Source organism: Rhynchophorus ferrugineus, unplaced genomic scaffold, assembly GCF_030347505.1.
Source record: "Rhynchophorus ferrugineus isolate W39M unplaced genomic scaffold, kcgeb_rfMv2 rfM9, whole genome shotgun sequence".
Lineage (NCBI taxonomy): Eukaryota > Metazoa > Arthropoda > Insecta > Coleoptera > Curculionidae > Rhynchophorus > Rhynchophorus ferrugineus.
The window spans coordinates 4,767,754-4,888,257 of record NW_027472588.1 but is presented as its reverse complement, the minus strand read 5'-3'; the positions used below and the strand labels follow the sequence as shown (position 1 = coordinate 4,888,257).

The 120,504-nt window shown below is 33.8% G+C and overlaps 1 protein-coding gene across 2 annotated transcripts; it reads left to right on the top strand.

Annotated features, from left to right (window-relative positions):
* Positions 1-2,813: 2,813 nt before the first annotated feature.
* Positions 2,814-83,540, top strand: vg (transcription factor vestigial). 2 transcript variants are annotated; one of them, XM_076413177.1, is made up of 5 exons: positions 2,814-3,219; positions 29,775-30,045; positions 51,158-51,325; positions 69,905-70,225; positions 83,248-83,540. In XM_076413177.1, the coding sequence occupies exons 1-5, from the start codon at positions 3,067-3,069 to the stop codon at positions 83,295-83,297; spliced, it is 963 nt and encodes a 320-aa protein (XP_076269292.1). In that variant the 5' UTR covers positions 2,814-3,066; the 3' UTR covers positions 83,298-83,540. The 2 variants fall into 2 exon arrangements, with proteins under 2 accessions (XP_076269292.1, XP_076269293.1); XM_076413178.1 differs by lacking the exon at positions 2,814-3,219 and adding an exon at positions 20,907-21,077.
* The last annotated feature ends 36,964 nt before the right edge of the window (positions 83,541-120,504 follow it).

The window sequence follows — 120,504 nt, the reverse complement described above, 5'->3', positions numbered from 1 at the left end:
AACTGTTTGAAATGATGATTTATATTCCCCAAAGAGCTGATTATTTCTAAGTTTTCTATGGATACTTTCGAAACTAAGATTTTTCTTTGAAATAATTGTATTAAATTATGTTTATATTGTAGCGATCTTGAGACATGTCGAATTTTACATGGTGGAATAATGGTCTACAAAATACCCAGAAATATAATCCTAGATGTTGAACAAGGGCAGGGTGCCATCAGCGCCAACTAGAACCCGATAACGAATAGCTAGCAACCCCGTGACGTTTATCTGGAAGTTATTGAAGGGTATTTCCAATCATTCAGTACTCGACCATCGTTTGGTTTAGACGTGCCACCATCGACTGCCCAAGCCTCGTCTGCAGGTAACACCGTTGCCATCCGTTTTATCTATTTTGTATTTTCCACATTTTTATAATACTTCAGTAAATAACGTTCACATATTGTAAACACCACTGTTTCATTTCGTTTTACCTCCATTCACCGAGTCACCGATTTGGACTCGTGAATGGAGGGTACGTGCAACATGGTGTATTTTACGTGGCCGTTATATTTTTTGTTTCAACATTTCCAATATTTTTAATTTGATTCGTTTTCGATTTTACCTTCAATATTCCTTTTCATTTTATTCCTATTCCTTTTCAAATTCCTTCAACATTACATTCATTCAGTTCCCCATTAAATTTTCTTTTAGTGCTGGAACAATGAACGTTAAATTTCATTTCATTATTTCCAATTAATTTTTTTTAAAATTTTTTGTCCAAATTTTATTTCTTTCACATTCTTTTGAACTCTTAGAGAATTTTACATCACTGTTTAATCATCAGCGTCTCGGCTAAACATTTTTTTCGGCGCTATGTTTAAATCATAATGTCTTCCTTCGCTCGCCGTCTCCGTCATAATGGCAGACATTTTGATTTGAAAGGCTTTGGGCAGCTTCGGTCGGATACCGTCGTTATTTGTCTTTTCTGAATTACTGTAACGTATGTGACTACGGATTAGTCACAGAGCAGCTCCAGAAGCTAGGTACCGATTGCAGTCACCGTAGATTCGTCATGTCTTCGCCGAGGTACCAGAATTGCTAACGTCTCGTCGTCGAAGAAAATAAGCTACCACGTCGTCGAACAATCGCTCCTCCCACAGCGTCGATTATGGGATCCCTGTCCGAAAAATAGCTTGTTTTCAACGTCGTCGATGGATCACATTCAAGTGCCAAAGCGAAGATGAAGCAACGGTGTCTGTAGGACTGGAAGATATCAACAGCCGTACTAGATCGCAACCGTACCAACCACAACCGTTTCGATTTATCATATGTTTCAAAGCCCTTTTCACGCAGCACATTTTGTTTGGTATATCAGTATTTTGTATTTGATTTTATTCTCATACATCTTTTTATTTTTATTTGTTCAAAATAATTGTATATAAAATTTTGGCAGGGCAGTATTGTAGCGACCTTCAAGCATGCCGAATTTCACATGGTGGAATAACGGTCTACAAAATACTCAGAAATATAATCCCAGATGTTGAACACGGGCGGGGTGCCAGCAGCGCCAACTAGAACCCGATAACGAATAGCTGGCAACCCCGAGACGTTTATCTGGGATGTTATTGAAAGGTATTTCCAATCATTCAGTACTCGACCATCGTTTGGTTTAGACGTGCCACCATCGACTGCCCAAGCCTCGTCTCCAGGTAACACCGCTGCCATCCGTTTTATCTATTTTCACACTTTCACGTAACACCACTGTTTCATTTCGTTTTACCTCCATTCACCGAGCCATCTAATTTAGCCTAAAATATTAAAAAAACTACTCGCCTCTTATACTTTTCATACATTTAACCTTGAAGAAACTAATATCAAGAACATGGCAATTTGAGTGATTTTAGTTATAGTGGCCACACTAATATTCAGTGCACCTGTGATACAGTAAAATTATTTCCTATAAAAGTCTCAACAGCTTAATATTTAATAGTGTCAATACTTACTTCTCTAACATATTATACTGGTAAGAACAATCCATATCTCATTCTTGGTCGAAGGTATTGTTTAGAAAGTATTAAGCAGCGATATGATATGTATCAAAACAAGCAAAGCGCCAAGATAACATTTGTCGATTTATAACCCCTTATCATTAATGTTTTGAAGAATTTTGCAGACATTTGACAACCGGACGACTTCTGCAGGCTGATTTGGTTACGTGTTCGAATGTATCAGACAGCATTGCGTCGCTTTTAAATTCTAACCGATTGAGAAGGAACATATTTTCTTAATCTGAAACAAATGTACATTAAATACCTTGATGACGTGAGTTCATTGTTATTTTGAATAGATTATATATTTCATCGTTTTGTGTTATTTTGTCCATTTTCTGTAATTATACGAGCAATAGAAAACCGAGGAATAATAGACGATAGAGGGCCTTCCGCACCTTGTCCAGAGCATATCCAAGATATCCTTCATTTTACATCAAAACTGTAAAAAAACCATCGCCTCGGTCCCACACCCTCGTCGCCGGGAATAAACACCAGGAAAAAAGTCGAATTGAGCGGGCGCTCGGTCCCCACTCTTTATAATGAAGACCGTACGTCCTCCATAACCCTTTTCTAGCAATTATCCGATATGAAACCGGGCCCGGGCGGTCAACGTGCCGCTCCGGATGCCTCGGCGGCATTGGCCCGGTTCGATCCTCGTCCGGAACGCCATTGGTTCCCGTCCGAGGAATTTCCTGAACGGCGCCGGAGGGGCGTAACGCGCCCCGGGACCTGGTGGGGCGTCGTCTGGGAGGAGCCTGGCTTCGTGGACGCCGTCCGCTTTTTATTCCGCGTCGGGAAACGCTCGAACGTCGGCGACACGGAGGGCGTTTAGGTTTTTCGACGATTTCGAACGGTCCCGGTCGGTTTTGTCTGTTGGTTTGGCCCCGGTAGGGACCGCGATGTCCTGAGGTTGGTGCCGTTGCTGTTCGCGAGCGTGCGAGATTGTTCGGCCGTTGGTACTAATACGCGGTTCGCCGGTTGATACGTTCTATTTTTTTTTTTTGGTGCGTTATAGATGATCTGACATGTGTATATGTATATAATGAGTTGTTCTGAAGTTATGTACCAAGCGTATTATCCGTACTTGTACCAAAGGGCGGGGGCTGCGCCACCAGTATCGGCCCATCCGGTACCACGAACTGGACCCTTCAGCTCTCCTTTCACCGCCGCTCATCAGTATGATAGGGTAAGTTTTTCCAAAGCCACACCCTCAAACACTGTTTTAAAATCAGCTCAGTCATTCTCCAATAACATTGACATTCATTTTGAAATTATCATCATCTTTACCACAACATTATACATTATATATCATTCTTTTACAATTTGAAAAGGGCTTGGGGTGCCCTTTTTTTTAAAGCGTTTCTAGAACTGCTTTTCTTTCTATCTACTTCTCACTATCAAGTTTACAATGAATATTAACACTATGATAAATACTTAATCGCTATTTTAAAACCAGTTGTTGCTAATCTTCTATAACATTAATTATGATGCTGAAATTATCATTTCAAAGAAATGGTTCAATTTTAAACGCTCGTGGAACTGATTTTCTTTCTATCTACTTCTCACTGTCATTACCATCGAGTCTACAATGAACATTAGTCCCATCCTGAATGGCTACTTTAAACCCAGCTATAGCTAATCTTCAATAATAAAATTCATCTATTTGACGTTATTGATACGTTTAAATCTGACGTCAACAACTTTGAAAAGCTCTCTTGAGTTCTCTTAAGATGGCACACTAAGTTTCATTGAAGAACATCAACTTTTGATTATTTCCGGAACTGATTTTCTTTCTATTTGTTTCTCAATAATATTATCAACAAGCCTCCAAAGAATTTTGATAGAATGATACTATACATACTGTATATACACTTTTAATCACTACTTTAATATCAGATGATTAATGCAAGTAAGACTAGCACCAATAATAATATAAAATATTATTTAAATTACTACTAATATTCTTCAGATGGCATAAAGTGCTTTATTGAAATTTAGTATGTCATCTGAAGAAAATTAATAGCAATTTGAATAATACTTTAAATGATTGTTGGTCCTGATTTTTTGCAGAATTGATTTTCTTTCTATTTACTTTTCACTATTATCACTACCAAGTATTCAAGTTATATTCACAGTATGATAGAGCAAGTGTTCAATAATACCATTTTTAATCGCTACTTTTAAACCTGTTGTTGCAAATCTCCAATAACATTGATTATGATGGTGAAATTATCATCATCATTACCACAAGTTATCATTCTTTTAGAATTTCAAGGAGGCACTCCAACTTTAAAGCGATTCTAGAACTGATTTTCTTTCTATCTACTTCTCACTGTCATTGCCATCGAGTCTACAATGAACATTAACATTATGATGAGAGAGTTCTCATTGGTCCCATCCTGAATCGCTACTTTAAACCCAGCTATAGCCAATCTTCAATAATAAAAGTCATCTGTTTGACGTTATTGATACGTTCAAATCTGACGTCAACAACTTTGAAAAGCTCTCTTGAGTTCTCTTAAGATGGCATACTAAGTTTCACCGAAGAACATCAACTTTTGATTATTTCTGGAACTGATGTTCTTTCTATTTGTTTCTCAATAATATTATCAACAAGCCTCCAAAGAATTTTGATAGAATGATACTATACATACTGTATATACACTTTTAATCACTACTTTAATATCAGATGATTAATTCAAGTAAGACTAGCACCAATAATCATTTAAAATATTATTTAAATTACTACTAATATTCTTCAGATGACATAAAGTGCTTTATTGAAATCTAGTATGTCACCTGAAGAAAAGTAATAGCAATTTAAATGAGATTTTAAATGATTGTTGGTCCTGATTTTTTGCAGAATTGATTTTCTTTCTATTTACTTTTCATTATTATCACTACCAAGTCTTCAAGTTATATTGACAGTATGATAGAGCAAGTTTTCAACAATCCCATGCTTAATCGCTACTTTTGAACCGTATGTAGCCAATCTTCAATAACATTGACGACTATTATTCTGAAATAATTCATACATTTAAATCTAACACCAACAGTCTTTTATAAAATAAGTTTTTCTATAGTCCCAACTTTAATTGCGATTTTCAAATTAACTTCATTTAATATTCAATAGGGTTGAATAGATGATCCGAAATGATTTTTTTAATCTCTGTGTAGTCGTATAGTTTTCAAATATATCTCACAATAAAATCAATCTCTCTAGAATGAAGCTTTAACATACAACTCCATTGTCAGTTTGGACTCAAACTGTTAACTCCAATATGTTTTTCCTAAACCTGATATAATTGTTTTAGAGCAATTTAACTAGCAAACTCAGATTTACTATTTTTAATTAAAATCAATATTTTCAAAGATCAATGATTCTCAAGCTTTTTAATGTTTAGATGCTTTAAGCCTTTCTTTTATATTCTGTTTTTACTGGTAATTTCTGAAATTGTTGCTTTAATTTAACTCTTACTATTTTTTATTCAAATTTTTGTGATAGAATGTAAAACTCACTTTACTTAATTCATTACATTCATTCGTTCGGTTGGTACCAGTTATTATACTCTCATTTTGTATCACTTAACTTAATTTAAGATCAATTAGTGTAGTTAAAAGTATTATTAAATCCTTTTCGTATAATTATTAGTTGATTGGGTTAGTTAATAAACATAGAGATAGATTTTTGATGTTACAAATAATAAAAAAACTTTAAATTTATGATATCTTATAACTGATTCTTCCAAAAGATAAGATAGGCAATTTAGGCATTCTATTTTTCTGCCCACTAATTTATTTGAATATAGATATTGGCATTTCTTACAGATTTCAATATTAATTTATTTAAATTTAGAATTGCAATGAAAAAATAAAACAGTAATTGTTATGGTCAGCTGTATAGTCACTAACACTTTTTCACTATCAGAATCACTAGTCAAGTTAATTAGGAATTTATTAATTTCTAATCTACCGAATTCGTTAATTTCGTCTTTTGTCTGTCTGTAAGTTTGGCCAAGTCGAATTTAACGAGTTACAAAACAGTTAAGGAATAAAGCCATGCCTGTTTCCACCAAGAACATCAACATATCTGCAGTGGATTTATATTATAAAAATATTATAACTAAAAACGTTCTGCTAACCTACATTTCTTCATCAACTTTTGGTGTATTTACACTTTTTATTCCCCTATGACCCAAGTAGCCCAATATTTTGAAATATGTCCATGTCTCATCTTGATACATAAATTGAAATAATAACTCTTCCTTATTGTATATTATATTTACACTTTTCTTTACACCATTTAAATAATATATTTCCTAACACTGTATGAGTTTATGACTTACATCACTAATTATCATTAATATTTTGATGAGTTTTATAGATATATGACAACAGTGTCGACCAGTACCATTACAAATCGAATTTTATAGACTGGGTCGGTTACATGTTCCGACGCATCAGACAGTATACTGTCTCTGTTTAACTAAAGTGATGTCAATTAATAAAATGAGAAGAAAATCCTTTCAAGTTTAAAAAGAATTTTACGTACTTACAAACTGTATTTGGCGGTATATTCAACGTCATCTGTGCGAAATTACTGTTCACTGTTGGAATCATATATTTTTGAAAAAAAAAATGTAGAGCCTCACATGACGAGGTATTCTTAGCACTTAAACCTATTTCGACTGGAGTTCTCCAGGGTAGTATTTTGGGACCACTAGTGTATAAGCTCTACTCTGCTGATATCCCAACAACAAAAGAAACAGTACTTTTGCTTAAAAAAACATTTATAGCCGACACAGTTATCATGGTAATATATATCTCTGTCCAAGACAGTAGAAAGAGTACAAGTAGCAGTCAACAAGATCTACAAATGGGGTAGAAATTGAAAAATACAGTTTAAAACGAATGATCGATTCCTCATGAAGAATCAGCTATATACGTCGACATACATCTCGATGGTAGCTGAAATTAACGTTTTTAACAAAAACATTGAACCGACTTCAAAAAGTAAATAAGGAACTCACTAAAAAGTAAAAAAATAATCAAATTTTGATTTTTAACACAAAAGAAACAGTTTCAAAATAAATATGTTGATAATAATCGTTGTAATAATTAAATAAAAATAAACAGGAACATTATTTAACCTATATACTACACGTATTTTATATTCTACTATATACACACAATTTAGCTTAATACCTACCTAAATCTATTTATTTATTTACAATATTATTTTATAGCTGCTACAACTAACTTAGAAATCATCCCAGAAGACATCCGGCCTTACCCAGCCTGGTTACTGGCGTGACTGGGATCATTTTCCTTGTCGGATTTATACTCTTGCCTAGAACAATCGCAAATATTAAACAATCACAGACAAATTTACGACCAACCCGAGACTATCGCAACATTAGGTGGATCGTCCTTTCGCCTTGACCATTGCGCCAACCAAACCGGCCGATTACGTTTTCGACTATGGACTGGTTCGAGTGTTTTGTGATTATCAATGTTCGTTTTGAATATCCATCTGTCGATTCCCACGTTTCCTGGGCGCGATCGCCGTCGTATCCTTCGAAAATCGACCAGAACGGGGAGAAAAACGACGGAATGCAGTATAGATCGGGCCGAAAGCGGCGGCACTCTCTGTGGAGATTCGAAAAAAATCGTCGGGAATCCGAAAATATTTCCTAGTGACCCGACGGACCGGTCTGTCGGTATCCGTTTCTGGTCCCATGACGATACTTCGCTCGCGATTTTCGATTTTTCGTTCTTTTTTCCTCGGGGGCCGCGCCACGACGGTCAATTAGACGACAGATTAGCGGTCGGTTTTTGTCTCTCCGTTGCCTACGATGTCGATCTTCGTTTATAACGACCATTCCTATCATAGTTAAATGCATTTTTTTTCAAAATTAGCCTTTTTTTATCCAACATAATTCCCTTCAAGGGTGATACACTGATTATAGCGACCCTCCAACTTTTCGACACCATTTTTGTAGTACGATTTGTTCTTTGCTTCAAAATAGGCCTCAGTTTCGGTGATCACCTCTTCATTCGACAATTGGAATAAATTTTCCAAGCGAACATTCTTTTGAGATCTGAGAACAGGAATTAGTCGAGGGGGGGGGGCAGATCTGGAGAATAAGGTGGATGAGGAAGCAATTCGAAGCCCAATTCATGGATTTTTGCAATCGTTTTCACTGATTTGTGACACTCTTGTCTTGTCTTGGTGAAGCAGCACGATTTTCGGCGATTTCGTCCTTCGGACGGTCCAATAATGCTATGTAATAGATGGTCCTTCATTTTTCAAGGTAATCAATGAAAATTATTCTATGCGCATCCCAAAATACAGACACCATAACCTTGCCAGCCGACTGTTGCATTTTCCCACGCTTTGGAGAGGGTTCATCGTGTGCAGTCCACTCAGATGACTATCGATTGGACTCTGGAATAAAATAATGGAGCCATGTTTCATCCATTGTTACATATGTATGCAAAAACTTGGGTTTATTACGCTTGATCATTTTCAAACACTGCTTCGAAATTCAACTCGTCGTTATTTTTGGTCAAAAGTGAGCTCGCGCGGCACCCACTTTGCGCAGAGCTTCCTCATACCCAAATATTCGTCAATGATATGATGTACACGTTCAGTTGATATCTTTAGAGTGTCTGATCTTTCACTCAATTTCAATTTACGGTCATTCGAAATCATTTTGTAAATTTTTATGTGTTTTTAAATGTTTTCGTAGGTAACAACATCTTTTAGGTGTTCACTGCGTTCACCGTCCACGATGCTCATTTCACCAAGTCTAAACTTAGTTCTAAATTAATCCTTGATGGTTGATTTTCTTGGGGCAGTGTTTGGAAACTCGGCATCAAACCAAGGTTTTGCTTCAACTGTATTTTTGTATTTTTTTAATAATTCTTACATTATAATTGTATTTTTTCCTTTCAAAAAGCAATATTTTGTAACACAATAACAAAAGTTGTTTCACTCAAAATGCTATAATTCACAAACTAATGATCCGACAACTATCAAATTTATACAGGATATTTATATATCTTTCGAGGTTTAGGGCTAACTGGAAAACATATGGATTTAATTCTAGTAGCGCCATCTATGTGTCAGGCTGGGGACTTTTCAATGGACCTGTTAGTTTAAACTTCTTTTATTGGTAACAGGTTTTATTGAACCAGATGGCTGCTGGAATTATTAGGGTAATTAGTATGGTTAGTTACGGTTATTTAATATCTTTTATTCAATCTAACTAATTTAATAACCAATTTTGTCTTGATTACGTGTCATACTATGGCTTTTGGTTTAACTACTTTGGGCTCTAATTAGTTTATTCATTCGATCTTTGTTTACTTTTACATTTCTCTATTAATTTTAACTAGCATATTTTTCTACCTTTGCAACTCTGGTTTTCTCCAGCTACTTGAGCATTTTTTCTAACTTTTCTAGGACTTGTTTTATGTCTAGAACACATTAGTGCAGATTTAACAGATTTTGTTGATACAAACTTAAAAAAATGTATTATGATATAACAAAAAAGTATCTGACTCTATAATCTGTTAAATTGTATAATACAATAATACATTACAAATATCTTCTTTCTTATTTCATTTTCAGTAGTTTTTGTAACATTTTATTGAAATATTTTCATTTTATTAAGGTCTTTCGAGTTTAGATCAATTTATGAGAAATTAAAGATTGAATTTTTATTATTCACGAAGACGATCCCTATTTTACTATTCTATCAATGTCTGTACTATTCTATGTCCTTCATTCTTGAGTTGAAACTGATTCCTTGGATCGAACGTGACTATTTTGTCTTTAAATTCTGATTTTTACGTTTAAATTAATTATTGCCTCCAACTCAATACAGCTGCCACTGATATTAGATGTTGAGTTGAATTTTAACTTTATTTTATTAACACGAAACGATTTCTGGCAAAAGCCAGAAATATATATGTATGTATAATATATGCTAATTCCGCGTGAGTTTTGCACCAAAAGGTTTTATCCGGGTACAATCAGACAATCGAAGATATAAACGTTAAACACATTAACCGTAAACAGAGACCGACGGCTAAAGAAGAAAGGAGAAGAAGAAACGGCCTCGTCGCCGAGTTCCAAAACATCTCAAATACAATAAATAACAGTTGAAACGTAAGCCATCTCCGGGCTAAGTCCCAAAACAATAACCATGCATCTTTAATCTTTAATTTTCGGTCGGGACTGCCGCCTAAGCCCGAAACATGTGTCAACGCATTGTTTTTACCACAATATTTTAGCGGGATAACGATCTGATCGTCCGATGATTTTTTTCTCACGAAGCAGTCGAGAAATAGATTTAATTAGACGGACGAAAGGGACCGATTTAATGCCGACCGATCAAGCAACGGACAAAAAACGTGTCAAGGTACGTCGGTTCATAACGAGGAAACTAAGGACAGGTCGGTAGAAGGTATAACTTTTTAGGAAAATGTCGATATCGGTTTGATATATATGTACCGAATGAAATAGAAATAATAAGTGGTGGTTATCAACCAAATAATATAATATATAATCTATCCAAAGTTATTTTGTACATACGTCATCTAAATTTGTGACGTCGAAACGTCGCAATGTTGCCGTATTAACTGTGAGTTTCAGTTCAGTTTGGCTATGACGTACGACAAAGTTCTAATCTAGTAGGTTAATTGAAAAGTCCCCGGTCTACCATAGTAAAACATATTTTTTTGGCAAAATTAGTTTTTTTTATTCAACATAATTCCCTTCAAGGGTGATACACTGATTATAGCGATCCTCTAACTTTTCGATACCATTTTTGTAGTACGATTTATCCTTTGCCTCAAAATAGGCCTCAGTTTCGTCGATGACCTGTTCATTCGACGAAAATTTCTACCCAGCGAGCATTCTTTTGAGAACAGAAATCTGAGAACAGGAAACGGTCGCTGGGGGGAGATATGGAGAATACGATGGATGAGGAAGCTATTCCAAGCCCATTTTATTCATTCATTTGTCCATTCATTATTTTTGCCATCGTTTTTACTGACTTGTGACACGGTGCATTGTCTTGGTGAAGCAGCACTTTCTTTTTCTTCAAATGCGGCCGTTTTTGGCGATTTCATCTTTCAAATTTTATTTTTCAATTTTATTCAACATAATTCCCTTCAAGGGTGATACACTGATTATAGAGGCCCTCTAACTTTTCGATACCATTTTTTTAGTACGATTTGTCCTTTGTTCCAAAATAGGCCTCAGTTTCGGCGATCACCTCTTCATTCGACGAAAATTTCTTCCCATCGGGCATTCTTTTGAGATCTGAGAACAGGATATAGTCGCTGGGGGCCAGATCTGGAGAATATGGTGGTTGAGAAAACAAATCGAAGCCCCCTTCATGTATTTTTACCATCGTTTTCATTGGCTTGTGACACGGTGCATTTTCTTGGTGAAGCAGCACTTTCGCTTTCACTTTTGAAGCAGTTTTTTCGGCGATTTCATCCTTCAAACGGTTCAATAACTCTATGTAATAGTCGCCGTTGATGGTCCTTCCTTTTTCAAGGTAGTCAATGATAATTATTCCATGCGCATCACAAAATGCAGACGCCATAACCTTGCCAGTCGACTGTTGCGTTTTCCCACGCTTTGGGGCGGGTTCATCGTGTGCAGTCCACTAGGGTGACTGTAAATTGGTTTATTACACTTGATTATCTTCAAACACTGCTCCGAATCATCAACTCTTCGTTGTTTCTGGTCAAAAGTGAGCTCGCGCGGCATTTTGCTTTCTCATACCCAAATATTCGTGAATGATATGATGTACACGTTCAGTTGATATCTTTAGACTGTCTTCTCTTTCATTCAGTTTCAATTTACTAACCTATTTTGAGCTTCCAGTGCGTTCATCGTCTTCGGTACTCGTTTCACCACGTCCAAACTTAGCATACCAATCCTTTTTGCTTCATTTTCTGGGGCACTGTCCAGAAACTCGGCATCAAGCCAAGTTTTTGCTTCAACCGTATTTTTCCCTTCAAAAACAATATTTTATCTAAACTAAAAAACATTTGGATTTAATTCTAGTAGTGCCATCTATGCATCAGGCCGGGGACGTTTCATTTAACCTGCTAAATAAAATAATTAAACAAAATTACTGTTATTAAATATAATTTATTTTAACACTATAGTAAATGTAATGCATACATTATCGAAGGAGTTAAAACTACAATTAAGTACACAGTTGTAATAGTGTGTAGATTTGGGTCGTGTTTGATTATATTTACATTGAACTCTTTTCTATACCACCTATGTGTTAGAGTTCTAGAAGCATTTATATGTGTATCCCCTGGAGGTCTAATCCACCTAATTAGCAATTGTATATCCAATTAATATATCTTAGTTTTATTAGAGAGTATATTTACATTTTACGCTTGATTTTTGTCTCATTCAGTACAGTGTTTCCTTGTAAAGAAATTTTGATTGCAATGTTTTCTCCTTTGTTTGTTCTGTTATTACCTGTATACATCTTTCTTGATAAAACTAAATGTAATCACTGCATTCTCCTCAATGCATCTGCCATATCTGCAAAACAGTTAATATATTTTCTCTCCTGACACATTTTAACCAAATGTTCATGAATATTCTGTGCACATCTTTTACACTCTACAATAAGATTTCCTACAGTTACCAGATGTTAATTATATACTCACCTTTACCTGTTTCCATTCTCATTACTATATCTTAGAAATTGGCAGCATTGAATCATACACAATTTGAAATATGTCTTCATTTATTTTCTTATATGCTTTTAAAATTGTTATTCTTTTAAAAGCAATATCCGGAAGTTCTGTTTGACCTCTTCGATACTTTTCAGACTAACAGATTCGTTTGAAATAATTTTATTAAATTATGTCTGTATTTAAACACTACTCACTGTTTTCATATACTTCATATATTTAATCTCCGATAGAGCTAACATCAAGCTGATCTTTATTCGTCGCCCGCTTCGTATGAGGACGGTATATTTCGGTGAATTCAAGATGATTTTTTAATTTTTTGAGATATTTCAGTGACTGTGTCCATACTAATATACAGTGCAGTTGCAACACTAAAAAATATCTTTAATAAAAATACCAGCAAATTAATATTTAAGAGTAAAACTGTTGGCAGGCTAGTTTGGTTTGTTTACACGTTCGAACTTATCAGATATTAGATTATTTTATATCATTCGCCTTCAATAACCTGCCCCAAGAGCATGAAGTATTTGATGTGATTTACATTATATAGTAACATGTAGAAGTTCGCTTCAGTTAATAATAATAGTGACTCAGTTACTATTCTATACTATTTTAGAAACTATTCTATAGTCCTTCGAATAAAGCAGCCAATGTACGTCATGAATGACATGGATTTCAATAGTTTACCGTGTTGTTTCGGTAACATCTACAGCTAGAAAACAAGATGATGTATAGAACAGGCAGGAGCAATTACGAAAATGAGAAGACTAGTTCTGTATGGATCACTAGATATATTCTTACATTTGAAAAAAAAATGTTTAAAAAATACATCAAATGGCTCAAAATTAATTTACAAACAATCATACCAACGCAACTAGTTAAAATGAAAAAAAAAACCGATCAGAAACTGAGGAGAGTGATATTGAAAATTTGCGTATTAATCTATGTTGAAGCAACAGTTATGGACAAAAACCGCCAGTCACTCAGAGTCCGCCCATAAATCGAAGAATGGTCTCTCTACGCGCACTCTCGAAGGTACCTCGAGGAAAATCGCTATAATAAGATGGGAAACGACCATTGAGTGGGTTATTACTGTAGCAATTTAGCTGTTATAGAGTGGAAGAAAAACGTTCGCACGTCCAAGAAGAGAATTTTACGCAATTTAGCAGTAGCAAATAAAAAAAAACTACTGTGTAAAAACCGATTCAGGTGTTAGCTGATCTAATCTACTGAAAATACACTTCTTCGCGGTGATTTCTCATTAAAATAATGCTCTTTTTTGTCTTTTTATAAAATAAGAGCCTTATAACAAGAAGAGGGTGTAACAGGTACTAGTAATAGATGGTGATCAGTACTAACATATTTAATGATTTTAAAGATATTCCGGAACTAGTTTTGCGTAAACCGACCAACAAGCTGTCAATGAAATGTAGCAACACCTTTAGCGACGCCCTTCGGTACATGGGTATAATAGTTTCGGTAAAAAAACATGTTTTCCTTATCGACCGACAAAAATTATTAAAATAAATGGATAAAGATAATTGGGAAATGAATATTATTATTTAATTTCTTATCTAAGTTTTACTTACTTTGTTTGATTCATACTCAACTAGCGGTGTCTTCTTCTGAAAAGACGGAATTTTTTCTGCGTTTGCGAAGTCAGTTCGGTAGTGAGTGCCTGAGTAGGACTACCGTGTTCAAATGGGCCAAAGCATTCTAGGATGGCCGCGAAACCATCGAGAATGAGCCGCATGATTTTTGGAGTACTGTAGGATGAATGTCCAAGGCGTTTTGGCTTAACTCGGTATCAGTATTGGTAGTGTAGAGTCAATCATCCACGAACACCTTCAATATCGCAAAATAACTACGCGATGGGTTTCCAAACTGTTGTACTTCCAGCAAAAACTTACGCGGTTGAAAATTTGTCGCCGCTTGCTGATGCGATAAGATGCGGAGGGGGCGATTTTTTAACGCGAATCTTCACTACAGATGAGACATGAGTATACTATTACACTATTGAAAACAGGATGTCGTCTAAAGAGTACAGGAAGAAGGAGGAAGGGGCGCCAGTCAAAGCGAAGACAACCAGGTCCGTGGGTAAGGTTCTGTCTACGGGGTTCTGGGACCGGCGGGGCGTGCTGTACGTCGATTTCCTGCGCACTCGACGCACCATTAATACTACATACTATTCTAACCTTCTAAAAACAAACATTCCAGCACGAAGTGCGATTCTTCTCCAGGATAACGCGCGCCCTCATACCGCGAGACTCACGCTCGATACAATATCGGAATTAGAGTGGGAGGTACTGGAAAACCCCCCCGACGGTCCGGATTTATCACCCTACAACTAACACATGTTTGGATCACTTCTTTCTCTTTTCTCATGTACTTCTTTCTCATTTCTTTTTTTATTATTATTTAATTATTACATTGTTACTAGTCGTTTCTGACTAACCTACAATTTGTCTTTATGATAACTTAAATCTATATAACTAGGTATATGTATATATTTGGAGGACCCATCGGCCCTATCTCATTCTCTGATGAAATAATGTTTATACATGTCACTGCTGTATTTTTTATTACATGCACCTCACTACACAACACTACACAATGTCAGATGGTTTGATTCTTTTGAGGCTGTGTCCCGCTATGGTGGTATCCAAAAGTTGCGATACCTCAATATTCTCATGAGAATGGAGTCTTTCCTCATGTCCCCTTGTAATGCTCTTGATTTTCTGACTGACTGTGGATATCTATCTATTTGTTATGAAAATTTATTTCTTCTTTATATGTCCCTTCCAGCGAAGTTTTGCATCAAGACTGATTCCGAGATATTTAGCGTAGTCATCTACTTTAATAAAACATTTATTCTTTAGTATAAAAATTTCGATAGTGTCGTACTCATAAAAAGTTCCTCACTTCTGAACTCAAGGTATCTGGGAACAATTTATGACGTTTTATAATGGAAATATTAACATACAACGATTTTTCTATCGATATTAGAACAAGCGTTTTCTGTTAATAATGTCATTTACTCATAACCCAGAGTAGTGGTTTCCTGCTAACCCCATTGCCCTTAATCAGTGTGCGAGGCAAACAGAACTCGATTTCGATCTCCGGGCTTATACTTTCTGTCGGGCGACGAAGTCGATCGGTCTCGTTGGGATTGTTCGCGATCCGTACGCGGAATGTCCGCCATTGTCCGTCGCGGAACCTGCCAATCGCCGCCATCAACCACTTACACCTGCCGTCTGATTTTTAATACTCAATATCGGATATCGGTACTCATCCGGAGGCAGAATTTCGCGGAACCTGCCTTCGGCCGCGACACACATAGTCGATTTTCTTTCTGTCGTCGACTTCTCGGTAGTCCGCGACGGGTTTTCACCCAGCTCACTGATAAATATAAATGGAAGTAGTACTGTACATAGACTCGATCACGGAGCCGATCAAGTTTTGATTTGTGTAGGATTGAGAATCCTTTTTTTTGATATTATATATAAATATTTTAAGAAAAATATCGACCCCGGCCTGACACATAGATGGCGCTACTAAAATTAAATCCATATGTTTTTTAGTTAGCCCTAACCCTCAAAAGATATATAAATATCGTGTATAAATTTGATAGTTGTCGGATTGTTAGTTTGTGAATTATAGCATTTTGAGTTAAAACTTTTGTTATTAAAAAAAATGGATAAAAAGGAATTTCGCGCGTTGAAACGGCTCCATGCCGAGTTTCCAGACTGTCCCAGAAAAATCAACCCTCAAGGATTGGTATGCTAAGTTTAGACGTGGTGAGGTGAACGCGGTGGACGCCCAAAAGGGGTTGTTACCGGCGAAGACATTAAAAAAATCCACAAAATGATTCTGAATGACCGTAAATTGAAATTGAATGAAATAGCAGACACTCTAAAAATATCAACTGAATGTGCACATCATATCATACACGAATATTTGGGTATGAGAAACGTCTGCGCAAAGTGGGTGCCGCGCGAACTCACTTTTGACCAAAAACAATGAGGAGCTGCTGATTCGGAACACTGTTTGAAGATGTCAAGCGTAATAAACCCAAGTTTTAGCGTCGATATGTGACAACGGATGAAACATGGCTCTATCATTTCACTTCGAAGTCCAATCGACAGTCATTCGAGTGGACTGCACACAATGAACCCGCCCCAAAGCGTGGGAAAACGCAACAGTCGGCTGGCAAGGTTAATGCGTCTGTATTTTGGGATTCGCGTGGAATAATTTTCATTGACTACCTTGAAAAAGGAAGGACCATCAACAGCGATTATTACATAGAGTTATTGAACCGTTTGAAGGATGAAATCGCCGAAAAACTGCTTCAAAACGAAAGCGAAAGTGCTGCTTCACCAAGACAATGCACCGTGTCACAAGTCAGTGAAAACGATGGTAAAAATACATGAAGTGGGCTTCGGATTGTTTTCTCAATCACCGTATTCTATAGATCTGGCCCCCAGCGACTATATTCTGTTCTCAGATCTCAAAAGAATGCCAGATGGGAAGAAATTTTCGTCGAATGAAGCGGTGATCGCCGAAACTGAGGCCTATTTAGGAGCAAAGGGCAAATCGTACTAAAAAAATGGTATCGAAAAGTTAGAGGGCCTCTATAATCAGTGTATCACCCTTGAAGGGAATTATGTTGAATAAAAAAAACTTTTCAATTGACCTGTTATAAAGTTAAATTTCTATATCTCTGGCAAATTTGCATTTCCTCCGGTACTAAATTTCCCCGATAAGGAAGTTGGTGAAAACGATTTTTCACAGCTAGATCGACCGAAACCTACAGAACTATTCGAGGAACGATCTAGGTACATCCATGTCCACGATGTCGTTTCCCACGGGGAATGTTCATCATCTTCTTGTTCTGCTTTTTGTCGCTGCTCCTCTTCTTCCTCCTCCTCCGCGCCGCGTCGTTCTTTATCGGTAATCCTTACCTGCTCCGGGCCCCGGCCGAATGTGGGAAAAGCGGCGTGTCCATCGAGGAATTCCTCCGCGGACAGATAATGGTTTATGCCGGACAATCGCGAGCGGCGATTGTTTTTTCGGCGGCTTCGGCCGGTACAGCTGGGGCCTTGATGAATAGACTGGGAACAAAAACAAGTCAGTTGTCGAAATTAGAAGTCCGGGAAGCGGGACCTTCGGGGCTCGATGGAATGCTTTGACAAGACCGGTCGCGATAGGGCTGGCGGAGCTAGATGACCGTAACGTCACCATCGGACGGCATCGATGCAAAACCGGCGAATTTTGTTAATCACATAGTCTATCATCATTATCGTTTTAATTGTTCTCATTACTAACTAATAAATTAAATATAGTCATGGATTTGTTAACCAGGTGTACCGGAAAGTCATTACTGTTTTTCTTTCAGAAAAAGCGACGTAACACATTGACTGAAAAGCCCCGGGCGTAGTAAAGGAAACGCGGTTTGTGTTTGTTCAAAATTGACTTTATTCATCAACGTAATCTCCATTAAGAGCCACACAATTATTCCAGAGCCGCTCTAACATTTCATTACCATTTTCGTAGAACGATTTACTTTTTGCCTGAACATAGGCCTCAATTTCAGTGACTCAGTGATTTCAGTCTTCATACGAGCGACATTTCTTACCGGTGGGCATTTTTTGGAGGTCTGCGAACAGCCAGTAGTTACTGGGAGCCGAATCTGGCGAATACGATGAATGTGGAGCAATGTGAAGTTTAATTCATGTAGTTTTGTCAGATGCGTTGATTGATTTGACGTTGTCTTGACGAAACAATTTTTTTTCTTTGCCATATGCGGTCATTTCTTTCCAATTTCGACCTTTAAACGCTCCAATAACGTTATATAATATTCATTGGTGATGATGGTTTCCTTCACAAGATAGTCGATGAATTTTACACCACGCACGTCTCATTATACCGAGGCCATAACCTTTCCAGGCGATTTTTGTGCTTTCGGGCGCTTTGGGCGAGCTTCACTAGTTGCTGTCCACTCAGATGATGATCGTTTTGATTCCGGAGTTATGTAATGGATGGATGTTTCATTTCAAAAATTTCGGTTTGTTAACACACATTTAAACATAGCCAAACATTGCCCAGAATAATCAACACGTTCTTGTTTTTGGTCAACAGTGAGCAAACACTTTGAACAGAGTTGTCTCACAGTCAAATGTTTTTAAATGTAAAACCAACATGTTGTTTTAATAACTTTACGATGTTAGCTAACTCACGCAACTTCACTTTTCGATCATTCAAGACGATTTTGTGTTTTTTTTAATGTTTTCTGGTGTTACCGCCTTATTTCAACGTCCACTACGTTCTGCATCATCGTTATCTCTTTTATGGTATGTTAGGCGTTTACTTTTCATGTGAATTTTCAAGAAATTAGAAAAAAAATATTCAAAGTACTGGCCATATTATTCCGTACGTCCCATCCCACCCCAAAAAACTGTTTGCCTTTGAACAAAACCTTTAATTGAGTCATATTGTAACTTTTTCGAAATTACCGACATGCGACATACGATAAAAATTAATGGTCGGACGAGGCAAGGTCTGGAAAGTACACTTTCAATGCTTGCGTGCCATTGGTGCCGCGCGACACAATATTTTGGGAGCGCCACCGTGAAATATTAGGTAAAAAATTGAACTGAAAAGTTGAATAAAATACCCACAGTTGTTGGATGTTATGTGGCTTTCAAAATTGATATTATTTTACAGAACATTTTTACCGCACAAGAAACTTACAAAAAACAAAACAAAACGTTGAAACAAGTATTTTCATTTGAAAGAAATAATTAACGATTTAGATATACAGGAGAAGCCAGGCGAAGAAATTATTGCAGAAATTATTTCTGTAATTGATTTTTCAATCAAGGAATTTTCAGCGATATTTTCTCAACTCAAAAAATTCTCAGAAACACTCAAGTTCATTATGTAGCCTGGTGTGATCATTTGATTATGTTCGATTGGTTAAATTTTTTTTATATTTTAAAGTCTCCTTTTCACAACGAAGGTTTATTTGGACTGGACTTATGGGCATTAAGCCTACCGACTGGCGAGTGACCAACTCAGAAATCATCCCAGAAGACATCCGGTCTTACCCAGCCTGGTTACTGGAGTGACAATGATCCCAATTTTCCTTGTCGGATTTTTTACTCTTGCTTAAGCATAAAGACAAATGTTAAACGATCACAAATATACATTTACGATCATGCCCCAGTAGGAGGACCGTCCTGTCGCCTTGACCATTGTGCCAACCAAGTCAGCTGGTTGGAAATTGAAGGTTTTGAAATGCAGCTGATTGATTTCCAGTCCAGTTCAATATGGTTTCGCCATTCTGTCAGTAAAAAACGAGAAAATGTTACAAAAAGTGATAGAAATTGGTTTGATTAATATATGTGAGCATCTGTTCCTTATCCCAAGAAGTAGCCCGAGTACAATCCTGGTTAGGTTCGTAGAAGAGTGTGGCGTGAAACGATCCTGACATGTCTTCGTGGGTTTAAAAGTGTTTGATGCCTTTATTTACAAAATACCACATGCACATCCTCTATTCTCACATATATATAGTAGCAATATCGCCCAAAAATCCTTTTTAAAGCTAAAAAATGATCAGAATGCATGCCAAGCACTCAATAGTTCTATTTTTGTTGTAAGATAAATCGAATCGATTACATATTACAAGTATAAAAACTCGAACCGTCCAACAAAATGTTTTCCCACCAGAGTGGTCTTATTAAATCCCGTTTAAAATATTTAAAACGCCGAAATATCATCGGCGCGTTATCAACCCGAACGGATCCCGAAGCGATTTCCGTTGGACGAGCAAAAATCGACCGAAAACAAAACGTTGGAATGCAGGTCTACAATTGACATCGTGTTCCGATCAAAATATTTTGTTTCGCCAAAAACAATTCGGCGATAAGTGGCGTACGTCGATAAGAACGGAATGAAGGTACTACATCGATTTTTTTCAGATCGGGTGGTCTGATAGACGTTTTTTCGTCGAGGGAAGAGCGGCAGTACTATGTTAGTACCTCATCGCGAGTTTGATCGTTCGACTGTTTGGTGGTGATTCGAGAGAGCGTGCGTTATATTCACAGACACTGTTCGTTCTGGCCCTTCGGAGGTTCAGATGGCCAGACCTCGGTCGGACATGGAGAATGGTCGTTGCGATCAAAATACTGATTTTGACGAGTTAGTTGTGTTGATTTACGGTTGTGCGTATCGCGAATTAGATTGACATCGGTGCGGTTTTCTTGTAGTACGATGGATGACCAATTCAATTTTGATAATTGGGTAAGACCAAGTCGTTTTTTTATACATTTTGTTTCATGGATACAACCTGGTATACAACCTTCAGGCAAGTACAATCCATCGACATATCAGGATTAATATAATGAAGTAAAAAACAAGATCAAGAATAAAAGATGTCATCTGACCGATGTGTGCTTCTCTTAGTTTACTATGTTTTATTGTAGTATCACTAAATCGGTGGAGAACTTGCAGTGGCGTAGCGTAGTGGGGATTTAAACATTTAAAATAATTTAAAAAAATAAATAAATAATAATATCAGGACTAGAAATAAGCTTCAAAGGATTTACAACAGATGGTGATTTGTGAAGGCTTCACTTTTCATAATCAGTATTTCAGTATGTCATTTCGTCGACGTACAAAGTAATAGCGGTTTTTGAAAATGCGTTGGAAGACAAGAAATACTACCCTGCAATATTCCTGGACGTCTCACTAGCTTTTGACCGGGTATGACATTTGGGATTAATCTACAAAATGGGCAAATTGCTATCGCGGAAATACTGTCGACCGCTGAAATCATATCTTTTCGAACGAAAATTTGGAGACTCGCATGAAGGCGAATTTTCAGCACTTGAACCTATTTCCGCTGGGGTTCCACTGGATAGTGTCTTGGGATCAATCCTGTATTTCTTCTATACTGCTGATAGGTGAACAAGAAATAAATAGTACCTGGAACATTTTCCGACGACACACTTATCACGGCAAAAGATGTATCTCTCTCTAAGGCTCTAGGAAAAGTATAAGTAGCGAATAACAAGATCTACAAATGGACTAGAGACTCGAAAATACAGTTCAATAGCTCTAAATCTGTCCATTTTAATTTTGCGTTGCTGTGAATTGACAAAATCTTTATTATATTATTTAATGGATGCCCGATTCCTCAAGCAGAAGCAGCTAAATACATCGGAATACATTTCGATTGTAGTTTAAACTGGAAACATCACGTTAAACAAGAAGCAGAGCAGATTAGACTCAAAATCAAGCAACTGGACTGGTTAGCCGGAAGATACTCTCAACTTGATCTAAAATCAATGAGATTGGTTTACCGGTCAATTATAAAACTTATTTGGACTTATGGGATGCAAATATAGGGTTTTTCTACGAGTGTCACTATTTATATTTCGGAAATAGGAAACAAAAAACATATAGTTAAGCTGCGAATATATTTTTATGGTTTTCCAAAGTACTCGCCACGATGATCGATACATTTTTGCATGCGCTTTAACCAATTTTCAAAGCATTTATTCCATTAAGAGTGAGATATCTTCAAAATATGATTTTTAAACGCTTCAATAGCTTCTTCGGGAGATGAAAATCATTGACCACGCAGTTTATTCTTCACGGATGGGAACAAAAATAAGTCAATGGGTGCCAGATCAGGACTGTACGGCGGGTGACCCATCAATTCGATGTTTTCAGTGTTCAAATAGTCTCTCGTTTGAGCCGATGTGTGAGAGCTCGCATTGTCAATCCGGCGTCTCTTGTTTGTTTTTCTTATTTTACTGAAGATTTCTGACAAACAAATGGTTGTGTACAATCAGAATTTACTATTCTACGACGGTAAAACATCAAACGAACTAGTAATCCAACGCACCCAAAACAAAGTTCTATGATTAATTACTAATGCTTATCACTATGTCACTGATGAAGAGCTGCATGATGACCTCAAGATCATATGGATTTACGATTGGACAAATTGATATAAGTATTATTAATCAGTATTAATCTGTGTACTCGACTTGAATTGTTTGGTCCTCTGTTAATGTTAATTCGTCTAACTGTGAAAAAATATTTGCGTTGAAAGTGTCTGAATTAGTAATAAGAAAATCGGTTTCACTTGAAGTTCTATTTTTTCACTTTATTTGGATGAAATAGGCTGCTAAAACTCATGGAGTGCTGTGTGAAGCTTATGGTAAAGACGCTCCACAGCTTTCAACTTGTGAATGCTGTTTTTTGACGTTTTAAAAATAGTTATTTTGACATCGAAGCAAAGAACGTATTGTACAGAAAAAATGTTTGAAGCCCAGATTTTTAAGGCATTACTCGATAACCCCGTCGATGGGGATTGATATCGATCGAGAAATCAAAGCGTTTGAGACCTCAGCACTAGAATGCTCGACCACATGTTGCCAGATCGGCGAAAACATACTTGTTCGAGACTCCAGACGTTGCTCCTTCTGATTACTACTTGTTCTGACATATGAGTCGTGACTTGTATGAGCAGCGCTTCACTTTATTTGAAGATACCAATAAACGGACAGATTCGTGAATAGCCTAAAAATATACATCGTTTATTCGAAGATGGAATCAGTAAATTGCTGAGAGATGGGGAAAGCAGCTCCCGATGGACAATACCTTTAACAAAACATATTGTATAGATTTTTTACAATAAAGTTTCAAATTAAACAACAAATCATTTAGAACTAATGCCTTAATATCTTGTAAATATTTGAAAATCTATGATTCAGACCGATAAAAATGAGCATGGAATGGATTATTCTGTGATAAAATCGGAGAATCCACTTTTTTTGTAACGACTGGCAACACCGTGTGTACTAACTTGTAAATAAATTCCAAAGTTAAATTCACGTTTCAACAAGTTTAATCTGGTTTGTTTACGTGCTCTGCTTCAGCTGAATCGAGTTTACTAACTTTTTTGGTATATTAGATGGTTAATATTTTTTTCTCTACTCACATATCGTTGAAAAATTTTGATAGCAGCTACAGGCAAAATTTTAAAAAGTGTCAAGGCACGTAGTAGAGTTCAACAGGACATGGCACTATTAGAAAGACTTTTTCATCACTTTGGAAAAAATATAAAGTCAGATGAGATCAGATGTAGAAGCTTTTATAGTTCCGATGCAGTTATTTCCTTTTCTTTGTTTGCTGATACTCTGGTCACCGATGCTATATGAAATGAATGATTCATAAATGTATCTACAAATAAAGATTCATATAGTAAATACTTTGTAGATGGAACTGGTAGACAGACGACAGGAATGGGCAGTTGATACTTGTCTTGTCTTATCTGAATTGTTAAATTTATTGTGAAATTCAAGCTGGAAGATACTTTGCCCAATTTTATAACAATGCTTCTTCACAATTGCCACAACCAATGCCAGCTGTGGGAGAAGTTTTTCAGAAATGAAATGGATATACACTTATTTAAGAACAACAATGAGTACGAAGGCTTAACCAATCAGGCTATATTGTTCATTGAGCAAGATAGCATATTTTTTAATATTACTGTATATTATAGTCTCTTAAATAATTAAACACCTAAATAAGAGGGCATCAAAATTTTCCCATTCTACGCTACTGAGTACTTGATATATAGATGTTAACAAGGTTGTAGTTGTTGTGATCGTTATCATTTGTCGTCTTTGATAGGGACAACTAAAATATTTCAAATAGGATTGTAATAGAAATAGAGAGTGAAATTTTCAGCCTTATTACATTGCATTAAATAAAGAATTTGAATCTTCCTAAGGTTATGTTTTTTCAGGAGATATTATTGAGCTGTTTGTCGGTATTAATTCAACATAGGAGGTAAGGTCTGGTAAATATAGTAGATGAGATATGGTTATCAACGATGACATGTTATATGTTTCTTCGTATTTTAATTTTTCATCTTCTGATTACTAAATATTTGAGTTTTCTTGATCATGATCCAGTTTTTTTAAACGTAACTAAATTTTCGCGTGAAAACTACAAGGATAATAGCAGTGTTCTTCTCTGGTTCTTTTAATTTGTAAAGTTTAAATTCTTCCAATATATATAGTTTTTAGAAAACAAATTCATGATGATTACAGATCTCTCTTATAAAGGTAGTTTGGTGATAAAGTTTTCTATAAAAAAAAACGTGTCACTTTAATATGAAAAATCTATTTTTTACATTTTATACAAAATAATAAATATAATTAGGTTCTTCTGTTTCAAAGCTTTTATTACGAAAAATTGTTACAATAGATATTAATCAAAATATTCTTAAACATGTTCTATAACATTTTCCCTTTTTTTTTGGTAAAATGACGAAATAACTAGGTATGTTAGGCAGCCATTTAATCATCGTGTGCCAATCAAGAAATTCTGGATCGATCTAAACAAGTGGTAATCAGAAATTCTGTTGGACCCAGAGATTTGGGTGCGGCAGAACTTCTCATGCGAGCTGGCTCAGTGTAAAATTTTCATTTAAATCTTTATGGCCATGAATATTTCGCTTTGGTGTCGATGTGGATGGTTACCTAGGATTAACACATGGGTTTTATACATTTGGAATTCTTGTGGTAAATTCACTTTTCATCTCCAGTCATAATAGGCTGCACAAACCTTTTGTTTTTTTTTGTCTGACAAGCAATTGAGTCGCGATATTAAAACGGATTAAAATTTCATTTTTTTCTCCTTTTGGATATTTACAATTACAAATTTGAACCAGGAAATAGTTCATTTACCAGCTATAAACTAGAGAAAATGCTACCAAAACAACACACCGAACTATTAAAATCATACATTACAACCAAAATGTTTAGAATCAAACAAGAAGAAGCTATCTCTAAAACAAAAGAAGCTAAAGCAGGTGTATCACAAGGAAGTGTACTGGGACCAATGCTTTATCTACTTTACACTTGTGATATACCACAAATAGAAAATATCACGACGGCTACATTTGCTGATGATACTGCGATTATAGCTGTGGGAGACAATAGTGAAGAAGCGTCACGAAAATTACAACAGGCAAGTGACAATATAAATAATTGGACTCAAGCTTGGAAAATAAGAATTAGTGAAAGTAAATCTGTACATGTGCAGTTCACCTATAAACAGACCGTACAAGCACCATAAACATTAAATAACACTATCATTCCATATAGCAACAACGCTAAATATCTCGGAATGACTCTCGATGCAAAACTTTGCTGGAAGGAACATATAAAGAAGAAAAGAAAAGAACTGGAATTGAAATATAGGAAAATGTACTGGCTAATTGGAAGAAAATCACAATTATCAGTACATAATAAATTGCTATTATATAAGCAAATATTGAAACCTATATGGACACACGGAGTTCAGTTATGGGGATGTTCTGCAAAGAGTAACATAAACAAAATACAAATTTTTCAGAACAAAGTCCTGGGAGGTATTCTGGGTGCACCCAAATACTATAGGACTGATTACCTACATCAAGACCTTCAGATACCCACAGTCAGTGAAGAAATCAAGAGGATTGTAAGGGGGCATGAGGAAAGACTCCATTCTCATGCAAATATTAAAATATTGCAACTTTTTGGGTACCACCAGAACAGGACACAGACTCAAAAGAATCAAACTATCTGATCTTGTGTAGTGTTGTGTAGTGAGGTGCATATATTAAAAAATTCAGCAGTGACATGTATAGACATTATTTCACCAGAGACTGAGTTAAGGCCGATGGGTCCTCCTAGTTATATACCTAGATTTAAGTTAGCATAAAGACAAATTGTAGGTTAGACGGAAACGACTAGTAACAATGTATTAATTAAATAATAAAAAATTTACCAGCTGCTAAACTAAGATTCCTGAAAGTTGTTTGAGAGTTTGAGCTGTGCGTTTGTCCAACAGTTCTTGCAAGTTATTTTGCTGAGTTTTTTTGACCTTTCGGACCATTGTTTGAGATTTTTATTACAAACATCACTTTTAGATCGCTGGAATCAAAATCGAGGATTGAACGGAATCACCATAAGTTTCTTTGATGGAGTTCTTCGAAGCAAACTAAAAAAGTTATGAATGTAGTACTGGTGTCTGTATATACTGAATAACTCCATATATATCATAACCATTCAATTTAACTCTTGGGTTCGGTTTGTTAATTGTTTTCCTTAATACTTCGCATTCTGACCAATATGTATCATTGCTCATATATATTAAATTTTTTTTTATAACATCTTTATTAGATACGCTTAGTACAATCTTAATTATTATTATTATTACAATTAATTTATTACTACTTTTCCTATGTGCTTGGATTAATTAGCAAGCAAGACGAGTGCGAGGAAATACATATGTATTCCTATTATATATACAGTATGTATTCCTCAATTATAAAATTACAATTATTTATTAATTATTAACTTATAGCTATAGTTTACACTAATAATACACACTAAATGTTCACACAAGTTCGTATGGGTTTGTTCGTTTCAATCTCCTGACGTCCTGTGCGCTGTCCAGCAGTTGTATTGCTTCCACGTTAGAATGATTCAGTAATCTTCTTTCGTGTTTCAAGGCGAAATCCTGCACAACTTCGCAAATCCATTTGATTTCCAGGTCATCGTGCAGTTCTTCATTGGTTACATAGCGATGGGCATTGGTAATCAATCGAAGAATCTTGTTTTGACAGCGCTGTATGACTAACTGATTCGAATTTTTAGTGCAACCCCATATTTGCACCCCATAGATCCAAATTGGCTTTATAATTGTATTATAGATCAACCTCTTTGATTTTAGATCAAGTTGAGAGTATCTTCCAACTAACCAGTATGGTTGTTTTATTTTGGTTCTAATGTGTTTTGCTTTTTGTCTAACGTGATGCTTCCAATTTAATCTACCGTCAAGATGGATTTCAAGGTATTTTGCTGATTCTGCTTGAGGTATCGGGCATCCATTGAGTGATATAATTAAGTTTTTATGATTTCGCCTTAATGCAAAATTAACGTGCACAGATTTGGAGCTATTAAGTTGAATTTTCCAATCTTTTGTCCATTTGTAGATTTTGTTGACGCCACTAGCACTTTTTCTATTGCCCTAGGCAGAGATATATCTTTTGCCATAATAACTGTGTCATCAACAAAGGTTCCAAGAAGTGTTTCTTTTGTTGTTGGAATGTCAGCAGTGTAGAGCAGATACAGGAGAGGTCCTAGGACGCTACCTTGTGGAACTCCAGCCGAGATATTTTTAAATGTCGAGAACGCCATTTCGTGCGATACTCTAAATTTTCTTCCGAATAAATATGACTCCAGCATATATATTAAATGGGAATCTGTTATTGTACGTAGATGATAGGATGATTAGGTTGTTTACCATTGGTTTAATTAATATTTTACCAAAAATAGATTTGTAAGGAAAAAAATTAATGTTCCACGAACCCAATCGAATATTTATCGATGGCAAGCGAACCTTAAACGTATGGTTTAATACATGTTCATCCATATGCCGTGGGACTTTGACAAATCGAGAGAAAACGTTGCAACAACTCATAAAACACACATACACACGCTCACTCTCCCGCTCGAGAGATTAATATTAATTAATTTTATCTCGGCACCACCGGATCATGTTCGGAACCGTTTGGAATCGTGCCGGTACCCTAACGGGCCCGAGCACCATAGAAATAACGTCGAGATATAATGTCAAATAGTACCTATTAAGATGTCAGCGGTTTTGATGAATGGCGACCGTGGTACCGGGCGAAACAAAAGCGGGGCCGCCGTACCGTAGTACTTGTTAACATGCTAACGAGACGCTTTAATAGAAAGAATTCGTGTTTGTATCGGTGGTGGCCGGAGCGGGCCGTTCGAAAGGGCGCAGTACCACCACAAAACCGAACCCTGAAAGTTGTCCGTTGACTCGAAACCGGTTATGTTATGATTTAAATTTGATTCACTAGTCAGATTGAAATAAATAATGAAAACTAGTACTTGTGACTAGTCTGTCAGTACTATGAAAGCTCAATTGTATTGTTTTAAATATAGAATTAAACTAGGTACCGCTCGGTGAATGGAGGTAAAACAAATACATGAAAGGAAGCTGCGCTGAGTTTATTTGTTGACGAGACTTGGGCAGTCGAACTGAACGATGGTCAGTGACTGAATGATGGAAAGTAAGCTTCAATAATCTCCCATATAAACGTCTCAGTTGCCGGATATTGGTTATCGTGTACTAGTTAATAGTAGAGAATAATAGATATAAGATATGAGATATTAAAAATCTTTGGAAGGTTCTCGAAGGAGAGTATCGAACTTTAGTTTTGAGATGTCTCTCCCGGACTTCAAGTGAATTTTACGTGGTTTTATATGGATATGATTTAAAATATCGATATTTTTCAGCTGCTTTATAGTGTAGTGGTTAGAACGTTAAAGGCGATAGGACGGTCCTCCTACTGTTGCGATAGGCGCGGGTTCGAATCCTGCTGATTGTTTAAAATGTGCGATTAACCTAGGCGAGAGAGTAAAATCCGACAAGGAAAATGATCCCAGTCACGCCAGTAACCAGGCTGGGTAAGACCGTGTGTCTTCTGGGATGATTTCTAAAGTTGGTCACTCGCCAGTCGGTAGGCTTAATGCTGAGGACCGTGGTTCGGAACACACGTTAAACTGTAGTCCTGTCCTGATAAACCCCTATTTGGTAAAAGGAGACTTTGAAATATATTTAAAAAATATATAAAAATGCATTTTTAAAGGATATTTCGGTAAATTCAATCGCAAGAATGAAATGTAATAATAAACCCTTCCTTTTCCTTTCAGTCCCGTCCTCTCCCATCCCCCTTTTCCGTTAGAATTTAATTTCAAATAAAACTATTCGTTTCTTCCCGTCCTACGATGTCGACATCAAAAAGGCCCGACAGTTTGGTCCCCCGTCCCCCCCTACGAGCCGTCGAGAAAGAGAAGAAAATATATGCCAATTTTTCCTTTTTTTGTTACGTTCTAGTTCAACGTTCAGCGTCTGCAGGACGCCCACACGTTGTCGTCGCAGGCGAGCAGCTCGGCGACGAGCGTGGCGTCGGCGTCGGTGGGCGCCGCCGGAGTGCTGGGGGAGGCGCATCCCCTCGCCGCCCATCCCCATCACACCCTCTACATCCAGGGATCGACGCATTCCAGCGGCGGATCCGTCAGCTCGACTGGGGGCGCGTCCCCCACCAGCCCCCTGCGGCCGGGCAAGGAGGAGGACTGCAGTTTGCACGGAAGAAGCAGTACTGAAGGTAATTTTTGTTTTATTTTGATTTTTTTTAGTGTCATAATAATTTCTAGAGTATTTAGAGTGTATTCGTCGTTATAAATGTAAACGATTTGAACATATTTCTGAGTAAGGCAAAATTAAGTTTACGAGCATCTGTTTTTTCACCACAAAAAGATTAGATCAGAAACAGTACTGAAGGTTATTTTAATATCAGTACAATGCAACATGTGGGGCAAAAGAGTCGCTATCATTTTGATTGCGCGTCTTCTTGGTCATGTGACGTTTAGCTCAGTTTTGCTTTAACCATTGTGTTGTGTGGACGTCCAAATTTTATTATGGAGACGATTTGATTGCAGTACTGCAATCCTAAGACTGTCTGGTGAAATTGAAGATTTTTCGTCTAAATTGTTATTGAGCGATGAAGCCCATTTTCTTCTCAGTGGCCACGTTAATAAACAGAACGGTCGGTTTTGGGGAACACAGAATCCTCAATTAATTCATGAAACATCATTGCATCCACTAAAAACAACTGTATGGTGTGGTATTCATGCTGGAAACATCATTGGTCCCTATTTTTTTGTTCAACAGTTCGTTCAACAAGTCAATTATTGAATGACGTTTTTCCACGAAGACTAATTTTGCGAAGTGGCGATTTAGCATGGACAACCAGATCTCCGGATTTAACAGCACCAGATTTTTTCTTATGGGGTTTTTTAAAATCAAAAGTTTATGTGAATAAGCCCTAAACGATCTAAAATCTTAAAGGGAATATTCGTCACGAAATTGAAGAAATGCGGCCTCATATGTTGCAGGATGTCATGAAAAATGCCTTAAAAAGATCCGAAAGTTGCAAAGCGATTACTATTTAGTCGAGATACGTTTTGTGAAAACCAAACTTACTTATTTTCTCTTTGAGCAAAGTTATAGGCAATCAAAATGGTAGCGGGACTTTTGCCCCTCCTGTTATTTTACTCAAAGTATTCTCCATCGATAGCCGCTATTTACTTTTGCCGTAGCTTTTCAACTTTCAGGTAATTTTAATGCAAAAATCTTTAGTTTTTTTAGCAATTTTGGACAGTATAACATAACTCATTAAACAAGTATTATTCAGAATGTAAATTTTATTAATACTATTGTGCTAATACTATCAATTATACAAGTTTGTAATTTCGGGTTGGCTTTTAAATCCGAGATTCAAGTAGATCAGAACGATTCTTGAGGTTATTTGATGCCCTGAAGTCAAATTCTCAATTCCTGTGTCAAGATTGGTTCTAGATTTTGAGTTCATGCATGCTGGTAGTACTGCTCTCTTATAACGGCTGATGACATTGTATTAAATCTCATTTAAAACTTGTTTTTGTGCTGTTATTATGCTTCGGAATGTGTGAATATGTAGAGACGCCTTTGCAAATTCGATTTAAACTGTTTTAATTACGTTTGTGAGTGTTATATGCTCGGTAAAGGTATTTGCAGCACTTGTTCGTTTTTTTATAATAAACACTGACAAGCCATCGGTACCGGAATTGTTTTCTAACGCGTGCAGCACAAAGCTGTATAAGAGGTCACTTGGTGAAAATGGACTTTTCATGAACATTAGGATAAATATCCGGACGTATTAACAGTGTCGAAGACAGTTCCACGTACGGACACTGATCTATTGTCAATTAGTTCATATACAAGCGCAAAAATGCTTTAAAAACTTCGTCTCTATCACCGTTGAGGAATGAAAGCGATTTTGTTATGGGAGAAAAGCATTTAACGTCTGATAAAGCAGCAGTATGGGTATCGTTTCAAAATGTTCTTCACAATTATCTTGGTAACAATAAATCACCGGATTACAAGCAAGTAATCAACAATTTTTTGCAAAATTAACACAAGAGTGGAGCTCGAACGTCTTTCAAAATACATTTTCTTCATTTATATCTTAATTTATTCCGACAAAACTTGGGCGACGCGATCGATGAGCAAGATATAACAAGATACACCAAGATTTAGCAAAATTCCAAAGGCGGTACCAAGGACTGTTGGACCCTAATGTTTGAAAAAGATCCCATGGAGTATAAAAGACTCACTTTAACTTCTGTTCGTTTCTGGTTTTTATTATTTTGGTTGCTCAGATCCAAAACCTGGTATACTAGCTTAACTAATTTATTTCATGTTCACATAAACGAATTACAAGTTTCTGGATTAATTTGCCCAAATACGCTTCTGGTTTTTAAATTCTATCTTCTGCTACACTTATTTATTATCTCTTAGAACTTCATCAATCTGCCCGTGGGAAATAAGTATTATTATATTATTTCCGTTATATAATATAACCATAGTGACATGTAGAAGATCACATAAATCTTATTAAAGTCTATCCTAACTTATTCTAACGACTATTCTAACTTATTCTGAATACTTACTTAACTTATTCTAAAACTATTCTAACTTATTCTAAATACTAACTTAACTTATTCTAAAAACTATTCTAACTTATTCTAACGACTATTCTAACTTATTCTAAATATTAACTTAACTTATTCTAAAAACTATTCTAACTTATTCTAAGACTATTATAACTTATTCTATAGATTATTATAGATTGTCTAGTAGTAATCAGTTCGTTTGCGTTTGAGCTTATGCACTTCACTAGCATCGAGCACATTTAACTGTTTGGCGAGTGCATTGGAATGTATTTTAAAATACTTTGCCCAACACTTCGAATTACATTCTTTATGGGTTCGAAGAGGATATCGCGGAAAATTTGATTGTTGGTGACGTAATATGGGGCATCGGCGATGAGTCGCAACACTTTATTTTGAAACCTATGAAGGATAGTTATATTTCATTTGCTATTAGTACTCCACAGTTCAATACCATGTCCAAATGGGTCTAAGTATTGACTTATACAGCAAAACCTTGCTATCTGATGATTATTTAGAACGCCCTATCAGCCAATACATTTGGTTTAGTTTTTTTCTATGTCAAACGTCGATCAAAATGCATTCCCAGATATTTAACGTTGTCTGTTTGCGGCAGTTCATAATTATTCATTTTTACTGACGGACAAGTTCTGCTACAAATGGGTGAATGTCACATAGGTAGATTTTGTCTCATTTGCTTTAATACGCCATGTTTTCAACTACAATTCGACGTTGTTAAGATGAAGTTGGAGGTTTCTTGTGGCTGATATTGGATTCTTTTGTAATGATTTACTCAAATAACGAGGTAATTATACGTGTATATGTATATATATTTTCTAATCATCATTTTGTTATTTTTAACATCACTGAAACAAGTAAATTCGAAATTAGCAACGCATTCTTGATTCATCAGACGGAATCTAAAAATAATTGAAGTGTGTACGGTCGACGGGGACAACATCATTTCATCGGACCGAATTGAATGAACACTATTAGCGCATTTTTTGAATATTTGCGGGCACAAGTGCCCGCCTTATCTTATCGTATACGTAACACCGATCATAATACTTGGATGCGCGGCACCGCACTACACAAAAAATTGATCTACGATGATGAGGCATGTACCCGTTAACGATAAGCTGTTTCGGAAAACCGCAAAAAGCCGTTCGAAAACCGGCATGGCCTTGACCACCGTCACTTTCGTACAGTTCAAACTTCGTTTTTTCCTCTCGGTCTTGTTCGTTTTACGCTCTCCCGTCTTCGTTCGATCTCATTTCAACCTTTTTATTTATACGGGTAATAAAATGCACATTTTTCGCGAAACGGCCTTTCGACAAATTTCGCTGATTTTGCCCGATAATACTTTAATTTATTGGCCAATAAACGTTTATGCATTTATTATTTATTCATATTGTTGATGGTTTAATGCGGCCATTTTTGGATGTAAGATAATCGTTATAATTATGAACGAAATTGCCAGAAAACGGATTACTGTTGTTAATATTTTTGGTATCAGGGAAAGTTTTGCTTTGTTCAGACTAATTGAAAGTTTCACTTTTTTTAGATGTAATAGTTACATATTATATTAGATATGCTGAATAAGAATCTAAAGTTAAGAATACATTTATACACTAAACAAGTTCGTGTGGTTTGTTTCGCTTAAATCTTATGATTTCTTGCGTTTTGTCCAGTAGTTGTATTGTTTCCACTTTGCTGTGATTTAACAACCTTATTTCATGTTTGAAGGAGAAATATCGGATCTTTTCGTATTTCCATTTGATTTCGTGACCATCGTGCAGCTCTTTGTTGGTTACGTAGCGATAAGCATTGGTAACTAATCGTAGAACTTTGTTTTGGGGTCACTGGATTACTGGTTGGTTTGATGTTTTAGTGCAACCTTATATTTGCACTCCATAGATCCAAATTGGCTTTATCATTGACTGATAGACCAATCTCTTTGATTTTATGCCAAATTTTCCGACTAACCAATACTGTGGTTTGATTTTGAGTCTTATCTGCTCTGATTTTTGTCTAACGTGATGTTTTCAATTTAACCTACCATCGAGATGTATTTCGAGGTATTTAGCTGATTCTGATTGAGGAATCATGCACCAGTCCAGTGATACAATTAGGTTTTTGTCATTTCGCCATAACGCAAAATTAACATTAACACATTTGCAGCTATTAAGCTGTATTTTCCAGTGTTTAATCTATTTATATATTTCGTTGACTGCTACCTGTAGTTTTTCTACAGCCTTAGGAAGAGATATAACATCTTTTGTCATGGTAACTGTGTCGTCGGCAAATGTTCCAAGTTGTATTTCTCTTGTGTTGGGATACTAGCAACATATAGCAGAGAGAGGAGTGATCCCAAGATACTACCCTGTGGAATTCTAGCCGAAATAAGTTTATGTGTATCAAATTATATGATTTAAATTGTAATATTTTATTTGAATGTATCAAATTAGGTTTACTCTGAGACAAAAATTTGTTGAGGTAATATAATTATCCATTATATAATAGAGAAAATTAGCAGAAGACAGCACGAAAAGAAGTTATGAATTATTAGTAACATGATATAAGATGGGGACTAAATTATATAAAAACATAATTTGTTTGATATAAGTTTGCAGATATTTCAAAAGATTAACAAAATGTAGACGATTAAATGAAATATCATGCAGTTCTAGGATAGTGTAAATATAAATAGTTAATAAAAAGTGTGAAATAAATTCATAACAAAGATTTGTAATTTATTACTTCTTTCTATTCATGTAGCTCTCCAGAGCAGTTAAATAATGCAGAAAAATTGATATGATATATTGCATAACATACACACAAACAATATAAATGAAATATTAAAACAATAACTAGAATAAATATTATTTATTTTTACATAGTATTCTTTATCACATTTTTTTCTTACTTTTTGTTTGCTTTTTCTGAATTGTTACTTCAAACTTGTTAGAATGCTGTAAAAATTTATGGATTATGTCAGTTTTGCTTTCTTAGGGGCTCTGATACTTATTATATTTTGAAAGTTAGTCGCATTTGCAAAAATAATATAACCATACAGCTTATGGTTATATTATTTTTGAATTTTTCCTGTTTTAAAAGACAATCCAGTTAATACCATAGTAGTAGTGGCACATACATACCAATAACTTAAAAATTCAACTTCAACAGTTCTTAATATATATAATATATAATATATCTTATATAATTTTGTAATGTACACATCTAGCGGTTGCATACATTTAGTTCTGTCTGTTTCATTGGTCATTTTTCTTGTTTCTTCTTTCATTTGCGCGCTTAGTTGCATATATTTTTACTTTTCTTTTACCTTGAATGTCCTTTATAAGATGCTATAAAACATAAGAGCCTCTGTGGCCTAGTTCTCCTAACTTTTATCTAGCGTAGACTACAATTTAATTAAAATATAACATTTTACTAATAATTCATATCTTATGTACTTATTTTCGTATTGTCTGCTGCTAATTTTCTAATTTCTACTAACTAATAAATAACTATATTACCTCCAAAGCTCTTGTAAACAAAAGTAAATCTTAAAATTACACACCAATGTCCTTTTACTGTCCCCTGATTATTACAGTCCATATTTTTTGATTAGCATTCATGTTCAAATAATTACATATAAATATATTATAAAAAAAATACAGGAATAAAAGTAAAAACTAACAATTTTAAAGAATTTAAAAAGATTTTCGTTTATTTTCACCTTAGAATATATATAATGTGGATGTTATCTTGATCAGAGAGATATGAAATTTGGGCGTTTTTTCTATATGTCTCCCAGAGAGGGAGAGCATTCTAAAAAACGAAATAAGTTATTCAACAAGAAAAAAAAGTACAAGAAACATAACGAATCGAAAAAACCTAAGACAACTTTTCTACTGGGCCCAAAATTAAGGTTAACACAACAGGTTATAGTTATGCACAGACAGTAAAAGGCAAAACAGCTATAACAGGCCAATTAAAATGTCCCCGGCTGACACATAGATAGCTCTACTAGAATTAAATCCATACGTTTTTTAGTTAGCTCTAACCCTCAAAAGATGCGTGTATAAATTGGACAGCTGTCCGATCATTAGTTTGTGAATTATAGTATTTTGAGTGAAGCGACTATTGTTATTGTAAAAAAATGGATAAAAGGAAATTTCGCGTGTTGATAAATTATTGCTTTTTGAAAGCAAGAACTTGGCTTGACGCCGAGTTTCCGGACACTGCCCCAGGAAAATTAACCATCAAGGATTGATATGCTAATTTTAGACGTGGTGAAATGAGCACCGAAGACGGTGAACGCAGTGGACGCCCAAAGTGGTTGGTACCGACGAAAATATTTAAAAAATCCACAAAATGATTTTGAATGTCCGTAAATTGAATGAAATAGCAGACACTAAAAAATAAACTGAGCGTGTACATCATATCATTCACGAATATTTGGGTATGAGAAAGCTCTGTGCAAAGTGGGTGTCGCGTGAGCTCACTTTTAACCAAAAACAACGACAGTTGATGATTCGGAGCAGGGTTTGAAATGATCAAGCGTAATAAACCCGAGTTTTTGTGTCGATATGTGACAATGGATGAAACATGGCTCCATCATTTCACTACAAAGTCCAATCGAGAGCCATCCAAGTGGACTGCACATGATGAAGCCGCTCCAAAGCGTGGGAAAACGCAACAGTCGCCTGGATTTTTTGGGATGCGAATGGAATAATTTTCTTTGACTATCTTGAAGAAGGAAGGACCATCAGCGACTATTACATAGCATTATTGGACTGTTTGAATGACGAAATCGCCGAAAAAGTGCCGCATTTGAGGAGAAAGAAAGTGCTGCTTCACCAAGACAATACACCGTGTCACAAGTCAAGAATGTCACGGCAAAAATTCAAGAATTGGGCTTCCTCAAGCTAATTGTTTCCTCATCCATCTTATTCTCCAGATCTGGCCCCCAGCGACCACTTCCTGTTCGCAGATCTCAAAAGAATGCTCGCTGGGAAGAAATTTTTGTCGAAAGAAAAGGTGATCGCCGAAACTGAAGCCTATTTTGAAGCAAAAGGCAGATCGTACTGCAAAAATGGTATAGAAAAGCTGGAGGGTCTCTATAATCAGTGCATCACGTTTGAAGGGAATTATGTTGAATAAAAAACTAATTTTCAATTATTATATAATTTGAATTGACCTGTTATCTCTAAAAATAATTTAAATTTTGATACATCCCGTTGAGGGCATATTCCTAATGGTAAAATCTTTGAAAGTATGAACGAAATGTCATAGGTCTGGACTAAGGATGCCGAAAAAACATCGGTAAATCGATAAAAAATATTTTTGGCCTGTATTTTCGGTACTTAATTGTAAGGGTTAGCATTAAACACCGCAACTTTAAGAAGGTTTTTGACGATCGGAAATCCGAAATCGCCAATTAATTAGGATCGTCATTACACGAAATCGGAACATCCCTTTGTTATTAGCCCGCATTACAACCTCGTTCTGATATAAACGATGCCGAAATATGCGATAAGACGCGTTCATTCAGGACAATTTCAAAAATGTCTCGATATCTTATCGCCGGCAACCTTGAGAACCGATCTGATTCGTAGCGTACGTACACCGACGACACCGACACCTGTTTCGTTGAGCGGTCGGCGGCAGTACCACACACACCAAAACGGCCGGTTAATATCGCCACGAAAGCATCGTCGGCCCTTATCTCGGGATGAGTTTTAACGACAAAATTCGACTAATTAAAAATACCACTCGGGTCCGACCACCCCTGATCGTCCGGTACCCGTCAGGTAACTGAACAGAAGCTGAAAAAATGAAAATCAGCGTGGTACCTTTTATCTAATTTATACGTCTAGATCTGTTAGACAACGTAATATACGACGTGGATGCTTCAAAGCTTTTACGGCTGTCAGTACTGGAAACTATAAAACGATACGACGCTAGACGACTATCGGGAAACGGAGATCTTTCGGCCAGGATTGATTTAATTAATCACTAACCGAGACTTTGTAGCGAGAGAAATATTGAACAGTTATCGATGCACTGATACCGAAAGCCCTGAGATGCTCTGAGACGGGCGTTATTTCATTTATAACGGAAGAATATGTTGAGAAGAAACGAGTAGAACCTTCCGACAATTCTAATTATTAACGTGGAATAAATATCTATATTTTAAAAAAAATATTTTAAGGACTTTGATTTTTAAAACAGTTTAGGATGGAATTTTGTTTATTTAATACCAAAATACATACATTCTGACGATTTTATCTTAATACGGGATAATATTTGTATATATATATTCTCTATATTTATGAAAATTGGAAGTTTTTGACTGTTTTTCAGTTTTTTTTCAGTTATTTACTTTTATTGCATATTAATATAAATTATAGAACTTATAGAAATGAAAAGTGTATTTTGAAGCAATGATTAGATTTCTGTCTATGTAACATATTTTAAAAACCCCACAAGGAAGTATACTGGGACCAATGCTTTATCTACTTTACACTTGTGATATACCACAAATGGAAAATATCACGATGGCTACATTTGCTGATGATACTGTGATTATAGCTGTTGGAGACAATAGTGAAGAAGCTTCACGAAAATTGTAACAGGCAAGAGTCAATATAAATAATTGGACACAAGCTTGGAAAATAAGAATTAATGAAAGTAAATCTGTACATGTGCAGTTCACCTATAAACAGACCGTACAAGCACCAATAACATTAAATAACATTATCATTCCATATAGCAATAACGCCAAATATCTCGGAATGAATTTCGATGTAAAACTTCGCTGGAAGGAACATATCAAGAAGAAAAGAAAAGAACAGGAATTGAAATATAGGAAAATGTACTGGCTAACTGGAAGAAAATCACAATTATCAGTACATAATAAATTGCTATTATATAAGCAAATATTGAAATATGGACACACGGAGTTCAATTATGGGGATGTTCTGCAAAGAGTAACATTAATAAAATACAAATTTTTCAGAACAAAGTCTTGAGAGGTATTGTGTGTGCACCCAAATACTATAGGACTGATTACCTACATCGAGACCTTCAAATACCCACAGTCAGTCAAGAAATCCAGAGAATTGCAAGGGGGCATGAGGAAAGACTCCATTCTCATACTAATTTTGAAATATTGCAACTTTTTGACACCACCAGAACAGGACACAGACTCAAAAGAATCAAACCATCAGATCTTGTGTAGTGTTGTGTAGTGAGGTGCATATAGTTATATACCTAGATTTAAGTTACCATAAAGACAAATTGTAGGTAATAATAAAACTAATAATTTTTTTTTTTAAACTGTGACTTCTATAAAATATTTTTCCAAAGAGAGATTGGAACCGACTTCAAAAAATAAACAAGGAACTCACCAAAACGTAAAAAATAATCAAACTTAGACTTTTAAACCACGAAAATCGTTTTAAAATAAAATATGTACGTTATAATCGTTGTAATAACTAAATAAAAATCAGTTTGAACTCGGTGCCGTGCCCAAATACTTATACTAAATTTAGATTTGATTTGTTCCTTTTTTATTTTGTGCTTATGACATAAGATTATATTATTATTTTTGTATTGTTTGATGGCTTTTCGATTTATTTACTTCAATAGTCAATTCTGAGGCTTTCATCACAAGTCGACAGATACAAAATTTTAACAATTTTTCCATATATATAGTTGTGAAATTTCTCGATTTTTGGCTATTTTCGTGTTAGGTGATGTCATTGTCTTTCAAATAATTGCACATCATTGAAAATTACAGTGACTATAAAGAATTTTATGCCATATCGAATGGTGGTATAAGAATTTTTATAGAGCTCTCAGTTTTATAATTATACAACGAAAAGCATACTGAAAAGAAATGAGTGGATTTCTAACATATTCTAAAAACTACGAATTCTAAAATAATTTAACGTGGATTTTCGTTTTATTTACTTCAATATACACATATTCTGAGGCTTTCATCACAATTCGACAGATACAAAATTTTAACACTTTTTCCATATATAGTTGTGAAATGTCTCGATTTTTGGCTATTTTCGTGTTAGGTGATGTCATTGTCTTTCAAATAATTGCACATCATTGAAAATTACAGTGACTATAAAGAATTTTATGCCATATCGAATGGTGGTATAAGAATTTTTATAGAGCTTTCAGTTTTATAATTATACAACGAAAAGCACACTGAAAAGAAATGAGTGGATTTCTAACATATTCTAAAAACTACGAATTCTAAAATAATTTAACGTGGATTTTCGTTTTATTTACTTCAATATACACATATTCTGAGGCTTTCATCACAATTCGACAGATACAAAATTTTAACACTTTTTCCATATATATAGTTGTGAAATTTCTCGATTTTTGGCTATTTTCGTGTTAGGTGATGTCATTGTCTTTCAAATAATTGCACATCATTGAAAATTACAGTGACTATAAAGAATTTTATGCCATATCGAATGGTGGTATAAGAATTTTTATAGAGCTTTCAGTTTTATAATTATACAACGAAAAGCACACTGAAAAGAAATGAGTGGATTTCTAACATATTCTAAAAACTACGAATTCTAAAATAATTTAACGTGGATTTTCGTTTTATTATAGTTGTGAAATGTCTCGATTTTTGGCTATTTTCGTGTTAGGTGATGTCATTGTCTTTCAAATAATTGCACATCATTGAAAATTACAGTGACTATAAAGAATTTTATGCCATATCGAATGGTGGTATAAGAATTTTTATAGAGCTTTCAGTTTTATAATTATACAACGAAAAGCACACTGAAAAGAAATGAGTGGATTTCTAACATATTCTAAAAACTACGAATTCTAAAATAATTTAACGTGGATTTTCGTTTTATTTACTTCAATATACACATATTCTGAGGCTTTCATCACAATTCGACAGATACAAAATTTTAACACTTTTTCCATATATAGTTGTGAAATGTCTCGATTTTTGGCTATTTTCGTGTTAGGTGATGTCATTGTCTTTCAAATAATTGCACATCATTGAAAATTACAGTGACTATAAAGAATTTTATGCCATATCGAATGGTGGTATAAGAATTTTTATAGAGCTTTCAGTTTTATAATTATACAACGAAAAGCACACTGAAAAGAAATGAGTGGATTTCTAACATATTCTAAAAACTACGAATTCTAAAATAATTTAACGTGGATTTTCGATTTATTTACTTCAATACACACATATTCTGAGGCTTTCATCACAATTCGACAGATACAAAATTTTAACACTTTTTCCATATATATAGTTGTGAAATTTCTCGATTTTTGGCTATTTTCGTGTTAGGTGATGTCATTGTCTTTCAAATAATTGCACATCATTGAAAATTACAGTGACTATAAAGAATTTTATGCCATATCGAATGGTGGTATAAGAATTTTTATAGAGCTTTCAGTTTTATAATTATACAACGAAAAGCACACTGAAAAGAAATGAGTGGATTTCTAACATATTCTAAAAACTACGAATTCTAAAATAATTTAACGTGGATTTTCGATTTATTTACTTCAATACACACATATTCTGAGGCTTTCATCACAATTCGACAGATACAAAATTTTAACACTTTTTCCATATATATAGTTGTGAAATTTCTCGATTTTTGGCTATTTTCGTGTTAGGTGATGTCATTGTCTTTCAAATAATTGCACATCATTGAAAATTACAGTGACTATAAAGAATTTTATGCCATATCGAATGGTGGTATAAGAATTTTTATAGAGCTTTCAGTTTTATAATTATACAACGAAAAGCACACTGAAAAGAAATGAGTGGATTTCTAACATATTCTAAAAACTACGAATTCTAAAATAATTTAACGTGGATTTTCGATTTATTTACTTCAATACACACATATTCTGAGGCTTTCATCACAATTCGACAGATACAAAATTTTAACACTTTTTCCATATATATAGTTGTGAAATTTCTCGATTTTTGGCTATTTTCGTGTTAGGTGATGTCATTGTCTTTCAAATAATTGCACATCATTGAAAATTACAGTGACTATAAAGAATTTTATGCCATATCGAATGGTGGTATAAGAATTTTTATAGAGCTTTCAGTTTTATAATTATACAACGAAAAGCACACTGAAAAGAAATGAGTGGATTTCTAACATATTCTAAAAACTACGATTCTAAAATAATTTAACGTGGATTTTCGATTTATTTACTTCAATACACACATATTCTGAGGCTTTCATCACAATTCGACAGATACAAAATTTTAACACTTTTTCCATATATATAGTTGGGAAATTTCTCGATTTTTGGCTATTTTCGTGTTAGGTGATGTCATTGTCTTTCAAATAATTGCACATCATTGAAAATTACAGTGACTATAAAGAATTTTATGCCATATCGAATGGTGGTATAAGAATTTTTATAGAGCTTTCAGTTTTATAATTATACAACGAAAAGCACACTGAAAAGAAATGAGTGGATTTCTAACATATTCTAAAAACTACGAATTCTAAAATAATTTAACGTGGATTTTCGATTTATTTACTTCAATACACACATATTCTGAGGCTTTCATCACAATTCGACAGATACAAAATTTTAACACTTTTTCCATATATATAGTTGTGAAATTTCTCGATTTTTGGCTATTTTCGTGTTAGGTGATGTCATTGTCTTTCAAATAATTGCACATCATTGAAAATTACAGTGACTATAAAGAATTTTATGCCATATCGAATGGTGGTATAAGAATTTTTATAGAGCTTTCAGTTTTATAATTATACAACGAAAAGCACACTGAAAAGAAATGAGTGGATTTCTAACATATTCTAAAAACTACGAATTCTAAAATAATTTAACGTGGATTTTCGATTTATTTACTTCAATACACACATATTCTGAGGCTTTCATCACAATTCGACAGATACAAAATTTTAACACTTTTTCCATATATATAGTTGTGAAATTTCTCGATTTTTGGCTATTTTCGTGTTAGGTGATGTCATTGTCTTTCAAATAATTGCACATCATTGAAAATTACAGTGACTATAAAGAATTTTATGCCATATCGAATGGTGGTATAAGAATTTTTATAGAGCTTTCAGTTTTATAATTATACAACGAAAAGCACACTGAAAAGAAATGAGTGGATTTCTAACATATTCTAAAAACTACGAATTTTAAAATAATTTAACGTGGATTTTCGATTTATTTACTTCAATATACACATATTCTGAGGCTTTCATCACAATTCGACAGATACAAAATTTTAACACTTTTTCCATATATATAGTTGTGAAATTTCTCGATTTTTGGCTATTTTCGTGTTAGGTGATATCATTGTCTTTCAAATAATTGCACATCATTGAAAATTACAGTGACTATAAAGAATTTTATGCCATATCGAATGGTGGTATAAAATTTTTTATAGAGCTTTCAGTTTTATAATTATACAACGAAAAGCACACTGAAAAGAAATGAGTGGATTTCTAACATATTCTAAAAACTACGAATTCTAAAATAATTTAACGTGGATTTTCGATTTATTTACTTCAATACACACATATTCTGAGGCTTTCATCACAATTCGACAGATACAAAATTTTAACAATTTTTCCATATATATAGTTGTGAAATTTCTCGATTTTTGGCTATTTTCGTGTTAGGTGATGTCATTGTCTTTCAAATAATTGCACATCATTGAAAATTACAGTGACTATAAAGAATTTTATGCCATATCGAATGGTGGTATAAGAATTTTTATAGAGCTTTCAGTTTTATAATTATACAACGAAAAGCACACTGAAAAGAAATGAGTGGATTTCTGTTTACGTAACATATATATTATAATATATAATATATATATATATATATATATATATATATATATATATATATATATATATATATATATATATATATATATATATATATTATAATTGCAGGTTTATACAAAGTACAGGGTACTTACAAAAAATGTATAAATTTCTACTGCTCTGAAATCTAAAGCAGTCTAGCATGATTGTTCTTTTCTGTCACCACTAAGGATGATAATAATTAAAAAAAAACTCATATTCTTGATTAGTAAACATTAATAAATTATCATCAGCATTTAAATATGTTTAATTGGCTTCGGTAGTAGATTTTATTAAAAAATAAACAACATTTTTATTAAACAAAAACATGAAATGAAATAATGAATGTCGAAAATGTAATCTTGAGCGTTTCGTTATCGTCGGTGTACAGTGAATAACACAATAATATTAAATGGAAATGGTAGTTTACACTAATCCTTCGCAGTTTCACTAACAAATATCGCTACTGATCAAAAACGAGCAAGCACCTAATATTACTATGAAATATCTTAACTAAAATTGAAACATGTTTAAAATCGGATACCTACATTCGGTTAACATGACTATAAACGTCGATGCAGAGTTCATATACACCATATGCCACTGTGTATATCTCTTTCTAATTTAAGATTACTCCGCAAAAGGATTGAACCACAAAAAACCCGACTCAACTTTCAATATCGTTACAAATATCTCGCCGATGTGTCGTAACCGTGTGTTTCTTGTTCGCGTTAGTATCTGAGAAATATAATCATTACTTAATAGGATTCCGCTTGGGCTTCCTGGTCACCGGATGGACTCCAGTCCAGTTCTGTCTGCTTATATAAATAAAAACGAGCGAGGACCGAAGAAATAAAATATTTAAGAAAAGTAATATTGAAAAACGACCCCAAAAAATGAATAAGGAACTCACTAAAAAGTAAAAAATAATCAAACTCGCATTTTTAATATAAAAAAACGTTTTAAAATAAAATTAGTATATAATAACCGTTGTAATAATTGAATAAAAATAAACAAAAACCTTAGTTAACCTATCTACTGCAAGTACTTTATATTCTACTGTATATACAGACAATTTAGCTTAATACCTACCTAAACCTTTTTATCTATTTACAATATTGTTTTAACTACTACACACTGATCAGAAATAAAATAAAATTTTGTTTCATGTCATAAAATTAAATCACGAACAAAACAAATCTAATTTTTTGCTTGTACCGACTTCAATCTAATCAGTTGGTACTAGTTACAATAATATTGTAAATAGTTAAATAGGTTTAGGTAGGTATTAAGCTAAATTGTGTGTATATAGTAGAATATAAAGTACTTGCAGTAGATAGGTTAAATAAGGGTTTTCTTTATTTTTATTTAGTTATTATAACGATTATTATGTACATATTTTATTTTAAAACGTTTTTTTTTCTGTGAAATATCTAAGTTTGATTATTTTTTTACTTTTTAGTGAGTTCCTTATTTATGTATGTGGTACATTTTTTTTAAATTTAATTTTTCTCTTTTTAGTGTTAAATATTTACTCAATAAATTACGCATTTATTTAAGTATTACAATCGGTAGACCAAGTTAAGGTGCAGACCGTACGAGGAAAAGTAGGAATAAAGAAACAATGATTGAAATTAAGAAAGGCTTCGGTCTCCGGGGTCCGCTACCTAGCCTAGGTGATTTGACAAATGTTCTAACCAAACTAGAACAACAAGAAAGAGTCGTTTTCCTCACTGGGAGTCGAACTCGCGACCTTCGTCTATGAGCTGAACGCTCTAATCACTACACCATAGAAGCAGTTGCCTGCCTTATTTCTACGGCTTCCCATATGATATGGTTAGTGCTTAAAAATCAAACTGAATGGCTTTTGCACTAGACGACTTCCGGCCTTCAATCGCATCAGTTCAGGAATAACATTATACACAAATATCTGATTATTTTATACGTGCCTTTGAAATTTGAGGGTTTCTGACGATTTTTCCTGATTCCACCGCCAGATGCTGACTTAGTTCCCATGGGACCATCTCGAAAGTGTACTCTTTCGAATAAAAAAATTATTTTGAAAATAGATCCATAATTGACGGAGAAATCGGTGAACCATAGACACTACACCATAGAGGCAGTTGCCTGCAATATTTCTACGGCTTCCTATATGTTATTATTAGAGCATAAAAGGCAATCTAAACGACTTTTACACTGAAGGCTTTAGTAAGCAAACCCTTACAAAAATCTACTCAAAAACCCCTGAAAGTTATAGCGGCCCGGTCGCTATTCTCATCACCAACTTACCTAAATAGCTCCAAAGTATGCAATTAGCTGTCTGTACATCTCCATAATATTTAAAGAAATATCCTCTAACTCCTAACCGTTGAGGAGTTGTGTCTTTCGTCGCATAGATCGCGTCATAAAATTATCTGATTATTTTAGATAAAATATGTGTGAAAACATTGAACGTGACTTTGAAATTTGAGGATTTCCCTCAATTACCCCAGATCCCATCATTAGATCGTGACTTGGTTACAATGGGACCACCTCGGAAGTGTACTCTTTCGAATAAAACAAAAATTTCGAAAATCGATCCACAATTCACGGAGAAATCGGTGAACACACATAAAATGTATAATATACAGTCGAAAATAGAACCTCTACTTTTTTGAAGTCGGGTATAAAAACGAGCGAGGACCGAAGAAAAAATTAAGAAGAATTCTGCTCATTCAGAATACTTGATAAGATTGTCTGTATGTCCCCATAATATTTAAAGAAATATCCTCTAACTCCTAACCGTTGAGGAGCTGTCTTTCGTCGCATCAGCTCAGCAGTAACATTGTATAAAAATATCTGATTATTTTAGATAAAAAAAAATGTGTGAAAACATTGTACGTGCCTTTGAAATTTGAGGATTTCCTTCAATTACCCCAGATTCCACCATTAGATCGTGACTTGGTTACAATGGGACCACCTCGGAAGTGTACTCTTTCGAATAAAACAAAAATTTCGAAAATCGATCCACAAGTCACGGAGAAATCGGTGAACACACATAAAATGTATAATATACAGTCGAAAATAGAACCTCTACTTTTTTGAAGTCGGGTATAAAAACGAGCGAGGACCGAAGAAAAAATTAAGAAGAATTCTGCTCATTCAGAATACTTGATAAGATTGTCTGTATGACCCCATAATATTTAAAGAAATCTCCTCTAACTCCTAACCGTTGAGGAGCTATGCCTTTCGTCGCATCAGCTCAACAGTAACATTGTATAAAAATATCTGATTATTTTAGATAAAATAATGTGTGAAAACATTGTACGTGCCTTTGAAATTTGAGGATTTCCCTCAATTACCCCAGATTCCACCATTAGATCGTGACTTGGTTACAATGGGAACACCCCGGAAGTGTACTCTTTAGAATAAAAGAAAAATTTTGAAAATCGATCCACAATTCACGGAGAAATCGGTGAACACACATAAAATGTATAATATACAGTCGAAAATAGAACCTCTACTTTTTTGAAGTCGGTTATAAAAACGAGCGAGGACCGAAGAAAAAATAAGAAGAATTCTGATCATACGGAATACTTGATAAGGCGCGCGGTCGCTGCTTGAAAGCCCGTTCTTTTTAAGAGACCGTTTGCTCTTTAACACGGAAATTTATGGCCTAATGGGTAGTCGGCGGTATTTCGAATAAACCGGCCTAAGACAGTCGCACGGCCGACATTAATTTCTCAGTTTTCGGAACGTCAAAATAAATAAGCGCGTTAAACAGAAGCGGTGAGGCTAGCCTTGCGGTTTGATTTACGGTCTCTACGTACGGGTGTCTCGACGCGGGACCTCCTGGTTATCCTTTATATATTGCCGTGTCCACGATAACTTACCAATAATAAGGTTCTTATTTATTATCGTCGAAGAAGAAAAGGGTACGAATGACAATTTTTTAATTTCTAAAGGATTATTATTTAAAAACGAAACACAACAGTCGGCTGGCAAGGTTATAACGTTTATATTTTGGGATGCGCATGGAATAGTTTTCATTGACTACCCTGAAAAAGGAAGGATCCTCAATAGCGACTATTATATAGCGTTATTGGGCCATTTGAAGGACAAAATAGCTGAAAAACGGCCCCATTTCAAGAAAAATAAAGTGTCGCTTCACCAAGACAATGCACCGTGTCACAAGTCAGTAAAAGCGATAGCAAAAATCCATGTATTGTGCCTCAAATTGCTTCCTCATCCACCGTATTAAGCAGATCTGGACCCAGCGACTTTATCCTGTTTTCAGGTTTTAAAATAATGCTCGCTGGGAAGAAATTTTCGTCGAATGAAAAGGTAATCGCCGAAACTGAGGCCTATTTTGAGGCAAAGGACAAATCGTACTACAAGAATGGTATCGAAAAGTTGGAGGGTCGCTATAATCAGTCAGTGTATCACCCTTGTAGGGAATTATGTTGAGTAAATAATATTAATTTTGCCAAAAAAATGTGTTTTACTATGATAGGCCGGGACTTATTTAGGTAGAAAGAGCCCAGAACAATCATCTTTGGATTTTGGTGGTATACTGAGTTCAATAACGTATATTTTTCAATGAAAACCTACAAAAATTTATTTAAATTCAATACTTTGTGGCTGATATAATTTCACAGATAATGCTGTTTGATTAGTTACGCAATAAATATATTCACAAAATATTCAAAAACTTAATGTGGATGAAATTCAAAAGAGGAAATGAAATTATTTAAAATACAATAATCAAAACACATTACTTCTTACACTTCATACATTTTAATTATGCATTAAACAAAGAAAACATTACAGATTTCCACTCAAGCTATATATTCATTACGTGTTAAATTAACTTAAATTCGTTTAGACATATATAAATAAGAACCATCAGTAGGAAACTTTGTTGGAGTAAGTAGTTTATTAATTAGTTCGGGAGGTATAAAGCCACGAAGCTCGCGACTTAATTAAATCTTTAAACCTCCGTCTTTAGATTTGAAATATATTTCTCATTTTATTATGTAAGGAAAATAATTGTGATAACAAGTAGGGCAAAAGTTCCACTACCATTTTGGTCATCTTGGTTATGTGAATTCGTCATTGGGTTGTCTAGACGTCTAGACATCTAGGTGTCGTCTAGAAAAGAACGAGTAGAAATAGTGACAATATATATTGAAAATAATCGTTCCATTATTGACACTCAGCGGAAATTGCGTCAAAAATATCTTAATCGTCCAGTGCCTCACTAAATCACAATTTATAGTTTACATGCGAATTTTCGACAGTATGGTGCGACAGCCGAAAGGTCTCTTTCTGGGAGACAACGAACGACTCGTAACGTTGAAAATGTGGCTCTGGTGCGCGATAGCGTTGTAGAGTCTCAGGAGACGTTAGTAAGAGACATACAAAATTCAATTAGTTCAAAAATTGCTACCGAGAGATCCTGATCAACGAGTTGAGTACGGTAATGCAATCCTAAGACAGTCTGATGAAAGTGGATATTTTTCCTTTAAATTAATATTGAGCGATGAAGCCCATTTTCTTTCAGTGGCCACGTCAATAAAACGAACAGTCAGTTTTGGGGAACACAGAAGCCTCAATTAATTCATAAAACATTATTTCATCCACTAAAAACAACTATATGGTGTCGTATTCATGCTAGAAACATCATTGGTCCCTATTTTTTTGAAAATGACCAACGTGTTGTTGGAACAGTTACTGCTGAAAGGTACCAAGATATGATTCGAAATTTTCTTGTGCCTGAAATGGAAGAAGAGACTAGAGGACATGTGGTTTCAGCAGGATGGAGCCACAGTACCCACGGTTTGTTCAACGATTCAATTATTGAATGACGTTTTTCCACGAAGACTAATTTCACGATGTGGCCATTTAGTATGAACAGCAAGATCTCCGAATTTAACAGCACCAGACATTTCCTTGTGGGGTTTTTAAAATCTAAAGGGTATGTGAATAAGCCCCAAACGATTCAATATCTTAGAGACAATATTCGTCACGAAATTGAAGAAATTCAGCACCAGATGTTGCAGGATGTCTTGAAAAATGCCTTAAAAAAGCCGAAAGTTGCATAGCAAATCGCGGTCACCATTTAGCCGATATAATTTTTCAATCATAACGAAAAAAAAAATGCAAAGACCAAATAAACTGTTCATGAAAACCAAACTTACTTATCTTTTCTTGGAGCTAAGTTATAGGCTATCAAAATGGTAGAGGGACTTTTAGCTTCCCCTGTTATGTGTACTACTGAGAGGAAAATGCATGTTAGTTTAGTTAGCTTTAGATTTATCGTTAAATTTTACACACTTATTGCTCTGTTAAAAAATGTGTCGAGACTTTGAGAAAAGATATCCGCTGAACATTCGTCAGAGCGTATATGTTATGAACATTCGTCAGCAAATATGTTCCATATTTCTTTCTATTCGTAGAACGAGTCTTCGGTAAAGTCTGATATGAACACTTGATGTAAAAACTGAATAAAATTTTCTCAATGACTTTAATATGATTCTCCTTTATTTTCGTATAAGTGAATATATTAAAAATATGTTATTTATATAGATAAATTGGTGGTTGGTCTAGGATACATATTTTAGAGCCCCATTTTTAGCAATTAGGATTCTTCTTAACGCGGGCTTTGAACCACAGTCCGCGACCATTAAGATTAAAAGCTGATGAGTTGTCAACTTGGAGAACACTCTGGTCTAGTATATTTGACATTCTTGTTATTATATATTATGTATTACTAAAATTCTAAACGCAAAACTGTTAACATGATTTCTGTATATTCCCGCATAAGTGAATACATTAAAGATATTTTTATTTATTTCAGATCCTCAACATGGCGTTGATGACGACGATTCCCAGGAAGCAGGAAGTTCACGGGCACAGTACGTATCTGCAAACTGTGTCGTCTTCACCCATTACCAAGGAGATGCCGCGTCCGTGGTGGACGAGCACTTCAACAGAGCCTTAGACAAAACGGCAACACATTCCAAAGGTTAGTACGAATTTTCCACAATTCGAGAAATAGTTCAGTCATTAACTAATAATTTCGAGACAAGATATAGCGACTATGTTGCATTTGCATCGATCAATGTTAATTAAATCAGTCGGTCGGTCCGAATGTGTTGAAACGCCGTCTACAGCACGAAGAGCCCATATACGAACTGATAGAAAACGCGAACTTTCATGAATAACAGCACGTATCCAAACCAAAATCGTTCTCGATATGGGTACAGCGCGAGTTTACATAATGAGAGAATTCGATGCATTTCAATAAGTTGCCAATTAGTCACAAGATTTCTTGTTAACATACTGCGAGAGATTGATCCGGAGCGATGATATAGAGATGGGTTTTTGTCGGGCGTGCGGTTTTTCTCGTCGTCGTTCATAATAAGGGGTAATAATAACGAGAAAATGCAAGTAAACAGGTTTGGAGAGCATGTGTTTCGATAATAACCTTATAGAAAAAACGAGAAAAGCTTTGTATTGGATTAATAGGCAGGATAGATATATAGATAAAAGTAACATTTCCTTTTCCTTTTAGAAATCTTCTTAAGTACTATTAGATTTATAATATAGGATGTTTAAAACAATTGAAAATTGAACATAATTCTCTTCAAGGGTGATACATTGGTTATAGCGACCCTCCAAATTTTCGATATCATTTTTGTAGTACGATTTGTCCTTTGCTTCAAAATAGGCTGTTTCGGCGATCATCTCTTCATGCGACGAAAATTTCTTCCCAGCGAGCATTCTTTTAATATCTGAGAACATGAAATAGTCGCTGGTGGCAGATCTGGAGAATACGGTGGATGAGGAATCAATTCCAAGCCCAATTCATGGATTTTTGCCGTTTTCACTGACTTGTGACACGTTGCATTGTCTTGGTGAAGCAGCACTTTCTTTTTCTTGTGTGTCTATCTTGAAAAAGGAAGGTCCATCAACAGCGACTATGACATAGCGTTATTAGACCGTTTGAAGGGCGAAATCAAGACAATGCACCATGTCAAAAATGCATGAATTGGGCTTCGAATTACTTCCTCATCCACCGTATGCTCCAGATCTAAATCCCAGCCACTATTTCTTGATCTCAGATCTCAAAGGGGTCCTTGAAACTGAGGCATATTTTGAAGCAAAGAGCAAATTGTACTACAAAAATGGGATTGCAAAGTTGGAGGATCGCTATAATCAGTGTATCACCCTTGATTTAACAATTTAACCAAATATATCGATGATAATGCATGCAAGTGCCTGAAACATGTAAACCTATATATAATAGATGCCATATGGCCTAGTTGAGAAGTATTTGTATCCATATAAAGACGACAGATACATAGATAAAAGCTTCGAACTCTTTAAAATAATTTAATAACTATGTGAATATAAAAAATGCCTAAAAGATAAATCGTTTTCCTGTCCATTCGCAATTTTTGAGAAAACAAATTTGGCGGTATAATTGCGTTAATTAATTTCGCTTACGGAGAAATCCTAATTAATTGTCCTTATAACGTTTTAGTATAACGAGTGAAACTGGCGCCGACAACACTTGGCATACCACACGGGGTTTTATCAACCAGATCGGTGAAAAAGGCGAATAAAACATAAATACAACACTATTCATTTTGTTTCGCAAGCTCGACATACTAATAATTATCATATTAATCTTTCTGACATTAGTGTTATATCGCGTATAATTTTATGTTTTGACAACCTGCGTAATCTCATTATAATAATTCATTAAATCGGTAATTTAATCATGATTGATGGTTAATTCTGGTTTGTCTTGAGCGCCTAGCCGGCATTGAAACGTTACAATTAGTCTTAGAATTTAGATTAATAGACAAATATATTATTGGGAATTATATAAGTACTAAAAATAATCTAACAGATTTGTTTCTTCTGTGTTTATTATCTATATCTGTCTGTAACATAATCCAAAGTAATTTAATAGGCTCTGTTTGATCTTGAAGACAATTTTATAGCTATTTGTGGTAGACAATCAACAGTCTAGTATCTGTAGTTACAATATCAACCATAAACTCATAAGACTGAACTGCACGGCTTAAGAAGAAATATTGGCATGGGATTTGAGCGAGGATGACAATAAACTGTAAACCATCAAGCAAAACTTCTTGGCTCCCATAAAATTTAGATATTTACGCTTGTTCGCATAAAAATGCGCAAATAAACTTATAATATTCCATTGAGTTTATAATTTTACTAATTTATTTTATTTCATTTATTTCAATCTTTCCTTTTACTAGTGAGCTTCTATATGTTCATTTCTGTTCATATATTTACTTCTTTTATTTTTCTTTACTGCTTTTGTTTGGCTCTTTTATGATTTTATATTATATATGGGATTGAATATTCACAGATTGAAATCTGTGAATATTCACATAATTCGCATTAATATAAGTCAATGCTCGAAGTCCTAAACAATGTCCAAATATTTTTTTATGAAAGATTGAAGTTTTACAAGTCAGGTCACATAAATTTAGTAGTCGTCAATATTTGTCTTCACTAATAGTAACGTTAGTAGCACCAGTTTTTGGTGATGTTTTGATGGTTCTGAGAAAAAAGCTAATATCTCTTGATGTTTGATACATTTCCTTTTCAATTTTGAAAATGTATTAAAATGTATACACTAACATTTTTAGATATAACCATTAGTTGTCATATGGTACAACTAGTTTAGTAAAATCAACCCTAAATTTTTTGAGGAGTACGTGTTCATTTAAAGATAGATATATTCATGCTATCTGATCAAAATAAGATATGGCTATTCGAAAATAAAATGTAAACAGTAAGACGTAAGTCTTGAGTTGAACGATCTTTCTTTGTTTATACGAGAGAAAAATTTTCTAGCCATGTTGATACCAAATTGCTCATCCATATTCGAATACTAATACTAATAATCGATAGATGCATGTTTTCAGTTTTATTTCCTATGGTTTGTAGTTGACTGGCAGGTTGTTTTTTTCTTGTTCATCATAAGTATGCAGTTTATGTTTGCATAACGACAACATTACTGATTATAAATCTATGCTTGTGTATTAATTTATAAAACATTTTAATAAACATCATTGTCAAATATTTACTATTGTTAAAAAACTATTAACATTTATCGTATGAATGACTTTCTAAATACTATTTTCAATGAAATCAATAACAGTCTCGGTTGATATTATCATTTTGTAATGGGTTAAGTCGTTGGCCTTGGTAAATTTTATATACTAGTAGTTTCAACATAACGTTTTTTTCTTAGAAATTTCTTATGTCTAACGGTCTGCAGATTTTTAAATGTGCCATTAGTTTTATTATTATATAATTGTTATTATATAGATATGAAGTTTCTTTGTATTTTTTGTATGAAAATATAATTTAAATTAAGTGTTAGAATGAATTCACAGTATTTTTTAAAGCAGCTTTTTTATCATATTTATGATATAACAGGTCAATTGAAAATTCCCCGGCCCACGATAGTAAAACAAATTTTTTTGGTAAAATTAGTTTTTTTATTCAACATAATTCCCTTCAAGGTCAAAATAGGCCTCAGTTTCGGCGATCACCTCTTCATTCGACGAAAATTTCTTCCCAGCGAGCATTCTTTTGAGATCTGAGAACAGGTAATACTCGCTGGGGTCCAGATCTGGAGAATACGGTGGATGGGAAGCAGTTCGAAGCCCAATTCATGGATTTTTGCCATCGTTTTCACTGACTTGTGAGACGGTGTATTGTCTTAGTGAAACAGCACTTACTTTTTCTTCAAATGCGACCATTTTTTCGGTGATTTCGTCCTTCAAACGACCCAATAACGCTATATAATAGTCGCTGTTGATGGTCCTCCCTTTTTCAAGGTAGTTAATGAGAATTATTCCACGCGTATCCCAAAATACAGACGCCATAACCTCGCACGCCGACTGTAGCGTTTTCCCATGCTTTGGAGCGGGTTCATCGTGTGCAGTCCACTCGGATGACTATCGATTGGACCTCGGAGTGAAATGATGGAGCCATGTTTCATCCATTGTCACATGTCGATGCAAAAACTCGGGTTTATTACGCTTGATCATCTTCAAACACTACTCCGAATCATCAACTTGTCGTTGTTTTTGGTCAAAAGTGCGCTTGCGCGGCACCCACTTTGCACAGAGCTTTTTCATACCCAAATATTGGTGAATGATATGATATACACGTTCAGTTGATATCTTCGGAGTGTCTGCTATTTCATTCAATTTCAATTTACGGCCATTCAAAATAATTTTGTGGATTTTTTAAATGTTTTCGTAGGTAACAATCACTTTTGGGCGTCCACTGCGTTCACTGTCTTCGGTGCTCATTTCAGCACGTCTAAACTTAGCATATCTGTTCTTGATGGTTGATTTTCCTGGGGCAGTGTCCGACTCGACATTTTTGCTTCAAATGTATTTTTTTCCTTCAGAAAGCAATATTTTATCAACACGCCAAATTCCTTTTTATCAATTTTTTTCGCAATAACAAAAGTTGCTTTATTCAAAATGCTATAATTCACAAACTAATGATCCGACAGGTGTCAAATGTGTCAGGCCGGGGACTTTTCGATTGAATTGTTATCAAATATATTTCTGATCTTATGTTGAAATTATTGTCAAATAATTTTTAGTAGCATAACGTATCATTTTTAAATTATTCTCTTTACACTGTTATGCGAGAAACACGATAAACTTAATAAGTCGTGATCGAATTTCGACCAATAGTTAATCAGTTATACATTTGATGAGTTCTTTATTTTAAAATAATCTTTTCGGTTCCATATTTCTCGATATAAACGAAATTCTCTCGCGTCTGCTAAACGACACCCCATTAAGTCCGAGATACCCTGGCCTCCCCGATGACAAATCGTCGCGCCGACCACGAACAAGACACCAAACGTCCCCAGAAACCATCGGTACCAGTTTGAGAAACGGTCCGAAAACGATAGGCATCTCCATAGGGCGACCGAATATTTTTTTTCTCTGCCTCGTCTCTGTCTCCCTCGCGCTCTCGCGCTCTGTACGTCCCGCTCCCGACTGATATATTTATGTGGGTAATTAGTGGTTGTGAACTGACATAAATATCTGATGATTTACCGTCTATACCGACACCAGTCTTCTGTTCGAAGGTAGAGAAGAGAAAAGCACCGGGGCCAACGAACCGGCACGTTTATCATTCGGATTGTATGGCGAAATTTTTGGCATCATATCGAGTCGATTTGTATGGAAGCTCGTTGTTTTTCTTCGGCGAATTCGCGAGAGGAGCTTTCGAGGTTTGTTTCTTCGAGGGATGATGTCGCCTAATGTTAAGCGCCTGCTAAATTAATTAAATCATTGTCCTGTTATCGGAAGACGTAAGATTGTTCATCCTTTGAAATATCCCTTACTTTATTTTTAGCCCTGACCCTCAAAAGATGGGTGTATAAGTTTGACAGCTGTTGGATCATTAGTTTGTGAATTATAGAATTTGGAGTGAAGCAACTTTTGTTATTGTGAAAAAAATTGATATAAAGGGATTTCGAGTGTTGATAAAATATTGCTTTTTGGACGGAAAAAATATAGTTGAAGCAAAAATTTGGCTTGATGCCGAGTATCCGGATACTGCCCCAGGAAAATCAACCATCAAGGATAGGTATGCTAAGTTTAGACGTGTTGAAATGAACACCGAAGGCGGTGAACGCAGTGGACGCCCAAAAGAGGTTTTTACCGACGGAAACATTTAAGAAATCCTCAAAATAATTTTGAATGGCCGTAAATTTAAATTAAATGAAATAGCAGACACTCTAACGGTATCAAGAAAGCTCTGTGCAAAGTGGGTGCCGCGCCTGATGTGATTGTGTGCGCGGTGATGATTTGGGGCAGTATTTGAAGATGATCAAACGTAATAAACCGGAGCTTTTGCATCGGTATGTGATAATAGATGAAACAGGACTCCATCACTTCACTCTGAAGTTCAATCGACAGTCATCCGAGGGGATTGCACACCATGAACCCGCCCCAAACCGTGGAAAAACGCAACAGTCGGCTGGCAAGGTTATGGCGTCTGCATTTTGGGATCCGCATGGAATAATTTTCATTGGCTACCTTGAAAAGGCAAGGTCCATCAACAGCAACTATTATATAGCGTTATTGGACCGTTTGAAGGGCGAAATCGCCGAAAAATGGCCGCATATGTAGAAATAGAAAGTGCTGCTTCACCAAGACAATGCACCGTGTCAAAAATTCATGAATTGGGCTTCGAATTGCTTCCTCATTCACCGTATTCTCCAGATCTGGCCCCCAGCCACTACTTGCTGTTTTGAGATCTCAAAAAAATGCTTTCTGGGAAGAAATTTTCGTCTAATGAAGAGGTGATCACCGAAACTGAGGCCTATTTTGAAGCAAAATACAAATCGTACTACAAAAACTACTTTTACCAAAAGATTTGTTTTACTATGGTAGACCGGGGACTTTTCACCAATTGACCTGTTATAATATGTACGGCTTGGAAGCTTGATATCAGTAGAATAAAATGACATATGTGTCAAATCATAACATTGCAAACTTGCAGCCGAGCGACGTCTATCCGTTACACCTGGTATATACCAAACAGGCAGACCTGACAGACGTTGTCATGATCAAACATCATTCTTCATACCTATTGAAGCTTATAAACGATTTTAATTCTTATATTAACACATGTACAGTGATATCATGACGATGCATTGATGTTTGACTTGAATACAATAAAACTTTTATGTAATCCCAGCTTGGAATACAAGAAAATGTGATGAACAGATTTGGTGGATCATATACAAGCATAAAAGACATAGCGTCTTGAATATATTCTTGCATATAATCGAGATAACTAGTATATCATGATGGAAGAATATATGTAGTACCCCTGTTGTCAATATCAGCTGTTCCACCTACTCTACTGATGATAACATCAGACAAATGTATGTAGTCCTCATAACGAAGGTTCGCTTGCGACATTCATTTTCTCCTTTTCAAAATATTAAAGGTGGCAAAGAATCCTAAGAGTGATAATGAAGGGTTACCCCATCATTCAATGGAAATGGAATGGCAGAACGGAAAATTGAACCGCGCGTAGCGTACCGGTCAGACGCAACATCTTCTGATTAACAGTCCTTCAGACGATACAAAGTCTTCTATCTAAAGGGCCGTCTTATTAATATTTTCATCGTTATTTTTTATTTGATAGTTACTTCATGTAATATCTTTATAGAACAGACGTAGCAAAAGTCCCGCTACCGATGAGCTCAGTTTCGCTTTGACTAAGGTGTTGTCTAAACGACCAAATTTTAACGAGCGAATAATCGTTTCATTATTGGCACTCAGCGGAAATTGCGTCAAAAATATCCTAGTCGTCCAGTGCCTCACAAAACCACAATTTATCGTTTACATGCGAATTTTTGACAGTATAGCACGACAGCACTCGTTCTGGAAGACAACGGACGTTTCGTAACGCTAAAAATGTGGCTCTGGTGCGCGATAGTGTTGCAGAATCTCCAGAAATATAAATTCGGAGACACGGTTACCAGTTACACATTTCTGCACGCAGTTTAAGACACTAACAAGTTGAGTACATTAATGCTATCCTAAGGCTGTTTGCTGAAGCCCATTTTCTTCTCAGTGGTCACGTCAATAAACAGAACATTCGATTTTTGGGGAACACAGAATCCTTAGTTAATTCATGAAACATCATTTCATTCATGATTCGTTTTTCCACGAAGACTAATTTCGCGAAGTGGCGATTTAGCATGGCCAGCCAGATCTCTGGATTTAACGGCACCGGACTTTTTTATGGGGTTTTTTAAAATCAATAAGTCCCAAACGATTCAACATCTTAAAGATAATCTTCGTCACCAAATTGAAGAAATTCGGCCTCAGATGTTGCAGGATGTCATGAAAAATGTCTTAAAAGCAGCATAGCAAATCGCGGTCACCATTTAGCCGATATAATTTTTCAAACATAATAAAAAAAAATATATATATATATATATATATATATATATATATATATATATATATATATATAATAAGACCAAATAAACTTTTTATGAAAATCGAACTTACTTATCTTTTCTTTGAGCAAAGTTATAGGCAATCAAAATGGTAGCGGGACATTTACCCTACGTTGTAGATGGAATAACAAAAATATACGTGTTAATATCAATATTATATAATCCATGAAAAATCATATAAAGTAGTTAGAGATAATTTATGCTTAATCATTAATTATCGCGATGGAATTTATAAAATATGTTCCCGCCGCATAGTTATATTTCTATCTAGATGAGAGAGATATCAATACTTATTACCATAACAGCTTTAGAATTATGGAATGAGAGATTATTCTTCATATTTACTAATATAAGCTTATTACCTTTCTGAAACCTGCATATTTTTTTAATTCCTCATTTATATGTGTAGTATTTATTTATTTATATAAGTTTAAAATTAATGTTTTATTTATTAGGGATATTAAGTTATTTTTGGTTTCAATTTTTTCTTTTTAGATATATATTTAAAATTTCTTATTGTAATACGTACCTAATTTTATTAAAGATGTGGTGATTTTTTTATATATATATTATATATATATATATATATATATATTTTAAAGTCTCCTTTTACCAACTATGGGTTTATATGGACTGGGCCTAAAGTTTAACGTGGGCTCCGAACCACGGTCCTCAGCATTAGGTCTACCGACTGGCGAGTGATCAACTTTATAAACCATCACAGAAGACATCCGGTCTTACCCAGCCTGGTTACTGACGTGACTGGAATCATTTTCTTTGTCGGATTTTTACACTCATGCCTAGAACATTCACAAATTTTAAACAATCACAAACATAAATTTACGACCATGCCCCAGCAAGATTCGAACCCGCGGCTATCGCAACAGTATTCCAGTACCGTCCCATCGCCTTTACCACTTCGCCACCAAGCCGACAATATGGTGATTAAGGCATATAAGGTATCTTTTATTTAAGTATATAACTCCTTCATCTTCTAAAAATGATTTTGATTGTTTCTCTTCTTCGGGTTCATATTGCTTTTATTCTCTCGGAGTGGGTCCTCTATATATTCATCTGATCACTTGGTTCCATTTTCTCGGGCTTCTCTGTCTGGTCTTCCTCCCTATCGCTAATTTTAGCAGGTCATCCATAATTGCAGCGATCCATTTCGTTTTTTCAATCTGGGCCTTGTATTTTAATTAAAACAAGACATGCATAGTCCATTCAAAGTTTTTTTAGTCGTCGAAACATTGCAATGTTGCCGCATCAACTCTGAGTTTTAGTTCAGTTTGGCTTTGACATTCAAGAAAATTTTAACCTAAATAAAATAATTGAATAAAAATGTTATCAAATATAATTTATTTTAACATTGTAATACATCTAATACATATATTATCGAAGGACTTAAAACTACAATTAAGAACACAGGTATAATATTTTGTAGGTTAGATTTGTTCTGTTTACATTGAACTCTTTTCCACACCACCCATGAGGTAGAGTTTCTAGGCGTCTTTTTTGTGTAGTGGTATCCCCCTGGAGGCCTAATCCACCTAATTAACAATTGTATATCTGATAAACGTATTTTACTTTCATTCGAGAGCATATTTACCATTTTACGTTTAGTTCTTGTTTCCTTCGATGATTTTTTTACTTGTCAACTCATCATGGTAGAACTCTATATTTTATTTCTTCTGCTACTATCTGTGTACACCATTCTTCATAAAATTAATCACTGAATTCTGTCTATTGCATTTACTATATCTACAAAACAGTTAGTACTCATTCTCTCCCCATACGTTCTAAGCTAATGTTCATGTTTAATTGTGAACAATTACAGTCATATCTGTGCACACAAATCTTATACCATTTTCTACAGTTATATTAAATTAATTATGTGCAAATCTTTGGGTGTTTCCACTGTCATCACTCTGTCTTAGAAATTTTCTGCATTGCACAGCATTATCACATATCCTGAAAGTTTCCTTCAGTCACTGTCACTTTCCCACTCATTGTCCAATTCAATCACTAAACTGTTAATTTCTAATCTGTCTAAATCATGTTCACGACTCCACCATTTATCAATTACCCTGTATGTCTTATCGAGTTCGTCCAAACGGAAGGTGTTATGGTTGACAAGGCCTCCTTCCACATGTCCAAACAGTTTTCGATGAAATATCTCGACCAGCAATATATCTGCAATTAATTATTAATAAATATAATGACCAACAAAGCCTAATCGAATGCTATTGTAACTTTTACCTTTTTCTATCAATTCATGTTGTCTTTACATTTTTTTCGTTACTGTCTTGTCAAGAGTGCCACAATGAACCATTTTGAAATATTCAAGTTTCATCAAGATACACAAATTCAAATAATTTATCTTTCTTGGTCTTATTTTATGCTTTTAAAAATTGAATTATTTTTAAGGCAATGTCTTGAAGTTCCATTAAACCTCTCCGATGGTTATCTTTACACCATTTAAATATTACGCCCTGTAAGAATGTATGAAAGGATGTCTTACATCACTCAAAAAACTGCATGTCCCTAACTCTTTTACGTATACTTTGTAGACAGACAATTTTCTATAAAAATAATTTTATTCATTTAAAATTTCATCACAATAATCAAACAGTTAAAATAATGTTTGTCGGTTTTTAATCTGTAGTAATAACTAATATTTTGAATAATTTTGGGTACGTCTGACAACCGGCCGCCGTCCGTTTGTTTTAAGAGGTTTTAACTCTTATCTATAAACTATTGTGTCTGTATAATTAACTGTAGTTTTCAGATATACTATAATGTCAAAATAAATTATATTTGATAACATTTTAGTTCAGATTAATTTTATTTAGATTAAACTTTTCTTGTATGTCAAAGCCAAACTGAACTAAATTCAGAGTAGATGCAATGCAATGTATCGGCCTCACAAATATCCATGACGCATTACTAAAAAAACTTTGAACAGACTATATATTGCCCAGCTCTGCTGGTAAGTAACGCACGACTCTTGTTTATCAAACAAGGAGCCACTGAGCAATTTAATTGGGACCATCTCCGCGATCTCAACCAATTGGATCGCTTACCGTCGGTAAGTTCATAGCCGAAGGGCCTTTCATCTTCCGCCTCCCAACCGACCACCCTTCCCCACCGACCGCCGAACCGTTCGGTCTGCAACCGCCAATACGGCGGTAGTTTCTCCATCTCGCTCGCCACCTGATTTATATCGTTACGCGCTCGATTATTTTTATTTCTGAATGTTAACCTCAGTTTTATATTGTCGATTATCCTTTTGATACCGCCGCTTGAGCCCCGGCTTCCCACACTAAGCGGCGGCCCGGTGATGAATGCGCCTCGGTCCAGCGCGGAAAGAATAGCCGCGTCGCAACCTTAATTGTTGGCCTGAGAGGGTTTTGGTGTATAGGCGTTACGTCGGTGTTTGTTGTAGATTGTCCTCCGGTCCGGCCGATCTGATTTTCTTTTTATTTAGCATCGCCTTGTTTGTCTTCGTCGCGGTTCTTGTTTTTTCGGTTCTGTGTTTAGGCTTTTTATGTTTCGGCCAGCAAAAAGCTTTTCGCTAAAATACGCCCTTAAGATGATTTTTTTTTAATTTCAATTATTTTCGGAGATATTGCTGTTTTAATAACGCGGCATCTAAACGTTCCCATAACTATATTCAAAAACAGTGGTAATCTAGTCTAGAAATTTGAGAAAATCGATTTTTTAGAAATATTTTCAAAGCTGAATCTGTTAAGAATTTGCCTTTAAGAGCGGCATCTAAACCCTCCCATAACTATATCGGAAACTAGTGGTAATCTAGTTTAGAAATTTGAAGAAATCGATTTTTTAGAAATATTTTCAAAGCTGAATCTGTTAAGAATTTGCCTTTAAGAGCGGCATCTAAACCCTCCCATAACTATATCCGAAACTAGTGGTAATCTAGTTTAGAAATTTGCAGAAATCGATTTTTTAAAGAATGTGTTTAAAGGTGAGTCCAATAAGAATATGCCCTTAAAAGGATTTTTAAAAGTTTCAATTATTTTCGGAGATATAGTTGTTTTAATGACGCAGTACCTAAACCGTCGCCTAACTATATCCGAAACTAGTGGTAATCTAGTTTAGAAATTTGAAAAAATCGATTTTTAAAAGAATATGTTTAAAGGCGAATCCAATAAGAATATGCCCTTAAAGGGATTTTTAAAAAATTCAATTATTTTCGTAGATATAGTTGTTTAAATGACGCGGCATCTAAACCGTTGCATAACTATATCGGAAACTAGTGGTAATCTTTATTTTTTTTTATTATTACTCTTCGTGAGTCCACAATCTGCCCTATTGGCAATAAGTATTTCTTCTGTTTATATTATATATACATGGCATGTAGAAAATCACTTCATTAAGCAATCTTCTGTATAAAATATTATCTTAATTAATTAGTCTTATTCTAATGCTTATTCTAAACTCTACATATGTCCAGTAATCAGATCAGATGGTGTTAAACGTTTTAGTCTACGCACTTCACTATCACGTCGCATATTTAGCTGATTAGCGAGTACATTGGGATGCACTGACACTCTTTCGAAGTACTTCACACAAACACGTTGGATTACACTCGTTATAGGTTCTAGAGGAATATCGCGTTGTATCACTTTATTTGAAATATAGTACGGAGCATCAACAATGGCACGCAACACCTTATTTTGGAACCGTTGAATGATGGATATATTGGATTTGCTAGCGGTACCCCATAGTTGAATTCCATATGTCCAAATGGGCTTGAGTATAGACTCATACAGCAATACCTTGTTATCTAATGATAACTTGGATTTGCGCCCAATGAGCCAATACATTTGATATAATTTTAGTCCTAGTTGTTTCCGTTTAGAGAGTATGTGCTTCTTCCAGGTTAGGCGTCGATCTAAATGCATACCAAGATATTTAACATGGTCTGCTTGGGGGAGTTGGCGATGATTGATATTTACTGGTGGACATGTTCTTCTACGCAGGGTAAACGTTATATGCGTGGATTTTGATTCATTGGCTTTAATGCGCCATGTCTTCAACCATAATTGTATTTGCTCCAGGTGGGTTTGTAGGTTTATTGATGCTGTGACTGGATCTTCATGGGATGCTAAGATTGCTGTATCGTCTGCATATGTTGCCACAGTAGTTATTTTTGTGGTGGGCAGATCAGCCGTATACAGAAAATACAGTACTGGACCCAGTACACTACCTTGCGGAACTCCTGAATATATGGGATTTAATTCGGTATGTTCATCGCCTTGATTTACAATAAAATGTCTGTCAGTGAGATACGATTTTAGTAGCTGATAGTCCGGATGAGGGAGAAGTTTCTTTAGTTTAACCTGCAAGCCCGTATGCCATACTTTGTCAAAAGCCTGAGATATGTCTAGGAAAGCAGCCGAACAATATCTTTTGGCATTTAGGTCAGCGTTTATTTGGTTTACAAGTCTATGCACTTGTTCTATAGTCCCATGCTTATTGCGAAAGCCAAACTGATGTTCTGGAATAATTTTTCTTTTTTCTATTATATAGTTTAGTTTTTTTATGTATAACTTCTCGAAAACTTTCGAGATTATTGGTAATAAACTTATAGGTCGGTAGGAGGTCACATCTTCTGGTATTTTTCCTGGTTTAAGTATCATTAATATTTTAGCTACTTTCCAGATACTAGGGAAGTAATTAATTCGTAGCATAGCATTAAATATATATGTTAATAGTTTTATAGCCTTTTCTGATAGTTCTTTTAAAATTTTGCCACTAATTAAGTCATAACCAGGAGCTTTTTTAATATTAATCTCTCTCATTATTGTATGTTTAACTTTTTTGACCGTTAATTTCTCGTGCGGTAAATCCATTTGAAATGGCGAATCTAGAAAGCTAGTAATTTTATTTTTGTCATCTTTATGTAGCTGAGACTGGAAAGGTTTAAAAACATTTTTTAAGTGTTTTGAGAAAATGTCGGCCTTCTCTTTATTGCTTCTCGCCCAATTATTTTCGCTTGTTTTAATAGGTGGGTTATGCTGCTGGGATCTCCTAAGCTTTTTTGTTGCTTTCCACAACGAATAGTCTGTAGCCTCAGTTGATGTCAAGTTTTCTAGGTATTCTTGAATGCCTTGGTTCTGTTCGATTTGGAATGGTAATCTAGTTCTTAAATTTGAAAAAATTTATTCTTTCTTCATATTTTCAAAGTTTAGATCTTTTATATATTTGCATTCTCATATCGTATCAAAGATAAACATATTTTTTCTGTCAAATTACGAATGTTTGAAAAAAAAACAAGAAATTTTTTACCATTTCTTGACCTTTTCGCATTCAACCGCCCGTGTTCAACATCTGGGATTATATTTCTGGGTACTTTGTTGATTGTCACGATGTAAAATTCGACATGCCTCAAGATCGCTACAGTTTCATAAGAGGCCTTTAACCTATACTCAATTTTATTTTATTATTTTATTCTTGCTTTATTGTTTTGAGTTTTCTTGGAACGTTCAACATACTAGCCCACTAGTATGTTCTAGCCCCTTAGTTTTCGTTATTATTTCTTGGTTTGTGTTTATAGCCTCCAAAAAAATGTTAATATGATGAGAACATTGTAAACCAATAACATTAATCAATCAATCTTTTATCACCGCCAATATCGCAACATCACAAATGAATTACGATAGAGATCGATCATGGAGATGAAATAATATTTAAAATAATTACGAGATGGTTCCCAGTTGCGATCGTTACTAGATAATCGATCGTCACAAACCGTAATTCCAATTTCCCGTTTGGCCGAACCAATGTTTGTCTAATGCCGATTAAATGCGACCGAATTTTTTATCGTAATTAGTCACTTGGGATGCCGGCGACGACCTATTGTTTGTCTTGGAACAATCGCTTTTAAACTTTTATCACTACCGTTCGCAACAAGACAGCGGCGACGGTTCTTTTGCGACTTAACTTCTGGGAAATCCATTGTTTTCCGTCGGTTGATAGGGAAAATTATAATATAAACATCGTGCTGAATGAACAAATAAAATATAATTGATGCAAGTTCAATTCGAGGTAGTTCGGTATTTAATAGTGCAATAATTATTATTGATTACATTTAAGAAACTGATGATGTTCGGAAGCAAGATTCCTATAACATAAAGTCGCACATACCTAAGGATTTCTACCTGCTCTTGAAATCTTATTTCATTAATCGATACTTCCTTGTTAAACATGGGCAGTATCTTTTTCACATTAGTGACTTCTCTAGAACGTTATATAAGGCATATTTACTGATAATAAGGCAATATCAGTAGTAACAAATACTCAGAGTGAAAACTCCAACGTGTTTTTTGTCAAAAAACGTTCTTATCATTGTTTTAAAATTCAAGTCATTGATTTAACAAAAAAAGAGTGTCACGCTAAAACGTGTCTTCATTTATGATAAGCAAATTCTTTATACCAACACAGTAAAATACCTTGGCGTGACTCAGGATGCAAAGTTTAGATATAAAGAGCATATAAAAAGAAAGGCGAGGAACATCAAGCCCAGGAGGAGGTATTGGTTGCTTGACCAAAAATCTGACACAATTTACAGAAAGCTTATTCGGTTGCAGATTAAAAGATAGGTCTTTCAATATAAAACAAGATGAACTCACTGAATTGCATCCAATATATTCAGGAGTTCCGCAAGACAGTGTACTAGGTACGATACTGTATCTTGGTATGCAGTCAACACATCCATCTTAGCATTTTACGAAGATCCAATGACAGTACCAAACAACCTCCGAACATATCTTGATGCAATATAACTTTGGTTGAAGGCATGGCGTATTAAAGGAAATTGAACAAAATCTACACTTGTAACACTTGTGTAGAAGAACATGTCCAAACCGAGAATGCTAAATATCTTGGTAGGCATTTGGACCGACGTCTCACCTGGTAGGAGTACAGAGTTGCTAAACGAAAACAACTTGGATTTAAACTGTATTAAATGTATTAGCTTGTCAGATGCATATCCAAGGTATCATCATTAGATTAGATCATCATAGGATTATCATTAGTATCATCATTGGTATTATCCTTAGATAACAAGTTATTGCATATAAATCAATACTTATGGAACACTGGTAGCATGTCTAATATAGCTATCATAGTAACAAGAAAAGAACTAAGAGTAATAATAAAAAGACAATAAGGAAATACTAAGACTAGTGTGGAGTAAGTGTGTAATTCTTCTGTGGAGCTGTCTCAGTGACTCTAATATCCAATGCATCCAATCTCAAAATAAAGTGCTGAATTGTTAGTTCTAGTTATTTGTTAGTAAGAGAAAGTTACGAGTAGTTAGATAGATCAAATCAAAGTTTAAAATAACTTGTCCTTCGAGTTGGATGTCAGTCAGATTTGTGTTATAGAGGCGATGTCCCTTACATAAAGCTGTAGCCAAGTTTTGTTCGTCTTAACTACTTGAGGGCGCACCAAGCATGTTTATTTACTACAGAGGAAAATTAGATTTTAATGAAATATTGTATTTAAATACTACTTTCTATTTGTATAGAATAATTTTGAAATAGATAATAAACAATGTTCAATCTGATAACTTATTTTCTAATTGTATGTTGCTATTTCCTTAAATATTATAAAGTAAAAAACTATAAACTTTTCTTCCTTATATATTTTTATAGGTACTTAAATTGACACTATTCATCTCATATATAATTCTTTTTCCAATAAATAAGGCAGTCTAGAAATAGCTTCGCACTCAAACAAATTTAAATAGGTTTCTGGTATCGTTAAATAACATTTAGATAATAGGTTATAACATAACAATAGGACTATAAAAATATACGTAACAATTCTTGCTTGCAATATTATCACATATACACTTAGTTCTTACTCTTTCTGGGTATTATACTGTCCAGTTCTAATTAGCATAAATTTGAAGGCACATATTCGTCTGTTTCAAAAGCATCTACTGAGAAATATGTGTAAGGGAAATGATCTGTGATTGAACATATACAGTCTATTCAAATTTATTTTTTACATACGTCATCCAAATTTGTGATGTCAAAAAGTCGTAATGTTGCCGCATCAACTCTGAGTTTTAGTACCGTTTGCCTTTGACATACAACAATTTTCTAGTTTAAATAAAATAATGAAATAAAAATATTATCAGACATATATAGTTTATTTTAACATTATAGTACATCTAATGCATATACTATCCAAGGATTTTAAACTACAATTAAGAACACACGTATAATTGTTTGTAGATTAGAATTAATAATTTTGCTTACGTTTGACAGGCTAGTTGGGTTTCACGTTCGAACTTATCAGACAGCATTGTGTCTCTTTTTAGCTAGAATAAAATGAGAATGAAAATATTGTCTGATTCTGAAACGAATTTAGAAATTACGGCAGTACATTTAACATCTTGATGACGTATGTACAAAAAAACTTTGAATAAACTATATTATGTATCTCAATTCAATTATCGATAAAAGTTTTTATGAAACACTTATTAGGAATTGCATTTTGGTTTAGTAATGAATATCCAGACATCTGGTCGATCTGAAATGCAAAGAACATAACTTTGTGTCGAAGTCTGATGTAGGGAATCATAAGAGATTTGCTGAAGCTTATCATATTTTATCATTTTTATCAATTATTTAAGCCATTTCTGCGCTAGAGCAGAATCCTTACGAAAATAATTAACTTTATTGGAACCTTCACATCCTACTCCTATTATGACTTATTTAAACTGATTTCCTTTAAATTTACACATATAAATAGAAAAATAGAACAACAGAAGATGACTTACAAAAATTTAAAATCGAAAGAAAGAAAAGAAATTTGTAATCTTTTTACCTTTCGCTCCGTAATGATTCAATCGTCTAAAATATGGTTACGGGTGAGCCCATTTAGGTTTGTAACAATACGCATAGTATTGGCAATTATCGACTAAAATCGACTATCCACTGTTTTGTAATTGACTACTTTTTACTATCGACTGTTTCAGTCGTGTACTTTTAGTTACTATTTTTGGTTCTACTAGTTTCATTCGACTGACCTTTACGTTCTGGCTTTGTCGTTCTAGCCGCGACCTTGACAAACATGTACTCAATTTAGGCTTACATAAATATAAAATTAATTTTACTTCGCTTAAAATGAAATTAATGGTATTCAGTAATTATATTTTCCTTTTCTTTTTAAAGTTGGTACGTGAATGAATATGTAAATCTCCATCTGTCTTATACGTCCGTTGGAAAATATAAGCACATATAAAATTAACTGCTCCAAGCTATTATCTCTGTCCTTTCGTCTCTCACAATTTATACAGGAAAGGGTTCGTACATCTTCGTCTGACACCACGAATTGAGCAAAACAGTCGACTGTTTTGCGACTATCGACTATTTCGACAGTTTTCAGTCGATAGTTCCCAACGCTAATTACAGATTATTTTGCATTATGGTCGTTGTGAATGTGAACGGAAAATAGTGATAGGAAAATATATATGTAATTTAATTTTTTTTCTTGCAGGAAGTTCGCCTATGTCTGCAAGAAATTTCCCGCCCTCGTTCTGGGACAGTCAGCATTACGCTGGAGCAGGTGGCGGGCACCACGGCACTTCGGCGGCCGACCTCTATTCCGAACACTATCACCCCGGCGATGCTTGGTATCAGTACAGTCAGCATCATCGCGCTGTCCACGACTACCACCATCACAACATGGCGGCCCAGTACGGTGGCCTCCTTCTACCTGGATCTCGTCTGCATATGGGTTCGCACGCGCCGTGCAAAGCTATGGACTGGCAGCATCCCTCCATAGAGTCGGCGTATCCTTCGTATCCAACTATGTCAGGTAATTATCGATCTTGTAATTTCTAATTTTGATTGTCTTCAAGCTAGTTAAATCATCACTGATAGTTTTTCGAATGTGTAGTTCATCATCGTCATTGACATCACAATGTGATCATGTAGATGCTGTGAGAAAACATGACTTGTTTCTCAACTTTGTACACTGTTTGTTGTATTTTTATCGAACAACTACATTTTTACCCAGAATATACTTTAATTCGTTACATTTGCAATCGTTCAGTCTTCGTAGCTCTACAGAATACTTGACAAAAGATGCAAAAGAATTATCTTTTAATCATTATATTAATGTGCGAAAATGTCAAACATAGCCATTTTAACAAGAAACAAGTAGAACTTTTAATAAGGCTCAAAATGCCTGGTAATTTCTTAGGCGACAATCCGATTTATCACTTCCACAACAGGTTTTGAAGTCAGTGTGGACCTACAGTATATAACTATGGAGTTGCACAAATAATTCTAATATCAGTATTATTCAAACTTATCAAAACAAAGTTCTTCGCAGTATTATTAACTCGCCATGGTACATTAGAAATGAGGTTATTCTCAAAGACAAAGAGATCAGGGAAGAAATTAAACTGTTTGGAAAAAATGTGTTGGCATAAAAACGTACTACAACTGCTGCTACAATACACATCATAGATGTCATCGAATTATGGAAATATATAATTTGTTTTAAACTCTAAGCGGCTTTTTCCTTCTCATTTTACATTAGTTAAAAAGATTATTAAATTATTGTTCTGTATTTAAAAATTTTGTTCTTTTAAATACAATGTCTGTTAAGTTCCATTAGATCTCTTCTTGCAGTATCTTTACACCATTTAAATCCTCTATTACACAACAGAGTGTGAAAGGATGTTCTACATCCCTCTAAGAACTGCATATATATAAGCTTTCTACGAAGGCTTTCCCGGCTAACAGTTTACTCTGCAATAATTCTATTAAATTATGTTTAAATTGAAAAAACTATTCAGTGAACGACTTTCGTAGACTGAGTCGGTTACGTGTTCGAACTTCATCAGACATCATTGTGTCTCTTTTTAACTAGAATGAAATGAGAAAGAAAATTTTGTATGATTCTAAAACGAATTTACAAATTCTGGTAGGGTAGGCAATACATTAAACATCTTAATGACGTGAGTTCACTGTTATTTTGAATAGAGTGTAGTTGTAATATGTGTACTGTGTGCTTTTTAAATTAAAGAAACATGATAATTCTCACCACTATCTAGTTTTTCTTATAAGATTGATGGAAATAAATGACCAGATGAGGGAATATCTGGTGAATATGGAGACTGGAATAGGAATTCCTATTTAATTAGATTTTCACATATTTTGCAGTGTATGAAACGTCGGTGCGGTGCATTTGTCATGTTGAAAATTCGTTTTGTGACATTTTGCAGCTGTTTTTCTATTAGTTCTCGTCGGTAATCCATCAATGGCAATGGGCATAATATTTTATGATAGGTTTGTTCTGATGGAGGCTCCAATCGTTCCTCATCGATTCAACTCTATTGGTCAACAAGATTCTATACGTTAAATATATTAATATTCACACATGTTTGTTCCAAGAATATGTAAACTGGACTAGATTTCAGGTATTTTTTTATTATTTAATTATTATATTGTTACTAGTAGTTTCCGACTAACTTACAATTTGTCTTTATGATAACTTAAATCCAGGTATATAACCAGGAGAACCTATCGGCCCTATCTCAGTCTCTGTTGAAATAATATTTATAAATGTCACTGCTGTATTTTTTATTACATGCACCTCACTACACAACACTACACAAGATCAGATGGTTTGATTCTTTTGAGACTGTGTCTTGTTCTGGTGATATCCAAAAGTTGCAATATTTCAATATTCGTATGAGAATGGAGTCTTTCCTCATGTCCCCTTGCAATACTCTTGATTTCTTGATTGACTGTGGGTATCTGGAGGTCTCGATGTAGGTAGTCAGTCCTGTAGTATTTTTTGTGAGCCCACAATACTTCCCAGGACTTTTTTCTGAAACATTTGTATTTTTTTTATATTACTCTTTGCAGAACATCCATAATTGAACTCCGTATGTCCCTATAGGTTTCAGTATTTGCTTATATAATAGCAATTTACTATACACTGATAATTGTGATTTTCTTCCAATTAGCCTATACATTTTCCTGTACTTCAATTCCAGTTCTGTTCTTTTCTTCTTAATATGTTCCTTCCAGCGAAGTTTTGCATCAAGGTTCATTGCGAAATATTTAGCGTTGTGGCTACATGGAATGATAGTATTATTTAATGTTATTGGTGCTTGAACGGTCTGATTGTAGGTGAACTGCACATGCACAAATTTACTTTTGTTAATTTTTATTTTCCAAGCCTGTTTCAAATTATTTATATTGTTACTTGCCTGTTGTAATTTTCGTGTGGCTTCTTCCCTATTGTCTCCGAAAGCTATAATTAGCATAATCATCAGCAACATCTGTTATTCTGTGGACCGGGTCAATTGTTGAATGCTTGTTAATAAACCCAAACTGTGTTAGTATTAGGTTTTTTCTATGAGTTTTCGGTCTTACGAAAATAAAATTGTGGTGATTCTAAATATATCAAAACAATAATTTTTTTTATTACGTGTTGTATTGGATATTACATTGGATACAATATTAATATTAAAATTAATTTATATTTATTGTTGTATTGTACTTGCATCAATACATAACCAAGACGAATGTGGGAAAAATATATCACTATGTATTTCCCAAGTAAAAATTGAATTGGAATACTTAAAGTAATTTTATAATAAGAAACACCTATACATTAAACAAGTTCGTGCGGTTTGGTTTGATTGAAGATTGAAGATCTTCTGATTTCCTACGTGTTGTCCGGTAAATAACTTTGTAGCACCGTTTGATTTTGAGGCCATCGTATAATTCTTCGTTGGTTAAGTAACAATATACATTGGTAATTAATGGAAAAGCTAGTTGGTTTTATTTTTTAATGAAGCTCAGTATCACTACAACATAGTATAAAACAAAGTCGCCTTTTCTGTCCCTATATCCTTATATGCGCTTAAATCTTTAAAACTACGCAACGGATTTTGATGCGGTTTTTTTCAATAGATAGAGTGATTCAAGAGGAAGGTTTATATGTATAATACATGCATAATATACTAAGGCAACATTGCTAATTTTAGAGGTTTCTAACGGGATGTCGTAAATTAACCTATTTTTTTAAACTTATTTAGCAATTAGCAAAAACGCTGCCTAACCCTACGAGTTAGATCAAATTAATGTACTACAGTATTGTACACCATAAAAAGGTCTACAAAAAAGTCCGCGATGGTATATGTTTATCTTTTAGGGATAACCCACATTAACCATTTTTATTGTTTACTTTTTACGTGAGAAAATGGCTTATTTACGAAGCTATTTTAAGCAATACGGCATTAATCCTTATCGAGTTAAGTACCTTAAATACAGTGTGCAATTAATATAGATCAATATGGTTCCTTACAGCATGTAAATTAAACAAATATTTTCGGAGATATTACAAATTTAAAATTTGCGTTTAAAAATGTGTAATGTAATAAAAATTGTATGAATTTAGATATTCCAAAGATAGCAGGAAATCTTCATAGTAAGTATAGGGGAAGAGGAATTGTTTTACTCCAAATTTAAAGCGTGCAGGCCAAGGGCAGTAATGAATGAACCAAAAATACTGGATCGATTTTAATCATGTTTTCATTGAGTGACATAGGCATATATATTTTATGCCCGTGCAAAGTCGGAGCGGGCCGCTATGTTTTTATATACAACGTTCATATTTTTTCTGTAGTGTATTTAATTTAGTATCAGCATTGCACCCGTGCGAAGCCGGGGCGGGTCGCTAGTATATCTATATTGGTCTGATATTTGACTGATAAACGAACCAATTTCTTGATATTAGGACAGATTGCGAGTATGTTCCGACTAACCAGTATACCTATTTGATTTTGAGCAAAACGATTAAAATTATAATCAAATTTCTTTAACGTAAGCTTTATTATTGAGTATCATAACCCCAGCTGTTGAGATTCTAAATATAAACAGGCCAATTACAATAATTCTAATTGAGCTGCGCGTTTCTGATACGGTGTTCGCCGTTTTCTCTCGCTGTTCACTGTAATTGAATGGAAATTCATGTTAAAAACATCGGCGTAACGCGGCGAACACACCCCATAATTTACAGATTAATACATTCTGTATGAAAATAAGCGGAATGATTGCAGCAGCAGGAGGAAGGGAAAAAACGCGACCGAGACTTTAGCATAGGCCGATATATCAGATCGCGAGGAATGTGGTAATGTTAAAGGAACTATCCGACTAATTTGACGTTTTTATCGCGGTTTTTTTCTCTCCGCATCATTCTATTGCCTATATAACATTTCTGGTGTAATTAACGTAAGTTTGTGGCTGACGGCAGCACGAGTCGCAGGAGTAACGGCAGCGGCCGAACGACTCGATAACAGGTCACGCCACTGAAGGAACAAAAACAATTACAACCCTTCGCCATTCGTTTATCGCCGACTTCCATCTCGGTTGTGAAGGGTTTCCATGTTGAAAGGGGGACCGCTTTTGCTACCATAATTCTTTTCGGTTTTAATAGGGTGTCCGGTCTGTACCAGGTTGTTTGATAAGTTTTTTTGATCTGATAAGAAAAACAAAACAATATTGAACTGATGTACTGGTTTATGGAGTCTTTCTTTATTCGGAAAAAAATAATTTTCACTTATATTTCAGGCCTCATAATAAAATACTAATTTATTTATTACATCATTACTAGTCCAAGTCCTTGCCGACTAAATTATAATGTCTTTACAATAATTTAAATCTATAGTCTGTAAATTTTTCAGTTTCAGTTTTCTATAGACTTTTCATCGAATTTTATGGCATTCTTTAACGGTACCATCATATACATTTCGTGTTTCTTTATATCTCTTTTATTTTATTTCGTTCTCACTTTCTGATTTTACAGCTAATCTCTATACAACTACATTGCCTCTCCTTTTTTCTCTGTCCATAGTATCGATTATATTTCTCATTCGCTTCATTTTCATCTTAATTTGATTATTCTGGCTATACCGTTATTTTATTTTTTTCTCTGATCTTGTGCAGGTTATCCCTAAATTATATTTATTCTTCTTTAAAAGATTCAATAACAGCGGTGATTATACCCAATGTTTCTTCTATACTGCGCGTTCTGGACTTTGAAAGATATTACATGTTGAAATAATTGTAAATATTTTATATTTAATTTTTAATATATTAAAAATATTTTTGTAAATAACATATCTATTGCTTCCAATTTATAGTCTATTCAAAGTTATTTTGTACATACGTCATTTAAATTTATCACGTCAAAATGTCGCAATGTTGCCGCGTCAACACTGAGTTTAAGTTCAGTTTGGCTTTGACATACAACAAAATTCTAATCTAAATAAAATAATGGGACGAAACTGTTTATAGTACATCTAAAAACTACAGTTTATAGGTTAAAGTTATAACCTCTTATCACTATTTATTTAAAGAATTTTGCATACGTCTGACAACCGGACGACTTTGATAGATTCATTCGTTGAAGTGTTCGAACTAATTAGGCAGCATTGAGTCACTTTTAACTAGAATAAAATGAGAAGGAAAACATTTTGTGATTCAAAACCGAATTTACAAATTGCGACAGGCACACATTGACTGTTGTAGTTTTGGTGTGGCTTCTTTTTTTTTCTACAGTAGTAACATATATATCACATGTGTAGAGGTAAAAAATTGGTCCCAAGACATTTTACGGTACAACTCCTTTAACTTATTTTATTCTAGAGTAACTTTCTTCTTCTTTGATTCTAAATATACGAATACTATATTCAAGGTCGTCATGCCATTCCTTATAGAAGACTTGTGTTATATCTGAGAATATAGCTGAACATACCTTTTTACCTTCAGAGGTTTTTTTATTACATCATTTATTCTATGCTGACCTGGTGCATTGTTGAATATTTATTAATAAACTCAAACTGTAGGTATTGGGGTTTTCTCTTTATGATCGGTCTTATTCTTTTCGACGGCAGTTTTCCAAATACTGTATTAGAATTTTTGCAGAATTTTTTTCACTGAAATTGAGGTCACACAAGAAGGTCGTTAGACACTCGTTTGGAACACATCATCCGCTTCTTCAGGGTTCAAATATTGTTGTCTACATTACTTATGTTCAGTTTACGAAAATAAAAAAAGACACTAGGTACAAAATCAAGAGTGTACGACAGATAACGTATCAATTAAACATTTTGGTTGGCATGAAATTTCATTGTTTGAGCTGATGTGTGACTGTTTGCATTCTTGTGGCAAACAAATCTCCATTTACCATTGAGTCTTTACCAGAATCGACCATCTGATGTTGCTCTAACGCCACTCTTTATAGCTGGCCGGTAATGTTGAAGAAATTATTTGCATCGTGTTGCTTTTCCGCGAATATTGTTTCCTTTTGGAACATCTTAGAATACCTATATAGTCGATTTCCCTTTTGTTCTGACGCCACAGGAATATATCTATGATTTGTCACAATTTTTCAGCATTTGTTAGATTATGCGGGATCCAACTCGAACAAATCTATTTTTATACTGAAATTATCATGCAATTTTGTTTATGCTTGTCAGACTAATGCCCAAAGATCATTATATGATATACACAACACGTACACATACGTACAGCAGCTGGTGGAGAAAACTTAAAACAAAATTTCGATACTTCCCTTCAAATACCTTAGGCTTTAATATCGATATTTTAATACAAAACTCTAAGTTCGATACTATCTTTTACAACTATCGATATATCCGTAGAGCTACTACAGTGTTGATCGAAAGTACAGGTACTGCTTTTATTTAAGTTTATTGATACTTCGATTTAACTAAATTCTGAACTAATATCAAATTACATATTGGTTTAAAAGTTAAATACATTTAGAAATACTTGCAAAATCACAGTCAGAAGTAAGAAAGTATGGAGCATATCATAGCTGTTGTGGTTGATTGAACTATAACAGATAAAAAATTAAAGATATTGAGAATATATTGTACCTATAATCTTATTTAAAACAATAATAAATGACTCGTCAAGAAATTCTAGTTATAGAGAAAGTACTTCCTATATTTTTTATAATTAATTTGTAATTACATAGATAATAGCTGCACATACATAATTGTAAATAATAAGGAACAATAGATAGTTATGTTAATATGTAAAATATAAAATTGAGAATGTTTTAAAAGTACTTTTACATGAAATTAATGTAGTTTCTACAAGGAAGGGATGTAATTCTTTTATAATTACTGAAGCATTTGATATTAATTTCTGGATAATATAAATAAACAAAATTGATGTATTCACATCTTATCATTGAATATATTTCCGGTCTAACATGGTAGATGCCACTGTTGACTTTTTATTGAATAGCATAGAAATTAAGAAAAATCTAGTGTGGTAGCCATTTTGCGTCCTTTTCCCATCCCATGCCAGAAAACAGTTGGTTCGTTCGTTAACGGTTAAAGCTATTTAAATACTTTTTATATATTTTTAAAGTCTCCTTTTAACAACTCAGGGTTTATCTAGACTGGACCTACAGTTTAACGTGGGCTCCGAACCACGATCTTCGGCTTAAGCCTACCGACTGGCTAGTGACCAACTTAGAAACGATCCCAGAAGACATCCGGTCTTACTCAGCCTGGTTACTGGCGTGACGGGGATCATTTTTCTTGTCAGAGTTAGCACTCTTCCCTAGGACAATCACAAATATGAAACAACCACAAACATATATGTACTACCATGCCCCAGCAGTAGGTGGACCGTCCTGTCGCCTTTCCCTCTGCGTCACCAAGCCGGCGCTATTTAAATCTAAAAAATATTTTTTGGCTGAAAGAGTTTGTCGAAAGAACAAGCTTCAGATGGATCATTTTAGTATTTTCATACAATAAAATACGCGTTAGTGATGTAATTTTTGATTCTTTCCTTTTATTTCTGGATCATTAACAGTCTCGCAATTATGCTTCACTTGAACGACAGGCAAACCAAAAAAAAACCGGGCGTAGAAGACGCATCTGCCGATCGAGACTTGAAAATAATCTGTTCACTGTACGAAACAAAAAGAAAACGTCATTGTTTGATATGAAGAACTAGTTTACCGAGTACGGCCGCCGGAGACCACCCTCGTAAGGCTTCCGAGAATCCGTCGACGTATTATCCGCGACCGCGGTGCTGCCATCTTCAACGGCGCGGAACAGCCGGAAGAATTCCGAAGGGGAGTTGGGCGGAACCTTGGGGGACTGGGCCGTCTCGCCATTGGTCAGTCCCGGTCAAGCGAGTTATTGATCTCGTGAAGTGCAGGTCGCGTCTCTTACTCCCCTTTCGATGTCTCTCGCGCTCGCCGTCTCTCTTTTTCCAACACTCCTTCTCGCTCTCGCTCGAGTTTTTCTGGGGCTACCGATCGCTTTAGGAAGCTGCAGAATGTTCTAATTCACTGCGCTCGATCGAACCGCATCAGTTTATTCGAATATTATATCAACACCGCGCCGTTTTGGTTTACTGTTATTTCTCATTGTTTTCTTTTTTTCATAATTTTACTCTAGGATATGTATAAAAAACCTGAATAGTAATATTGTTTTTAATTAAACCAATTTTTTTTATTACTCTTCGTGAGTCCACAATCTGCCCTATTGGCAATAAGTATTTCTTCTGTTTATATTATATATACATGGCATGTAGAAAATCACTTCATTAAGCAATCTTCTGTATAAAATATTATCTTAATTAATTAGTCTTATTCTAATGCTTATTCTAAACTCTACATATGTCCAGTAATCAGATCAGGTGGTGTTAAACGTTTTAGTCTACGCACTTCACTATCACGTCGCATATTTAGCTGATTAGCGAGTACATTGGGATACACTGACACTCTTTCGAAGTACTTCACACAAACACGTTGGATTACACTCGTTACAGGTTCTAGAGGAATATCGCGTTGTATCACTTTATTTGAAATATAGTACGGAGCATCAACAATGGCACGCAACACCTTATTTTGGACCCGTTGAATGATGGATATATTAGATTTGCTAGCGGTACCCCATAGTTGAATTCCATATGTCCAAATGGGCTTGAGTATAGACTCATACAGCAATACCTTGTTATCTAATGATAACTTGGATTTGCGCCCAATGAGCTAATACATTTGATATAATTTTAGTCCCAGTTGTTTCCGTTTAGAGAGTATGTGCTTCTTCCAGGTTAGGCATCGATCTAAATGCATACCAAGATATTTAACATGCTCTGCTTGGGGGAGTTGACGATGATTGATATTTACTGGAGGACATGTTCTTCTTCGCAGGGTAAACGTTATATGCGTGGATTTTGATTCATTGGCTTTAATGCGCCATGTCTTCAACCATAATTGTATTTGCTCCAGGTGGGTTTGTAGGTTTATTTATACTGTGACTGGATCTTCATGGGATGCTAAGATTGCTGTATCGTCTGCATATGTTGCCACAGTAGTTATTTTTGTGGTGGGCAGATCAGCCGTATACAGAAGATACAGTACTGGACCCAGTACACTACCTTGCGGAACTCCTGAATATATGGGATTTAATTCGGTATGTTCATCGCCTTGATTTACAATAAAATGTCTGTCAGTGAGATACGATTTTAGTAGCTGATAGTCCGGATGAGGGAGAAGTTTCTTTAGTTTAACCTGCAAGCCCGTATGCCATACTTTGTCAAAAGCCTTAGATATGTCTAGGAAAGCAGCCGAACAATATCTTTTGGCATTTATTTGGTTTACAAGTCTATGCACTTGTTCTATAGTCCCATGCTTATTGCGAAAGCCAAACTGATGTTCTGGAATAATTTTTCTTTTTTCTATTGTATAGTTTAGTTTTTTTATGTATAATTTCTCGAAAACTTTCGAGATTATTGGTAGTAAACTTATAGGTCGGTAGGAGGTCACATCTTCTGGTATTTTTCATGGTTTAAGTATCATTAATATTTTAGCTACTTTCCAGATACTAGGGAAGTAATTAATTCGTAGCATAGCATTAAATATATATGTTAATAGTTTTATAGCCTTTTCTGATAGTTCTTTTAAAATTTTGCCAGTAATTAAGTCATAACCAGGAGCTTTTTTAATATTAATCTCTCTCATTATTGTATGAATTAAACCAATTTAATCACATATTTGTTGACTTACTCATACCCTGATACCTTTATGACGTGATGGAGACAAAATTTAACAATAACAAGAATTACCTTTTTATACAACGTTTAAAATTTTCGTTTTTATAGCATAAGATTTTTTTAAATTTAATTATTACATTGTTACTAGTCGTTTTCGATCAACCTACAATTTGTCTTTATATTAACTTAAATCTAGATATATAATTAGGAGGTCCCATCGGCCCTATCTCAGTCTCTGGTGAAATAATGTTTATACATGTTATTGCTACATGTTATATTTTGCTGTATTTTTTATTATATGCGCCTCACTACACAACACTAAACAAGATCAGATGATTTTAGTCTGTGTCCTATTCTGGTGGTATACAAAAGTTGCAGTACTTCAATATCCTCATGAGAATGAAGTTTTTCTTCCTACAGTAGTTAAGGTAATCAGTCCTTTAGTATTTGGGTGCGCCCACAAAACTTTTCAGGACTTTGTTATGAAGAATTTGTAGTTTGATTATGATGCTCTTTGCAGAACATCCCCATAATTGAACTCCGTATGTCCATATAGGTTTCAGTATTTGCTTATATAATAGCAACTTATTATGTACTAATAATTTAGATTTTCTTCCAATTACCCAATACATTTTCCTATATTTCAATTCCAGTTCTTTTCTTCTTTATATGTTCCTTCCAGCGAAAATTTGCATCAAGATTCTTTCCGAGATATTTAGCGTTGTTGCTACATGGAATGATAGTATTATTCAGTGTTATTGGCGCTTGTACGGTCTGATTGTAGATGAACTGCACATGCACTGATTTACTTTCGTTAATTTTTATTTTCCAAGCTTGTGTCCAATTATTTATATTGTCACTTGCCTGTTGTAATTTTCGTATGGTTACTTCACTATTTTCTCCGACAACTATAATCGCAGTATCATCAGCAAATGTAGCCATCGTAATATTCTCCATTTGCAGTATATGGCAAGTGTATAGTAGATAAAACATTGACCCCAGTACACTTCCTTGTGGTACACCTGCTTTAGATTCTCTTATTGTAGAGTAAGATTCTTCTTGCTTAACTCTAAACATTCTGGCTGTAATGTACGATTTTAATAGTTCGGTGGGGTGTTTTGGTAAACTTTTCTGTAGTTTATGAACAAGGCCTTCATGTCAAACCTTATCGAAGGTTTATGCTACATCTAAGAATATGGCTGAGCATACTTTTTTACTTTCGTAGGCTTTTTCAATAACATATGTTATTCTGTAGACCTGGTCAACTGTTGAGTGCTTGTTAATAAACCCAAACTGGTATGTTGGTATTAGATTTTTTCTCTCTATGATATATCATAAGATGATACCTTTTTTCGCAATTCAATGAGTTATTATATTAAAATAAATAAAATAGGCTTGGAAATATTATTTTATTTGCAAACCTTTAACGACACATATTTTTTTTTATCTAATATACGTTTACTAGCACACGCTAATCTTTTGTTTTTCCCAGTGAGGTTCCTCTTGGTGTATTTTCTCTTGAAATAATCTAGAAGATTTCTCTGAAATATCCAACAGTAGTTTGATATCATTTAGTCGCTCCATTTTCCTTGGAACCTTTTCTCCACTTTTTAACGTCCTGGTGAATTTGTTGGTCTTGTTCTTCACTCATATACTAAATTTTCCGGAAAGTAGTCAAGCTAGGAATGAATTAAATGCACTCATTATACTCATTAGGCAACTTAAAGCTTGAAATGCTTCTAGTATCCTTTTGATGATTTGTTTATAGTTAAGGTCTAATGATTGCGGATTCAGTCATAAGTCTTTTAATGTCTGGTGTGACACCTTTGAAACTTTGATCTCAATCTTGGGGAAGCAATTTAACAAATTGCTTCGTCAATCCCAATTTTATGCGCAGTGGTTGTAAAAGAATTTTATATGGAAGTACCAAAAATGAATGAAAGTATATTTATATGAATTCTGAATGAAAGTTAGTTATAAAATCTGTTATTTGTATAATAAATCGAGTTAAAAAATCTATTTCTCTCTAAATCTATCTAAGCTAAATGAAATCTGAGAGAATGACTAGATTTCATAGGCCCATATAGCAACTTGTTATTTTACAGTCAATTGATATTTTATTCCAATGAATTATTAATGAATTTTTGATATTTCAAATCCACTTCTTCCCTTTTCTTTTTAATATGGTCGATGATGATTTTAAATATTATTTTAACTATTACCAACTAATCAATTTGAAGTCGGTGCCGAGCCAACAATACAAAAATAATAAGATAATTTTGTGTGTAAAAAAAATCTAAATTAATATAACTATTTGAGTACACCACCGATTTGAAAGTAGTCGGTAGTAGTTAAAATAATATTGTAAATAGATAAATATGTTTAAGTAGGTATTAAGCTAAATTGTGTGTATATAGGAGAATATAAAACACGTGTATTAGATAGGTTAAATAGGGTTTTTGATTATTTTTATTTAGTTATTATAACGATTATTATGTTCATATTTTATTTTAAAACGCTTTTTTACGTGTTAAAAATCTAAGCTTGATTATTTTTTAATTTTTAGTGAGTTCCTTATTGATTTATTGAAGTCGGTTCAATTTGTTTGTTAAAAATATTTTAATATAAACGGAACCCTTAATTCTAAATATTTATCAGAGTCATCGCATCTCATTAGCAATATATTATTAAAACAGCTTGGTTAGATGAAAGCAGGCTCAAAAAGAGTTCGTAAATGATATGATATTAATATGTTTTATTTTATTGCAGGACTTGAAGCCCAAGTACAAGACTCCTCCAAGGACCTTTACTGGTTCTGAAGGGACGTGCTGTGCGACCGTACTGGTGTATTATAGTTAGGATTAAGTGACGCAAAGTGATTTTAAGTGTAATATGAAAACAGAGTACAAACTATATGCGATGTAAAGTGTCGACGGGACATTTGGTCAGGACAGTTTTTCGACATTTATTTTAAATAAATGTTCCTTAATTATGTCAGAACGATCATTGTTCAAATGATATCAAGTCTGATTGTAAGTATTAAAGTTACAAGTTAATATTTATGTTTTGTGTTTTATTTTGACGAACCTAGAGTTTCATTCCCCCTCAACATTTATCGTCAAGCTTCAGATCAAATCAGATTATTGTTTCTACTTTTTCTCAGCCAAGCTTTAGCAAACATTCACGTGTTAGTCCAGGCGCACAATGGGACGTAGCTTGGTGAGCTGACGCAGTGATATGCGATTGCAATTCACTGATAACGACTGAATCGGAATTTAGTTCTGAATCTGATTCGACAGATGAATTTGTATCTGAAATGGTATTGTTTATCACCAAGGTGACTAGTAAGAGGAACTACGTTGATTCTAAATAGAAGAAAGACTCACGGAGGACTTATTGTTGATTATATTGAGATTAATGTTGGATACGCAGAGATAAGCATTGGTAATTAATAGAAGAAAGAGCACAATCCCATATTTGTACCCTAGTATGCTTTTTAACTAACTAATCTCTTTGATCTGTCAAGTTGGGAGTATGTTCCGACTAACCAGTACGTACAGTTACAGTTTTTTAATTTTGAGTCTCATCTGCTCTGTTTTTGTCTAACACGAGGTTGTAACGAATGCTTGTGAAATTACCAAGAATATTACAGGGCACTATTATTAATATTAAGTACTATACAAATTGACTGAATACTTTATTTCCTTCTAAGATTAAGATTTGTTTTAATAATAAAATTATTAGTGAAAATATATATTATAATTAATAATTTTTATAGACTGTGAATTCGACACTTAAATATGATAAATTATATTATTAAACATATCTTTCCACACCTCTTCTAAGATTGCCAAAAATCGATATCTTTTTAAAAATTAAATAGCTAGTCACCTAGAATAAGTGTTATCGATAAGAATGCGTGATAGTATAAATGGGCTATGTCTGTTGAATACGGCAGGTGCTGTATGATTCCAGTATTTTTAAGAGAAAGGAAAATAAGCAGTTTTCATAAAAAGACTTTTTCTTCATATATATTAGTATTTTTTATTGTGGAATTAATATATTCATTTCTTTTCATTTGTTGTAATTTCGTGTAACAGTTTTTCATTGGTCCTTTCAATAAACTGCATTAACATGCGGCATGCCTATATATATAAAATTATGTGTTAATACTTTTTCATTCACTCATCAAAGTAACATTTCAAATTCAATAACAAAAAGTGAGGCAGAAAGTAATGAGATAATTTTATTATTCAACAAAAATGTCCATTTCAATAAAATATGTTTTTTAAATATCTCAATATTATATCATACTCTTTTTTTTAATAAATTTCCCTTTTTGTTTTTTCGAATAGAACAGTTCTGCAATAAAAAAAATATCTATAAAATTTGCATTGAAATTTGGGATAAAAATACAAGTTTTTATAGTGTTTATCTTTTCTTTACAGTTGATTGTCAATTTAAGAGAACATGAAACATTGTACGTATCGTCGTTAAATATTTATCCCTTATTAGACATCCAGGTCATTTAAATTTTGGCTAATAATCTGTATTAAAAATTAAATTGCTAGTCAGCCAGTGTAAGTGACAATAAAGATAAGAGTAAGCGAGTAAGTAAGTTGAGTAAATAACGAACAATGTTTGGTGAATACGACAGGTTCCCATTTTCGAAGCTAACAAAGACAGAGCTGCAAGACGTTGCTTTAAATTCATAAAATTCATTAAAATTATATCTCATTATCTTTCATGGAAGATTTTCTCCTGAAAATATTTTTTTCTTCTTGTAGATACAGTTTTCCTTTTTTTTCTTAAATAATAATCTTAAATAATATTCTTTCTTAATTGAAATTTGACGAACAATAATATAAGTATTTCTAGTATTGACGATAAGAGCTGTATATTTTCTTCTATATGATTATTTAGATGTAGAACATTACTTAGGTTTATTGATACTTCTTTCTATTTGTAAACAGTTATATTCGTTTAAATAAACAAAAAATTCATAAGCGTGGTTTCGTGTCATATGATTTTTTTAAGTAGGTTCTCAGAAGATGAATGAAAATGACACAATTATAGTTCATAATATTATGGAAATTAAACTTCACATAAAGCACACGTGAGTTATTATTCACAAGATGCATTTTCACCATTCTTTTTTCAATAATTGATAAAATATCATTCAGTTTTGATCATTCCTTGGCGTCACTTGTATAGATGGTGACACTAATCTAGCACAATCCGGTAATATCAAATATTGTAGGGATATATTTATTTTATATTAATCCCAGGCTATTAAGTTGTAAAGGAAGGTAGAAAATGATTATTTTATTGCTGTAATATTCTTAATTAAATGTAAATTACACTGATGTTCGGATAATTTCCATCAGGTATAGAAAAAAATAATTTGATAAATTTGTACAACAACTGTTGGATGCTGATAGGGTGGGAAGATACTGAATTATCTTCGATATTTATATAATTTTATGTAACTATAGTCTTTTGTTAGAATTTGTTTATTGTTACTAACATTGTAAATTAATTTTGAGGGATAAATAATAGGTCTCTCTTCAGTTATGTTTTCATATCTTACTGGTAATCTGTAGTAAAAAAATATTTGAGCATTTTATTCTTATATATATTTTGTTCTAGTTTATTTTATAGCTAAAATGTAATATTCATTGTTGTGATTTGGAAAGGAGTGTATGCTGTATTTCAGCTAAGGTCTTTATCAAACATTGTTAAGAAAGTAATTCCCTATACTCTTATTAAAGTATGAAAATGAAAAATATTACTTAAGAGGTTAGCAGGCCTAGTAAGCCGCATTTGTTCTTATCATGAAAAAGCAATTCATGGGGACAGTTTTCTTGATGGTATCTTAAAATTTGGTATACCCAGAGTTCATATAAACCTGATGCGTTAATTCTTGAAGAAACATTGATTACAAGTCCAGTTCCACTCCTAAAGTTGAATGTCCCTGCCTTCTTTTTACGTTCTCGATTTTCTTACAAAATTTGATAATAGCTAAATGTAATCACGAAAGGGCTCAAAATTTGGAAACTGAAAATGAATCCACAATAAAACCCAAACAATACTTTTCCGCTACCATATCGTCCTTGTGAATAGTTTATTTCTTATATTAATGAAAATTTACTGAGAAATCGATAAACATTTACGAGATTTTGGCTTGTGTAACAGTAATTCACCACAAGGTTTTCTACTATGCAGTTAAAATCAATTACTGTCATTTAGTTACCCAATAAAAATCGTTACATTCTCATTTGTAATATAGATCAGAAGTATTGAACGTTGCACAATGAAATATGAAAAACGAATTATTATTCTCTATTATAATATGGGTTTTAGGCAATTTGGTTATAGAAAATCGTTTCTATATATTTTTTCACTGTGTTCAATGTATTTATATCCGTAAAATTTGTTATGAAATTTAACTAATAAATTCAATATGAAAAGGTTATTACTTAGATATAGATATAATTACTTATATTTTAATTGGAAATATATTAAAATAAATCTTATCTAACAATATAAAAGATTATTTTTGTTTAGATAATTAATATCGAAGCTATCTAATAAGTAGTTTTTTATACATATTATTATTGTTAAAATGTTTTGTAATAAGTTTGGTTTAACACGGTGAATTAAAATATTATACTTTTTTATATATATATTTTAAAGTCTCCTTTTACCAACTATGGGTTTATCAGGACGGGACCTAAAGTTTAACGTGGGCTCCGAACCACGGTCCTCAGCATTAAGCTTACTGACTGGCGAGTGACAACTTTAGAAATCATCCCAGAAGACATCCAGTCGTACCCAGCCTGGTTACTAGCGTGACTGAGATTATTTTCCTCGTCGGATTTTACACTCTTGCCTAGAACATGCACAAATTTTAAACAATCACAAACATAAATTTACGACAATGTCTCAGCAGGATTTGAAACCGCGGCTATCGCAACAGTAGGGGGACCGTCCCATCGCCTTTGCCACTGCGCCACCACGCCGGCAATATTATGCTTCTGGCGTCAGTCTTGTCTTTATATTTATTGTGATTATTTATTTATTCATATGGATGGAATGCACATATATCAAATATTTATTGTAGTCTTCGAACATTTATTAACTTTTTTCAATTTCAATCTTTTCAATTAATCCAATATGATTGATTTTATACCTCACATTGAATATATTTTAGAGTAAATATTCATATTTTGTGTACTATGGGAATATTTTTAAGAATATTGATATTAATTGATTTGGAAATATGGTCTAATGGTTATGGGGTTTCACATAAGGAGCTTATTAAACCTGAAACCTTACGTCTAATCGATAAAGTCATCCATCATTTCCCTACCATCGTCCAGTAGTACTTCAAAGTGCGACCGCCTTGGGTGCATTGATTAATACGTTTACACCAAATCTTCGCAGCTTTTCGGGTGAGCTTTGCAAGTGTGAACCATATGCCAGAATAATGTACAGGTCCGGCTCTAAAAAAATTCAAATCATTATTAATTTAAATTTAAAATCATTTATTTTCTACTTGTTTATTTATAATTTTTTTATTATGGGTTATTATATATAATATATAATATATATAATACCTTGACATTATTTTCGTTTAAAGAATATTAATTCATATAATGACAACCAAAATGTCGTATAGCTTAAGTTGTCTCTATATTTTTTACTTAAGTTGTCTCTATATTTTTTAAGAATTTTATGAGATTTATTCGGCTTTATTCTTAGCTTAGCTGTTAAGGGCGCTCCGTACTTTCTGAACGGGAATTATAAGACGACTTATTTTAATTGTCAATAGATATATTGGCGACTGGTTGTACATTATAAAACATGAAATTATGGCAGTGCAGTATGAATAGATTGAATTAAAGGTTTAATAATGCTGCATGATTTGTGAACTGATTGGTTGATAGCGTTTGATGTTGAAAATATTAGTGCTTATATAAAATTTAGTATTCAAAGAAGTTGTCAAAAGGGACACATTTCATATAATACTTTTAATAAAAAATGAATATTTTGGGCTATTTAGTGATATAAAGATTGTTTGAATACTTTCTGTGTATTCAAGAAAAATCATTTACCCTTGTTGTGTCTTCGGTTAAATAAAGTGATATCTATACAATAGGTAGTCAATTTTTTTCTGCAAATTCAAATATTTTAAGCAATAACGTGGTTTAAACTAATTTTTAATAATACCATGCCTTAAAGCCCATTAAATTGCCCTATATGTTGAAGCCTCTTTTGAACAACGAGTTTGTTTAGTTTACTGCGTAAATACGTAGGTCCCAATAATAGTCTTTAACATATTTTTTATTAGATCTCCAAATATTGAACATCAATAGTGTACGTATCGATATCAATAGCTATCAATAGTGTACGGTACTTCTTCATGAGTGTTAGGTACATACTATAAAGTATAAATAGCCTTCCTCGTAAATTATTCATTCAATTCACTTCATAAATGAGGGTAAATATAGTTCTAGTTGTAGTTTATAAAAACGTAATATTCGTTTTGAACTTGGAGTAGATTTATCACTCTCATTTTGAGACTAGTTATAATGACATAGAATGCTGTCTGATGCGTCTGAAAATGTAACCGAATTAGAATACAAAGCTCGATTTGGGTTGTTACTGGTGGGCTATGTTGCCAAATGTCTACAACATTCTTCAAAATGTTAGTGATAATAATTAGAAGTTATTAGTCGGTGTCATACGTTCTTATGATGTGTATTGGATGTTTTATTGGATGGGCTATAGGATAGGGTTTTGTATGGAATAGCGCATGGTCCTACATACCTACATGCTTGCTTATACACTCTTTCTCTTTCTCTTTTAAACACATTTTTTCATCGACATTTTCTACTAAATTTTGGAATATATATATATATATATATATATATATATATATATATATATATATATATATATATACATATATATAGAATATCGTTTATATGACGTGGAATCTTCTAAATGGATCATGAAGTTATATGAAAGATGGCATTTGAAGTGTGTCACGAGCTCTTTGACATGTTGGGTCTACGCGTTGGAATCACTTTGCTCCATATCAATCTCATTTTGATTAAAATAATTAAAGAAAGAATTGTTATACGGTGTTGTGGATGCTTTTGTATCCTAACTATCATATGTATAAATCCTAAATGAGATATTTTCAACGATTACCGAAACCATGAATGTAAAAATAATACTTTAGTGGTTAGAATGATGATAATTATATAAATATTAATGTTTTTTTGGGCAATGAGTAAAATAGATATTTGAGGAACACTCGGGAATTTTTTATCTGTTTTGCGTAGCGTTGTTAAATATTAGTAAAGTCACCAAATAAAAGTTCTTTATTATTGCCGCAACAGAAGGCAGTTGAGACAAAATTAACAACCTTAAATAACAACCTTAAACCTGAATTAACCCATTCAACTGCATCCGCACGAGTGTAAAGTATTATCGCCTCTATTCCTGATATTCTCTCACTGTGAATAACAAGCGCTAACAAAGCCCAATTAACTCGCCGAGACGGTCCGAAGGAACCCGAGATCGAATCCATAATTGTCGCGTTCCAAGCCGACACCATTGAAAAATAATCCGCATTCAAACAAATTCTCATTAATATATCTTGTTGCGGCCAGCGGCACCTCTTGCCCATGTAAATTGCATTCTTCAATTTATTTCGCGATAATTAATCAGTCGCAATTGACATGCGTCCATAGATGGCGATAGTATACATGATGCGATGCTAGTAACGTCGCTGAAAAAAAGGCCGCAGCTTTCACGGGAGGGTACTTTTATGTTTGCTAACAATTCAATGATTGCCAGCGGTAGCAGGACGTCTGAACATCTGGTTTGTTATTCTCACAAGAAGATAAAACGAAAATGGCGTTCATTTTGTACAGTGCACCAGTGTTACCGCTTTTTTCTATGGGATTAATTTCGATTATTTATAGTTCCAGTTTCGCTGATGCTGCAGAATCAATTGAAGCTCGTTGAACGATGTTCATTTCGATATTATTAAGATAAATTAGGTAACTGGTTGGATTATTAATAATTAAAGTTGTTGGAATTATCAATATGCACTGCTTTTCTATAAGTAATTAGTACATAAACATAGTAGTAAGAAATGTCATAACTTATTGAAGGCTTGTACTACTTCTGAATATTCCTTCTTAACTTCAGATCGAAAATAATGTGTAGGTATTAGAATTCTTCTGTCTAAATTATTTTTAATGAAACAAGTACCAACTAACTGTAAAAGGTATAACAATATATAGGATGCAGTTTCTCTTTAACCATTATGTTGTGTAGATTTCTAAATTTTATTATGTATAAATATACTCCATAAGAACGAGCAGAAATACTGACAATATTTATTGAAAACTGAGACTTTTGTCCCACCTTATATTTAGTACAACAGTAGTTTCTGTTACTTAAGAATAAAACCGATCAAAGAGAGAAAAAACCTAATATTAACACACCAGTTTGGGTTTATTAACAGGCATTCAATAATTGATCAGGTGCACAGAATAACACATGTTATTGAAAAAGCCTACGAAAGTAAAAAAAGTATATTCAGCTATATTCTTAGATGTAGCACAAGCCTTTGATAAGGTTTGGCATGAAGGCCTTGATCATAAACTACAGATAATGTTACCAAAACAACACACCGAACTATTAAAATCGTACATTACTACCAGAATGTTTAGAGTCAAACAAGAAGAAGCTTATTCTACAATAAAAGAAGCTAAAGTAGGTGCACCACAAGGAAGTGTACTGGTACCAATACTTTATCTACTCTACACCACAAATGGTACCACAAATGAAGAATATTATTGATGGCTACATTTGCTGATGATACTGCGATTATAGCAGTCGGAAACAATAGTGAAGAGGCCTCACGAAAATTACAACAGGCAAGTGACTATATAAATAATTGGAGACAAGCTTGGAAAATAAAAATTAATGAAAGTAAATCTGTGTATGTGCAGTTCCTCTGTAAACAGACCGTACAAGCAACAATAACATTAAATAACATTATCATTTCATATAGCAACAACGCTAAATATCTCGGAATGAATCTTGATGCAAAACTTCACTGAAAGGAACATATAAAGAAGAAAAGAAAAGAACTGGAATTGAAATATAGGAAAATGTACTGGCTAATTGGATGAAAATCACAATTATCGGTACATAATAAATTGCTATTATATAACCAAATACTGAAAAGTTCTGCAAAGATTAAAATAAATAAAATAAAAAATTTTCAGAACAAAGTCCTGAGAGGTATTGTAGGCGCACCCAGATACTATAGGACTGATTATCTACATCGAGACCTTCAGATACCCACAGTCAAGAAATCAGGAGAATTGCAAGGGGACATGAGGAAAGACTCTATTCTCATGAGAATATTGAAGTATTGCTTTTGGATACCACCAGAATAGGACACAGACTCAAAAGTATCAAACCATCTGATCTTGTGTAGTGTTGTGTAGTGAGGTGTATATAATAAAAAATGCAACAGTGACATGCATAAACATTATTTCACCAGAGACTGAGATAGGGCCGATGGGTCCTCCTAATTATATACCTATATTTAAGTTATCATAAAGACAAATTATAGATTAGTCAGAAACGACTAGTAATAATGTAATAATTCAGTAATAATTTTAAAAAATATTGGGGATCACAGAGATACAATCAATTATATCCGCTCTTTTCTCTTTTAAAGAAGGAGTTTGCATGGTTCCGTCTGTAATCACCCTTCAGAAAAATGTTAAAATGTGCATTTGAATGAAATTATTATTTTCAGTTGACTACTTTTTTGACTATAGACTAGTTCAACTGTTTTTTCTATTTTCAGTCGATAGTTCCCAACGCCTGTATACAGCAATGTAAAATAACTGCCATATAATTTGATTTATGAACATAAATTATTTAGAACGTTGGTAATAGCAGGACGTAAAATATGACAGCAAATAAGTAAATAAACCATCGTTATTCCCTAGCGAAACAAAACGTAATCTAGACATCGAACACGCTCCCAAAAAATAAACAAACAGTACTTTTGTTTAGGATGCGACATGAAACAATGAAGGCAGCGGCGAATAGCGAGCAAACAAAAAATCGAGCCTTGCACAAACGGACCCGGCTAGACGCATATATCTCGGGGACGTCGGCTATTACCGCCCCCTTCACCGCCCATTCGTATCTTTTATGGGACACTTTTATGGTTTCGTCTATTCGAAAATTTAATATAAGAAGATCGGGTGTTGATTTTATGGACACCGTAAATTTTCGGACGGTACAGCGATGGAATTTCGGGACTGTCTCTGTTGTCAGTCATTCGGAAATGTTGTGATGTGTGTGTAATTTAACTTGTACAGCTTTCTTATGGTCCTCTTTTAATTACATTAGATATGCTCGGTGCAATACTTATTTACACTTTAGTTTATTACTATTGTTCTGCTGTACTTGCATTACTAAGCAAGCAGAGAAGTGCCGGATACTGTTAAGATTAAATACTTACACGCTGTACAAGCTCATGCGATTTGGTTCGCTTCAGTCTTTTGATTTCCTGTGCATTGTCTATTAGCTCTATTGCTGCTTCATTGCTGTGATTTACTAACTCTATTTTAATTCATATTTTAAGCCTAAATGTTTGAAAATCGTAAATTCGTCGGATCTCGAGGTCATCGGGCGTTGGTAATTAATCCAAGGACTTTGTCTTGACAGCCTTGGGCTACCAGTCGCCTTAATGTATTTGTGCAACCTCGAAATTGCACCCTAAACATGTTTTATGATTGACTGAACAATCAATTGAAAAGTCTCCGACGTGTCACATAGATGGCGCTACTAGAAATAAATCCATATGTTTTTTAGTTAGACCTAGCCCTCAAAAGATGCATGTTTAAATTTGACAGCTGTCAGATCATTAGGTTGTGATTTCTAGCATTTTGAGTGAAGCAACTTTTGTTATTGTGAAAAAAATCCATAAAAAGGAATTTCGCTTGTTGATAAAATATTGCTTTTTGAAGGAAAAAAATATAATTGAAGCAAAAACTTGGTTTGATGCCGAGTTTCCTTACACTGTCCCAGGAAAATGGAAAACCATCAAGGATTACATATATATATATATATATATATATATATATATATATATACATCATTTTATATTCCATGTTTATGATTTTTATGATTATAACATAAAAGTAATTTAAAATCATATATACTTATATTTGACGGCCTGAAGCTGTTGCAGTTTAGAAAATATTCTTAATCATGATATTTTTGTTATAAATGGTCAGTGATGCAGTAATTTAAATTTATTAATATTTTATTGTTTATTAAGATTTAATGGAAATTATATATAACTAAAAGATATTTAAAAAAGATTAGCGAGTCTTAGTTATTCAAATATATTTCTGATCTTATATTGAAAATATTGTTAAAACAAATTTTAGTAATATTAACATAACATTTTAAAGTAATTGTCTTTACTCTATTAGGAGGATAAACATGATTAACTTTATAAATTGTGGTTAAATTTCGCCACCTGGGCTATCACTAGTTATAATTAATGATAAATTATTCATTCACTTTTGGTATAAGCTTCTTAATCTCTTCCTAATCAGTTTAAGCGTACCAGAATACATAAGTACGTCTCTGTGGTAGGTGGCGAGGCCGACACGGTAGTGGAAAAAGGACAGAAACAGGAAGGTAGGTCCCTTAATTAACACGTGCTTCCATGTGTTAAGAACCTTAAGTCATTTTTGGCAAGCGGTGGGAACACGCTTTATGGCCATAGATTTGTTTGAAACGCCTTTATAGCCTTATTAGTGTCATCCGAAAAGAGTTATGGCCGTTTCTGCCATTCAAAAATGCTCTTCTATACCGTCATATCATGTGTTTTTGTATATAATAGTTCTTCGCGTGATTTGCTCGAGATATATTACGCATTTCCTCACGAGCTATGTCTTTTTACGGGCGTATTCTTCTTATAGTCTGGCATATGAATTGTTATGAAATACTGTTATGGTTTTAACTTATTTTATACCACGATGACCAAAAATTTTGAGATATATATCACAGTATTTTTCATGAACATGTAAAAATATGATGATGTTTATATATTAAGGATGGATTTTGATTTAAATATAATGATTCATTCATATATCTTTAAAATAGTTTTTAGTTTTTTGATTGGTCATGTACTGTTCAATTTACTAGTTGAAGTCGGGATAGTGTCGAAGTTTTTGGGCAAAATAACTCACGAAATGTTTAAAGGTCTTTCCTAATTATCTGGGATATATATATATAGAACTTTTCTCACTTTGATTAATTACAATTTACAATGCCGAGGAGAAGACGACCTGACTTAGGTCGTCCCAGTCAATCAAATGCGTGAAGAGCTACCTCACGTGCTAACCACACTGATGACCAGATCAAGAGACAGATCAAGAAAATAGTCGTATTGCTATGTCAGAATTGCGTTCTTTAGAGAGTGTCAATGAAGTAGATAGGTTTAGAATACAACGAGTTCAAACACAACAACAGCGAGCACGACATAATGAAATTGACCGATTCCGCAGACACAGTGCTCCTGTGATCCTGGAACGAGCTGCATTCCACTATGATGCGGCAATAGATTATTGTGCCGACAAATCGGTAACAATGACAATAATTTGTAAATATTGCAAGGCGTTAAAATACAGTGGTGAATATACTGGATTATACTGCGCGGGAGGCAAAGTAAAGACTGACTGTAAAAAAGATGATGAATAACGTGACTGAGGCAACAATCATAAAGGAAAATACAAAGGAGAGCATGTCTTGATCCCGCGTGTACCGTTGAGTCCAACGGATTTACCATTCGATTTTCAACGTTTGCAATTTCTAGTACGTCTGGCCTTTACGGTGGCCATAAATATATCTCAAGGCCAGTCCTTGGACGTTAGCGGAAACAACTTGGAGTTTCCCTGTTTCGCCCAGGGACAATAATAAGTCTCGTGTTCGCGCGTCGGGAAACCGTCATCTTTTTTTATTTACGTCTCAATTTATACCTCAAAACAAAACAAAAAAATTAGTTTATCAGAAATCTTTAAATTGACCAACAACCAAATTGACCAGTATTTCAGGAAAACTCTGTTTTTTAAGTATGAAACATCGTGTGTAATTAATCGAAAATAATAATAAAAATTCATCCGGACCGAGCTTTTTTTTGTCAATGTCATCTGCATTATTTTATTAGTCGAAAATAATTACCAATATAACTAACTTTAACACTTTGAAAGTGAGATTGTGACATCACACTTTGACGAGAGCCTTGGTGAGGTTCAAGAAGACTACCTCCATGAGATTCTTGTCGCGACAGTGAGCTGAAAGGCTGGTGAATCTTAAGAATAGTAAATTCAAAGACTCACTAAGGCAGTTTCTATATATTTTCCAACGGTCTTGATATTTTCTGTAGGGTGTACAGATAATTTTTATTTTAGGGGTTATTTTATTGTTAGTTGCAGAAGAAAAGGTATTTCATATGACGACATAATTGATGATTTTGTAGATATATATATATATATATATATATATATATATATATATGTATATATATATATATATATATATATATATATATATATAAAGGTAATGTAAAACTTTCTTAACTTAATTGAAATTCATTGTCATCTTCAACCGTGTTGTTAATAGGTAATTTAATAGAAATATTATTCATATTATTTTTACCATTTTCCAAATGTACATTATTTTAGATAAATTATGTGGGCTAATAGTTTTAACTTATACCTTACCCCACCTTCTAAGTAGTACATGATTCATCTTTTTTTAAATAATCTAGAAACTAACAGAACGATCACAAGTTCATAATCAAACCAATCACGGGAAAAAACTGATGTAATGAGTACAATAGAGTATAAATCATAAAGTTGTGATTTCTGTGATAAAAAATGTGACTAATATAATTATGATCTAGGGCATCGAATTGCAATGATCAGTAAGTATTGTTGTAAGAAATGTGTAAATTCGTCACTGTAAAAAGAGATACTAATCGTGCATCGATAATTTTCTTTATCGATAATTAATATTTATGCTTGCAATAATCTATATATTTGGCTTGACAAAAACTGATCAAGAAAATTGAAAAAACTCAGCGATTACCACTAGAGATCGATAAAAATTATGAGTTCGCATGCTTAACATTTACTCTATTTACTCGTTAGTATTAAAAATCAGTTGTTTTTCCTATATACAGTGTAATATATTTCCTGGTTTAATTATGTGGGATATAGATATTAAGAAAGCAAAACCAGTCTAACAGAGAAAGTGTTATATACCGTGACTGAAATCCTTCGATAAATCTTCACACATCAACTTTCCATAGGAGATTCACCGTCTGTTATCAGAACGAAGACAAACGATCTTTTTCTAAGAATAATCTTAATTGCTTCTGCTTCTGGAATGAAAATAGCTCTAGCATCCAGGAATGCTCCCGATACTATATAAATCACGGGCGTTTAGAATTGGTTCTCGACATGTCCGAAATGCTCTTTCTGGTCTTGATGCCACATAATGCGTTATTCAATAAAATTGAGCTATTTCTCAGTGTAAAACGTATATTAATTATGTTAGAAAATCGAATAAACATTATAAATTGTTACATTTATTTTAATATGGGTACATTAATTACTCTATATGTACAGAGTGGTACATTATAAATTTCTTTTAGTTCCATTTTTGGTTTACACGATTTTTTCGATAATAACAAATTTTAAAAAAGTCATATTAATACATTATTACTAGTCGTTGTCAACTGTCTTAAAATATGTCTCCACAATGACTTTAAACTAATTAATTACCTAGGAGGTCTCATTATTTATAAGTTGCCATTGGCTTTAGTATCTGTTTATGCAGCAACGACTTTTTATGTACGAAATGTTTAGATCTTCTTCTAAATAACCAATACTTTAACAACAATATAACAAAGAGAAATAACAGAAAAAAGGTTATACCTACTAGGGTTGCAATTTATATTTTGAACCTTGTCTAATTGTGGTTAGACTCCATCTAACGTTGCCAAATGAAAATTAGGTCTTTTTAATCATAATCTTCTTCAGAACGTATTGTCAGGCTTGAATATGTTGACTTATAAAGATTATTTTATTGTCTAGGAACTCAAAATTACAAAAACACTGTTAAAACCATAACAATATGTCTCCAGAATGACTTTAAACTAGTTAATTACCAAGGAAGTCTCATTGTTTATAAGTTCTCATTGGCTTTAGTATCTATTTATACAACAACAACTTTTTATGTACGGAATATTTAGATCTTCTTCCAAATAACCAATATTTTAACAACAATATAACAAAGAGAAATACTTATACCTACTAGGGTTGCAATTTATATTTTGAACCTTGTCTAATTGTGGTTAGACTCCATCTAACGTTGCCATATGGAAATTTGGTCTTTTTAATCATAATCTTCTTCAGAACGTATTGTCAGGCTTGAACATGTTGACTTATAAAGATTATTTTATTGTCTAGGAACTCAAAATTACAAAAACACTGTTAAAACCATAACAATATGTCTCCAGAATGACTTTAAACTAGTTAATTACCTAGGAAGTCTCATTGTTTATAAAGTATCTATTTATGCAACAACAACTTTTTATGTACGGAATATTTAGATCTTCTTCCAAATAACCAATATTTTAACAACAATATAACCCTACTAGGGTTGCAATTTATATTTTGAACCTTGTCTAATTGTGGCGTTGCCATATGGAAATTTGGTCTTTTTAATCATAATCTTCTTCAGAACGTATTGTCAGGCTTGAACATGTTGACTTATAAAGATTATTTTATTGTCTAGGAAGTCAAAATTTCAAAAACACTGTTAAAACCATTTAGCAAAGACTAGATACCACGTTACAAAGAAAACACTTCATATATTGCAATAAAATTAACACCTTTCTGACCCGAATGGTAAAATGACCCGGCGATGGAAAGTTAATCACCCGAAATAACGTTGAGCGAAAATGTTTGCTACCAAAGCGTGATACCCGGTAACGAAGAAAACTTGATTGTTGTGGCCAACTAGACCGTCAATTTTGACAATACTTTAGGAAATGTGCTTTCATCAAGAAAACGCCAAGCTACGCAAATCAGTAGCGACTAACCAGGTTCTTAAGCATCCGCCTTATAGACCAAGCCTGGTACCAAGTGATTACCAGCTGTTCTTGTTCATGGCGCCTTAACGGACGCTTGTACTCAAAAAGTTCTCACTTTTCTGAGAATAGAAGCAAAGGCTTTTATGAGAGAAATATAATATAATTACCTTCAAAATGGTAAATATTACCAAACAAGACAGCGCATAGTTGTTATAAATCTGATAATTATATATGCATCTTAAATAATACCTTAAATTTCATGTAGAATTAATAGATTTCTGTTTGTTACACCTATTTATTCTATTTATATCTATTAAATATATTTCTTCCTTAGTCTTGCTAAAACTCAAGTATATTAGACCGATATGGTGATCAAATATGAGAATTTTGGTTTGCCATACATTTCCCATAAAGTTTCATTATCCAAGTGTGTCATAAGGGCCAAAATTTTTTTTGATTGTCAAATATTTTCACGGAAATGCACAAAAAAAGTGACTAAAATGTTACAGACATGAACGAAATGCTGAGATGACAATGAAGATAATTTCTCGCCGCATACAATTGTATTTTTTTTTCGATAAGCATATCAGTTTGATAACGTGAAAATCAAATGAAAATAATGATATGTGTATCAAATATGATGTAACTATGTGTTAATTAAGTATATCGATCGGATAACATTAAAATTAAGTGAAAGATAATGACATATAAGTCAATTATGATAAAACTGACATTAATTTCCAAGAACAGTTACAAGTTACCAAGAACAGAGATCAAATATATAGTGACTGTTTATGGCAAAGCACACTTTGTAAATGTATTTCACATTTGTTTTTATATAGTATAAATGTTTTATATATATAAATTTAGTCAAAACGTTGAAAGTATCATAATTTCTTTATAAGGCCTGAGAAAATACCTGTCGATGAGCACTTCAAGAGGTTTAATACACTGACAATCGACGAAGCCACTATTGTTACTGTTGGAGAACATTTGCAAGACAGATGTAGATAGTACGAAGTTTATAGTCAAGAATCACGAATCATCCAGTGTTAGATAAATTGATTTGTTACGAGTTAATGAAGAATAATCATTCGGAGAAGTTATGTAGAAAGCGTGTCAACCTCAATCCTGAAATGCTTACAATTAAACCTGAAAGACGTTACCCATTTGAATAACATCTCACTGACACGAAAGCATCTTTATCCATCGAAAATTGGACGGGAACAAAACGAATAAAAAACAGATAAGAAAAGCGTCAACGGGCTTTGTATTTTCCGTGTAGCTGTCGTCCGTATATATTTTCACTCCCCATAAATCCCACCGTTAAAACTAAAAGGGTATCAGTCAAAGGTGCTAAATCATTGTAATTGATGGTATTGCGGGTAGTTTACTTTTTAACCGCTTTTGTCCGTTATTTTTGGACGGGCATGGGGAGGGAGGTGTCGGCCGAAGACGTTTTGTACGCTCCGAGTATTTTTAAATCGTACCCGAGAGTCGAACAAAAAGCGTGTCGCTTTACCTTTCACCGGCCTAGCCGGCGATAAAGGGAATTTTATTTTTTCAACGTAATTAACGGATTTTCTTGTCAAATTATGCGGTTATTTATTGGCGCCGGACAGAATTTGTTCTTCATATGAGTGCTATTAAATTTCTGGTACAGATTGCGGCCACTTTTCGCTTGACGTTTACGACGTTTCCTTACGGCTCGCGGCCATTTTTATCACGACCGTTTTGACGTCGATTCCTGCAGTATAAGTAGAGATATATTGCACAGTAGTAGGTACGGTATATTTACAATGTTAATAGACCATGTCTATAAATAATATAATCTTAAGAAACATTTTTCCTAGAAAAACACCTTAAATTTGTATATCCCTAGTAATATTAATTCAGTAAAGCTGTATATAAAACATATTTGAAAGGTAGCGGCCCATATTACACAATCAAAGGCTTTGAAAAGGGAACTTCGAGAACATAATTTTCGCTACTTTTATAAATTCTCGAAAAAATTAAACAAACAACATACTTATTTTTCTACCTTTGGCTGTCGGAAGGTATGCTGCGTTTTCATCTTTCGTTTCCTAACAATCTATTGAAAGGTCCCCGGCCTGACACATAGATGGCGCTACTAAAATTAAATCCATATTTTTTTTTTAGTTAGCCTTAACCCTCAAAAGATGTGTGTATGAATTTGAGAGCTGTCGGATAGTTAGTTTGTGAATTATAGCATTTTGAGTGAGGCAACTTTTGTTATTGTGAAAAAATGGATAAAAAGGAATTTCGCGTGTTGATAAAATATTGCTTTTTGAAGGGAAAAAATACAGCTGAAGCAAAAAACTTGGTTTGATGCCCAGTTTCCGGACACTGCCCCAAGAAAATCAACCATCAAGGATTGGTATGCTAAGTTTAGATGGTGAATGAGCACCAAAGACAGTGAACGCAGTGCACGCGGAGGTTGTTACTGACGAAAACATTCAAAAAATTCACAAAATGATTTAATGATCGTAAGTTGAAAATGCATGAAATAGCAGACTCCCTAAAGATATTAACTGAACGTGTACATCATATCATTCACGAATATTTGGGTATTTGAAAGCTTTGTGTAAAGTGGATGCCGTGCGAGCTCACTTTTGATCACTTTTGAGTTGATGATTCGGAGCAGTGTTTGAAGTTGATCAAGCGTAATAAACCCTAGTTCTTGCGTCGATATGTGACAATGGATGAAACATGGCTCCAACATTTCACTCCGAAGTACAATCGACTGTCGTCTGTATGGACTGCACACGATGAACCCGCTCCAAAGCATGGGAAAACAGTCGGCTGGCAAGGTAATGGCGTCTGTATTTTGGGATGCGCATGAAATAATTTTCATTGACTACCTTGAAAGAGGAAGGACCATCAACAGCGACTATTACATAGCGTTATTGGAGCGTTTAAAGGGCGAAATCGTCAAAAATCCATCGAAATGGGCTTCGAATTACTTTCTCTTACACCGCATTCTCCAGCGACTGTTTCCTGTTCACGGATCTCAAGAGAATGCTCGTTGGGAAGAGATTTTCGTTGAAAGAGGCCTATTTTGAAACAAAGGAAAAATTGTACTACAAAAATGGTATCGAAAAGTTGGAGGGTCGCAATAATCAGTGTATCACCCTTGAAGGGAATTATGTTGAATAAAAAAAACTAATTTTGCCAAAAAAATGTGTTTTACTATGATTGGTCGGGGACTTTTCAATTGACCTGTTAGTATCTCGGTGCGTCCATAATACATCTGAGGACATCATTATGAAGTACTTGTATTAAGTTGATATGAGCATATGAGTTTTAATATCGGCTTAAATAGCAGTAAATTTTATTATCTTCTTCCAAATAACCAATACAATTCTTTGTAATTTACTTCCACTTCTTTTTTTTTCTTTTTAATATGTTCTGCATAGAAAATCATGAAAATAATTACACATTGAACTTCACAATATTAATGAACTTTTCAATCAATACCTCGAAAGAATCTATCGGTATATTTTCGAAAATGTTAAAAGCTAGGAATCTTTTGTGTTCTATTATTATTATTTGTTCAAATTCGGACGATAAGAACCGCTTTCCTTGAGGAGGAACCTTGCGAAAGTGATTAGTGCATTCCCGAGATTTTTACTTACTTTCGGAATTTTTCGTTTTGCATAGATAAGATAGCCCGACTTAATTGTTCTGTTTTCCATAGATTCTTACGAACGGATTAGCGCGTGATATATATGGGGAATGACAAGGACTTTGTGTTGCAGTTTACCTCATTATTACCTACCGATAGTGGTTCAAATTAGAATATTAATATTCATACGGACAATAAACTGGAAAACGAAATAGATATAGACAATGATTTACTGGCTTTTTGATATAGCGCGTTATTTAACAAAGAAAATGGGCATTGATTAATGGTTGTTTGTGTTCACAGATAATGTGTGTATAATATATCTCAATGTCAATGTTATAATTTACTTCTATAGTCAATCATTAAGTGTTGTTACAAATATAAGTAGGTTATAAATGCAATGTAAAATAAAATAGTTTTTTTTAGATACACAATAGCTTTTTTCAAATATTGTCCACCTACCGTTTCTGAGAGGACAGTAAAAAAACTATCCATCCATGCCTGTACACGTTTCTATTGGCTAGAACTGCACATGCGTACTTGTTCTAATCTAGCCTGACAGTCTTCACAAATACGCGTCCTTTTTTGTTTACCACAGTTGTGGTTAGAAGTCACTTTCAGGTTAATTTTGGATTTACATTTTGTTGAAGTAATATAACTATTTCATAGGCAAAATTTGGGACGGATTATGCGAAAATAAGATTATAAGATATTTTGTAGATTGCTATGGAAGAAGCGGTATATTTTTATATTAAGTAATATGGAATTGAATGTTATAGGAAAGGTAAGAATGAAATATGGTCAGGTTTGTATACTTTTTCTGTCTATTAGTTATTATACTTATATCTTTCTGATTTTACAGATATTTTAAAAGATATTTCGAATCAATACAAATATGGCAATAGGATCTTTGAACAATGTATTAAAAACAAATACACTAAAAAGGAATGCTAGGGTGTCAGCTGAAAAAATATTAGATTAATTGGATGATCTGGTAGATTTGCTAATTTGGAAAACGGTTTTGAACATTGAAAGATCAAACTCTAGTATAATTATTAATATAAAGTTCATACAAACATATAGTTCAACAAAATTCAGGCAAATTTGAAGTCAAATATTACAACAAAATATACAATGTAAATATCAATCAAATATGCGAGAATAGTTATAAAATTTTTTATTGTAGTAGTCCAGAGTATACGATAAGGAATAATCTGTGCAAGCATGTGCATTTGGATATATGTATGAGAAGATAATGAGCACTAATTCTTTTGCAGATAATGTAGCTTGTGTTCGGAGGGGGAGGAAAATGGCATCGTTAACAGAATAGACAAACTACAGATTTGAATCAAGTCTCTCAAATCGAAATTGTTAATAACATAGAGGTGGTGCTTAAGAGATTTTAACAAAAAATCAATTCTAAACGAAAATATAAAATAAGTTATTTTGATTCAAATCTTTGTTTAAATATTTTATTTATATATTTTGTGTGTATGTCTCTAAATGTCTATTGTTTAGATTACATTTTATTTATTTTATTCCCTTTATTGCAATAAAATTTGTTAAATGATATAATATTTTGACATCACTTATCTGCTCTGAGGAGTTATATAAACTGAAAGAAATAATAAATCGCAAAGCATCATATCCTATGTCATAAATTTACTCCAACCCCTTTCTATTAAACACGCCTTATATTTACACTATTCTGAAAATACATGACACTTCGCTTAAACCTTTAGCTTTTTCTTCTTTTGAAATCTCTGTAAAATCAAGAAGATATAAGTATAATAACAAATAGACAGAAAATGTATACAAGCATGACCATATTTCATTCTTACCTTTACTTACCATTTTATTTAGAATAAAAATATTTCCTTTGTTCCGTAAAATTCTACAAAATCAGTGTTATAAAATGATACTATTTTACTAATAATTCATACCTTATATGCTTTGTATATAATATATATATTCATACCTTTGCCTATGAAATAATTATATTACCTCAATAAATTTTAAATACAAAATGAACCTAAAAATGACATTTAACCACAACTGAGACTGTGGTACGAAAGATGTGGTAGAGAAGGACACGATTTGTGGAAACTGTCAGGCTAGATCAAAATAAGTGCCCATGTGCAGTCCTAGCCAATAGAAACTTGTATAGGCATGGAGTTGTATAGGAATAGCGCATCAGTCGAAATCATTGGGATATCACAGTAAATCTTCTCTATAGATATTTCTTATTAATTGTAACTTCGACGATATTTTTTACAATCTTTTTCACTGAAGTCTAGAAAATCTAATCGTTGCAAAGCTGTGATGAATTATTATTGCTAAATTTAAGGATTTCGTCTTGCCTGCTGTTAAATTTTGAATATTATAATTAATAACAATGACATCGTTGTTTTTATTTAATTATATAGCACGTTTGCTAGGTCAATGGTGATTTTTGTAGTTCTATGTGATATTTTGGAATTTTTTCTGAATAATTTTTGCTATAGTACACAAACTGAATAAAACACTGAATAAACACACACTAAAACACTTTTCTATACCAAGGAAAGCTAATTTATACAAGAGTTTTTTGTTCTTTCAATGTTAGACTTAAAAATCCCCAATTAGCTAAAATGTCTGTTACAAGATGATTGAATTAGTTTATAAATTTGTAATTTTGACGATTAATATTTTTTTGAAATCTTGTTTAATTTTCAATAATAAAATAAATAGTAAAATAAATGGATTTTCTATGACAAATGCTTTGACAATAGTTAAAATGAAATGTCCATTTAAAGCTGAAAAATAATATATCTTAAACAATAATCTTACATAACACAAAGACTGAAAAGCATTTTTGAAAGTCTTTTTGTTCAAAGCTTTATTCATCAACGTAATCTCAATCAAGAGCTACATCATTTCAGCGCAGCTCTAAAATTTCAATACCACTTTTGAAGAACGATTGATCTTATAGGTCTGTCACCAGTTGCTGTCCATTCGAATTCTTGTTTTTAATCAACAGTCATGCAATATAAAACCAACACAATATTTTCATATCTTTACGATATTAACAAACTCACGCAACTTTATTTTCGATCATTCAAAACGATTTTCCGGATTTTTTTATGTCTTCTAGTATGACCACGTCATTTGGGCGTCGACTGTATTCTGCATCATCGGTGTCTCTACGACCACGTTTGAAGTCAGCAAACCAACGGTTTAGTGTTGTTTCTGATGGAGCAGAGTCTTTGTAACACTTTTCAAGTCATTGCTTCGGTTGGATAGTATTTGTTCCTATTCAGAAGAAGTGTAAAATCAAAACACAAAATTGTTTTTGATTGTTTTGAGAATAATAAAAGTAATGTCACTCTTAGCATAATAATTCATGAACTTATGAGTAAAATGTTACGAATTTTTAGCAGCTTTCTTTTTGAAGGTTAGTGCAAACTAAAAAAGCGACGAATGCAATTAAACTAGCGCCATCTATTTATTAGGCACGGGACTTTTCAGCCTATGTGTTTTGTAAAGTAAGAATAAACTGTAAATTTGCTAAATACAAAGCGACACACAATTTTAACATATATAGTAGATAGTTAACCTTACCAATTCTATGACGCCAATTCTATGAGTCATCGCATATAATAGAAAAATAGCTAAAAACTGGTAAGATAAGAAATAAATTGATCGAACGTTGTTTCTAACGAACGAAACAGAAGTAGGGTTGGCGGTAAATTTCATTTAAATGCGAGCAGTTGCGGAGGACCCATGGCCAACCCATCTGTCCCATAATGGTGAAGAACGACAAAAATGCAAGCAAGAACGCGGACCGATGAACGGGTTAATAGTTCTTGGGCCGAAACATCCGAAAAATTCGGCCTAGCCAACGGTAGATATAGATTAGTTTTGAGTCGGTCTCGCTACGTCTGTTATATGGTCAATTAACAATAATATTACCACTGGTTAAAGATGGCCGACCCTAGTAGTCGGTCTTGTTATTGTAGAGTTAAACACAGTTGAACGTATCGAGTTGGTTGATATAATAGAGAGGAAGTTAATGCATAGTGAATAAACACATGGGTGAATATAATACTTATGTATTATTTTATTTTAAAATTTTCTCTAAGATGAATACGGCTGTCACGTTTGTTATTATCCAAACATGGACAACGTTAAATATCTGGGAATGTATTTAGATCGACGTTTGATATGGAAAAAACATATAACATAGTGACAAAACGCAAACAGCTTGGTTTAAACTAAACCAAATGTATTGGCTAATAGGGCGTAAATCTAAATTATCATTAGGTAATAATGTGTTGCTGTAGAAGACAATATTTAGGCCCATTTGGACCTATAGTATTGAACTGTGGGGTACTACTAGCAAATCTAACATAGATATCCTTCAGAGGTTCCAGAATAAAGTGTTGCGAGTCATCGTCAATGCTCCATATTACGTGTCCAACAATCTGATTCAGCGCGATATCCCCTTAGAACCCATAAAGAGTGTGTACGAAGTGCTCGGAAATACTATTAGTGTATCTCGATTCACACGATTCACTCACAGTGTAGTGCATCGGCTCAAGCGCAAACTACCATACGAACTGATTAATAGACACATAGACTGAGATTTAGTAATCTCTAGAATAAGTTAGAATAGTCTTTGAAATAAGTTAGGATAGACTTTAAAATAAGTTAAAATAGTATGTCAGGATAGTTATATTATATAACAGAAATCATATAATAATACTTATTGCCCATAGGCAGATTGTTGAAGTTCTAAGAGATTAATTTAAAAAAATCTTCATTTCTCATCCTGTCCATCTTTTTTACACCCTTTACCCTTCTGTGATATTGCAATTCTATTGCTTTTTTTTACTTCTATGGCTCCTTGACAATACTCTTTCCTGGCAATCCACTCATAGAATTGCTCTGTAAATTGCTTTGTACACTTCCATTTCAATTTTGCTTGATATTTCCTTTTTGTTTGCTATTCATAGCTAAGTAAAAGTTCATGATTTTTCAAAATCTGGCATCCCTTACTTTCGATTTCTATTTCCAGATATTTAAATGAATTTACTTGTTCTATTCTTACAATTCTTACATAATCTTCAATTTCGATAATCATTACTTCTGGCTCTCTCATAACCGTGACTTTCGTTTTACTCTTATTCATTACCATTTTATATTCTCGTCATATTTCATTTGTTTAATATTTTCTGTAGGTGGTCTGGTGTAAGTCTCTACCGACATTTCTATTTTTTCCATATTTTGATACATTAATTTTAGTGCTGGTTTGTCTATTTTCTTTATTATTTCATCTATTAATATTATAATCAGGACTTACATTTTCACCTCGTTTTAGTCCTACTTGAGTTTTGAAGGTGCTCGATTTCATATTGTCTGCTTATTGTATTCTTTACTCCTTCTTATTCTAATACAACTCATAGTAACCCATAGTCACTCATAGTTAAGTGTATTTTCCAAAATATGATAGAAACTTGCATATATGTCTTAAATCTAACCACAATTCGCCGAAAGAATGATGTTTTTATAGATATATTATAGATATATAACAGTCCAAAAATATATCTACCATAATAATTCTATTGTTTCCATTTGTGAGAATATCTAGTTATGAAGATCTTCAAACTAAACCTGAAGAATGCTTCTGAGATAAAAAATTGAAAAAACTGAGATTAATGTACATAAATGAACGGTAATATTTTATATGAATGAAAAAGAACTCATAGAATGCAAAAATATATTGTTATTTTATTTAAAACCTTTTTTATTTAGTACCTTTTTCAGGGATCAAAATATATCTCAATTCAATATGATCGTGGCATAGCATATGTTTCCCCTATAGCCTTCAAAGGTTCTATATAATCATACCATTTTCTTTATGTATGTTAAAAGATAAAAGAAATAAGAAAATAAGATAAGAAAGAGCTCAAATATAGTCATGATTGATGAATTGGAACAAAGAAAAACCGTTCACGACTATTAAAATCTCTGAAGTATTTTTACAAAGTACGATAGAGATACTGAGATAGCTTTTATTTAAAATATACTAGGAGACAGGTAATTAGCGATTGACCTTCACCAATGAACCTTTCAATAGTAGAACATTGAAGTAGTTGGTGGAAGTCTTGATGTAAATTCAGCATCCATTATTTTAAGTCTTTTTATAGTGTGTTTATATTTTCATTCTTCAAACAAATGTTCAGTTCTTTTATGATTGATTCTACTGATAGATAGAATTTGCTCAATGTGGAACAGATAGAACTTAAGTTTTGAGTCGAAATATTTTAAACAATAAGTGACATTTATTTATATTTTGTCTCCTTTTTACTTAAACTAGGGTTACTTGGACTGAGATTATTATTTAACGTATAACGTATATTTATGTACCAAATTATTAGCACTTTTGATATTTTTTTTATTTGATTTTTAGATGGTAAGGGAATTAATACTAACCATGGGACCTTCAAGTATCTAATACAATTAAGGAAATCTGTAGCTCCTGTTAATATCGAAATATTGCAACTCTTGGATAATATTTGAGCAGGATACAGGCTCCAAGAACCAAAAATAAACGAATAACTGTTAGAAAAAAGCAGATTAATTAATATATGAGCATTATAATAGTAGAAACTAAGTAATGATCAATGAGTTTTCCGAGATATTTACCTAGTCTGGTAAAACTGTAGGTTAGTCGGCAATGACTAGTAAAATTGTGTTGTTAAAAAAAACTTACGTGACACAAAAGGGTATGATATGTCATAAAAACGTAAAAAATCAGTTAGTTCTGTGTTCAACCATTATTAGAATCATTGTATTAAGGAAGTTTATCCATATTATTGAGAATTTAAACTAATATGTACAAAATCTTCAATTTTTAATTAAATTTTAATTAAGAAATATAGCAATTTATTTTATTAATATAAAATATGAGATAATGACGGAGAAATTCGACGCTCACTTGTAAAAACACGATGAATGTTCCGTTTTTAATAGAGAGCGAGCAGATTTCATATTATTATATAAGAACAACGCAACATTTTAATAGCAGGAAATCGGAGAAATCCTAATTTAATAGCCTCGCATGTTCGGCGACGGCCCAACGTTGGGAGAAACATCGGAAAACAAAACAGGGGTGGATATAAATGGGCGGTGGTGGTCTTGCTGCGGTTGGCGCTTTGTTATTTCGACTCTTCCTAGACGATACAAACGATATTAACGACGACATGGTGAAAGCGTGGCCGTATTGTGTAGTTTCCCTTGCGACGGTTTATTTTCAGATCAGAGAAAGGCGACGGGACTATTTGTCAGTGAAGTGTCCCCGGGGATACAAGCAGGATTGTTTCTAGAATCCCCTAATAACTCGAGACAGTCTCCTAGTTATTTATTTTGTAATAGATCAAACTTAAATATTGAGAGGTATAAGAAATTATCCACGTATTTTATTAATATATTTACGGGCCTATTCTGTAGTCAAAATGTATCATGTTACAACGTAGTATATTTGTGGCATCAATTTTGAGCTTTAGTTAATTTTGCGTTTGCCATCTAACAAAATTCTTGACCTGTTACAGTCAATTGAAAAGTCCCCGGCCATAGTAAAACAATTTTTTTTTGGAAAAATTAGTTCTTTTTATTCAACATAATTCCCTTCAAGGGTGATACACTGATTATAGCGACCCTCCAACTTTTCGATACCAGTTTTGTAGTACGACTTGTCCTTTGCTTCAAAATAGGCCTCAGTTTTGGCGATCACCTATTCATTTGACAAAAATTTCTTTCTAGCGAACATTTTTTTGAATTCTGAGAACAGCAAAGAGTCTCTGGGTAACAGATCTGGAGAATATGGTGGACAAGGAAGCAATTCGAAGACCAATTCGTGAATTTTTGACATCTTTTCCACTGACTTGTGACACGGTACATTGTTTTGGTAAAGCAGCACTTCCTTTTTCTTCAAATGCTGCCGTTTTTCGGCGATTTCGTCCTTCAAACGGTTCAATAACGCCATGTAATAGTCGTTGTTGATGGTCCTTCCTTTTTCAAGGTAGTAAATGAAAATTATTCCATGCGCATCCCAAAATACAGACGTCATAACCTTGCCAGCTGACTATTGGGCTTTCCCACGCTTTGGAGTGGGTTCATCGTGTGCAGTCCACTCAGATGACTGTCGATTGTTTCATCCATTGTCACATATCGACGCATAAACGCGGGTTTATTACGCTCGATCATCTTTAAACACTGCTCCGAATCATCAACTGGTCGTTGTTTTTGGTCAAAAGTGAGCTCGCGCGGCACCCACTTTGCACAGAGCTTTCTCATGCCCAAATATTCGTGAATGATATGATGTACACGTTCAGCTGATATTTTGAGAGTATCTGCTATTTCATTCAATGTCAATTTACGGCCAGTCAAAATCATTTTTTGGATTTTTTTAATGTTTTCGTCGGTAACAACCTCTTTTGGGCATACACTGCGTCCACCGTCTTCGGTGCTCATTTCACCACGTCTAAACTTAGCATACCAATCCTCGATGCTTGATTTTTCTGGTGCAACGCGAAATTCCTTTTTATCCATTTTTTCACAATAACCAAAGTTACTTTACTCAAAATGCTATAATTCACAAACTAACGACCCAGCATACACACACTTTTTTACACGCATCTCTTGAGGGTTAGGGCTAACTAAACTAAACATGTAGATTTAATTCTAGTAACGCCATCTATGTGTGAGGCCATGGACTTATACAAACAATTATTTTTTGCATAAGTACAAATAGTTCCTCATTGAGTATATTTCGAACAGAATGTTCTCTGTAATAATTTTTGCCACCTTTCATATCAGTTCGATAGGATTAAATATATAATGATAGAGATGAAAGTGTATACCACCATGACAGTGAATTTTTTGTCATTTTTCGAATCAGTGAATAAAATCACCTCATCATCTGCTTCAAAGAGCCATACAAATTGAAATAAACAATAAATCTTCAGACTGTATAATACTAGATACATTTATTTTAACTACTTTATTTATTTTATCAATATTATATTTATCTTATTCTTAGACATGAGACTTGTAATTCATTTGTTTTTAACCTAAAAACACCATCTAACCTTTCCTAAATAACACTGTATGGCACCTCTCATCGTATGGCATGCTAGGAATATTAAAGTTGTTAATATTGGAGTATATGCAAGGCTATACCTATTTTGCAATTTTGAAAATTCATGATATAAAATGTAATACTTCATATTTTTAAAATTACTTATAGATTATTTCTAATTGCTGCCGACTAACTTACACATTATCTTTACAGTGACTTAAAACTGGGTACTTATCTGAAGACCCATCCCCCTTTATTTAGTTTCTACTATAATAAAAGTTAGTAGAACTTCTCGGTATTTTTATAAAACTATTTGAGTTTGCGTCTTAGTTCAGTGTTATCCAAGAGTTGCGGTACTTCTTCCGAATCTTTGAATTTCCTCTATGACAGTTGAAATCCGAAGGTTTCGCTGTAAGTAACTATTGCGATAGTATCTAGGTACATCCACAACACTTTAGAGTGCCTTATTCTTTAGTTTGTGTGAAGTACTTCGAAAGAGTGTCAGTGCATCCCAATGTACTCGCTAATCAGCTAAATATGCGACGTGATAGTGAAGTGCGTAGACTAAAACGTTTAACACCACCTGATCTGATTACTGGACATATGTAGAGTTTAGAATAAGCATTAGAATAAGACTAATTAATTAAGATAATATTTTATACAGAAGATTGCTTAATGAAGTGATTTTCTACATGTCATGTATATATAATATAAACAGAAGAAATACTTATTGCCAATAGGGCAGATTGTGGACTCACGAAGAGTAATAAAAAAAATTCTTTAGTACTAGTATTATGTTGATATTTCTTCTCGCAGAAGATCCCTTAACATTTAACTAACTACGTTCCATTGTAATTATCACTGTAATCTTATCAATCGTGAAGGTTCTATCAACAAAAAACAATAACAATAATAACAGGGGGATTTAGATTCAAAATGTTTAACTATTCATTCACTATACTAGTATTTCATGGTATTTTTTATGTTTGTGTCGGTAATAAATGTAAGGAAAACAATAAAATCGACGAAATATCCAAAAATAATACCCAATCCGCTTCTGTTTCCCTGTTTAAAGTTTATACGATCGTACGATTCCCGATATCCGAACGAAAGGTTACCGTTTTCGGGTAAGCTCGTAAAATTAGGAAAGACTCTTGTCCAAACTGGCTCGTAAGTCAGCGGTTCAGGTCGTGCCTTAAGCCGCATTGTTTCGCTTGGGTTTTGACGATTTCGGAATGGTGAATGGGGTTGAGGGGGAAACGGAATTAGACGAGCAATTAACCGGCCTGCCTTTCGGAGACTTTAATGTTGTTTATGATTCGAAATTGTTTTCATAGCTGAGTTTAATTCGTCCGACTATTTACGAGTATTTTCACAAGTGGCCCACGATTACGATTTTATTTCTATGGAATTACCTCATGCCTAATTATATATATATATATATATATATATATATATATATATATATGTATATATATATATATATATATATATATATATATATATATATATATATATATATATATATATATATTAGTGATCACCCTGAGATGACAGTAGAAAACCTATCCATGCCTATACAAGTTTCTATTGGCCGGAACTGCAGATGCGCACTTGTTATTTTTGTATTTATATTTTGTTGAGGTAATATTGTTATTTCATAGTCAAAATTAGCGGCAGGTAATGCGAAAATAAGTGTACAAATGACGAAAAAAGCTAAATGTTTAAGCAAACTGTTATTAATTTTCAGCATAGTGTAAATATAAGGTGTACTTAATAGAAAGTGGTTGGAATAAATTGATGACATAGGATTTGAAGCTTTGCGATTTATTTCTGATTCTGATATTACAGATATTTTAAAAGAAGAAAAAACCTGAATGCTTAAACGAAGTGTTATGCATTTTCAGCATAGTGTAGATGTAAGGTGTACTTAATAGAAAGGAGTTGGAACAAATTGATAACATAGGACTTGAAGCTTTGCGATTTATTTCTGATTCTGATATTACAGATATTTTAAAAGAAGAAAAAATCTGAATGCTTAAACGAAGTGTTATGCATTTTCAGCATAGTGTAGATGTAAGGTGTACTTAATAGAAAGGAGTTGGAACAAATTGATAACATAGGACTTGAAGCTTTGCGATTTATTTCTGATTTTACAGATATTTTAAAAGAAGAAAAAACCTAAATGCTTAAACGAAGTGTTATGCATTTTCAGCATAGTGTAAATATAAGGTGTATTTAATAGAAAGTGGTTGGAATAAATTGATAACATAGGATTTGAAGCTTTGCGATTTATTTCTGATTTTACAGATATTTTAAAAGAAGAAAGAACCTAAATGCTTAAACGAAGTGTTATGCATTTTCAGCATAGTGTAGATGTAAGGTGTACTTAATAAAAAGGGGTTGGAATAAATTGATAACATAGGATTTGAAGCTTTGCGATTTATTTCTGATTTTACAGATATTTTAAAGAAGAAAAAACCTAAATGCTTAAACGAAGTGTTATGCATTTTCAGCTTAGTGTAGATGTATGGTGTACTTAATAGAAAGGAGTAAGGAACAAATTGATAACATAGGAAGTTTTGTTATTTATTATTTCTTTCGGTTCATATAATTCCTCGTAGCAAATATATAATGTCGAAATATTACATCATTTAACAAATTTTATTGCCTTTTATTTCCATTTATTGAATGAAAGAACTAAAGAAAATGTAGTTTAAACAATACACATATAGAGACATACACACAAACTATATAAATAAAATATTAAAACAAAAATTTGAATCAAAATAAATTATCTTACGTTTTCCTTTCGAATTGCTTTTTTGCACCACGTCTATGTTATTAGTAATTTAATTAATTGTTAAATTTCATTAACAATATAAAATTTAGACCCACCTGAATTTATTCTTTCTTTATTTATTTATCCTGTTATCTGGCAAGGGGTCCTCCTGCATTTAAGCCTCAGTTACTGGTCAATTTTGGCATCAATGGGACGTTCAATTTGTTCCATTGTCATCGGTAGATAGCATAGTAACAGTTTCATTTGGTGCTAACAGCTTGTAGTACACTACATCCTGCTAATTCTACCATATATGTATCTGTATGAAATAGGATCTAGAAACTTGATTAAGTTAACAAAAAACTACTTAAATACAGCAAAAAATAGACAATTAAACATTACAATTAAAACAAAAATTAATTCAAACTAATTCTAATTTATATAAAGCATTCGAAACCTATCGGATTTATTCGAATTAAAATTGTTGTAGGGTATACGTGTTGATGAAAAGGTCGGTCCCAATTTAAATAAACACTTACAAGCTTCTCTCTAGCAATTAACAAGATTTTTTCCTTTCTTTTCTCCCGCGTCGGTCCGAGATAAATTTCCCGAAGATTCGTTCTCACATAGCGGTCCGTGCTCTCTTACGTTTACGAGCGGGCAAGCCTCGGCGGTAAAATATTGTTATAAGCGATAGGATCTCCTGGCATCGGTACAGTTTCAGAATGCACCCATTACGTTAATAAGGTCCATCGGGTACGGTCAGCTTCTCGCTCCGAAACTAATGTATCGATACTTTCGCTGTCACCGAGGCGGTATCTTGTCTCTTATCTTCCTTCCTACCCGACCAGATACACACAAGTGTATTTTATCGTGGTTTATTTAGGACTTTTGAAATAAATGTCTTTTGTAATAAATGTTTTCTTCGTTTATTCTTCGAAATAGTTGTTGAATTTGAGATACAAACCTTAAAACTCAAGTGATATTAGATGCTTGTATTTATTGTGATCAGCTATATCTATTAATGAAAATGGGAAATATTAATGTAAATAATTGTTAAAACAACCAACCAACTTCGATGGTTTTGACATCAATCGATATAAATAAATCATTCGACAGAATAGTTACATATATAAGGCTACCTCCCATATAAAAATGTATAACTAAATTATGAGCTCAGAACCACAGGGAGAGCATCACAAGCAGTTACTTTATCCCATCTTCCATGCAATTTATGGATTCAATCTCGAACAAACGATGCATCTTTTAAGGCTATCTACGAATCGACCCATTTATCACAATTAGTAATCAAAGGAAGCAAGACCTCGACTTAAATGCATCTATTGTAGTCGATATCGTTTCCCATTGATGGATTCATCGATTAAAGCCTTCAAATTCTTGTTTTATTAAATCAAAATTACTACTTTTAAAGCGGCCAAATCAGTATTCATATGTTGCAATCGATGAAGCATGATTGCCATAAACTTTATACGGTATTCAATGACCTTGACCAGCCTTGTACTTCAACTGAATTGAATTGAAGATTGAAGTAAGAAGTAAAACTTCGTGCACATACGATTTACTCGGTACAAATTCAGACATTTTCAACGCACTGACAAACATATTTTGTACACACTTTGATGAAATGCCATAGACTCAAAACTGAAGTCTGTCAGTGAGAGTTCAAGATGAAGCTGGTTACAAATTTACTCGATGCGATTTAATCTGTTGTAAATCCTTTATAATTAATTTATATCTCTGGTAATTAAAAAAATATTTATTAAAAACTTATGATAATAGTCGTTTAATAAATATGGAAAATATTTCATTAAGCCAATAATAAAATTTTAAATCAAAATATACTGGAAATTTTGGGTTATACTGGAATAATCAAAGATTATGCATGTTACGTAACAGGTCAATTAAAAAGTCCCCGGCCTGACACATAGATGGCGCTACTAGAATTAAATCCATATGTTTTTTAGTTAGTCCTAACCCTCAAAAGTTGCATGTATAAATTTAACAGCTGTTGGATCATTAGTTTGTGAATTATAGCATTATGAGTGAAGCAACTTTTGTTGTTGTGAAAAAATGGATAAAAAGTAATTTCGCGTGTTGATAAAATATTGCTTTTTGAATGGAAAAAGCTATAGTTGAAGCAGAAACTTGGCTTGATGCCGAGTTTCCGGACACTGTCCCAGGAAAATCAACTATCAAGGATTGGTATGCTAAGTTTAGACGTGGTGAAATGGGTGAACCGACGACGGTGAACGCAGTGGACGCCCAAAAGAGATTGTTACCGACGAAAACATTAAAAAATTCACGAAATGATTTTGAATGACCGTAAATTGGGTGAAATAGCAGATACTCTAAAGATATCAATGAGAAAGCTATGTGCAAAGTGGATGCCGCGCGAGCTCACTTTTGCCAAAAAACAACGACGAGTTAATGATTCGGAGCAGTGTTTGAAGATGATCAAGCGAGTTTTCGAATCGATATGTGACAATGAATGAAACATGGCTCCATCATTTCACTCCAAAGCCCAATCGACAGTCATCCTAGTGGACTGTACACGATGAACCCGCTCCAAAGCGTTGAAAAACTCAGCAGTCGGCTGGCAAGGTTATGGCGTCTGTATTTTGGGATGCGCATGGAATAATTTTTATTGACTACCTTGAAATTGGCAGGACCATTTCCTGTTCTCAAATCTCAAAAGAATGCTCGCTGGGAATAAATGTTCGTCTAATGAAGAGGTGATCGCCGAAACTGAGGCCTATTTTGAAGCAAAGGACAAATCGTACTATAAAAATGGTAACGCTAAGTTGGAGGGTCGCTATAATCAGTGTATCACCCTTGAAGGGAATTATTTCGAATAAAAAAGAACTAATTTTGCCAAAAAAATTTTATTATAGTAGGCCGGGGACTTTTCAATTGATCTATCAATTTACAATGTTGTGAATCATGAAAAATTCGTCAAAGTAATAATGTAATATTTATTTTTGCGAAATTTTGTTTTTGAACTTTGAAATTATTATTTTTAAGCATATTTTAAAAATATAAAGTTATACTATATAGCATTCAGTATCTACATACACAGACTGCATTGCCCAAACTAGATTTATATTACCAGATAGGTAGTTTAATAGTTTTTATTGGTCTTATTACTTCTCATTAAAACAAAAAAAAAGATTTTTGAGGTTAATAACCAAGAGTTTAATTACCTTCAAGGTTAAGAAACTGTAAACAATGGAATGAACGAGCAATTTAGTTGTCTAATAGCTAGAAACCAATTTGGTATTGATCAGTATCTCAATAGAAAACCTACTAAAAAATGAGCCAATTTTCTGTTACAAACTCATTTAGTCGTAGTTAAAATACTGCTATCCATCATTTTTTATGACGTAATTTTAGCTTTGTGATGTTGAACTTTATCGTTGAGGTATATTATTTGTTCAGTTTCAGTTCAAGTTCAATTCGTTGTGTTATAGTTTTCTGTATCTTAATATTGTTTTATTATAGACATTACTATTATGAAATCCTGCACCAACAGTATATAACATAATAGCTGTTCTTATGATTATATTTACAATTTGTAATTGATATGTTTATTGATTGTTATTTATAATATAGAGTACCTTAAAATACATTATATTTAGTCATTGATAGAAAAATATACACCGTACGTGAGGAATTTTTTTTATTCTTTAAATATATATTAGGGTTATTGACATTTCTTTCGAGCTTATATATATATTTTTAAGGTTTTGAAAGATTCGAACATAATGTATCAGAATTTTAAAAGACAACGCTGCGCTAGATACGCCTCTATTTAGATTTGTATCATAACAGCGATCTTGGTGACTAGCTGCGCTTTGATAAGCAGAATTAAAAGTTTTCCTGGATGAATAGTCAACATAAATGCGACAAGAGCTTGCAGCCCAGCTAGGAGCAATTGACACAGCTTCCTTCTAAGTTTTGGCAACAAGTCCAAGGATCCCGTATGTTTTGATCAAACGTAACCAAGTTCGATGACAGTCATATTGGTAATATTTCCCTTCTCTCACACTCGCCACTTTAAGAAAGCGAAAGTCGTTGCAGCTTAGCAGATTTACCTTGCTGTTTGAGCCCTAAATATCAAGTACTTGAATTTCTGCACTTTCCCTAACTGGATACCGTTAAGATTTAAAACAGGAGGTGATCCATAAGTTTTCAATGCTTTGGTCTGTTCTTCATTAATTATCTGGGCTCTGCAATGCGAACAAACAGCAGCACTTGGTCAAAGTGAGTGTCCAATTTGACCAGAAAAGATCAGAAGACCCTCTTAATTCTTCTCCACGCTGAATATTCTCCTGGTACCTAGCTCCATTTGATTACTATTTGTTCCAGTTAACTATTTACGACCTAGTGGATAAACAGTTCAACTCAGATTTTTTCGCTTTCAATCATTCAAGTCAATTCATTCACTAACTTTTTAAATACTAAATAATAATATGTCAATTGAAAAGTCCCCGGCCTGATACATAGATGGCGCTACTAGAATTAAATCTATATGGTTTTTTGGTTAACCCTAACCTTCAAAAGATGCGTGTATAAATTTGGCAGCTGTCGAATCATTAGTTTGTGAATTATAGCACTTTGAGTGAAGCAACTTTTGTTATTGTGAAAAAAATTGATAAAAAGGAATTTAGCGTGTTGATAAAATATTGTTTTTTGAAGGGAAAAAATATAGTTGAAGTAAAAACTTGGCGTGATGCCGACTTTTGTCCGTTTCCGGGCACTGTCCCAGGAAAATCAACCATCAAAAATTGGTATGCTAAGTTTAGACGTGGTGAAATGAGCACCGAAGGCGCAGAAGGTGAACGCAGACACCCAAAAGAGGTTGTTACCGACGAATATATTTAAAAAATCCACAAAATCATTTTGAGTGACCGTAAATTGAAACTGAATAAAATAGCAGACACTAAAAATATTAACTGAACGTGTACGTCATATCATTCATGAATATTTGGGTATGAGAAAGCTCTGTGCACAATGGGTGCCGCGCGAACTCGTTTTTGCCAAAAAACAACGACGAGTTGATGATTCGGAGAAGTGTTTGATCAAGTGATTGATTAATGATCAAGCGTAATAAACCCGAGTTTTTGTGTCGATATGTAACAATGAATAAAACATGGTTCCATTATTTCACTCCGAAGTCCAATCGGCAGTCATCCGAGTGCACTGCACACGACGAACCCGCTCCAAAGCGTAGGAAAATGCAACAGTCGGCTGGCAAGGTTATGGCGTCTGTATTTTGGGATGCGCATGGAATAATTTTCATTGACTACCTTGTAAGAGGAAGGACCATCAACAGCGACTATTACATAGCGTTATTGGAGCGCTTGAAGGACGAAATCGCCGAGAAACGGCCGGATTTGAACTATGGTAGGCCGGAGACTTTTCAATTGACCTGTTATTTGATTAGATTCATAGAAATACTGATCATTTGCGACTATATCAATGGCATCCGAAACATTTTAAACCTCTATTTATATTTCACGTCAATTAATTTAATAAACTTAACTATTTTTATCGCTTTTAACAGAGGCACCTCACGAATATTTATGTTAATATCCGAAAATCAAATTTATTTTAGTGCTCTGAAATATTCCCCGCGGTAATTAATAATTTTGCAATGTGAGACAGGCAGGACTATAGTAAATACCGCACATTCCTCAAGAATCTTGCGCGTTTGTCATTGCCAATATGGAATTTATTCCAGTACACCAATTACTGATACAGTATCTCCGGGGCCTGATGTGTTTATAAAAAGCCAAAGGCTCAATATATGAGCATCGGCGATTTTATTTTGTTATGCCCATGTAGTAATCTTTAACAGAATTTAAAAATTCTTTCATGAATATACATTTAGTTCTGTGAAATATTGTTCTATTAAATAAATCATTCTTGAAAAGTTAATTTAAAGAGAATATAAATTCACCATTTCATAGTATCTTTTTATTATGTTACTTTATACTGCTTGTTCAGTACCCATTGAATAATTAATATTATTAAATTAAAAAACCGAGAGGATAATGTGTCAGATAGTTATAGCCCTTTATTGAAATTATTTTGCAATTTCTAAATGTTAAAACCAAAACCAAAGTTTTCTCCCAAAAATAGAAGATGAGGTTGAACCTTCGATTATATTAAACTGATTGTTGTAGCCAGCAACCGTCCAGTGTTGAGCAACACCACCTTGATGTGTC

Bases quoted from the DNA above. Each gene is read 5' to 3' on its own strand.
- vg (XM_076413177.1), top strand. From the start codon at position 3,067: ATGTATATAATGAGTTGTTCTGAAGTTATGTACCAAGCGTATTATCCG. The intron at 51,326-69,904 runs GTTAGTACGAAT...TTTTTCTTGCAG, and splicing joins AACGGCAACACATTCCAAAG to GAAGTTCGCCTATGTCTGCA. The intron at 70,226-83,247 runs GTAATTATCGAT...ATTTTATTGCAG, and splicing joins TTCGTATCCAACTATGTCAG to GACTTGAAGCCCAAGTACAA.